Raw genomic sequence first — 144,179 nt, 5'->3', positions numbered from 1 at the left:
TTCCGTTTTGTCGCCCGTCTATGGCGTCATATAAACTTTGACCCCTCTAGTTTATCTAACATCCTGCGGAACCCGGCGGATCCGCCAAATACAAAGGTGAACAGAAGCAAAGACATGACGAAGAAGAAAAAGTAGTAGCTAGTCTTGATCGAGACTATTATATTTTATATTTATATTGTTTATATTCGTATTTATACTTCAATCAATAACAGTTATGGATCATGATTATGCTTTGCCTGCACGTTCTGTGAAGCGCAAACGTACGGGTGAAATAAATGACCTGAGAAGGTTTTGGGACAAGAGAACAAACAAGACACGGGTAAATATTGGAGTTGCATTTCCAAGATAGAGAGAGCTTCGTGACAAGCTGAAACTACAGAGAGATGCTTGCATTCTAATAAACAGGTATGCATCCATTCAGCTAACTATATCTATCCTTATATTTTGTGAAACGATGATGTCTTGTGTACAGAGCCGATCAGCCCTATACGCTCACTACGCAAGCTGCGTAGGGCCCCGCAAATTACTCAAGGCCCCGCCTCCTCCTCGTGTCATAGCGCGTCACGTCACCGTCAATTAATGTTTACAACATCCATGACAAAATGAAGCGAAACTATCCTCTGGTCACGAAAAGAGGAAAAAAAAACCCATGAAAGTGAACTGCGGGAACAACAATCAGGTAAACTTGTCTTCTCTCCTCTCTAAGTTTGAGGTCAGCAAAGTAAAGTTTATACTTGGGTTTATGTGCATTTCTGTTGTGTTTTTTCGGTCTTCCTAACCTAGCTGGGCAGGCAGGCAGTGCATCTCTTGCATCACTTTGTGCCTGACAAAAGTGAGAGTAAAATACAATTATTTATTACGTTTGTTTTTGATAAACGACAAAGTGCAACGGTGTTTGTTTACTGCAGCTCGGAAAAGATAACCGCGTCGCGTGTTATCATGCGTTCATATGCGCATGCACGAAATGAAATGCGCATTTTTCAAGCAGAAATATATGTGGAGACCAGACAGACTGTGCAATATATGGGCGAGAATGATTTCACTCCTCATCAAAAGTGCACATTATACATACATACTTTTAAAACAAGACACTGATTATCTAGTCTCAGTCAATGTGTAGTTAAAAACTCTACACTGCACTGCACTAATTATGCAAGATGGAAAGCAATGTATTGATAATTTGACAGTGATTGACTTGATTTATAGGCTATATTGAATTTAAAATGTTGATTAGCTGGACATTTTTTTACTATTTGCAATGTGAATTCTTGATTATTTTTACTAATAGTTAGTCAATAATAGCTAATACTAATAATATTAATACTAATAGCTAATAGTAATACTTAGTTTCATTTTTATCTACCAATGTCTATTTTTGATATCAGGAATTACATGTTAACTTGTACAAAAGTTCATTCTTGATATCAATGATGTCATCACTCACAGGGATTATTGATATCTGCATAACTAGTTCACTAGTTAAATATTACAAGAGCCAAGCCATAGTATAAATAGTATTTTATATTTGAAAATGTATAAAAGAAAATTGGGAGCCAGTTTGAATGGGTCTGATGCAGCTTATAAAACGAGTTATCTATAATTTGCAGGTGCTATGCTTAAGTTTGTCAGTAGAGGAGATACTGGACCATCAGCCAGTACAAGCACAGACTCAGTTGATACACATCCAGCCTCAGCCAGTACTAGCACAGACCCAGAACAGCCAGCTTCAGCAAATACAGTACAGCCGTCTTCAGAAAGTACGAACACAGTGACAGACCCAGGTGAAGTACAGGCAGCCTCAGTCAGTACTAGCACAACCAGAGGTGTACAGCCAGCAGCAGATACAAGCAGCTCAGACCCAAATAGAACAGTTGCCGCTCCACCAAATGACCCAGCAGATTGGCCCTCCGTCTTAACAGACTTTATGAGGACTGAGTTTTATCTCTCCTGTTTCTGTAAGATTATGTAATTTATAATAAATGACTTTATATATTTTGAGTATTTTATTATTATATAGTTATTATTATCCTCAACAACCACAACAATAGTAATATTAATTATATAAATTTATATATATATAAATATATATATAGATATAGATATATATATATATATATAGATATAGATATATAGTTATATAGATATAGATATATGATTTTTCCAATTTAGTTTTCTTATTTATGTTTACGTTAATATTCACTTACTTAATAATATTCACTTGTTATCTTAATATTCTATAGGAAATACTCTATTCAATAAATATTGTTTGTTTGAACCTCATTCTGTTCTATATTGTTGTTCTATATTGTCGACTGTTTTGTTTAAAGGAGGGAGGATTGTATTGGGATCACTGAAGTGTCAGGTGTGACTGTGTGGCAATGGCAAATGGTTTACATAGCTCACGGCGTCACGGGTCACACAGGCAGTCTGCAAGCTCTAACCTATTAACATGGGAGCCGAATTAAAAACTGACACGCCACGCAGCTGAGACGCTTGCGCCACGCATCCAGTGTGTCGCCGGCCTCAGTTAAAATTAGTGAGGAATGTGGGGAGCGACAGAGCGCGTGTTCCAATGAACAACAACTCCCATGAGCCTACGCTCTTTCCCGACATCATCAAAGTACGTCTTATGTTATTATTTTGATTGATGACCCCTGGTGGCCAAAAATTCCATACTGTGCGTTTAACTATATAATGTTAGGAATAACTAAACATTTACAATTTTTACCTCTGTGTTTCTTCTGAATATCTTTTTATGTGTGTTACGCTAATTTGTTTTTATGTCCCTCACAGAGAGACAAACAGTGAGCCTCAACAGCGTGACCTTGATACCAGAAATACATCCATTATCAGTCACCATTTACACTGAATGTGGGCTAATAAAATTAGAAGAATCATTCTCGTGGTTCCATACTTCGCTTCGTTATTATTTAATTATTTATTTTTGTCACTTATGTTTTTATCATGCTATTTGTCTGAAGTAAAAACAAAAACATGTCAAACTAGCTAGAAGACTGATCAGCTGTTGTTCGATCTATGATATTATTATTATTATTGATAACATTAAGAAGGACGTTCGGCCTGTATTCTGCTTCTGCGATTCTCTCTGGTGATGCAGTAACTACCACAGGGGAGAAAAAAAACTTTGGTCTGTCCAATGATTGTAAAAATGAAAATAAGATGGAATTAACAACGAAACCATTTGTTTGTCATATAATTATCCTTTAGTTAATCTTATCGTCATCATTTACCGGTAGCATGTTACCTCTTTTCCTCCTCTTCTTGCTTTTTTCCACTTCTGGCTGCCAGAATGATAAGTCCTCTTCGTGTTTAAATTAGCAAATGCATGAGTAGTGCTGTGCCAGTTTGAAAACGGCTGCCGACGCATCATGAGTTAAAAGCAAGCACATCCACCATGATGCGAGAGGGGTCCCCCTAAGGAGAATTCAGATATATTGCTCCATGTTATAATAATAATGACATTTCTGATTGTTCAAATTGTCAGCTGTCGGGGGCCCCCTTAAAAGTGGGGCCCCAGACAATTGCCTACCTTGCCTGCCCTATTGCTACGCCTCTGCATCCAATGAGGAGATGGCGAGTCAGGTTCGCCAAATACATTTTTGCAACATTAACTCAGAAAACATTAGTTTATTAACAAATTCATTAAAATATATCCCTTCACTATTTTTTACTTTTTTGTTTGTTTGTTTGCTTTTTTGGCTGCTGTGCAAAAATTGTGTTTGCATTCAGTAGCCTATACAGTACAGACCAAAAGTTTGGACACACCTTCTCATTCAAAGAGTTTTCTTTATTTTCATGACTATGAAAATTGTAGAGTCACACTGAAGGCATCAAGGGCTATTTGACCAAGAAGGAGAGTGATGGGGTGCTGCGCCAGATGACCTGGCCTCCACAGTCACCGGACCTGAACCTAATAGAGATGGTTTAGGGGTGAGCTGGACCGCAGAGTGAAGGCAAAAGGGCCAACAAGTGCTAAGCATCTCTCGGGGAACTCCTTCAAGACTGTTGGAAGACCATTTCAGGTGACTACCTCTTGAAGCTCATCAAGAGAATGCCAAGAGTGTGCAAAGCAGTAATCAAAGCAAAAGGTGGCTACTTTGAAGAACCTAGAATATGACATATTTTCAGTTGTTTCACACTTTTTTGTTATGTATATAATTCCATATATAATTCCACATGTGTTAATTCATAGTTTTGATGCCTTCAGTGTGAATCTACAATTTTCGTAGTCATGAAAATAAAGAAAATTCTTTGAATGAGAAGGTGTGTCCAAACTTTTGGTCTGTACTGTACATCAGCATTTTTGTTCCATGTTGAAAAAAATAAAAAATAAATAAAATGAGCTAAACATCATAAAATTTTAAGAATAAAGTAAAAATTACGATAGTAAAATCATGTTATGTTGCGTACAGTTAATGTGAAAATTCCACCTTTAGGCCCACTCCTCTGTGGAATCTGTCATGCTTTTGAATTTTTTTTTAAACTCTGATTGATCGATTTATGAGACATTAATTTGTATTAAATTTTTCGCATTTTTTTCAACATGCATTCAAATATTCATGTTTATTTCATACTGCAAATATTAAAGAGGAAAATATCACTTATTCATATGCAGCTTGAACTGAGGCAAATTATCTCATACATTAAAAGGCGTAAAAATAAGTTTATTGTTTGATGTTTAAAGACTTTTAGTTTTGTAGTAACAAAGCATAAAGCTGCGATAATTGAGTGGCTTGCGTGCTACAAATAATGAATGCACTTGAAAACTTTGAACATAATTTCCACGCATTGGCCTAAATAAAACAGCTTGTGAATAGTCATGATTCACGTTATTTACTTCAGAAAAATCAACAATAGTGCCAAAATTAAGTTATCTGAGTTGGAGCCCATAACATTTGGGGGGGCACAAATATTTTGCAAATGGGTCTGGGGCTGAATCATTATGCCACTGTGATCAAGCTATTGAGGAGGCTCACGGAGAGCCTAACAACTTGACAGTGCTATTTAGGCAGAGCTCTTGAGAGCAGAGGCCTCTAGAGCAAGGGTCTCAAACTCGCGGGGATGATATTTTGTGGCCCCCCCACTTGACATCGAAGTTTAGTGTTAGTGCGGCCCACAAGTTATTTTGAAACGCTCATTTTTGCTGAGTCGTTGTGTATGCCGCGCTCGCCACACTTTTGTTTTGTTTTATTTTATCACTTATGGGCTACCATAGATCTCATGACAGCTTTCGGTGGCGTTTGTTGTCAACGGTTGTCAAGCCATCCACAAAGTACTTGGACATTCTGGCTCTTTTTCATGAGCCGGTTCGTTTGACTCAGCTCGCTGAAAAGACCCGGCTCTTTTAGCTCACAAGTGGCTCTTTAAAAAATAAATGTTTTAACTATGACTTTGACTATGACAGGTGTGAAAACAATGTCTCACAATATTTTTTAAAAATGCATTGATTTTTTTATGAAAAAAGAATACTATTAAACATTTGCATTTAAATTACAACTTTTTAATGTATAGAAACAACATTCAAAACAAATACAATCTGAATCTGAACAACATAATAGAACCTATATTAAATAAAAATAAATTAAACTGATCCCTCTTTTTCTCTCTTTTGTTATAACCAGCATGCATGTTATGAATGTCACTAGTTATGTATAATAACTAGCACACACACACACACAAAATGCTGACCTTTTTTGAGATTTTATGAGATATTTGCATTCAGAAATTACACTTTGTGTGAGTTGGCTCGCTCATGCAGTATAACTGGTTGATGCAGTGGGATTGACAGGAACAGAATGTGAGGCTGATCAGACAGTCAAAACTAATGTGTGCGCCTTTAGGCCTATATAATTCTTTTACTATTTGTCTTTAAATTAGTATATTATTTTAAATAAAATTAAAATTATTATTTCATTATTACATGACTTTTTTTTTCTTAAAGAGTCGACTCACATATGCGAGCCAGCTCGCAACGTTCACCTACCAGCCAGTTCATTCGCAAACGACCCTTCACTTGTTGAAACGTGTGTGACACCAAGTGAATGGAAAATATATGCTATCAACCAGTTCCAGTAATGTCGCTCTCCAAACGTGCTGTGAAGAGAATGGTTGGTGAAGAGCACAGGCAATTTTTTAGAAAAAGTGGGAGATGGAATATTTTTTTGTTGAGCACAGGGGCACCCCTATGTGTTGCATATGTAGCCTACAGAGAAAGCACTGGCAGTGTATAAGGAATATAACATCAGACGTAATCAATGACATCAATGAGCTCATTGACCTGCAGTGCAATTCTGAACTCAAAGTCAAGTTCAGGGAGGTGAGTGGAAACACAGACAAGCTTGGACAGTTTTTGAGAGAATTGCCACCCACCTTCCCTGAGCTCTTAAGGATGTTCAAGCAGACCATGTGCATTTTTGGTAGCACCTATCTATGTGAAAAGTTCTTCTCTGCCATGAACTTCAATAAGTCAAAGTACAAGTCCAGACTTACTGATAAGCATCTTCAAGCCATACTGAGGGTTTCAACTGTTTCCTCCCTCAAGCCAAATGTGTCTCAGCTGTGTGAGAGGAAGCGCTGCCAGGTCTCTGGCAGCAAGGAGTAGCCAAGAGAAGCCTATGTTCCGAAGAACCGTTCATGTTCATGAAAAAAACGTTCAGAAAGGAATGTTCAAATTCAGAGGAACAGTTCATATTTGGAAGAAACGTTAAAGGGCTAGTTAATCGAAAAATCTAAATTATGTCATTAATAACTCACCCTCATGTCATTCCAAACCCGTGAGACCGTTTATCTTCAGAACACAGTTTAAGATATTTTAGATTTAGTCCAAGAGCTCTCAGTCCCACCATTGAAACTGTGTGCACGGTATACTGTCCGTTCGTTCATTATCTGGCTCAGCTCAGTGTACATCATCAGTTCTGTCTTCACAGCAGTTCAGTCAGTGTACTGTTTGAATAAATGAATTACTCCAGGATATAGGTTTGTTTTAACTCAGAGGGAGTGTCAGCCACATTAAAAAAGTTAACAGCTTAAGTCATTTGTGGATTATTGCGTATTGGAGATGCTAACCATTTAAAACGATTCAGTTCGGTGAACTGATTCAAAAAGATCCGGTTACATCGAATGATTCGTTCGCGAACCGGATATTAACATAAAATGTCATAATGTAAGTTCATAAATTTTATATGTATAAATAATATAATAATTTCGTAATTCAAAATAAAATATGAATGAATCCATCTCTGATAATCCCGGGTTGCTATGGTCACGCAGGTTTGTTTACGCATTACTCGTGGCTACGAGAAAAATATGTCATTACCACAACATAAGAAGTCGTGGCCACGAGAAATTGATGTTTTTCCCTCAACATAGCATCTCGAGGCCAAGACATAAGGATGTCGTTACCTCGACAAAATGATCTCGTGGCTACGACATAATATGATGTTCCCACAAGTTAATATGACGTTCCCACAAGTTATGTCGTGGCCACGACAAAACTTAGTAAACCGAACAAGTCACCTTACGGGCATCGTACTAATCTAATTTAATTTATACAAATACATTGTCAGGAACCTGTCAAGCTAATCACCCACACCTGTTCCTTATCAATGACCTCATCAACAAGGCACTATAAAACACTCACCTCAGCCCCAGTTCACGGTCAAGGCTCCAACAGGAACAGACCATATGCTGTTGTCTTCCAACCCTCCGATGCACTGTGAATATCAAGATGTTAAGTATACTCACCTTTGAAACACTAACCTGTGTCATTTTTCTACTGCGCCCAGGACTCCTGAGCATTCTCCTGAGATCCAACGATCCCTCTAGTCTCCTGTGTTTCCCTTGAGTCGGCTCGATAGCTTCCGCGTCTGAAAGGGAAGGAAAAGAGTATTAGCAATCTGTGACTGTGTGACATTGACATTTCTGCAATGGAAGTACTCACCTGCCTTTAACCCCGCACCCAGTGATCTGCACTTAGCCCGCACCTGAAACCAAACTATTCACCTTGCACTTGACTCTGTAAATAAACACTGTGCTTTGATTTCACTTACATCTGCCTCTTGTGAATATCCTGACAGAAGGCTTGACACAAACTGCTTTAAATTCAGCACAACCCAAAGACAGCGCTTCCGCAAACATCGCTTCCATGCTGGTGTACATCGCATCTCTTGACCAGCGTCCTTCTTCGGCCGGGAGCAGGACTGCAATAGATTCCTATCGCAATGCTTGCTCATCCTGGAACAACATGCACATCAATACCCTACAGTAAGATCAAAAATCTCATTTATTATCATGCAATTATCCGGGGCTGCGTTGAGATGGGCCGAAGCGTTGTGGTTTCAGGAGACTACATTCACCTCGTCCTTACAGAATTTCATTCGCCATTTTAGAGAAGTGTTTGGGGAACCTATAGATAATGACTCCAACAGCAACCAACAAATGTGTCAAGAGCCTCCGGTCCCGTCCACAGATCTTCGCCTGATAGATCCCCAGTCAGGCCCAGGATGGGCTCCCGATCCCCAGCCAGGCCCCGGATGGGCTCCCGATCCCCAGCCAGGCCCCGGATGGGCTCCGGATCCCCAGTCAGGCCCAGGAGGGGCTCCGGATCCCCAGTCAGGCCCAGGAGAGGCTCCCGATCTCCCGTCAGGCCCAGAAGAGGCTCCCGATCTCGCGTCAGGCCCCAAATAGGCTTCCCTTCCACCAGCTCAGGATTGTGCAGAGACCTTGCTGCACTTCGGCCCTCCAGACCCATGTCTCTACTTTGTAGGGCTGGGTACCGAACTTCGATGCCTTTATGGTATCGAACGAAAAACTTCGATACTATGAGTATCGAAAAATTATTTATCTTTCGGTGCCAAATTTCGGTTCCAAAAGCCAAGCGGCCGTTTGTTTTTTTTTTGTTTGTTTTTTTGCCAAGCGGTTGTGTCTATGTGAGCTTGAAGCATACGTGCATGTAAGGACCTAAATTTGCCGTGATTGGCTGTCCACCACCACGTGACGGGGAGGATTTCTGAAGATACTCGCAGTCACACAACACAAGTGTAGTTGTTTTTTCTCAAAACGTTTCCGTTTTACAATGCCAAAGAGGTCTAAAGTGTGGCTACACTTTATAAAAGTGGATGCCGAGTCAGCAAAGTGCAACACCTATGGGCACCCCTATGTGTTGCATATGTAGCCTACAGAGAAAGCACTGGCAGTGTATAAGGAATATAACATCAGACGTAATCAATGACATCAATGAGCTCATTGACCTGCAGTGCAATTCTGAACTCAAAGTCAAGTTCAGGGAGGTGAGTGGAAACACAGACAAGCTTGGACAGTTTTTGAGAGAATTGCCACCCACCTTCCCTGAGCTCTTAAGGATGTTCAAGCAGACCATGTGCATTTTTGGTAGCACCTATCTATGTGAAAAGTTCTTCTCCGCCATGAACTTCAATAAGTCAAAGTACAAGTCCAGACTTACTGATAAGCATCTTCAAGCCATACTGAGGGTTTCAACTGTTTCCTCCCTCAAACCAAATGTGTCTCAGCTGTGTGAGAGGAAGCGCTGCCAGGTCTCTGGCAGCAAGGAGTAGCCAAGAGAAGCCTATGTTCCGAGGAACCGTTCATGTTCATGAAAAAAATGTTCAGAAAGGAATGTTCAAATTCAGAGGAACAGTTCATATTTGGAAGAAACGTTAAAGGGCTAGTTAATCGAAAAATCTAAATTATGTCATTAATAACTCACCCTCATGTCATTCCAAACCTGTGAGACCGTTTATCTTCGGATCACAGTTTAAGATATTTTAGATTTAGTCCAAGAGCTCTCAGTCCCACCATTGAAACTGTGTGCACGGTATACTGTCCGTTCGTTCATTATCTGGCTCAGCTCAGTGTACATCATCAGTTCTGTCTTCACAGCAGTTCAGTCAGTGTACTGTTTGTATAAATGAATTACTCCAGGATATAGGTTTGTTTTAACTCAGAGGGAGTGTCAGCCACATTAAAAAAGTTAACAGCTTAAGTCATTTGTGGATTATTGCGTATTGGAGATGCTAACCATTTAAAACGATTCAGTTCGGTGAACTGATTCAAAAAGATCCGGTTACATCGAATGATTCGTTCACGAACCGGATATCACAAACTGCTGTGTTTTGAACTCTCTCACAACAGACACGGAAGAGAAGACAATGATGAATAAAGTCATAGTTTTTGCTATTTTTGGACCAAAATTTATTTTCAATGCTTCAAAAAATTCTAACTGACCCTCTGATGTCACATGGACTACTTTGATTATGTTTTTCTTACCTTTCTGGACATGGACAGTATGTAAATAATAGCGTACTGTAAATACTCGACATTAACATAAAATGTCATAATGTAAGTTCATAAATTTTATATGTATAAATAATATAATAATTTCGTAATTCAAAATAAAATATGAATGAATCCATCTCTGATAATCCCGGGTTGCTATGGTCACGCAGGTTTGTTTACGCATTACTCGTGGCTACGAGAAAAATATGTCATTCCCACAACATAAGAAGCCGTGGCCACGAGAAATTGATGTTGTTCCCTCAATGTCAATGTCAATGTCAATGTCAATGTCACCTTTATTTATATAGCGCTTTAAACAAAATACATTGCGTCAAAGCAACTGAACAACATTCATTAGGAAAACAGTGTCAATAATGCAAAAATGATAGTTAAAGGCAGTTCATCATTGGATTCAGTTATGTCATCTCTGTTCAGTTAAATAGTGTCTGTGCATTTATTTGCAATCAAGTCAACGATATCGCTGTAGATGAAGTTTCCCCAACTAAGCAAGCCAGAGGTGACAGCGGCAAGGAACCGAAACTCCATCGGTGACAGAATGGAGAAAAAAACCTTGGGAGAAACCAGGCTCAGTTGGGGGGCCAGTTCTCCTCTGACCAGACGAAACCAGTAGTTCAATTCCAGGCTGCAGCAAAGTCAGATTGTGCAGAAGAATCATCTGTTTCCTGTGGTCTTGTCCTGGTGCTCCTCTGAGACAAGGTCTTTACAGGGGATCTGTATCTGGGGCTCTAGTTGTCCTGGTCTCCGCTGTCTTTCAGGGATGTAGAGGTCCTTTCTAGGTGCTGATCCACCATCTGGTCTGGATACGTACTGGATCCGGGTGACTGCAGTGACCCTCTGATCTGGACACAGACTGGATCTGGTGGCCACGGTGACCTCGGAACAAGAGAGAAACAGACAAATATTAGCGTAGATGCCATTCTTCTAATGATGTAGCAAGTACATAGGTTGTTATGGGAAGTGTTTCCGGTTCCGGTTTACCTAATTAATTCAGCCTAAAAATCCTTTAACGGATTTGGATAATAAAAGCATATTAGTATGTTATGTGTATGCCAGGTTAAAGAGATGGGTCTTTAATCTAGATTTAAACTGCAAGAGTGTGTCTGCCTCCCGAACAATGTTAGGTAGGTTATTCCAGAGTTTGGGCGCCAAATAGGAAAAGGATCTGCCGCCTGCAGTTGATTCAACTCAACATAGCATCTCGAGGCCAAGACATAAGGATGTCGTTACCTCGACAAAATGATCTCGTGGCTACGACATAATATGATGTTCCCACAAGTTAATATGACGTTCCCACAAGTTATTTCGTGGCCACGACAAAACTTAGTAAACCGAACAAGTCACCTTACAGGCATCGTACTAATCTAATTTAATTTATACAAATACATTGTCAGGAACCTGTCAAGCTAATCACCCACACCTGTTCCTTATCAATGACCTCATCAACAAGGCACTATAAAACACTCACCTCAGCCCCAGTTCACGGTCAAGGCTCCAACAGGAACAGACCATATGCTGTTGTCTTCCAACCCTCCGATGCACCGTGAATATCAAGATGTTAAGTATACTCACCTTTGAAACACTAACCTGTGTCATTTTTCTACTGCGCCCAGGACTCCTGAGCATTCTCCTGAGATCCAACGATCCCTCTAGTCTCCTGTGTTTCCCTTGAGTCGGCTCGATAGCTTCCGCGTCTGAAAGGGAAGGAAAAGAGTATTAGCAATCTGTGACTGTGTGACATTGACATTTCTGCAATGGAAGTACTCACCTGCCTTTAACCCCGCACCCAGTGATCTGCACTTAGCCCGCACCTGAAACCAAACTATTCACCTTGCACTTGACTCTGTAAATAAACACTGTGCTTTGATTTCACTTACATCTGCCTCTTGTGAATATCCTGACAGAAGGCTTGACACAAACTGCTTTAAATTCAGCACAACCCAAAGACAGCGCTTCCGCAAACATCGCTTCCATGCTGGTGTACATCGCATCTCTTGACCAGCGTCCTTCTTCGGCCGGGAGGAGGACTGCAATAGATTCCTATCGCAATGCTTGCTCATCCTGGAACAACATGCACATCAATACCCTACAGTAAGATCAAAAATCTCATTTATTATCATGCAATTATCCGGGGCTGCGTTGAGATGGGCCGAAGCGTTGTGGTTTCAGGAGACTACATTCACCTCGTCCTTACAGAATTTCATTCGCCATTTTAGAGAAGTGTTTGGGGAACCTATAGATAATGACTCCAACAGCAACCAACAAATGTGTCAAGAGCCTCCGGTCCCGTCCACAGATCTTCGCCTGATAGATCCCCAGTCAGGCCCAGGATGGGCTCCCGATCCCCAGCCAGGCCCCGGATGGGCTCCGGATCCCCAGTCAGGCCCAGGAGGGGCTCCGGATCCCCAGTCAGGCCCAGGAGAGGCTCCCGATCTCCCGTCAGGCCCAGAAGAGGCTCCCGATCTCGCGTCAGGCCCCAAATAGGCTTCCCTTCCACCAGCTCAGGATTGTGCAGAGACCTTGCTGCACTTCGGCCCTCCAGACCCATGTCTCTACTTTGTAGGGCTGGGTACCGAACTTCGATGCCTTTATGGTATCGAACGAAAAACTTCGATACTATGAGTATCGAAAAATTATTTATCTTTCGGTGCCAAATTTCGGTTCCAAAAGCCAAGCGGCCGTTTGTTTTTTGAAGATACTCGCAGTCACACAACACAAGTGTAGTTGTTTTTTCTCAAAACGTTTCCGTTTTACAATGCCAAAGAGGTCTAAAGTGTGGCTACACTTTATAAAAGTGGATGCCGAGTCAGCAAAGTGCAACATATGCGATAAGAGTATTGCAACCAAAGCCGGCAATACCACCAATTTAATGAAGCATTTGTTTGGATGAGTGTTTTGCCCTCCCTCCCTATTTAGTTTGGTCTACTCCATTGCGTATCTTGAAACACGCCCCCTTTCACGTCGTCTAAAAAACCGAGAGAGAGAGACAGATTTATCCGGTACAGCGAATTTCTCTAAGTAGCAGGCCACTGTATACGTTCACTTAAAACATAACCGACTGTGTTTACGAGAATACTTGCAGAGACAATTATTTTGATATAATTGTGTGTGTATGTGTTCATTCAGAAGTTACGATACGCGAAAGATGAATTCATTCTCTGTACGTGTATTGTTTGAAATGCTACTCATAGCGCGTGCTTTGAATGATTGAGCGCAAGCTCCGAACGCGCGCTAATTGTTTAAAACGCTTGAATCAGCAATATTTAGAAACAATTGCAAACTATCAGCTACGATCCGTTTCACCCCTTCAAGCGAGTGAACAATGCGAATTAAGTTAGGAGTTTTAGATCACTATTCACGATAGCCCATCGGACTGGAAAACACAATAGCCCCGGGACGTGGGGCTTACAATTTTGTGAGCCCTGCACCTCAGATCTATCCTGTCTAACCAAAACACTGGTTTTCACACTGGTTTCGTTAAACAAAATAAATTATTATTTTAAAAGATTGACTCAAAAGTGTTACGTAAGACAGAAACAGGATGTAAATGCAAAGCGTAGTTTATTATAATACAGCACAAAGATCAGAAATGACGAAGTAGCACAGCAGCACAGGCGGGCGGACACAAGGCAGAGTGGAATGGTGACGCAGGGACTACGGTGGACAACGGATGGTGGTGCTCAGTCCAGTGATGATCCCTCAAATGAATCCCGGTGCGTGAATAATCCTTGTGACGGTGCTCGGTGATCCAGTGCTGAGTGAAGATCCAGGGAAGAACGACGACAACACGGGGACTCCAGCAGAAGACTACAGACACGGGAACAGGTACAGGAACACACCAGGGAGAACAACGATCTGACAACATGAAACACAGGTTACTGAACTTATAAAGGGAACAAACAATTGAAACCAGCTGGCGCTGCTGATCATCGCTGATCAGTGACCACGCCAACAGACACACACACACACAACAGCACGCTAGACGAGAGAGAGAGAGTGAATGAATGAACCGTGACAAAAAGAATCATCGGTTCACTAATCGGATCATGAACTTGTATTACCGAGCCAAAGATTATCTATTATTGAACATCTCGAATGAATAAAGATTCAAGTTCATCTGTAAAGCACATAAAGCTATCGTTTGAGTTTATAAACTTCTATTTCATGCATGATTCGTATGGATCTGCTAACTGAATGCAAAGTGTAAGTTCTAGAAGAATGTTTGTGTCTTGATGAGCATGTATCGCTCACTAGGAGTCGCTAAATGAACAGCTGCTGTTCTTTTTTTTTTTACGGAGGATCAGTTGCCCTATTGGTTAAAATCGCCAAACTGTTTACTTAAGGTGAGACACTGCAGGCAAAAACACTGTTTTTTCAAGCACCTGTCAATTTTGAGATTTTGGGCTTTTTGGTTTTTCATAAAGTGCTTTTTCAAACTAGTGGAAGGAAAACATCCAAAAGACACTGTTAAGTGTTTCTTTTATAGCACTTTATCTGTTTGTGTCAATAGATTTCAATTACAATACATATTTTTAAAGGCCGTTTTCTCAAAATGAGTTTTTTCTTCAACACTGAGCCATAAATCTCCACTTCAGTAGCACTTACACACACCAAACTTGACATTTTTATTCCTGTCTATATTCTGAAGGTTTTTACAGAGGGATTTGTTCATATATATTTTCCTTGATTATATACAACATTTTATTCCCCCCAAAATTGTGAAAATATATTGTTTTCTGGCTGTTCAAAGTATTTTCTGAATTATGGAATGACAAAAAAAGATAACCAGAATTCCCTCTGTAAAAACATTTGACTCTAATATGTCAAAAAAATTAAACAAAAAATTTGAAACTGACTTCATCTAGTGTTCAGATTTTTGTACTAGACATTTATGCAAATTAGCACATATTTCATTAAATAATGCCTCATTTGCATATTTAAACATAACATTTTTGAAAACTTGTAATACAAAAAATGTTTGCAATAATCAATGTAATCAATCAACTGGGTAAGTAAGGTGATAACTATTAGTTATTTTTTTGCCCTATTCACCTGCAGTGTCTCGCCTTAAATATTAAATTAAGAAATGATTTTCAAAACAGGGGCGTTTGCGTTATGATGTGGTGGGCTGCTGTGGGCAAGAAAGTCCAGGGCAACTTTTTGGTCCCAGTCCGCTCCTGAATGGCGCACCCCTATCCAAAAAGCACAACCAGTTGTATTAATAATGTTATCCTGAGTGTGAAGTGTTACCAGAATTTGTTTTAATTAAGGTGAAATATAAAGGTTTTGTGTTTAATGTATTTGTGTTGATGTTGAAATGGATTTTAAAACATATGGTATCGAAAAAAAGTATCGTTAGGAACCAGTTTCGAAATTGAGGTATCGAAATTGGCACCGGATCGAAAGATTTTGAACACGCCGGCTCTGGATCCATTTGGCTCCACCGAGGCCCGTCTGTCCAAGGACTCCTCCGGGCTCCCTCATCCATCCAGACAAACCTTGCCCGTCGTCGCTCAGCTTCCGCCATGGACTTCCGGGTCTCCGGCTTCGCCTCGACCCTCCACCCCTTTGGCTTCACCTGGCTCCTTCCTTCCTCCGGTTTCCCTGTCATCCTCGCTCGCCCCATTGTCGTCCTAGTCAGCCGAATCCACGGCTCCACCTCAGGCACACGAGCCAGCCACTCCGCCTTAGGCTTCCAGGCCGGCGACGTCGACCTGGTCCGTCGAGCACTCCACTCCGCTGGTTCCGCCATGCACCCTGGTTCCGCCTCCGTGGATCGGCCTCGGGGTGTCGCCAAATCCTCCTGTCAAAGCTCCCCCCTGGTTCCTCCCACTGTCGGCTCCACCATGGTGCTGGCCTCAAGATTCTCCAGGCTCCACGTCCTCGCGACAGACCCCCACGAGGTTGGAGGGAGAGATCAGCTGGCGTGGACCCTGGAGGGAGGGGGGAGTGTCAGGAACCTGTCAAGCTAATCACCTACACCTGTTCCTTATCAACGACCTCATCGTCAAGGCACTATAAAACACTTACCTCAGCCCCAGTTCACGGTCAAGCCTCCAACAGGAACAGGTCTGTTGTCTTTTGACCCTCCAATGCACCGCAAATATCAAGACGTAAAGTATACTCACCTTTGAAACACTAACCTGTGTCATTGTTCTACTGCCCCTAGGACTCCTGAGCATTCTACTGCTACCTGAGATCCAACGATCCCTCTAGTCTCCTGTGTTTCCCCCCAAAATGGCTCGATAGCTTCCGCGTCTGAAAGAAAAAGAGTATTAGCAATCTGTGACTGTGTGGCATTGACATTTCTGCAACAGAAGTACTCCCCTGCCTTCAACCCCACACCCAGTTATCTGCACTTAGCCCACACCTGAAACCCCAACTATTCAGCTTGCACTTGACTAAATAAATAAACACTGTGCTTTGAATTCACTTACCTCTGCCTCTTGTGAATATCCTGACATATGTTTGCTTGAAAGAATAAACATAGTTGATGTATTTTAGTTGTTATAATATTTTTTTTTTATTATTGAAAGAAGACCATGTTCTTGTTTCTTTATAAGCTAATAAATACGGACATTATGTCACAACAGTTAAATATGTGTCTGCATTGGATGTTCAAACCTTAATATCATTCATATTAATGGTTTAACTAGATATTAATATGAATGCTTCATTAATGAACTACAGTTTAACTAAACTGGTTAAATTTTAGTTGACTAAATCAACTGTATATTTAGTCAAATAAAATCTTCTGGTGTTCATCTGAATAAAACTGAAATGAAAACTAGTCAATACAGATGACTATTATATGACTGAAACTAAATGTCACGATGTAGAGCATACATTGTAAAATAAATGCATTGCAAAAATTTTATTTTGTTTCTTAATATATTAGTCAGTTTAAAATAAAAAGTCATCTGGCAGGCTGGTAATATTGGCTACTTAACAAACATATATAGTAGATACAAGTTAATAAGGACAATTTCAAAATGCAGAAGTGCATATAGTACAACCTAGGCTTAAGTATTAAGGTAATTTGCATTATCAAGATTAAATAAAAAATGAATTGTTGGATGTTTAAAACTTCAAATAGGAGTGTGTCATTGATTAAGTCCATGTCATCTAAAACACTGTTAAAACGTACATAAAATAAATAACAGTTTATTCTTATTTGTATTTATTATTATTATTATTATTATTTTATTTATTTTTTGATGGGGCTAGGGGTGGGGGGGGTGTCTCTAGTGATAACTGCCAGCAATAACATTGTTCCAGGTAGGTGAAACCTTTGGGATTATTATAGCATCACAGCAGCACCTTTGAACCATGTATTTAAGGAGAGGGCAAGTAAATTATTCTTCAGAAAAGTATGTTATACTTTTTGATTAGTTAAGGTTTATATTACCTTGAACATACCTATTTTGTCCACGACAACCTGACATCCACTTATCAATAAATCTATTACACTCGTAATAGTGGAACACTTCTAGAGTAAGTGTATAAATTTATTTATTAATTTTTTTTTTTTTTTTTTTTGACAGCCACCATTTTATAGGATCTTTGTTTTATTTAGTTTACTATTTTGTTTATTTATGTTCTATTCATGAAATGCTAGATCTGGTTGTTTCTCTCCTTAGGTTTTATGAAGAGCTGACAATGGACAACCTGACCCTTAGACACAGCATTCTCCTCTTAGAGGGACTGAAAGTTACACCTCAATCTTCATATCCAGTTTTTGTCCTGCTTCTCTTGGCTTATATCTTTACAATAATATCCAACATTGGACTTATAGTTCTGATCTCAACAGAGAAGAATCTACATCATCCTATGCACTTTCTGTTCTGTAACTTGCCGTTGAATGATATATTAGGGACTACTGTCATTTTGCCACGTTTAATGCAAGACATTTTAAAGGAAACCTCAGAGCGCTATATCACATACGTGGAGTGTGTTATTCAAGCATATTTTGTACATGTATTCATAGCTGCATGTCACTATGTGCTGATAATCATGGCCTTTGACAGATATGTGGCTATATGTAACCCACTGCGATACACAGCTATAATGACCAATAAAATGGTTATTAAACTATCAGCATCAGCCTGGGGGCTGGCAATACTTTTGGTGACAATTATGTTAGGACTCACTGTGAGGTTATCTCACTGCAGATCTAAAATTGAAAACCCTTTCTGTGACAATGCCTCACTGTTTAAACTGTCCTGTGAAAGTGTTGTCATAAATAATGTGTATGGAATTATTTACACTGTGGCTGTACTCTGCTTTTCATCGGTATCTATATTTTTAACATATGTCAAGATTGCTGCTGTATGCAAAAGTAGCAAAAGCCAAGCACTGAACAGCAAAGCTATAAAAACCTGCAGTACACATTTAGCTGTTTATTTAGTCATGTTTTTTTCTGGTGCTATCATGACGTTTCTCCATCGTTTCCCTGAATACTCTGACAGCAGGAAACTAGCCAGTATAATGTTTCACATTGTACCACCAGGATTAAATCCCTTAGTATATGGTTTACAAACCAAAGAGATAAGACAAAAAATGGCTACCTTTTGGTGGAGAAAAAAAGTAATTTCTTTGTAATTTCTTTGCAATTATTTTATAAGAATAATGTTTTATTGGTTTATTTTTACTTTTTAAACGTTTTTCCATGTGTGATACTGAATATTCTAAAATTATTTTTCTTTTTTTTTTCTTTTTATACAGTTTGTTTATACAATACAATGACTGATATATAGTTCATTTTCAATTGATATAGTTCAGTTGACTGGTATACATTTCATTTTTAAATGACTTAATTTCAATTTTCAAATGTATACATTTATGTATACAGAAACATGTAAGCAAAACTATATATAAAAAAAGCTATATTGATTCAGACCATCTTCGTTTGCCCTCACATTCCCCTAGCATATATGTATATTTTCCTTCATATTTATCGGTCTAAAATGGTCTCACTATACTAGTCTAACATCTAGTATTCAAGTAACAAGTAGTATTCATTATGAAGCCTTTCTTCAGCCTTTTACAGCAATGCATTGCAACATCTTTAATGATCTGTTTCAAGGACTTTGTATCTTCTGAATTTCTCCATTGTCGTAACAAGTCGAAAAGGTTAATGGGAGAACAATGTCAGTAACTTAGTAATTACATACAGTACAGACCAAAAGTTTGGACACACCTTCTCATTCAAAGAGTTTTCTTTATTTTCATGACTATGAAAATTGTAGAGTCACACTGAAGGCATCAAAACTATGAATTAACACATGTGGAATTATATACATAACAAAAAAGTGTGAAACAACTGAAAATATGTTATATTCAAGGTTCTTCAAAGTAGCCACCTTTTGCTTTGATTACTGCTTTGCACACTCTTGGCATTCTCTTGATGAGATTCAAGAGGTAGTCACCTGAAATGTTTTTCCAACAGTCTTGAAGGAGTTCCCCGAGAGATGATTAGCACTTGTTGGCCCTTTTGCCTTCAGTCTGCGGTCCAGCTCACCCCTAAACCATCTCGATTGGTTTCAGGTCCGGTGACTGTGGAGGCCAGGTCATCTGACGCAGCACCCCATCACTCTCCTTCTTGGTCAAATAGCCCTTGATGCCTTCAGTGTGACTCTACAATTTTCATAGTCATGAAAATAAAGAAAACTCTTTGAATGAGAAGGTGTGTCCAAACTTTTGGTCTGTACTGTAAATGTTTCAAATGTAAAATGCTGAGATGATCATTGCAAACAAAAACATATTCTTATTGGCTAAAATTACACTATGTAACTTTTGGCCTTCTTACGCTTCAAAAATAAAACTGCATGCATCTTGTGGATGAATGTTGTTTTGGTTGTGTGTCCTTTACAGTGCTGTGGGGGGAATTGTTAAACAAGCAAAGTCATGACCCTAATCTTGTATCTTTACAAAGCAATTTGTGCAATTTATGCATTATCAATAATTTACCTTGCATAGCAAAAAGTAAAATCTTCAATCTGGGGTATCCCCTTCAGAAGGTCCACAAAGATAAAAGGAATCGTACACCTATTCTATGAAAATCACTGCATATTTTTGTGATTTATTCTGTGCAGTGATCTGTGTCAGATGTACATTATAGGTCAATATTTGAACCCCTTAATTGTTTATTTTTACCTTATTAAATGTATACATCTTTTTTTTTTTCAAACTCATGCATTTAATAATCAATACATTCAGTTACAATAAGACATAGGTTGTTACCATTCAAATTCAGTATCGACAAAAAAACATCTTTGCCCTGTACTGGGAAATCAAATATTCCTGTATTGGTACTTATTTAATAAGTAATTTTTTGTGACGCTTAAAAAAAGCATGTTTTTTTTATAATATGAATGTGGGTATCAATGTAAAGTGGACATACTACATTCACCATGTTGATTCACTGCCTTTCACAAAGACAGAGATATACATAGATGCCTTCATTAGCTGCCGTTTCTGTAGACAATTGTACAAAAGCCGTCTGCCATATTTGAACCATCAAAACCAGAAAACTTATATTATGGCCAAATCAGTACTCTTTGTGGTCGGCAATGCTTGTTAAAGGGTTAATTCACCCAAAGATGACAGCAAGACATTGATCTATTTTCATTCATCAAAACTAAATTAAGATATTTTTTAAGAAATACAAAAGCTTTGTGCCACATAACTACCATGTTCAAGGCCCAAAATGGTATTAAGAATATCGGTAAAATAGTCCATGTGACATCAATGGTTCAACCTTAAATTTATGAAGCTATGAGAATACTTTTTGAGCAGCACCACACATATGCGTTGTGGTATTTGTGGTATTCTTGTGAATGCATGTCAAAGACTGACACTGAAGACAAGCTATTTTTTAATAAAGTCATTATTTTGTGTTCTTTGTGCACACAAAGTATCCCCATACTTAAAGTATGTGCAAATCAGTGATGTCATCTGAGATTGTCTCAAACAGAATTCTGCGAAATTTCCAATGCTGTTTCCTATTATCACCACATAATATGTTTGTGACTAGCTCAGGGAGTCCTGTGCATTGTTCAGTTCCAGTTCTAGAGCCCGTACAGCAGGGCGACTGCATGGTCAAAATACCACTCTTCCATTCTGATCAAAACATTCAAAAGGTTCTCCATACTCACACTGCGTGTAAAGAGGAATATCCGGGATAAACCCGACATGGGAAATTTCAGTGAAACTGAAGGTTGAGATGCACAGAGAATTCCAGATACAGGATATTTCTGATTGCACACACTAGACATGTTCAGAGATTTACAGTACACCAGCCCTCATGAAAATTAATCATGGTTTTATTATAGTAAAAGTGTATATGTTTTTTGGCAGATTGAATGCCATTTGTATAACAGCAGTTTTACTACAAATAGGCTAACACATTAAGCTATGGTTAGTGTATAATGTTACTTTATGGTTACCATCATGTTTTTTTATTTTTTATTTTTTTATTTGTAGACTACCATTGTGAATATATAAAACCATTTTGAAAACATGTTTACCAGAACATAACATTAAAAGTTGTTTGATGTTATAATATTTTTAATCTGTATTTCTAGCATGACGTGGTTTCGAGCCATTTATTCCTGCTTCAGATGCTTCACTGTTACGCGCACTGATTTACATCAGAGGAAGGTTAGTATGAATACATAAAACCATTGGAAGCTTTGATTGTGTTTACAGTGTGCAATATAACATGTGTTCATGTTTCGCATGTGTTCACGTTTCACTATTCACCTATCTGTATACCGCTGCTTTCACTGTCATAAAAACGGGCTGATGACTTCCTTGTTCTATAAAGTCCCTCCTTCAGAAATACGTAACAAGTTCTGATTGTGCCAGGGGTTCCTGTGTTGTGATTCGACAGCAGCTTAGCGCACGCGGCCCTCCTGGAAACGCGATTGGTCTAGTTTTGGACTAGTTTTGAGAAGCAAGTGGGCAGGAGCATGTGCTGGAGATATAATCACAGGAGCGTTTTTACTGACGAGATGCGCATGAAAATCGCATTCGATTTTTTTGCACAGCCCTAACATCTAGTTACAAAGCTAAACAGCGTTGCCCTTTGTGTAATAAGTTACAGAAACTGTTAAACGCACCAACTTAAATAATAAAATACATTTACCGGTTGTGGTCCATAAACAACGCCTTCTCCAGACAAAGAGGGAACTGCTCCATCTTTCAGGAATAATCTTTGTGCGAATCCGGCATTAAACTGATTGAGATTGAGGAAGTAGTCCTCAGCAAGCTGTCCTCAGCAAAATGTGCTGCACATAGTTTTACATGTGGATTATAATTTTCGGGAACCAAGTTAAACATAAATTGTAACCATTTATCTCCAAGTACAGCGGGAAGGCCAAACAAAGGTGATTGGACTGCGAGATGAAAATAACAGCTTTCGACGACATGGCGACAAACACAAACGCAGCTCTTCCTCTTCTCCATCGGAGCGCAACAAGACCACTCCCCTGTTTGTGTATTCATGTGGGCCGAGGTTAGTCAAAAAACTGTTTAAAGTGTAACTAAACCCCTGCTCAGAGCCTGACTCCACCCACTGACAATATTTGAAAAATGCTGAAAAGTGGGCAGATCACAGCGGAGATAGAGGGGACGAACCTAGGGCGGGGCTGAGCGAGTGCGGCGTGATCCTGAGACCCGCAGTGACGGATTGATTGACAGCTGCTGTCAGAGTCACTAAAATGGAGAGTGACTGTAATGACGCAAGTAGCTTTGCAACAGAGCGATCATTTGAAGTAGAGGACTTTTCTCCCCCACTTTCACCTGAAGTGGAGGGTGTTGAGGTGTCTGTTCATATCAATTTGAGCCGCTGGCTCAAACTGCGGTCTTAACTCCCGCACCGCGTCGCTTTTCAGCGCGAGCTGTGTGGAGAAGCCCATTTCCACCTCCATTGCGTTGGAGAAGCAATCCCGTGTAAAATGCAGTTTGCACACTCGAGCTCTAGGCGGGAACTTGCGGTCTTCCAGGCCAAGTGCATGCAACCACTGGCGCTTAATTTTAAAGTCTGCTGGTAAACTATGCAGTCCAGCAGTGCTGTCGCAACTGGCAACACACCTCCGTACCATCCTGGCCACTGTACTAAATACAGATAAATCTACGCTAACTTGAAGATCTAAATAACTATATAATTGCTATGCTAAATAGATGCTATAATAGTCTATCCTGGTCGTTACCAATACTCGCAATTCCAGCTCCTGACTCACTACAGTGATTTTGATGGTTTTATACTGCGAAGGGCGTGGTAGCTCGTACCAAGGGGCGTGGTGAGCTGGAAACTGCTTACGTCACCTGCCACCGCTTACGTCACTTGCCACCGCAACATCCAATAGGAAAAATCAACTGCAGTAGCCACCGTTCAACCTGAAGAGGGCAGCACTCAGACGTTTTTACACCATATATTCTAGAATTAAACAGTGTTGGGAACGTTACTTTAAAAAAGTAATTAGTTATAGTTACTCACTACTTGTTCCAAAAAGTAACTGAGTTAGTAACTGAATTACTCTATAATAAAAGTAACTCGTTACCAGGGAAAGTAACTATTTGCGTTACTGTAAAAAAAAAAAAAGTTGCTATATGTCAAAGTATTTTTTTTTTTTGCAGTTTTCACAAGTCAGTTGAAATAAGTAGAACAGACAGGTGTTCGTACATAACTTTCGAGATTTATTGCACGTCAACAGAAAGCAAGAGTTTTATCCTGCACCCTTTGTAAGAAAAGTGTTTTTGACCACTAGCTTTGTAGATGTGTGTGTCACACATTACATGCACGTTCTTGCCTTTGACTACAATGAATTTGAAGTAGTGCTTATATCTTCACCTTGAAAATGCCAACTTTTCATCGGATTGCTCCTGACTCGCCATTTCTCCTGCTGCTGCGAATCTCTGTGTAGCTGTTGCGTCTTGCGTGTGTGTGACTGTGTGTGTTTTTGGCGCCGCTGGCGCGTGTGTGTAAAAACACTGGCTCTGATTGGCTACCATGAAACACATGACTCTGCCTTAGCCAATCATAATCGCTTATCTCGTTATTAACCCACCTGCTCACTCGCTGTGTGAGCCAGGGGTGCGTTCGGATTGCATATTAAATCAATGCATAGTAACGCACCGCATTTAACGTTCAGTAACGTTAACGGCGTTGTAACGACGGTAAAAGTAATTAGTTAGATTACCCCGTTACTGAAAAAATAACGTCGTTACCTAACGCCGTTCTTTTAAACGCCGTTATTCCAAACACTGGAATTAAAACACTTTATACTCAAATGTCAAAAAAGTTACTCGAATCAATGAACAGCACTAATAAAGCCCCATTCTTATAGATCATTAACTAAAAAAAGTTGGTTTAGGGATTAGTTACTCTTTAAGTGACGTCATTACTGCAGGAACTAGTGGGATGTCCAAACGGGTCGTTTTTTGTAGGCGAATTCTGTTAAAATATCTCGCTTGGCACTGAACTTTGAGCTTTAGAATTTTACAGATATTATTTATACTCTAACAACAACATTACACACTAACTAAAGTTTAAAACATGGGATCCCGAAGAACGGGACCTTTAAATAACATGTTTATCCGAATAAAACATAAAAAAAAAATTCCATGTTGTATGATTTCTTTCAAACTGTATTTCTAGCCCAGTGTTGTTTTGAGCAATTTGTTCCTGTTCCAGCGGCCTTCAGTCAGCGAGTAGTCACAGCATCCAGAGAGATTTACATTATATTACTAGAAAGTAGGGAGGTTTACAGAAACATTTGAAATCTATTTACCAAAGCTTAATGTTAAGTATTGTAATGGATATATTTGAGTGGGTTTATGTTGTAAAATTTGTCTAGATATCTTGGTAAACTGCAAACTGGTAACTTACTTATCAATTGCTACATACATTTTAAAAAGATATCTTTTAGTAAAATATATGTTTATTAATTAATGTTAGTTTAGCTAGCATGTTAAAATTAACATTTTCCCCATTGACAAATCTGCAGACACATTCTGCTCATCTGAATTCAGAAGCTGCAAACACTAAAGCTGACTTATGATTCATATGAGACTTGGATGAGAAAGATGTGTTAATTTGTTAATATATCATAATTTTCAAATTGCAGCATAAATTTCACTCCTTTTGTTCGTGTCAGTGTCTTAGTTTTAATGTTTAGAAATCTACAATGTATTTTGTTTTATTATAAACTGCTGGTCTTTAAAGAACAGTCATCAATCAGGTAACTTGAACACAGTTTTGAATACCATTCAATTATTAAAGTTATCTTATATTTTATTCAGTTACTAAATCACTTTGACTAGCTTTGATTTTTTTCCAATTGTTAATGAAGTTTATTTAAACAAAGTTTAGGAGAAACATTTTCAGATAATCCAACCAATAAGCATCAGAGGAAATCTATATATCGCCACTTTTCTCACCTCCATTTCCAAACGACAGCAGGCCAAATATGCTTATTCTCTCTATTATATGTACATATGTGAACTCATGAATTGCTGTATAGTTCAGCTAACAAAATAGCCACCTGTTTTCATTACATTTATATTATCGTGTTATGTTTCATCATACTAACTTGTGTTTAAACAATGAAAACTGTAAAATGTATTTAGAAAAAGTGTGTTTTATTATATCTTTACAGGATCCTCTGTTCCCAGACCCAACCATTCATCTAAAGGACTGTGAAAATATGAACCCTTTGAACCCCCAGTGACAGTTTCCACATGATAAATAAAAAAACATGGCAGAGGTTGATAGGGGTATTGATATTTCACTGAAATTAAATATAATTTAATTACATTTAGTCTGCTAGTCAGAATTATAGCTGATTAAATAAAAATAAATAGTGGTTCATGTTTGTATGTGATAGTGTTTCATGAGTCCTTTTTCCTGAGGTTTAAATGGCCACTTTTCTTCAGAAAAATCCTCCAGATCCTTCACTTTCTCAGGTTTTCCAGCATCTTTTGCATATTTGAACCCTCCCCAGCAATTAATTTATATAATTTCAGATCCATCTTTTTCACTGAGGACAACTGAGAGACTCATACACAACTATTTCTAAAGGTAAACACATTTATTGATTTTCAAGAAAGCAACACAATGCATTAAGAGACAGGGAGTGAACTACTGTACTTGAATTGGATGATCAGGGAAAACGACTATTTTTTCTGAAAATAAACATAAAAAATATTTTATGTAGCTTCCGAAGGGCAGTACTAGATGAACAGATATGGTCTTTAAACAAAACATGAAATATTTACTCATCATCCTGTTCATAATGCATTGTGTTTCCTTCTGGAGCATCAGTGAACAATATTTTCACCTTTTATAATAGTTGTGTATGAGTCCTTCATTTTTCCTCAGAGTGAAGAGATGGATCTCAATATTATTAATCATTGTCGGCAGAAGATCCTGGAAAACCAAAGATTCTGCAGTTGAACTGTTCTGGACTCATGAAAAACTATCCCAATAAATGTAAAACTATTTAACTTTTGAACATTGTTATAAATTATACATGTAAATTCTTATAAAATCAGTAAATCAAAATATCTATTATGTAAAATTGCTTATTCATGACGGTACTAAATAAAAATTGCATACATTATGATTCCTCTTATTTTGTAATAATAATTGCATATTCTGCTAGGGCAGAGATGGGCAAACTCAGTCCTGGAAGGCTACTGTCCCAACAGACGGCATAATGATGCAGCCCAGCGGATCCAGTGGACTGCCCTCCGAGGCGGAGTCTGGGACTCAGTGGCTGGAGGCGGAGACATGGGATCCTCCAGCAGAGGGGCTGCCAGATGACAGCGGGGGAGGAGGAAGGAGCAGGGCTTAGCTTGGTAACAGAGTATCTCTCAGGGCCTGACTTGGAAACAGAAGCCTTCCTAGGGTTGGACTTGGAAACAGGATTGACAGAGGGCTCGGTAGCACTTTATTTTACAGTACTTGTACTTCCCTGGTACATACATGGTAAATATCCTGTACCTACAGGCAAATGCGTGGTAACACAAGGCACTTACCTGAACTGTATGTACATGGTAACTAATGAGAAACACGGCTGTACTTAACAGTTGTACGTGCATGGTAATTAGTTTGTATGTACATACAAGTGTGGGTACTTACAGGTACTGTCTGTACATTGTAACTAATTAGATACTTCACTGTAACTACTAATGTAAATACATGGTAAATATGTAGTACTGACGGACAAGTGTGAATGTACAAACATGCACTTATATATATATATATATATATATATATATATATGTATATTTATATGGCAACTGATAAGAAACATTACTGTACATCCTAATGGTATCTACATGGTAAATATGTAGCACTTAAGTATGGTTAATAACAGCCACAAACAAACAGGGTACATTCATGATAACTAATGTGAAACTATATGTGCTTACCAAAACTTTGACAAATTATATCTGTAAGTTCAAGTCATCATGGTACATGCTTTGGAAGTTGGTTAGGAACACTGTGCAGCTCTGGATAATGTTAATACTCAGCAGGCACAGTCCTTTTAAATAGGGATTTCAACATATGATAAGTTGTAAGTGTTAATATGAGTCTAGTAGCTACTGTATAAGTCCAAAGTAAAATCGGTCTACACGTATAATTATTATTGTTAAGAGAATCAGTGACAAGGAGGTAAGTTAACTGCAATGGCATTTACCATCGATTACTCAACAAGTACCTTGGTCCATGTTTTTACCCCCCAACTTGAGTACTGCATAACTTATACATGAACTAATAGGTACATTCACCAGTACGTTCATAGTAAGTAATTGGAAATAGGACTGTAAAATAAAGTGCACCATTTTACATAAACATTACAGAGTACTTACCAGTTCTTCCAACTTTGTTATAAGCTTAGTAAATATATACCACTATATGGCATATCAACTAATAAGGACTGTAAAAGATGACATGAAAGCAATGTAGAATTAACAGTTCATAATACACTATAGTACATACAAACAATGACTTTATTTATCCATTTTGTTTTTTCAATGGCATCAATAAGGACAATAACATGTTAGACGTCCATGTTAGTAATGCACTGTAAAATAAATTGCACTATTGTGCATAACAGAGAAGAAACTTAAAAGAGCCATTTAGTACCAAGTTATACATTGTCCATAAAACATTGTACTTTATCTAGAAACATAACACTACACAGGGTGAACTTAAAGACAACAAAGTGAGGGGAACATTCACACTTTATTTTTTAATCAATAAAACGGGCTTAAAATAAATCTGAAAAAGATTACTTTTCTACATGGTGAAGGCTGTATAAATGCTACTGCTGCACTGAACAAGACATCTTATTCTTTTCGGAATTTGTACCCAATTGGTAGGAGCTCACAATTCCGTTTCATTTCAGTGATTTTACTCATGACTTCTGGTTTTGCATCCAGATATTCCTTGCACTTTTTTTGCAGAGTTCCACCCTGAAATTCTGGAATGTGCAGTTCAGGAGTAGCAATTATCTGCAGCTCTGCAATGATAGCTGTAAGAGCTATGGTATTGTGATCAACATTGTGTTGTTTGCAGCTTCTGGAGACACTCCTAGTCCGTAGGAAGCTCTTCAGAATGGCTTTGTAGTGGTGCAAAACATCATCAGGAGTTTTAACTGAAAAAAAGTATTACACAGTTTAGAAATTATGAAAGCACTGACAGAATTCAACAACAAAAAAGGACTTCTCCCGCTAATTTATTATGGTGGAAATTCGTATTAATACATGTACATTATATAGGTGTGAAGTAGTTAAAGTTAAGTATGTAATTTAAATTTAATAAATCAATAAGCCATAATTGTCTCAGCACATTAAATTGGGAATGGAGAAAACACACACACACACACACACACATATACATATATATATATATATATATATATATGTGTGTGTGTGTGTGTGTGTGTGTGTGTGTGTGTGTGTGTGTGTGTGTGTGTGTGTGTGTGTATACCATACTACAGGTCCTATAATATACTAACTTGCCTCTTCGAATATAGGTATCTTTGTCTTCTCTGACTTTGTGCTTTCTCTTGTGTTTTCTCTTTGGAGGCTTGTCTGAGGAAATGATGTGTCTGAGAATGTTGAGCTATCTGCAGATTCTGACTCAGAAGATGAATTATTTTGCATTCTTCTGTTTGTCCCTAAAACAGTATGCAAGTAAAAAAAGACAAATTTGTAATTAATCACATCCAAAATAAAAGTTTGTATGCATTGTTTACATTTTCATATTTATATTTAAATACCATATAAGTTTCAATTATATGTCAGTAAATATTTTAATAAATTTGAACAATATTTTAAATAAATATATCAATAAATATATTCTAGGGCATATAATATATGAAGAACTTTATTCTAGAACAGAATGAGATGCTGTTCCAGCAAAGCTTTAATACTTTAAATTCCCATTTCCATTCGGATCAGGTTTCTGAACATCAGATCGCACGTTATTTTGTTGTTGTTGTGGTTGTTTGACTTAAAAAATTAATTAAAAAAACTGAGCCAGATATGGAAAGAAAAAAAAGTGTAAACAAAGACTTACCTAGTTGTCTTTTATTGAGGGAACCTCTCAATTGCTCCCGCAGAAAATCCCGTTCCTCTTTCAGGAGTGTATTTTCTTCTTTGAGTTTTTCAATTGTTGCAACTGATGTCGGTGCAACTTGTGGTGAACCAGAGACAGGAGCTGGCACTGAGAATGTATCACCTACTGTAGATTTACAGTAATTACAAAACATTTATCTGGTCATTCTAGAGATCTCAAAAAAGTTGAGTAAATCTGGATTATTCTTACTTTAAAATGCAAGCATGGAAGGCACATTAATAAACAACTAGTGTATACACCACTGTACTGTATATAGTCAAGTACAAATAAACTGTTATGAGGGTGAATGTTATGATTAACTGCTATTAGAGGAGTTAATATGTTCATAAATTCATCACACTTCTTCAGCTGAATAATGGAAAGGATTTATTTATGGCTTGTAAAAAAAAAAAGAAAAGAAAAAAGTTACCTTCATCAACAATGCCAATGTGCTTTGTGCGCTTTGTGTTCTGCATACTATTAAAAATGTCAACATTAAAACACATAGCAACAGCACTGACAACATACAACCATGTTACTTGAGTAACATTAACGCACAATGCACAAGTGGGTCAAATATGCCAAATATTAGGGGTTAGTCCTGTCATCTGACACTCCAGAAATTCCTAAAGTAGGAATAAATTATGTGAAATAACACTTTGATATAACTGGGTGTAACAGTTCACAAAAAAATGACAGCGTGGACCTCGGTTTTAAAGTCATGATTCCGTACATGCGTGATTTTCGGAAAGTAAGCAGATTTTTTTTTTTTAAGTGTGGCATTGTGTTTAAATTGTAATTTGTTATATTTTCAATAATAATATGTAAAAAAAAAAAATATATATATATATATATATATATTAAAAGGATAAAAATTTACTTCAGCTAATACTGTAAAAAAGGGAACCCATAATATTATGTTACAGTTAACAGCTAAGCTATTCACTTCATTTGTTATTTATTTTTATATTAACCAAAAAATTACAAAATATGTAAATTGCACATACTGTAAGGCAGTTTTTTTATTTAAAATCTGAATCTAATTATAACATTTGGTTTCTATTCCAATTCGTTGTAAATATAAAACGTTCCGTGGCATTCCGCGCTGCCGAGGCACCTATACAGCGATCTGCCACGCCACATTAAAGAGTGTGTACACACAGTACAGACACGTCCAGTACCAAAAGAACCGAAAAGATTCGCTACAAATACGTATACACCCCTAGTATATCTATTTTTTTTACCTTAACGCGACCAACAGGACATTACTGATTGATGAGATAGCTTATAGCTGACAATTTCAAATACAGGAAGGGCGGGCTTCCTATTTAAAAGCTGATTGGCTACATGTGCAAAAATAACTAACCTATGGACGTGTTCATAAAACGGCCAATCAGTAGTCAGATTTTTAGTTTTGGCTGACTTTTTATTTTTAGAGGCTGATAGTAATATTATATTACACAAAGATTTACTCATTTAGCTAATGGAATTAATAAAATGAGTTTAGTCAGACATTTATTACGGAGCATTTATGGAAAACAGTCACTCATTAAATGGCTTCAGAAACACAAACTTCTGCTTAGAAAAAGTATGGAGAAAAAAACCTTGGGAAAAACCAGGCTCAGTTGGGGGGCCATTTCTCCTCTGACCAGACGAAACCAGTAGTTCAATTCCAGGCTGCAGCAAAGTCAGATTGTGCAGAAGAATCATCTGTTTCCTGTGGTCTTGTCCTGGTGCTCCTCTGAGACAAGGTCTTTACAGGGGATCTGTATCTAGGGCTATAGTTGTCCTGGTCTCCGCTGTCTTTCAGGGATGTAGAGGTCATTTCTAGGTGCTGATCCAGCATCTGGTCTAGATACGTACTGGATCCGGGTGACTGCAGTGACCCTCTGATCTGGACACAGACTGGATCTGGTGGCCACGGTGACCTCGGAACAAGAGAGAAACAGACAAATATTAGCGTAGATGCCATTCTTCTAATGATGTAGCAAGGTGTTATGGGAAGTGTTTCCGGTTCCGGTTTACCTAATTAATGCAGCCTAAAAATCCTTTAACGGATTTGGAAAATAAAAGCATATTAGTATGTTATGTGTATGCCAGGTTAAAGAGATGGGTCTTTAATCTAGATTTAAACTGCAAGAGTGTGTCTGCCTCCCGAACAATGTTAGGTAGGTTATTCCAGAGTTTAGGCGCCAAATAGGAAAAGGATCTGCCGCCCGCAGTTGATTTTGATATTCTAGGTATTATCAAATTGCCTGAGTTTTGAGAACGTAGCGGACGTAGAGGATTATAATGTAAAAGGAGCTCATTCAAATACTGAGGTGATAAACCATTCAGGGCTTTATAAGTAATAAGCAATATTTTAAAATCTATACGATGCTTGATGGGGAGCCAGTGCAGTGTTGACAGGACCAGGCTAATATGGTCATACTTCCTGGTTCTAGTAAGAACTCTTGCTGCTGCATTTTGGACTAGCTGTAGTTTGTTTACTAAGCATGCAGAACAACCACCCAATAAAGCATTACAATAATCTAACCTTGAGGTCATAAATGCATGGATTAACATTTCTGCATTTGACATTGAGAGCATAGGCCATAATTTAGATATATTTTTGAGATGGAAAAATGCAGTTTTACAAATGCTAGAAACGTGGCTTTCTAAGGAAAGATTGCGATCAAATAGCACACCTAGGTTCCTAACTGATGACGAAGAATTGACAGAGCAACCATCAAGTCTTAGACAGTGTTCTAGGTTATTACAAGCTGAGTTTTTAGGTCCTATAATTAACACCTCTGTTTTTTCAGAATTTTTTTCTATACAAAGAATGGTGTCTGATTTGTGCACTATAAAGTCCAAAATTAATAAAAATATAGCTGTTTCTCAATTGTTTGTGTATGACTTTTAATGCTAAATTGCTCTTCACAACAGTACTTATAACAAAGTTGGAAGAACTGGTAAGTACTCTGTAATGTTTATGTAAAATGGTGCACTTTATTTTACAGTCCTATTTCCAATTACTTACTATGAACGTACTGGTGAATGTACCTATTAGTTCATGTATAAGTTATGCAGTACTCAAGTTGCGGGGTAAAAACATGGACCAAGGTACTTGTTGAGTAATCGATGGTAAATGCCATTGCAGTTAACTTACCTCCTTCTTTAATGTCACTGATTCTCTTAACAATAATAATTATACGTGTAGACACATTTTACTTTGGACTTATACAGTAGCTACTAGACTCATATTAACACTTACAACTTATCATATGTCGAAATCCCTATTTAAAAGGACTGTGCCTGCTGAGTATTAACATTATCCAGAGCTGCACAGTGTTCCTAACCAACTTCCAAAGCATGTACCATGATGACTTGAAAGTTTTGGTAAGCACAAATAGTTTCACATTAGTTATCATGAATGTACCCTGTTTGTTTGTGGCTGTTATTAACCATACTTAAGTGCTACATATTTACCATTGTGATGTTCCCAGGGGCTGGTGTACTTTATTATTTTGTCCAGTAGGTGTCTCTGGGTAACACTTTTTGAGTCTCCAGGTTAATTGCTGTGTCACAGGTGTGGAGAATTGGTGAGACAGGGGTAGCTGCAGCCTGGAGCAATGGGCGCGCCGAAAGGTAGGGGTGTGCCAAAAGGTAGGGGCGTGCCAAAAGGTTTCTCATTGGTGAAAGGAGTTTTACTGTGCTGGCCAATCAGCAGTAAATATATATTTACGTAATTTCCTTAGACAAGGTGGCGGTGATAAGACGTGAGGTAATTATTCATCGTTTATACGTTTATCTATACTTTATATAAGATAAGTTTGTTACAATACGATCATAATTTTTCCTTTGCGTTATATCTTGCAGCTTTAGTAATTAGTTTATTGTTGTTGACAGACATATGTACAGTGAGACAAAACGATGACCGCATCGTCGGCGAATCCTTCAGAGATGATTGTTTATATCTGCATCCTTTTTGTACAATAGAGTACAGAATACATCCTGTAAGTATAATAATTATTACCACCTCTATTGCAACTGTACTATGATCAATTCACAATCTGAAGACGATTAGACAAAATAAAAATGAAAAAAACTCTAATTTAGAGTTTGTTTCTACCTTTCTGCCAGGTCTCCAACTAATGCAGATTATATTCAAGCTGTCAATACACTGGTTTTGAAGAAACCTTTCCAGAGAAATATAGAAAGAAATGACTGTGTAAGTTAAATTGTTTTTAAACCATTTATTTATCTCTATCAACATAATCACACACAATATTGTAGTAACAAGATGTTGTAATCTTTATTTGCTGGAAAATGACAATCAGTCAAGTTTGTGTTTTGAGCACATCTGACACATCCCTAAACCTGAAATGTAAAGCAGAACATGCTCCACTGGCAGGTTACTGTAGAATATGTAAGCACACTGCCATATGCATAATTTATTTTTGCACTGTTAATCAATTTTACATTTTCACTTAGTGCAGGTTAATGTAAGGAAGATAATGTACTACAGATATTTAAATCCTTTTTGTATGTACTCCACTTCTTCACTGCCTGACAATCATCTTAATGTTTATGCAGTTCAATGTTTTTATTATTTTTTTATATCTAAAACACCTTGTTCAGTAAGTATTTAGATGTTTTTCATATCTGTCATGGTCTAAGCATGACATGTTTCTGTTGTTCTGATGAAGGAAGCTTGTGTTGGGGAGGATTCAGTGTCTGTTGAGGCACATGTGAAGTCAGAAAACACATCCAGACCCCTCGACGGTCAAAGACCACACGACAGGAACATGCTCCTGGAGACGCTGAGAAAGCACGGAAGGAATGTCTGTGGAGGATGTACTCAAAAAATACACATACTTAAGGACACCTGCTGGAGTGAGAATATTAAAGAAAAAAACTAATCAACTGTAAAATATCTTGTTTCAAATCTTTTCAGGTAATATTTTATTCTTCTGTACCTTTTTAGCCCATCTGTTAAAAATTTAAAGCAATAGTTTTAGAAAACAATGTAAGATTTGCAATCGTATATTGTGAACCTTATACATTAGCTTCTGATTGTTTCTGCAGTTCTGCAGTGTATGTAGCTACACTGTCTGAGCCAAAGAGAATGGAACAGAATCTGATGAATCTGAAAAGTGTTTTCTTTTTTTTCTCGTTATTATTATTATTATTATTGTTGTTGTTGTTATTCTTTTTATTTATTTATTTTATGAAAGGGGGACCCGGCTACACCTTTCCTACCATACACCTGATGGATACTGACTGTAAAATGGCAATCATAGGAGGAGGGTGTGGTGACAGAAGATGGAATAGATGTGTGCCAGTGCACCAGCCTTGATGAAGCCTTCATAACAGCCTTCTGTGTGTATTTTGCTTTCAACATTGCATATCCACCACACCTGAGAAAGACACTGACTTTCCTTCAGAGGCACATTGTCAACATTAGAAGATGGAGACAAGCACTGTCAGTAACTTTACTCTGAATGATTTGCCTCTTGTATTAGATCCTCATGCCTTGACTGTACCATCGCCCAAAGTGCACTCGGAAGACATTCACTCTTTTGAAGTTAATCCAACATGCTAGAGTGGTACATGCACATGAACGAAATAGCTTGCTCTATTCTTTTTCTATTCTATCTGTTTTCTTTTTATTTATTATATTATTTAAAAGACCTTGCTATGTGTACTGTGTTAACCTAACTGAGACTTGTTATAGCTCTTATATCATTGCTATTTTTGTTGTTTTTGATTGCTTCCACTTTGTCCTCATTTCTAAGTCGATTTAAATAAAAGCGTCTGCTAAATGAATAAATGTAAATGTAAATATTAGTATAACCTGTGGTATAGATGAGTGCCAGTCAACTTTTTTCTGATTCCATTCTTTTAGAAACCATGCACAGGAAGCATATGTACTTTTGGTACTCAGTGAAGACTTGCACTCTCATACACTTGCGCTGCTTGTTATATTGGATATTTTATTCTACTTATTGGTTACTTCTTTTTTGAATCTCTCAACATTTGTTTTTCTCTTGTGTAGGTATGGTTGACTGAAAGTCTGTCAGTCCAGATGTAAGGAGGGCACACAGAGTGGAGTTGGAGCTCAGCAGATGTGTGATGGCTGTAGATACTGTGGTCTTAGAAAGAAGGGCATCTTCACAGCTTTCTGAATGAATTAATTAATGAATGAGTGGTTTATCTATCTATCTATCTATCTATCTATCTATCTATCTATCTATCCTTTTACTTGAATTGGTGACTGAAACTGAAAGCTAAATAAATGTTTTAGTGGATAAAGCTGTGTCTGTTTGCTTAATTGGTTTATGGCACTTAAAACAAGGTTACTTAACTCTTCTGACTAATTTTTTAATTTGATAATTTAATGGTTTTGTCATATTTATTTTTCTCTATCAGGCAAAACCTAGTTTTCTAGTGTAACACTTTACAATAAAGTTTCATTTGTTGACTGATGTATTAACTAACATTAACTATGAGCAATACATTTGATACAGTATTTATTAAACTTGGTTAGTTAATGTACGTTGTTTGTTCTTGTTAGTTCACTAATGTTAACAAATACAGCTGACTTTAAATGACTTTAACTTAAGAACAGCAAGTGCGACTAACCGTGTTAAGAGACGTTTGTATTCTCAAAAATAATTGTAATCTGTTTTTGATTATTGATAAACTAAGACCTAAACGTGCGGTGGTGATTACGTCAGTAAGCCATTTTGAAGATACTTACTTTCTTATTTTAAATTACTCGAAAGTAATTTAAAATAATATTCTTTACATCATTAACGCTGTTTTTACATTGTATGAATTTCAATTGGTTTTATAGGATTATGTGTTTAATTTATCGCTTTCTATTAATCTATAGGCCAATAGCGATTAAGAGTATGGCTCGCCTTTAGGCGGAACAGCCAGTTTTCGCTAAACCTTTTGCCACGCCCCCTATCTTTCTTTCCACCAATGAGAAACCTTTCGACACGCCCATTTTTTGCCACACCCATTGCTCCAGGCTGCAATTACCCCTACTTGGAATTGGTTGATTAACCATGCTGCTGATAAGATGCTGGTTTTCTCCCAATCGAGAGGAAGAATTGGGCTTGGTCTCTGCTGGTCTCGCTGCTGGGAGGACATGCTGACTTTTTACTCTCTCCAGTCCAGGGCTTAATGTCGTTGTTTTTGTGTTTGTATAATTCTTTTTTCTTTACCTTAAATATAGTTATGTCTGTTTTTCTTGATTAAATATTAAAAGTTTCAAATTTGATTATGTGTTTGGCACTCCCCATTCATGTTGCTGCTCCTTGAGCCAAGGGGTTGTAACATATGGGGTCTCGTCCGGGATTAACTAAATTGGCTTAGGGTTTGGATAATTCTTTAATTAGAATTATGATTTGGACAATTCTTTAGAGTTGTGATTTGGATGATTCTTTAATTAGAATTGTGATTTGGGTAATTCTTTAGAATTACAGTTGGTTTATTCTTTAGGTAAAATTATTGGTTGGGTAAAATAAGTTTTGGGGAGTGCCATATTAATGTATTTTTGTTTTGATTAGTGGTTTTGAACTGGAGAGAGAAAGTTAAAATTGTCCAATAGTTACACTAAATTGCTCAGATGTTGCGGTTTAGACTGCATAAGCCAAAAATAACCCCGTGTTAGGCTGAAGAGCACTTAACGCTTTTTGTTATTTTAGTTTGTTATTTTAGTTTGTTGTTTTTGGTGCGTCGGACGCGGGTAGACTGGTTAGCAGTTGAGCTGCATGTGGGCGTGCCGAAGACTAGGGTTGAGTAGAATTAGTTATGTATGTATATTATTTAGATACGGAGTGGCTTTAACAAATTTTTCTGGCAGTTGAAGTGTGACCTGTTGGCTTTGGTGAGTATTACATACTGTGTTGTTCAAACGTTCTTTTAGTAACAAAGTAAAATTAGAATGGATTTGTTACAGGATTTTATTGTTGCTCCTACGATGGGTAAATTAGAGTGTCTTTCAAAAGAGCAATTGTTTAAAGTAGGATGGAACGATGCTGAACTCTTACTACAAAGTGTTTTGGAAGGAAAAGCTCAGGAAGCATTCATTTCACTTTCTTCTGAAAATCTAAAGAAATATAAGGTAGTAAAAGAGCCAGTTTTAAAAGCATATGAACTTGTCCCTGAAGCGAATCGACGACGTTTTAGAGGTTGGAAAAAAGATGAGCGTAAAACGCATGTTCAAGTGGCAGGAGAATTGACAAATCTCTTTAATCGTTGGCGTACATCGTTGTGAGCTTTTTAATCTAATAGTTTTGGAGCAGTTTAAGAATATTATTCCAGAGAGTGTCGGGATGTATGTGAATGAACATAAGGTGACAACGGTTGCTGAGGCTGCCATTCTTGCAGACGAATATGTACTAATTCACAAAAACACCAGTGATTATTTTTATGGAAAGCCAAGTAACAGCAGAAATGCACTGAGAATGAGTCCAAACCGATCAGAGCATGTTAGGAAACTGGATCCAGATTCGAGTTGCAGGTATTGTTTGGAAAAGGGTCATTGGAAAAAGGAGTGCCCTATATTAAGAAATAAGTATAAGTCCGTGGTTCCAAAAGCTGTGGGTCTCGTGTCTACTACTGGTTTGATTTTGAAATCAGAGGTAGGAGACGCAAAGACTTACGGGGGAAATAAGGGTCTTTTGCAAGCAGGATATGAACTGTTTATAACTATGGGGACTGTGTCGTTGAAAGATTTTACGAGAGTGCCTGTTATGATATTACATGACACAGGATCATCTGAATCTTTCTTATTGGATTCGAAACTACCGTTTTCTTCAAAATTAGATACGGGGAAAAGCGTTCTAATTCAAGGTATTGGATTAGACGTGTTTTCGGCTCCTCTGCACCGAGTTCAGTTGGAATCTGATGTCGGGAAAGGTGAGGTGGAAATTGCATTAAGATCAGTTTTGCCTATTGAGGGGGTGGATTTGATTTTTGGAAATAATTTGGCGGGGAGTAAAATATGGGTACAGAAGTGTTTCCTGTTGTTAAAACTACTCCGGTTTGCTTGGTCGAGTCAGACAAATGTGTGCAAGAACTGCCTGAAGTTTTCTGTTCCTGTGCCGTAACACGAGCGATGAGTAAGAACAAAGGTATGGATGAGTATGAAGACCAGGAGGGATTTCCTTATGATCTTTCTAGGAATTTGTCTTGGTTTGTTCCATCGGTTTCTCTGCAGGATTTGATTGTAGAGCAAAAAAATGATGGGCAGCTGAACGCATTGTTTGAATCTGTTAAAACAGAATATGAGATGAAAAGTTTGGCTAGCGGGTATTTTACACAGAACGGATTGTTACTTCGTAAATGGACGCCGTGTTATGATAAAATTCTGGGTGACCCGGTGGTTCAGATAGTGGTACCAAAGGGATTGCGGGAGTTCATTTTAAAAACCGCTCACGGAGACATTGCTGGTCACTTTGGAGTAAAGAAAACCTATCACAGTGTGATGCGTTATTTCTTTTGGCCTCGATTAAAGCAAGACGTGGCTGCTTTTATAAAGACTTGCCATGTCTGTCAATTGGTCGGAAAACCGAATGAAGTGTTATCTCCTGCTCCATTGTATCCTATACCTGTGGTGAAGAATCCCGTTGAGTATTGATTGATTGTGTGGGGCCATTACCTCCTTCTAAATCTGGCTCCATCTATATGTTGACGGTGATGTGCCAAACCACGTGATATCCTGCTGTGTATCCGTTGCGAAATTTTACTACAAGGTCTGTAGTGAAAGCTTTGACTCAATTTATTTCCATATTTGGAATTCCTCATGTAATTCAGTAGGACAGGGGAACAAATTTTACATCACATATGTTTGCCCAAATTCTAAAACCGTTGCGAGTAGATCATCACAAGAGCAGTGCTTTTCATCCTGAGAGTCAGGGATTCCTTGAACGCTTTACCAAACATTGAAACAGTTGTTGAGAACGTACTGTACTGAATTGATGAAAGACTGGGAGGAGGGACTTCCTTGGTTGATGCTTGCTGCTCGTGAGGTCATTCAAGAAAGTTTGGGTTTCAGCCCTAATGATCTAGTATTTGGACATACGGTAAGGGAACCGCTTGCGCTTTTGCGGGATAATTTATTGGAAACTGAACCACCAACAAATCTTTTGGATTATGTAAATGGATTCCGATTTAGGTTGTATTTGGCCGGTACATTAGCCCGTGAAAATCTGGGTAAGGGGCACAATCTAAAATGAAAACCTGGTTTAATCGTAAGGCAGAAAGTAGGGAGTTCAGTTCAGGAGATCAGGTTTTGGTGATGCTTCCGAAGACTGGTTCCTCTCTTGCTGCCAGATTTTCTGGACCTTTTACTGTGCTCAAAAAACTTTCAGAACAAAACTATATGATTTCCACTCCAAATAGAAAGAAGGCGGCTCAGTTGTGTCATGTGATTCTATTGAAGCCTTATTTGTTTCCAAAAATGGGACTACACGACGTTGTTGGAGGTGCTGAAATTAAATCTGTTGCGATTGCTGTGGGGGGTGAAAGTGGGGTTGAGAAGGATATTTTTGACGAATGTTTAATTCAACCCAGACTTTGAAATTCTGAGCAGTTGAGTAAATTGGAGGTTATGCTTGGGCATTTATCTCAGGACAGTTGTGAGGAATTAATACATCTGATAAAGGAGTTTCAAGTGCTTTTTGCTGATATTCCTTCGTGTACTTACATGATCCAGCATGATATTGATGTTGGTGATTCCCCACCTATTCGGCAACGATTTTATAGAGTGTCTCCGGAAAAACAAAAACTTTTAGAATCCGAGGTACAATATCTTTTGGAGAATGGACTTGTGGAACGGTCTGGTTCCAGTTGGGCTTCTCCTTGTCTTTTAGTTGCGAAGCCCGATGGAACATTTAGGTTTTGTACCAATTATAGGAGATTGAACGCTGTTACTAGATCTGCCTCTTTTCCACTTCCAAGAATCGAAGACTGCATTGATTTGGTGGGGTCTGCTAAGTTTGTTACGAAGATTGATCTACTTCAAGGTTATTATCAGGTACCCCTGACTTCTCGTTCTCAGGAAGTCTGTGCTTTTACGACATCTTCTGGATTATATTCTTATAAGCGTATGAGTTTTGGTCTTCGGAATGCTCCAGCTACATTCCAGCTCCTGATGAATTTGGTAATCTCTGGGCTTGAAGGATGTGCAGTATATCTGGACGATGTAGTAGTGTATAGTCAAACATGGGAGGAACATCTTTGTCAATTGCGCACTTTATTTACTCATCTTGAGACAGCAAAGTTGACTGTAAATTTAGCGAAATGTGAATTTGCACGTGCCACTGTGGTTTATTTGGGAAATGTGGTAGGACAGGGTAAAGTCTGTCCTGTCCGGGCAAAAGTCCATGCCATTGATAAGTTCCCAGTTCCTTCTACATAGAAAGAGTTGATGAGATTTTTAGGAATGATTGGGTACTATCGAAAATTCTGTGAAAATTTCTCAACAGTGGTTGCTCCTTTAACAGATTTGTTAAAAGGCAAACGGAAATATGAATGGTCCTCAATTTGTCAACATGCTTTTGATAATGCCAAACTGTTGCTGAGTTCTGCTCCTGTATTAACAGCACCTTGTTGGGATTGTCCTTTCCATTTAAAGGTAGACGCGAGTGGACTGGGTGCTTGAGCTGCATTATTGCAGAAAGATGACAACGGCATTGATCAGCCAATTAGCTTCTTTTCTAAGAAGTTTAATTTGTGCCAGAGAAATTATTCAACTATTGAAAAAGAGTTGTTTGCATTAATTTGGGCTTTACAGTATTTCGACGTGTATGTGGGGGGAGGTTCTGTATCTCTGGTAGTATTTACAGACCACAACCCTCTTACCTTTTTACAGTCCTTGCATAGTCCAAATCAACGACTTATTCGTTGGGCTTTATTCTTGCAGTCTTACAGTCTCGATATTCGTCATATTAAAGGGGTGGATAATATTATGGCGGATACTTTATCACGAGCTCCATTGAACGAGTAACCTAGTACAATACTGTTGGTTCTTGTCCTTCTTTAGTTCACCTCATTTATATTCTCAAGGCGCCTGAGAGTATTGAGAGGTGGAGTTGAGAAGGGGTAGGTGATGAAGGAGAGATGTTGAGCGGAACCAATAATTTTGTTTGAAATTTAAGTCTAGTAAAAATCTTATCCCATGATGGATTATGTTCTGTGTATGTGATGTTTTTCTGTATTATGTTTACAGAGTACCTTTTTATAAGGGCCTCTGTTTTTGGGAGGGAGGTGTGATGTTCCCAGGGGCTGGTGTACTTTATTATTTTTTCCAGTAGGTGTCTCTGGGTAACACTTTTTGGGTCTCCAGGTTAATTGCTGTGTCACAGGTGTGGAGAATTGGTTGATTAACCATGCTGCTGATAAGATGCTGGTTTTCTCCCCATCGAGAGGAAGAATTGGGCTTGGTCTCTGCTGGTCTCGCTGCTGGGAGGACATGCTGACTTTTTACTCTCTCCAGTCCAGGGCTTAATGTCGTTGTTGTTTTTGTGTTTGTATAATTCTTTTTTCTTTACCTTAAATATAGATATGTCTGTTTTTCTTGAGTAAATATTAAAAGTTTCAAATTTGATTATGTGTTTGGCACTCCCCATTCATGTTGCTGCTCCTTGAGCCAAGGGGTTGTAACAACCATGTACATACCATTAGGATGTACAGTAATGTTTCTTATCAGTTGCCATATACAGATAATGTAAGTGCATGTTTGTACATTCACACTTGTCCGTCAGTACTACATATTTACCATGTATTTACATTAGTAGTTACAGTAAAGTATCTAATTAGTTATGATGTATAGACACTACCTGTAAGTGCCAACACTTGTATGTACATACAAACTAATTACCATGCACGTACGACTGTTAAGTACAGCCGGGTTTCTTATTAGTTACCATGTACATACAGTTCAGGTAAGTGCCTTGTGTTACCACGCATTTGCCTGTAGGTACAGGATATTTACCATGTATGTACCAGGGAAGTACACGTACTGTAAAATAAAGTGTTACTGAGGGCTCTGACAAAGGAGGGAGGAGAGGGGACCAGTCCACAAGGTCTCCCTCCGCTTTCCATTCACCCAGATCCATAAATAGTTCACCCTCAGCCATGGTGGAATGGGCAGACCACCTCACTGCAATCACTCTGGCCATGGCTTTCTCCCTTGTGGCAGGAATGGTAGCCTGCTCTCACACTTGGTCTGAAGTTATAAACAGCTCTGGCTCCGCGGCAATCCTCTGTTCTGATTACTTTTTGTCTCTTTTAGAAAAACAAACAAACATAGCACCAAGTATTTATTCAATACAGTTAATAAAGGCAAAAATAATGAAAAATAAAGCATCAACAGGTGTTGACATTACCCAAAAGCACAGCAATAATGACTTGATGAACTAATTTAATTCCAAGATCGATACTATTAGAGATACAACCATGCAGCCGTCAGCTAAAGTAAAGAAGTTTATAAACTTGTTAATTAATCTAAGTTTGTATGTTAGACCATATTTCATCTAAGCTCCTAAAAGAGGTGATTCCTAGGGCTGGGAATCGATTCCAAAAAGAATCGATTTCCTCGATTCCGAGGCTTTGGGAATCGAGAGTGGAATCGCTTCCATCAAGGGGAATCGACTCCACATTCAGAGTCTTTTTGAGTTCAACAAAACTTGTCTATGGGAGTCTCTCAAACGGAAGGCTACATCCGACAAAGGCTGCACACATTTAAATTCACGAAAATAAACAGAAAGAAAACGAGCCGGTATTGATCATTTGAATTTTAGGATGTAGCCTTTCGTTTCAGAAGCACAATTCTCCTAAGCCATAATTACAATAGTTGTGAGATAAAATATTATATTTTCAATAAAAAAAATAAAAAAAAAACGATTCAGAGATTATTTTCAAAATTTTCCAATCGAAAACAACAGTGAGGAATCGATTCCAAAAATTGTGGAATCGAACAGCCCTAGTGATTCCAGAAGTTGTAGATCCTCTTCTGACTATTAATTCATCATTGTCATTAGGATATGTCCCCAAAACCTTCAAATTGGCTGTTATTAAGTCTCTCATTAAAAAAAAACACAACTTGACCCAAAAGATCTAGTTAATTACAGACTGATTTCGAATCTCCCTTTCTTCTTCTTCTTCTTCTTTATTTCTTCTTAGAGAAAAATGGTATCTGTAAGAATTTCTAGAAAGGATTTAGACCGCATCATAGTGTGAAGACTGCTCTCATTAGAATCACAAATGACCAGCTCTTATTATCTGATCATGGTTGTATCTCTCTTTTAGTGCTACTGGATCATAGCACTGCATTCAAAACCAACGACCATGAGAAAACTTTGTTTACATTAATGGAAGTGCATTACCATGGTTCAAATCATACTATAAAGTCTAACTCCACTCCGAGAAAAGAGATCGTCTCCACTGGGGAGAGTTTTCTCTGTTCCCAGTTGACCCGAAGCCCCAACTTTAAACACACAACAAATTATCTTTACTTACCTATAAGGCCCTTAATGGGTTAGCTCCTGCATACCTAACTGGTCTTCTACCAATGTTACAATCCATCACGCTCCATAAGGTCAAAAAAACACTGGACTTTTGGCAGTTCTAAGGAGGTAGAGCTTTTTCGCATTTGGTTCCCAAATTCTGTAATAGCCTTTCTGATAATGTTCGGGGTTCAGACACACTGTTTAAATCTAGATTAAAAACACATTTCTTTCGCCAAGCATTCGAATAATGCATCTAATAATTTGTGACAGCAGCTATGCTAATGATGTCTCTATTTGTTTCTCGGTTTTGTCATGGGATTTACATCCCGTGGTAACTAGGATTTAAACAAACTCCAGTCTGGATCCAGAACACCTGAGAAGAAATGATGCTGACCCCTCAGAGGACCTCAGATGATGCTAACCCTGAAACAACATACAGAACTAACAAATATTGCTATCATATAAAAATTGCTGTTAATAATGTTCATCATCTGGTTGACTACGTCTTGTATTAATTTTTCTGAAAAATGCTGTCATATGCACATAAACTGACAGTGACCACTTGTAAGCTACTACTAAATATTTTTTGAAACTAAATTTTCTGTAAAGTTGCTTTTTAATGATTCATGATTCAATGAATTGTGTCGTAAAAAGCGCTATACAAATAAACTTGAATTGGATTGAATTGAACACTACTGCCCTCATGACCGGGACTTGACCTAGTCGTTTAGATAGCTGAGCATCCTGATGCCCACTTCCCCGTAATGGGGGAAGGGTGCCCTGTGTAACTTCTGTAAAGACACGTGGGGACAGGGAAAGCCCGAAGGGGCCGAACCTGTACTGCCATGACCGACCCTTGAAAACAAACTGTAGAAATGGTCTGTGTCGAGGAAGAATCGAGACATGAAAGTAAGCATCCTTCAGGTTGGCTACTGGAAACCAATCCTGGGGTTGGATGCATCTGATGATGTGCTTCTGCATCAACATCTTGAACATAAGCCTGTGAAGGGCCCGATTCAAGACTCAGGATCCAGTATTGGCTGAAGGCCACTACCTTTCTTGGGTATGATGAAGTAGGGGCTATAAAACCCCTGCCTCATCTCAGCTGTACGGACTGGCTTGATTGCATTCTTTGCCAGGAGAACAGCAATCTCCTTGCCCAAAACAGGAGCATCTCAGACTGCCACTGCTGAACTTAGGAGGTCGCCTGGCAAACTGAATCACATAGCCGAGTTAAATTGTGCAAATGAGTCAGCGGGATGGGTTGGGCAGTGCAAGTCACGCCCCAGATACTGTACAAGTGGCACCAAAAGGAGAGAGCGACCATCAACTTACAGGCTATTGATGGGAGACGAGTATGATTCCTCCAAGTGGCTGCTCTCTCCTGGGGAATGTCGATGTACCCCTTGCCCGCCCTGCCATCAACGTTAGTGAGGATGGAGAAGAGAGACAAGCAATTTCTGGCCATGAAAGGGGCCATCCATGACTTTGTCAACTCCTCATGCACCTTTGGGAAGAAAGGCACAGGAACAGTTCGCGGTTGTGAGTGGCATCCCACCCAGACAAACCATTCATCCAGCCGCAAGGGCTCGGGACTTGGCCGTCTATTGACCTCCAGCCCGATGCTCACGGCTGCCTGTGCAAGTATGACTGTCAACTCCAAGTCTAATTCTGCGGCAGCCACAACCCCCAAAGGGGGCAGCCCTGCCGAATCTTCATCTTCGAAGGATGAAAGCCCATACCTCGATGCTGTGATCGAAATTTGATCCTCTCCTTTTTTAGTTGAAGTGCCCAGGGGAATCACTGCACACAGGGACACCGCTGTTTGCACCATCACGTCAACCAGAACAGCTTCCAGACAGATGATGAATGGCTTTGAGGAGATCAACATGTTCATTCACTAGCCTAATTTTATTGACTTTTTTTTTGCACTCCCTCATTAATATAATTTATTAAAATAGAAACATCATATGTAGCATTTACATAAATTAATTTATTTGAACAAACTGTTGAAATATATTATATATTCACAAGAATATAATATGAAAAAAAACTGCTTTACATACAATAGAAAATATTAAAAATAATAATTATAACAGTCTATTAGAATTTACTTTAAGATCAAAAGGGCATTGTATATTGCCATGACAATCCAGGCACATCATCCAGTGTATACATTTGTTGTTCCAACTACAGTGTTGTTTGTTGTTCAACTATCAACCAACTAATATAGTTCCTGGTCAGAAATAGGCTGAACAAGTGCTTAGAACACCTTGAGTCTGTTTTTTTTTTGTACTGGTGATTCAATGTGGCTGGTGTGAGTTTGGGGATTTGTCGGCATAGAAGAGAGTGATGCAACTCTTTATATTCTGGGACATTCATGTTTTATCTTTTATCATATTCTTCAGTATTTTGTTTCTCATTTCACTGTCTACAGTAAAAACAATCTTGGTACTATTCAAATATCCATTCAAATACAAGTGTGATTTTAAATTAAGTATATGGTTTTAACAACAATCTAAAAACATATATTAAAAATAAATCTGAACTCTAGGGTGCCCGTAAGGTGACTTGTTCGGTTTACTTAGTTTTGTCGTGGCCACGACATAATAACTCGTGGGAACGTGATAATATGTTGTGGCCACGATATCATTTTGTCGAGGTAACGACATCGTTATGTCGTGGCCTCGAGATGCTATGTTGAGGGAACAACATCCATTTCTCGTGGCCACGACTTCTTATGTTGAGGGAAGGACATGTTTTTCTTGTGGTCACAAGTTTAATGCGTAAACAAACGCATGGATTCATATTAATGAATCCATCTCTGATAATCCCGAGTTGCTATGGTCACGCAGGTTTGTTTAAGCATTAAACTCATGGCCACGAGATAAACATGTCGTTCCCTCAACAACGAATTAAGAATGTCCTTACCTCGACAAAATGATCTTGTGGCCACAACATAATATGACACAAATAAATATCTCGTGGCCACGAGATATTATCACGTTCCTACGAGTTATTATGTCGTGGCCATGACAAAACTAAGTAAACCGAACAAGTCACCTTACGGGCACTGTAGAAATCACTGTTTTTCTGGAATATACAGTAAATAGATAAAAATATACTACATGAAAATAAAAACTATAAAACTATTAAGTCAAATAATAGGTATGTTGATTACTTGCACTACTGAAAATACAATGTGTGGGAGAAATATTTTGTGACATGTTTGGCATGCTTTATTTTCAGAAGCAAAAAAAAAAAAACATATTGTTCTGTATATGCCCAATTAGAATCAATTTCAAAATTATTTGTAATTTTACCTTTTAATTTTAACAACAAAATATTTAGCCCTACATTTAAGATGTATGTATTTTAATTATTATTATTCCACAGCTAGACATATTTTGACTATGTTCATACTTTTTAATGCAATAAATTGAATGCTTTTTACCTTTAATAGATTTCTGATGATTCTAAGCAACAGAAGGAACTGTTTTACTGTTGGTTTTCAAAGCAATAGTGCATCTACAAAATGCTCTCTTTATTGCATCTTGCAGTTCTTTATTCCTCAAACTGTAAATGATGGGATTCAGCAGAGGTGTCAGCACAGAGTACAGTACAGCAATGACTATACGAACACCTGGGTCAAATCTAGCTACCCGATATGAGATATACACAAAGGAAGCTGAAATATACGAGATACACACCACTATCAGGTGGGACACACAAGTGGCCGCAACTTTGAGCTGCTGTGCCTTGCTCATTTTTCTCATAGCTTTGCCAATACAGATATATGAAATTAATATGAGAAGGAACGTACTGAGAATTGCAATGAGGGCAAACGTTAGGGACAAAATGCTATTCCTGTTGGTGTCAATACAGGCAAGGCTCAATACAGAGGAGTGATCGCAGAACATGTGCCTAACAATATTAGGACCGCAAAACGGCAGCTGAGCAGCCCAAATAGTTACAGGCAGCACTAAAGAGGCCCCAAAACCCCAAGAAGCAAATGTCAACAGAATACAGTGCTGTCTGGTCATGATAGTGGTGTAACGCAGGGGATTACAGATTGCAACATACCGGTCAAAAGCCATTACGGTCAACAAAGCACGCCCTGTCGTTCCAGTTGAGAGAAAAAAGTACATCTGTAAAAAGCATCCTGTCTTAGAAATGGTTTTGTCATCAGCCAGGAAAACTGACAGCATTTTGGGAATTGTCACTGAAGTGAACACAATATCAGAAAAGGACAAATTATGAAGGAAAAAATACATAGGAGTGTTGAGCTTGTGGTCAGTTCTAACAAGGTATATGATCATGCTGTTTCCACTCAGAACAAAAACATATACCATGAAGAAGATGGGAAGCACGTATCTGTCCTTCAGTCCGTCAAGGATGAAATATTCCACAGGCCTGCTGGTGTTCATTGTGCTGATATGAAAGCTTGCAGATCCTAACCTGGTCAAGAAAATGTATGTGAGATACAACAGTAAGACAAAAACAAACACAGAGCAGTTTATTCCTCAAGATTTCTCCCACAATGTGCAATAATGCTGCACATTGGTGGTGATTTATCATGGTCTGTGTGAGTCTTAGTGTGAAGAGAATTTCACACTTACTTCTTCCAATAAAAAAAAATTAAATAAAAGTCATGTATTTGAAAGATTATTGGGATGTTACAGATTCTTCTTAGAAGTAACAATGCCAATAAAGAGCCTTTATATTGAAGAGTGTACATTCCATATTATTATGTGATAAATAGCTAATAATACTATTATATATAATAACGTGTTATATGGCAGAAGTTCAGATTCTGCCAGTTCAGATATTACTGCGTTAAAAAATGTGTTGAAATATTAAAAATGTCTGACAGTTTCTGGGTATGTAGAGAAATTCAACTAACCTTACAATAGAATATGAAATGAAATGAAGTCAGTTATATATATAATTATCATTCATAACACAATTAAATTCTGCAGTTCAGTTCTGTCAGAGGCAGCTGAGAGTCAGTAAGTCAGTGTTGTCACTGTGGTGTCTTCTTATGTGGCAAACATTAAAAACAGAAGGGACTTTAAATGCAGTAACTTTCAAGAAGAAAAAAGGAGGGGTTCTTGTTGTTGTTGTTTTAATTAGCCACTTTCAGTGCTGATGTTGTGCATCCTATATCTACGGCAACATCTCATGGTGCATCATTAAGAGTAGCAACTAAAAGATATATAGAACTAGCATGTATATATATATATACACCTAACATATATAGATTTATACAACTATATATATATATATATATATATATATATATATATATATATATAAGATACATAAAGATTACAAATATAAATATAATCATTATTATTATTATATATGTTTCTAAGCTTTTAAAAGTGGTAGATACAAAAAATAATGCATTACAATTATTAAAGCATTTAATGCACTTGCCCCGCCCCAGACCTATGTGGATCAATATATTGATGAATAATATGAGGCAGGGCAACAATTTACTGCATGATGGAGCCTAGAGAATATCACTAAAATTCAAGATATGGGGCAAAATGCCCGTTTGAAATTTTGTCTCATATTTACATCACATAGTTAAAAATATCACACGAGTGCAAATGTGATACTCATATTACACAACAGTTCATTAAGAAATTCATATTGTGTTATTTCAGACATAATGTTGTCTGTTTTGCTCAATTTTGCCAACCAAAATATAAAGATAAATCACAATCATCATCTCCGAGCAACCCACAGCAGAATTTCATTTCTTAATCCACGTTTTAAATGAATTTTGTGAACCATTTTGGCCTTTGAACCATCGGGCATAGTTGCACTGGCTTTGAAGTGGCACTGCACAAACAGATTGGTGAATGGCATCAAAGTACTGTGTTACGGTCCCTACAAAGGTCTAGGAGTTTAAAGGGACGCATAACATAATAGATGGACACGGCTGGAGTATCCCAAAATAATCCTTTATTTTAACACAAAATACTCACAAAAGTAACCAAAATTATGAGATAGGGAGCCCAGCAACATAATAAAGAAATAACTAAACTAACAGAAACAGGCTGGGGCTCCCCACTCCAAAATAACAACAAGATAGGAGCAGGAGACAATGTGATAATGGAGAAGTCTGTGGCTGGCAGAGAGATAATGAAAGGGTCCGCCTCCTTCCATTTTATAGCCTCGTTTCCCCAGCTCGACCAATCAGAATCTGAAGACAAAAAAGAATTAAGAAATGAGCACTACTAATTATTTGAGGACTCTGGGCCGGGGCGTACGCGAGACGCGCGTAAGAACTGCGAGAGCTATTCAAAAGCACAAGGAGTCGAAAGATCTCTAAGCTCTTGCGATTCTTTGATGTCATGCGGTCTGATGATGATGATCGAAGATCGCTTCAAGTTGAACAGCCCTAATGATTCAATGAACCTTTAATAAAGAACCCTTTACTTCACTCCCAAATAAATCAGCTATTTTAATGAATCCAACGAATGAATAAATGACTCGTTGACTTAATCATTAAGCCATTTACCACCACCTATTGGCAGTTTTAGTTTATTATTTAGTGTATAATTTCATTAAAGAAATTATTTCATATTTTCATAGTAATAATAATAAGGTTAGTTCATCCAAAAATTTAAATTATGTCATTAATGACTCACCCTCATGTCGTTCCAAACCAGTAAGACCTCCGTTCATCTTCGGAACACAGTTTAAGATATTTTAAATTTAGTCCAAGAGCTTTCTGTCCCTCCATTGAAAATATATGTACGGTATATTCTCAGAAAGGTATATTTCCAGAAAGGTAATAAAAACATCATCAAAGTAGTCCATGTGACATCAGAGGGTCAGTTAGAATTTGTAGAAGCATCGAAAATACATTTTGGTCCAAAAATAACAAAAATTACAACTTTATGCAGCATTGTCTTCTCTTCCGTGTCTGTTGCGAGCGCGTTCACAACACTGCAGTGACGCTGCTGACATATGATGCTGCTGATGTGTTATCTTTGTTATTGGGCGCACCAGAAAACACGTCAGCAGCATCATACATCAGCAGCGTCGTGAACGCACTCCATCATACTGCAAGCAGGTTGCTTAATTTCCGCTTCTTGTTAAGGATAATGTGGGCTGTTTAGTTAATTTAACATTGGATTGTTTGTTAAAATTGACAAAGGAAATCTTGTCATGTTCAGGGAATTAATTATCCACACCCGTGATGAATAACTAGATGGCGCCTCGTTGTGCACTGAAATTCACCAGCTGGAACGTCAAAGGACTGAATTCTTCGGTGAAACGAAATGAAGTTCTTAATTATTTGAAACAATTGAATACTACCATAGCTTTTATTCAGGAAACACACCTCAGGCCTGCAGACCATCTAAGTATTAGAAAGGGCTGGGTAGGCCAGCTCTACCACAGCAGCTTCCAGGATAGGTCCCGTGGGGTAGCTATTCTCATCCATAAATCGATTCCTTTCTCTGTTTCTGAGGTCATCTCATTTTATTATTCTTAGAGGACAGATCAATGGAGTTTGTTTGATTTTGGCCAATATGTATGGCCCTAACTGGGATGATGAGGCTTTTTTTTTTTAAGTTCTGTTTTCCCTCCCTGATATGAACTCCAACTAATTCTGGGTGGGGATTTTAATTGCTGCTTAGACCCTCTTCTAGACCATTCCTCATATAGTCTATGTGCACAGTCTAATTCCAGCAGGACGATTCAGTTATTCATGGAGCAATATGCTATTTCTGATGTTTGTCGTTTTTTTCTTCAATTCTAGCACAAAACCCCTGTACATCATACTTCCTCCCGCATTGATTACTTTTTTGTTGATGACAAATTGCTTCCACTGATTAGCTCATGTATCTATAATACTATTGTTATTTCAGACCATGCTGCTGTTACATTTACCTTACATTACTTCGCTTTACCAAGTCTTTCAATGTCCCGGTCTCCTTGGCGTTTTAACTCTGCTTCTCGATGATTCTAATTTTATTTCTGCCATTAACGATCGTATAGACCTTTTTATCTCCACAAATATTTCCCCTGAAATTTCAGCTAAGACAATTTGGCAGGCATGTAAGGCTTATTTAAGGGGAGAAATCATTTCATATTCAGTTTATAAGAGAAAAATTATGAATGTAAGGAGAGCTAATCTTTTGAATACTTTGGCAGACCTCCAGTCTAATTGTGTTAAGATGATTTTGTTAAATTACTCACAACAAAGACAGAGTTTGATTTACTTACTGCAAATGAGGCAACTGAAGCTCTACATAAGGCTCGTTGCAATTATTATGAATTCGGTGTTAAATCAAGTAAATTGCTTGCCCATCAGTTGCGTCAGTCTGCTGCTTCACATCTCATTACTCAAATTTCCAATTCTGTTGGGTCTTCAGTTAATCCACTAACTATTAATGATGAGTTCAGGATTTTTTATGCCTCCTTATATACTTCGGAAAGCATAGCCGAAGTAGTCTAATTCCTGATATCTGATCCTGATATCTCCTCCAATTTAATAGGCCCTGATGGCTTCCCTGCTGAATTTTTCAAGACATTTTCTGACAAATGATCACCTCTTTTGCTTAACATGTTCAATGAGTCTAACAGCTCAGGTATTCTCTCTCATTCCTTATGGCAGGCTATCATTTCTCTTATTCTCAAAAAAAGATAAAGATCCTTTTCAGTCCAGCAACTATCGCCCCATCTCCCCAGCAAGACATCTGGAGGTTGTCCTTCCAACTTTAATTTCTACTGACCAAAAAGGCTTTATTAAAAATAGACATTCTTTTCATAATATAAGACGCCTTTTGAATATTCTCTATTCTTCTTCTTTAAATGAAACACCAGAATTAGTTATTTAGACAAGGTTTCCCCGCCGTTGTTTGCAGTAGCCATTGAGCCTTTGGCAATTGCTCTAAGATCTATCGCACCTGAGTATAAGTTGCATCAGTCCAAAAATAGAACCAAGAGAAAACATTACCGTCCACAGCCGCGAGAGGGTGCTCTATGCTGCTCAGTGGTAGGCTACAGGAGCACTGAGCAGCATAGAGCGCCCTCTCGTGGCTGGAGACGGTAATGTTTTCTCTTGGTTCATTTCTCTTGGTTCATGTCAAATTAATTTTGATAAATAAGTCGCACCTGACTATAAGTCGCAGGACCAGCCAAACTATGAAAAAAAGTGCGACTTATAGTCCGGAACATACGGTAGACACTATTCTGGGTGTTGATCCTTGTACTGAAGGGTAAATTTGTGAATATAATTGTTCATTTGCATTCTTCCTCTGATAATTTACACTTTGTCTGGTCCCAAGACATCGGTACTGAGATTAACGAGGAGACATGGAGTGCAGTCCTGAACAGGGTTTATTCCTCATCCCTCTGCGCATGTCACATGCTCATACAGTGTAAGGTGGTTCATAGAGCCCACTGGTCGAAGACCAGGTTAGCATGCATTGACTGAGTGACGCCTATTGACTGAGTGTGACAGCTGTCATTCTGGTTCAGCCACTTTAATTCACATGTTCTGGTCCTGCGGTGCCCTGTCTTCCTTTTGAAGGCAAGGCAAGTTTATTTATATAGCACATTTCGTACACAATGGTAATTCAAAGTGCTTTACATAAAAGAAAGTAAAATAATAATGAACAAGAATAAAACAAGCAATTTTAAAACTTTAAAACTTTTAAAATTATTAAAACTGTACTTATTTAAAATTAATTTAAAACAGTTAGAAAATGATTTTACATAAAATAAAATAAAATAAAAAAAAACAGTGAAAATATATTGCAATCAGTTCGGACATTGCACAGTGCTCATTCAATAAATGCACAGCTAAACAGATGAGTTTTAAGTCTAGATTTAAATGTGACTAGTGTTTTAGCACATCTGATCTCTTCTGGAAGCTGATTCCAACTGCGGGCGGCATAGTAACTAAAGGAGGACTCCCCTTGTTTTGTGTGAACCCTTGGTATTTCTAACTGACTCGATCCTAATGATCTGAGTGGTCTGTTAGGCTTATATTCAGTGAGCATATCTGAAATATATTTCGGTCCTAGGTCATTTAGTGACTTATATACGAGTAAAAGTACTTTAAAATCAATCCTAAATGTAACTGGAAGCCAGTGTAAGGACCTGAGGACTGGTGTGATATGCTCAGATTTTCTGGTTCTAGTCAGAATCCTGGCAGCAGCGTTCTGGATGAGCTGCAGCTGTCTAATGGTCTTTTTGGGAAGGCCGGTGAGGAGCCCATTACAATAGTCCACCCTGCTGGTGATGAAGGCATGAACAAGTTTCTCCAAGTCTTGGCTGGAAACAAAAGATCTAATTCTTGCAATGTTTTTTTAAATTATAGTATGCTGATTTAGTTACTGCTTTGACATGACTATTGAAACTAAGGTCTGTCTCCAGAATCACACCAAGATTCCTGACTTGATTTTTAGTTGTTTGACCCCTAGAGTTAAGGTATGCATTCACCTTGAACACTTCATCTTTGTTTCCAAATGCAATGACTTCAGTTTTTTCCTTGTTTAACTGAAGAAAGTTCTGGCAAATCCAACTATTAATTTCATCAATGCATTGGCAGAGGGAGTCAATTGGGCTGTAGTCATTTGGAGATAAGGCTAGGTAAATCTGGGTATCATCAGCATAGCTGTGATAGGCAATTTGGTTCTTTCTCATTATTTGACTTAGTGGAAGCATATACAGGCTAAACAAGAGCGGTGCAAGAATTGACCCTTGTGGGACTCCGCATGTCATGGACGTCCACTTAGACTTATGCTCTCCTATACTCACATAATAGCCTCTCCCTTCTAAGTATGACCTGAACCATTTGAGTACCATCCCAGAAAGCCAGACCCAGTTTTCCAGTCTCTCTAGTAGTATGTTATGATCGACAGTGTCAAATGCAGCACTGAGATCTAGCAATACCAGCACCGATATTTTGCCAGAGTCACAATTTAAGTGAATATCATTTATTATCTTAATGAGTGCTGTCTCTGTGCTGTGATGCGGTCAAAAACCAGATTGAAAATTGTCCAGGTATCCATTTGAGTTTAAGTATTTGTTCAGCTGATTAAAAACGACCTTTTCTATAATTTTACCTATAAAAGGAAGATTAGATATTGGTCTAAAATTGCTCAAAATGGTGTTATCAGGAGGGGCTTAACAACTGCATTTTTTAAGGAGTTTGGAAATGTCCCAGAAAGAAGTGAGGCGTTCACCACTTCTAAAAGATCTGCTTCTAAGCAGTTAAGCACATTTTTGAAAAAAGATGTGGGAAGTGTGTCAAGATAGCAGGTTGACGATTTTAGGTGCTGCACTATGTCTTCCAGAATTTTGCTATCAATTGCTTCAAAAATCGACATAGTATCTTTTTGATATTGTGGCCTAATCTGTCTGACGTCTGCATTACTTGAGGATGTGCTAATCGCCTTCCTGATATTGATGATCTTCTCAGAAAAGAAGGATGCAAACTCATTGCATTTGCTGTCTGATAGCATTTCACTGGGAATCTGACTTGGGGGGTTTGTCAGTCTCTCAACAGTGGCAAAAAGAGTACGAGTGTTATTTAAGTTACTGTTTATAAGGTTTGAGAAGAAATTCTGTCTAGCTGTGGCTAGTTTCACATTAAAAGCATGGAGGCTGTCTTTGTAGATGCTATAGTGAATTTCAAGTTTTGTCTTCCGCCACATCCGCTCTGCTTTTCTGTATTGTCTTTTCATAGTCTGAACTGCTGTTGATCTTCTCCAAACTGATTTCTGTCTTTTGAAGAATTTTTTTTTATCTCATTGTCAGCCATTACCTCGGCGGATATCCCTCTCTGTCACAGCTTTATTTGGGGTTCTCCTGCCTGGCCATTCTTTGCCTTCTCACTTTTCAGATTTTGTAGCCTTTTTGACTCTTTTAGCTAGGCGTTTAATTCTATTGAATTGGAAAAGCCCTCACCCTCCATCTTACACTCGCTGGATAAGAGATGTTCTTTATTTTATGAAACTTAGAAAATTACCGACCTAGCACCATTTTCATCAAGCTTTGGCAACCCCTTCGTGAACATATCAAAATTCTCCAGCTTGACCCTGCTCTTTGTGTGTGATCCCCTTATCTCCCGACACATCTATCACAAGTCTAAATGTTGATACTAATTTTGTATTGCCTGGCCAATACACTGCTATGTTTACTGTCACTGTATGTGATTGTACTGTACTCTATTTTATTTATTTTTATTTTTATTTTTATTTTTTCTTTAGGGGAAAAGAATCCTCAGTGCATCTTCTTACTGTGATGTTTTGTGTATTTTCATCCTCCCCTGTTTCTGTAAATTTTTAATTTTTTTATGTATTTTTAGTTTTTTTTTTTTCTATTTATTTTTGTAATGGTTTAAAGTGTATAAATAAATCATTAAAAAAAGAAATATATATATATATATACACACACACACACACAAATATATTACAGTCTGTAATATACTAACATACAAAATGCGATTTCAGTATCATAGTTGCAAATATTGCACATTATGGACTTCAGCAAAGAACACATAATAAATAAAGGTTTTCAAAACAGGGTTTCCACCATATAATTAATATATACAAATATATGGAGGAAACACATGGTTTGTAAACCTTTCCATTCTTGCTTCAACATGCTTTAATATTATTTATTGTGGTAGTAAGGTTACATGTAAATCCTGAAAAAAGATAAAATAAAAAAAAAAAAAAAAAAAGCTAATCAATTTCACAGTATATGTAAGCAAGAAAATATTCTGCATAAGATATTAAATTGAGATTTTCAATTTCAGGCCCAGTTTGTAACTTGATCTAATCCTTTTATTTCTAGTGTGGCCGATGTAAATGATAATGACAAGTGGAATATTTACCATGACTCTATCTCTATCTAGTGTTAAAGAAGGAAAGTAACTTAACTGGAAACACTACATTAACAAGGTGGAGAAAATCAATACATTCAATGCACTAAATGAGTGTGTGCAGGGTTTGAAAAAATCTGAGGCACAAATAGGTTGTTATAAAGTACTTCACATGCCATTTCAAACCATTCTAATTAAAAGCCATTTTAATTGATTATGAGATAATCAGCTTTAAGTAATTTCTTGCAGTTGAATAATAAAATGCCCACCGCAATGTAAGGTTAATTTGATGGCACTGCTACCACAGCATTCGGTGAAAAACTGCTGAACCAAAAAGAAAGAGCTTTTGAACACTAGATGTGAGCAGTGATTTATACTTCACCACAGATTTGACCTTTTGATTGGATTATTGTAAATACACCTGTCAGATTGACTGCCTGTTTGAGAAGGACCTTCCTCCAAGCTGTCCTGCCATGACACGCATGAGTGCTCTTGATTACTGGAAACAAGCTTCTCCTGCATCAGCAAAAAATGTGGCACAGCAATCAAGTCAAAACTGCAAGGCCAGAAACCAGCTTACCCTGCAAAGTGCAGTCTTGGTGATAAGGAAACTCTCCAGTTGAACTTTTCGTATTAGCATTTAAAGGAACACGCCACTATTTTTGAAAATAGACTCATTTTCCAACTCCCCTAAAGTTAAACAGTTGAGTTCTACTGTTTTTGAATCCATTCAGCCGAGCTCCAGGTCTAGCAGTAGTACTTTTAGCTTAGCTTAGCGTAGATCACTGAATCTGATTAGACCGTTAGCATCTCGCTCAAAAATGACCAAAGAGTTTCTAATTTTTTTTTTTTTTTTTTTTTATTTAAAACTTGACTCTTCTGTAGTTACATTGTGTACTAAGACGGGCAAAAAATTAAAAGTTGCAATTTTCTAGGCTGAAACTATACTCCCATTCCGGCGTAATAATCAAGGAACTTTGTTGCCATACCATGGGTGCAGTAGGCGCAATGATATTACGCAGCACGTGAAAATAGTCCCCAGCTAGTTTGTGTAGTTGCAGAAATAGCAGAGTTGCTGGTGTTAGGATTGAGGTGTTTTGGTTTCTTTCTCTTTGGAAGGTTCTGTGATTGGAGTGTGACTGGAGCGCACCTAATTGTCATTATGGCTGTTATTTTAACCTGGTGCGAGAGTTCGTCAGGACGGCTGCTCTTCTGTGGGTTGAGCAGTTTGCCAGAGCCCTATGGCGTTATTTCCCTGTCAAATGTCGAGAGCGCATTATTGTAGCGCGAAAGTACATTAATATAATGCGCGGAGCGCAAATCTCTCTGGGCGCGCGCTCTCAGATACACGTTGCTCTTGTAAGAATTTTCTCTGGGCTCGCTCAGAGAGTATGCCTGCACTTAAAACATGTTCAGTGCAATCGCGAATCTCTCCTCTTCACTTAAAGTAAGCGTGTATGTGCTTAGACTGTGTCTCGTGCATTCGCGCATGGCCAAGTACTCTTCTCTTTAATTTCTTTCTCTTTGCTCTTGGCATAAACGCTGTCAAAACGGCAACAACCAATCGGAAATAGGCTTCAACGACTGACCAATGAAAACGCGACATCGTACATGGAATCTTATTAGTTGATATTGACCCGCACATGGAACACATGGAATAGGTTCACTGAAGTTCAATCAAGACGATACATTTGCCATATTTAAAATCAAAACAAATAAAACTGGTTACCTGAGATCGACGATTCGGCGGATCCATCTCGGTTCGTCTTGATTGAACTTCAGTGAACTTATTCCATGTGTTCCATGTGCGGTTCAAATGGAGTGTATCCATCGAGATAATTTTTAAGATGACGATTCGGTTTTGATGTTAACTGTTGCTCATTTTGTGATGATCAGATTGAAACAACAGAACATCTGTTTTATGAATGTAAATTTGCAGATTTGACTGTATTAACAAAGGAAAAAATAATATTTGGTATGTTTATGAAAGATTAAACGCACGACTGGGCAGTTAACACGTTCATTATTCTTGGGAAATTCTTTTTACACAAGAATAGATTCCAGAAAACACTTCCAAACTTTAAAGCTTTTCATAAAGAACTGTGTCATTATTTTTCATCACTTAAGTTAATGAAGAAAAAGAATGCTTTAATCTTATCTACTTTGATTGTTTTATTTGTATTTTCTACCCTATGTAAGATGCTTGTCTGTTGTCTGTGAAGACAACTTTTGTTGTACCAGGCCAATTTTGAATATTTAATTTCATGATTTATGGTAGACTTGGCCCCTGTGTCAAATCCTTCATTTCTGACTGCAGAGTTATTAATATTCATTAACTAAATCAAGGGATTTTAAAAGAGCTAAAATGGTTAATTGCATAAATCTCACTATTAACAAATTACTGAGGGTCAACATTCAGTTCAGTTCTTTATGTGCAAGTATGAGATTTCCATGGATCACAGGCGTTTTCATCTGTTGTCACTTTAATGAGAACTTAAAAGGATTTACAATCTAATCCAATTTTGGTTGTTAATGATGTTCAATAAGAAATTAAATAAAATAAAATAAATCCATGTGCGGTTCAATATCAACCAATAAGATTCCATGTACGATGTCGCATTTTCATTGGTCAGTCATTGAAGCCTATTTCTGATTGGTTGTTGCCATTTTGACAGCGTTTATGCCAAGAGCAAAGAGAAAGAAATCGAAGAGAAGAATACCTGGCCATGTGCGAACGCACGAGACACAGTCTAAGCACATACACGCTTACTTAAAGTGAAGAGGAGAGATTCGCGATTGCACTGAACACCTTTTAAGTGCAGGCATACTCTCTGTATCGAAGGCCAAAAGGGTCAAATACACGTGAATTTTAACGCGTTAACAACAAGTTAAATACGTGTATTTCATGCGTAAACAACACGTATTTAACGCTTTAAATACGTGTTGTTTACGCGTGAAAAATCAGAGCGTATTTAACGTGTATTTCACGTGTTAAATACGCGTTAAATACACGTGAAATACACGTGAAGTACGCGTTAAAAATCAGTTTGAACGGGTCAGTGTCATTGGCTGCTGAGGACTTGGGTCAAACTACTTCTGTGAGCTTAGGGGGGTGTACCATTCATAGACAGGCAACCACCATTTAACATGCTATAGATCAGCTTATTCAGCCTTATTATTTTGTCTTTTTTTCCTTTTCTTTTTTTGTATAGCCTGTAGAAATAATATATTTAAGTTTCAGTTTTATGAAAAACTTATTTTTTACCACTCATGCCTTTTTGTAAATAAACACATTAGTGGACATTCTAACTTTATTAGTGGTCACTCTTAAAGGGTAAAAGTAAAGCAACAAATCTGTTTTATGGATGGTAACTGTAAAATTATTACTGAAATATAATTAGTAATTATTTACACTACTAGTTACTGCAAAAGTAATATTATTAAAATAACTAAATTACTAGTAACTACTTACTGCTCAACTCGACTTTCAGTAAATATATATATATATATATATATATATATATATATATATATTATCTGCTGAGAAATAACTGATAAAAATGTAAGAAAAAATGTAGTGCTCAAGAGAAATTATTTATATCCGTTTTATTTGATATTCAATATCTCAGGACATAAATAAGGTAAGTTAAAGTGTATCTGTTTCAAATGTTTTGGTGATTGTATAAGACTAAAGTTAGCATCAAGCATTAACATTTGTGTGGGGGAAATAGTTACAATGGAGGTAAGCAATCAATTCAGGTTTAAGATACAAACCATTGAAATCAATATCTGTCTTTAGAAAACAATCATCTTAGTAATCAACAGCTTTTATTGTGCTTACAATAAACATTTACAACTATCGCCACCAGGTGGCACTTATTGAAACCTCTTTTTGTTCAGCAATTCTGCACTTTTTGTTCATCGATTATGCACTCATCAGACAATCAGGATTAGAATGAGAGCTTGTACTAGGGTCAGGACAACAGAAGTATTCTACTGCTACCACCATACCACCGTGAACCCCCCCCCCCCCAACCCCCCATTGCATCGATTTTACTAATCATATTTTTGAAACTGCTGAATTAAAATCAAGAAAAAATAGATATCATTTGAAAGCTTAGAGTCTGAGCATTACAATGCATTTAGCATGTTGATCAACTCCATAGTAGTGCCAAGTTATTTGCTGAAAAAAAAAATAATAATAATAATAATTTTGCCATGTACTCTAATATTTATAAAAATATCACACAGCTCGGATACTCATGTGCCATATGTCATCTGAAAGGTCTCATGAAGTAGAATAAAACAACAGGGCTCTAGGCTCATATTTTGCACTTGTTACACTAGTGCGCCTAACTTTTTTTCTTACAAGTCCACTTTTTTTAAATCGCTGTCCATATAAACAATATTGACTTGTAGCCTAAATGATTAACTAAGAATTTGGTCAACATAATGTTCTTTATTTGAAGCACAATTCTACAAGAAAGGTAACTTACTGAAAAAGTGTTGGTGCTTAAAGTGTTTCACTGAGGTGAAATTTAAACTTAAAACATTTCAAGATATATGAAATAAAAAGAAAATCTAAATTAAGGGTTTTAAGGGCTTCAAACTGAACATCTCATGGCTCAATGTCTTATGGACTATCCTCCACTGCAGTCACATGCATGACCTTTGGCCTTGGCTTAAAATGCTGCGTTCGACACCATAGATCATGACATACTCATAGATCGATTACAAAACTATACAGGTATTCAAGGGCAGGCTCTAAGATGGTTTAGATCCTACCTGTCCGATCGCTACCATTTTGTTTACTTAAATGGGGAGTCATCACATTTATCATCAGTAAAATATGGAGTGCCACAAGGATCCGTCCTAGGTCCCCTTCTATTTTCAATATACATGTTGCCTAGGTATACAGGTATATTTCAATATACATGTTCCTAGGTCCCCTTCTATTTTCAATATACATGTTGCCCCTTAATATTATTAGAAAATACGGAATTAGCTTCCACTGTTACGCTGATGATACTCAGCTATATATCTCAACGAGACCAGATGAAACCTCTAAATTATCTAAGCTAACAGAGTGTGTAAAAATGTAAAAGATTGGATGACCAATAATTTTCTCCAATTAAATTCGGATAAGACAGAGATATTAATTATTGGACCAAAAAACACACATACATACATAGAATCTTGTAGATTACAATCTGCAACTAGACGGATGTACTGTTACTTCTTCTACAGTCAAAAATCTAGACAGCAACTTGACTTTTGAAAATCATATTTCCCATGTTACAAAAACTGCATTCTTCCATCTTAGAAACATTGCCAAGCTACGAAACATGTTGTCTGTTCCTGATGCAGAAAAGCTAGTTCATGCATTCATGACCTCTAGACTGGACTATTGTAATGCACTTCTAGGTGGTTGTCCTGCTTCTTCAATAAACAAGCTACAGGTAGTCCAAAATGCAGCGGCTAGAGTCCTTACCAGGTCAAGAAAATATGATCATATTACCCCAATTTTACAGTCTCTGCACTGGCTACCTATTAAGTTCCGTATCAGTTACAAATTATCATTACTTACCTATAAGGCCCTAAATGGTTTATCTCCTGCGTACCTAACTAGCCTTCTACCACGCTACAATCCATCACGCTCCCTAAGGTCACAAAACGCTGGACTTTTGGTAGTTCCTAGGATAGCAAAGTCCACTAAAGGAGGTAGAGCTTTTTCACATTTGGCTCCCAAACTCTGGAATAGCCTTCCTGATAAAGTTCGGGGTTCAGACACACTCTCTCTGTTTAAATCTAGATTAAAAACTCATCTCTTTCGCCAAGCATTTGAATAATGTATCTTAAATTGTGAGTATAGTTGTTATCTGATCAAATGTGCATTCTTATTCTTTAGCTTGGGTTAAACTAATTCATTTTACTTTGTTGGAACAGCAGCTATGCTAATGATGTCTCTATTTGTTTCTTTGTTTTGCTAAGATAACTAGGATTTACGCAAGCTCCAAAAAGATGTACTTATCTCTAAAGGCACGTCTAATGAGGAGATGACGAGTCGGGATTGCAACTTCATCCTTGCGACACAGACTCAGAAAACACTAGTTTATTCGTAAATAGTTTAAATATCTTCTTCCTATTTCCCCCTTATCACATTTATTGTAATTACTTTTGCCGGTGCTTTGCGGCAAGCTTAAGCCTATTATTTGAACGCAGAACTGTTCAGCTGCGCTGCTGCGGGACACAAAACACCGTCGAGCTGCTCTTGACAGTCGTGGCATCATGGTCTCGTGTTGTTTTCACCAGCGCAGCAAGTTTTTTTTTCCATCGCTAATTGATGAATGTCTAAAATGTAAAAGTAAGGAGAAGTCTAAACAGGCTGGAGGCCCGGCCCACATCTGAACAATCGAAGCCCGGCTCGAGGCGGTAAAAAAGGTCGGGGCCTGTCGGGCTCAGGCTAAAATGCAGGACTCTAGTGTCTGTTGGTGAACCACAGGGAGACTTTCAGAGTTGCAGAGACTTTTTTTCCCCTTGAATGGCTCGTTGCACCGGTGCGACCTCAGAATTTTTTTAGTAGCACCATTGAGAAATTAGGTCAGACTCTAGAGCCCGGAAATTGTTTGAGGCTTTGAACAAAACTGCAGCGAGTTTTGTACAAGAAGTCAACCTCAGACCCATATAATAATTATAATAATAGGCCTATAGCCTATTGATGTCACCGTTTTACTTGTAACTTCATAAAACAAGATTTCATATGCACCATCATTTAGAGTAAATTCTCCTGATTAAAAAGAGCCCAAAACTATGTCAAATCTGTCATTTATATCTAAAGATTTTCCTCATAAATTTATAACACACATAAAACTGCACAGAGAGCATGTAGTTTAGCCAAAAATCTATGGTAGCTGTCATGTAGGCTTTTCACTCATAACTTCATGAAACACGCATAGGCTATATCATAAATGAGACACGTCACTATTGTCGAAACTCACCATAAAACATCATTTAGATCTAAAGATATATTTCATAAAGCTATAACAAATAGAAAAAAATTAGGTAATGTATCTTAGCAAAAATAAAAATCAGAGATTTCAGTCCCGTGCCACTTTAGCTCTTAACTTCACCAAACACGCATAGATCCTTTGATCAGATCGAAAGATTTCGTTCATAGAGCTGTGACACATGAAAGCAGACTGGTGCACTGAGGCTGCAAAGAAAAACAGCTCGATACTTCACGTTTCGTTTTCATTCATAGCTTCAGGAATCATACATAGATCATTATTTTCAGAAAAGTCTCCCAATTAAAATGAGCCCAGAGATACCATAATTCGTGGATGAGATCCAAATATATTGCTCATATTGCTATAACACATAAAACCCAACAGGCACAGCACGACAAATAACTTCAGTTTCACTTTGCGCTTTTATTAATAACTTCATTAAACATTCATAGATCATGCAAAATCATACGTCATTTTTTACAGAAAATTCTCCAGATTAAAGGGAGAACAAATTCATCGTAATTTGTTCACTTGATCTAAACATATTACTTACGATATTATCACACACATGAAACCATTCAATTGAGAAAAAAACATACAGTAGGTTACGTTTCCATTCATAACTTCATGAAACATGCATAGCTCATGGAAAATTAAAAATTCTCCCGATTAATATGAGCCCAATTATACAATAATCTGTCATTTAGATTTGAAGATATTCGTCATAGAATTATAACAAAAAAAAACTCCAAATGCGCACATCCTGCAATATTCTCATGGTTTTACCTTTATAACTTCATGAAACATGCTCTGATTGTGAAAAATGGCATATCATTATTTACAGCAGATTCTCAAGATTGAAACAATCCATTACGATCTTTCATGTGTAAATAATACCTAAACCCATGAATCAGTTGGAGAGCTCTATTCACTACATTTGACAGAACGTAGAATCAGACTATACCTTTTGACTCTCCTTGCTATATTCATGGAGTTATGAGTTGGTATTTTTGTGTATGGCACTCAGAAAGCAACAATATTTAAACAGTATACTTCGGCGAGTCAAGAGCTTAACAAAAAGTCCTGTTTCATTACAAAATACTGTAACTTTTAGAAACTTTATACTATCACCACCAAATTTTAAACATATACATCTTAACTTACCTTATTTATGTCCTGGGATATTGAATGTCAAATAAGATGGATATGAAAAATGTCTCTTGAGCACTCAAAATGTTCTTACATTTTAATCAGCTATTTCTCAGCAGGAGAATGTTCAAACTATTTTTTTTTTCACTGAAAGTCAGAGTTGAGCAGTAACTAGTAATTTAGTTATTGTAATAATATTTATTTTGCAGTAACTAACTAATTACTAATAATATTTCAGTAATAATTTTACAGTTACCATCCATAAAAAAGATTTGTTGCTTAATTACTAACCCTTTAAGTTCAACCACTATTAAAGCTAGTATGTCTGCTAATATGTTCATTTACAAAAAGGCATGAGTGGTAAAAAAAAAATATTTCATAAAACTGCAATTTAAATATATTTTTTCTATAGTCTATACAAAAAAAGACAAAATAATAAGGCTGAATAAGCTGATCTATAGCATGTTAAATGGTGGTTGCCTGTCTATGAATGGTACACCCCCCTAATCTCACAGAAGTGGTTTGACCCAAGTCCTCAGCAGCCAATGACATTGACCCATTCAAACTGATTTTTAATGCGTACTTCATGTGTATTTCACGTGTATTTAACGCGTATTTAACACGTGAAATACACGTTAAATACGCGCTGACTTTTAACGTGTAAACAACATGTATTTAACGCGTTAAATACGTGTTGTTTACCCGTGAAATACACGTATTTAACGTGTTGTTGACGCTTTAAAATTCAAGTGTATTTGACCCTTTTGGCCTTCCATATATGGCGAGTGGAATGTGACAGGATTACCTGCCGAAGTCGACAGTCGTGTACTTTTATGTGTGAGAAGGGTACGTCGCCTCAACTGACGTCGCCTCAACTGACGCGTGATAAGTATGTCGCCTCAACTGACGTCGCCTCAAATGACGCGTGATAAGTACGTCGCCTCAACCAGCGTCTGACAAAAAAAAATAAAAAATATTCGCTAAGGACATCTCTGCATTACACTAACCCTCTAAATAATACATCATCATCGGAGGTGTAATTTTACCAAGTAATAAAATGAAAGAGAACATGTTTTTCTATAATCCAGTGATATAAGTTAAAATAAGTAATATCTGAAGTATACTTTCATGCATATAGTAATGTATTTGATTTTACTTAAGGGATGTATTTGTATTTTACTTAAAGGATAGTTCACCAAAATCAAGAACTTCATAATCAAGTAATCACTGAGAAATCATTTACTCATTTTCATGTCTTTCCAAACCTGCAGGATTGTATTTCTTCTGTGGGACATAAAAGTTATTCTAAGACTTTCCTATAATCCAATACTTTTTCCATGTCCCTCAAACATATGATTTTTGGCTTCAGATAAGTATACAATGGCTCATTTCACTGAATATTACAAAAAACTATCATGACTAATATTTGTAAAACATATCATATATGTATTCATTTAAAAAAATAAAAAAATAAATAAAAAGAGATAACATGATAAACAGCCAAGTATGACCCATACTCAGAATTCGTGCTCTGCATTTAACCCATCCAAAGTGCACAGTGAACACACACCCGGAGAAGTGCCACTTTGTCACTTTAGTAGTTTATACATTTATTTTCTGGTATTTTTCCCCCATTTAAATATGTTGACTTCTGCTGTTTTCAGATGTCATTACTTAAATATTGTTCGTACTCTGCTTGCTCATGGAATAAAGCAAAGTATAAAAAATTGACACTGCTTTATTTAATATTGTGGGAAGAGGTCTTAAAGCCATCACAATTCACTGAATCATAATTTTGGATTGTGAGAAATCTATAAATGAAAAAAAAATAATACTAAGAATAAAAATCTAAGTATAGTTTCATATTATGACCCAACTGTTTTGATGACTTAAAAACAAAATAGACAATTATTAAATATTTAAACTTGCGTAAAAGTCACAACAAGAAAACCATGTGATGTTTCAGATGAAAGTTTAATCATTTAATAACAAATATATTATCGGTTGTGAGTTACGAGTTTTTGTAAATGTTTTACAATACAATCTTTAATCTTTAACTGTTATTTAATTAACAAAAGTACAAATAAAATAATTTAAAAGATTAAATATATTTTGTAAATATAAACACATTTTAATTTTGATGGCTGCAAAAAAAATATAATAATAATTATTTTTAAAAAATAAAATAAAAATGAAAGTGAAAGAACACCTCCTGCATGAAAAATAATCAAATTAGTAAGTAACCCCTGAATGAAATAACCAAAAAATTATTTAAAAGCTTCGAATATCTCAGCTCTAATGAATGTAAGTAATATTATTTTTGGGCTTTATTTATTTTGCTCATAACTTTATAAAACATAAAACAAAAATAAATACCATTATTTAGATTCTCCTGATTAAAAAGAGCCCCAAATCACTATACTCCGTCATTATCTAAAAAATATTCCTATGAAGTTATAACACGCATTAAACTACACAGGAGCTTGGCAAAAAAAAAAAAAAAAAAACATCAAAGATATCTGTAATGGCGATTTCGTTCATAACCTCATCAAATATCATATATCATAGAAAAAGGCACGTCATTATTTGCAGAAAATCCATCATTTAGATCCTAAGATATCTCTCATAAAGCTATAATACATAAAAATTAATTATGACATGGAGCTGAGCAAAATATTAATTAATTAATTAATTAATATATATATATAAAAAAAAAACAGAGGTTGCACTCCTGCCAAACATGCATAGATCTTGAAAAATGACACATTCTTTTAAGAAAATTCTTCTGATTAATAATCCAAAATTTACCATAATCAGTCGATCAGATCGATATATAGATATTCCTCATAAAGCACAACACATTAAACCAGACAGGGTCACAGGGACACATATGATGCAGCAAAGAAAAAAAGGCCCAATGCTACAAGTTTTTATTCGTAACTTCTCGAAACATGCACATAATTGGATGTCATTATTTTCAGGAAATTAAAAAGAGTTTACCATAATCTGTCATAGATCTAAAGATAATCATCATCGAATTATAAACTCCAAGTGTGCACATTGTGTAACTTTCTCATGGATTTTTATGCTGGTCATTTCATAACACATGCTCTGATTGTGGAAAATGTCATCATTATTTACAGCAGATTCTCACAATTGAAATGAGTCTAAAATCAAAACAACCTCTTTCGTCTTTCGTGTGAATAATAATACCTAAACCCATGAATTACAGAAATCAGTTGGAAATATCCTTTGAACACTTGGCAAGCAGAATATAAAACCTAGAATGTTTCTGTATTTTATCTTTTATATAACTTATATAACTATATATAATTAAAGAAATTAAATCTTTTTTTTTTGTGCCATGTACCCTAATATGTCAGAAACATCATACAGCTCAGTTAGTTCTTGTCATATGTAATTTGAAAGGTCTCATAGTAAAATAAAACAAGTGTAATTATTTAGGACTTTGACTAAACTTGAAATTCAAAACAAAAATTTCTAAACTGTCAAGGACTAAGAGAAAGGCTACCTTGTTTCCAAATGCTGTAACTTTTGATTACTTCATGATATCACCATAAAATGTAATTCACATACATGGATGAATCATGTAGAACATCACCAAAAATGAAATTTTCTCCTACCTTATTTCAGACAGGAACCACTTTGGCAAGTTTACTTGAGTATATTGAACACAATTTATCTTTGGCGGTATGGTTCCTTATGGGGGTTCTTGCTCCCAGAATAATTGAACATACAAGAGATTTAACATTAACCCCCTGGAACCATGAATTTAGAAATACATAACAATTAAGACTTTTAATAAAGTCTTTAAAGCAAACAGTGATAATCATGTAGATGTGGCAGAGGGACGTCTATCCTGTAGCCTGGTTGTGAAGATGAGTGTCTCTCCACTGTGAGGTCCATACCAGCTAAGATTTTGGAAGCCTTAGTGATCTGAAACAAATAAGATGACAGCCAGAAGGTGCGCAGTAATGTGCTCATGCTTATAATGGGGAGGGAGGGAGGGATGCGATCCATTGAGCATACTTACCGAGCAGTAGTGCCACGTATATATATGTCCCGTGTCTAATAGGTGAGAGGTGGTGATTGGAGCGATTTGACAGATAACTGCATCAGCTGTTCACAGCCTTGCCTCCATGGCCTGACTGAACTAACGCTGGGCTCGATTTACCTTGAGATAAATATAAGAGAGATATAAAAAAATATCCCTTGACCACGCAAATTTCTCTTACATTTTATCATCTATTTCTCCACATGAGAATATTCAGAGGGCAAAGATTTTTCCCTCTAAAAATATAGAAAGATTTGTATCAAATGATACCATCCTTTTGACTCTCCTTGCTACAGTTTTTGAGTTATGAGTCATTATTTTTGTGTATGTCAAAGCAAAAACAATACCTTCACTGAGGTGAAGCCTCAGGGCTAAAAGGGTTCAAACTGTCTATAATCAGAGTAAATTGGGAATAGGTAAGGGGTATCAGGTTTGACTCATCAGAAAGCTATACATCAATTCTATGCAGTGATGCCACGGATTCTCTCAGATAGTCAGAGACAATGGAAATGTGTGATGTGCTCAGATGAGTCCACTGGGAAAAACAGATGAGTTCTCAGTCCCAAAGACCAATGGGCCATCCAGACTTTTACCAGTGATAGATGCAAAAGCAAACATTTGTTATTGGATGGGGGTTTATCAGAGCAAGGGGAATGGGTGACTGGCATGTGTGAGGGTATACTGACATGGAGGCATTACATGTCATTGGTATTGTACAGAGACATATACTGCCATCAAGATGACATCTTTCAAGAGAAGTCCATGGTTATTAGACAAAGACAACGCCAGCTCTCATTCTGTCCTTCTCTCATTCATGTGCTACAACAGTATGGTTTCGTAGAGACAAGGTGAATGTGCTAGATCAGTCCAGATCTGTCTCCTATATTGAACATCATGAACCCTAACCCATCATGAAAAGGACATCCAGGCAATGATGACCACAGACTGATGAGCAGCTGATTAGTATCTTCGATTTACAAACAATTAAACATTGTAATTTGAAAGAGAGTTGCTGGGACACAGTGTTAAACATGTCTCTGTCCCAGTTATCTTATATTTACAGATTACCAATTATTTGGTCAGTCAAAACATTGAAAATCTTTTCTTTGCACTTTTGCCAATCAAATAAACAATAGAATTACGATTTTATTATAAGATCTTTATTTTATTGCATTTTAAAAATCTTTTTTTCTGATTTGGGGTTGTATTTAATCCTATCTTGATGTTTTATGTCTTATTGATGTCTATAAAAGTTAATGTAATGATAAATATAAAATTCAAAGATTTCTATGTACTGTAATTATATAAAACTATACTGTCAGTGCACCATAGTTATGCAAATGAAGTAGATCATCGCGTTTGATTCAATTCATAAGGATTAAAACTTCTCGAAGCACATTTGGGTTAAAATCAATCCCATGGCACCATCTAGTGGACAACATTAATATCACAGCCTTAGCGTCCCAAATATTATAAATTAATAAACCTAAGCATGTTTGCTTAGAAAGACTTTGTTCTCGACGCAATTTAATGTTAAAGATCGAATGTCTAATGAATATCTATTATAAATACAACTTTATCTATATATAAATACAACTTTATTAAATATCTAAATAACAACCTGTTACAAATGCATCTACTGTAATGCAAACTTTACATTTCGTGTAATATATCAGGCGTCTTGTGAGGCGACGTATATTGAGACTACATATATATCAGGCGTCTTGTGAGGCGACGTAGCTAGTTCAGACGTACTTAGTACACGTACTATTTTTGATAAATTTCTTACGTACGCCGTCGTCACGTCGCCGCCTATGATTGGTTCCAACAGTGATGTCGCCGTGACGTCGCCGCGGGTCTGTCGTCTGCCCCATAGACATATTAATACTTTAATAAATTATTTATATGTCTATGGTCTGCCCTCCCATTCAATCCCATTCAAAAATGGACACGGACTGACGGCGACGGAAGGGTCGACTGCGTCGACTGCTCCTTCTCCTTCTCCTGCTAAGCCTTAGATTTGGCAGAATCCACACTTCATATGGCGGGTAGATAATGACTTTTCTAAGTCTACCCTGAAGAAGGCGAAGGAGCAGTCTACCCTTCCGTCGCCGTCAGCCCGTGTGAATTTTTGAATGGGATTGACATCAGACGACAGACCTGCGGCGACGTCACGGCGACGTCACTGTTGGAACCAATCATAGGCGGCGACGTGACGACGGCGTACGTAAGAAATTTATCAAAAATAGTACGTGTACTAAGTACGTCTGAACTAGCTACGTCGCCTCACAAGACGCCTGATATATACGCCGTCTCAATATACGTCGCCTCACAAGACGCCTGATATATACATCATCTCAATATACGTCGCCTCACAAGACGCCTGATATATACGTAGTCTCAATATACGTCGCTTTACACGAAATGTAAAGTTTGCATTACAGTAGATGCATTTGTAACAGGTTGTTATTTAGATATTTCCCAAAACGTGGTAATAGTGCATAATAATTACTGCATGAAGTCTATTTTATGTTTGATAAATTCTGTTTATCTGTTAAGTTGGTGTTGAAGTACAGCACATTAATGTTCAGTTTGCTTGGATGCTACAAAAAGTAGGGAAAAACTGACAGGAAATGCATGATTTCTGCTTGAATTACATTTCTTTCTTGTTTCCTTGTGATCTTGACATAGAAGAGTGTAATTTTAACAGAAATAAAGTTGTATTTATAATAGATATTCATTAGACATTCGATCTTTAACATTAAATTGTGTCGAGAACAAAGTCTTTCTAAGCAAACATGCTTAGGTTTATTAATTTATAATATTTGGGACGCTAAGGCTGTGATATTAATGTTGTCCACTAGATGGCGCCATGGGATTGATTTTAACCCAAATGTGCTTCGAGAAGTTTTAATCCTTATGAATTGAATCAAACGCGATGATCTACTTCATTTGCATAACTATAGTGCGCTGACAGTATAGTTTTATATAATTACAGTACATAGAAATCTTTGAATTTTATATTTATCATTACATTAACTTTTATAGACATCAATAAGACATAAAACATCAAGATAGGATTAAATACAACCCCAAATCAGAAAACAGATTTTTAAAATGCAATAAAATCAAGATCTTATAATAAAATCGTAATTCTATTACGTTTATTTGATTGGCAAAAGTGCAAAGAAAATATTTTCAATGTTTTGACTGACCAAATAATTGGTAATCTGTAAATATAAGATAACTGGGACAGAGACATGTTTAACACTGTGTCCCAGCAACTCTCTTTCAAATTACAATGTTTAATTGTTTGTAAATCGAAGATACTAATCAGCTGCTCATCAGTCTGTGGTCATCATTGCCTGGATGTCCTTTTCATGATGGGTTAGGGTTCATGATGTTCAATATAGGAGACAGATCTGGACTGATCTAGCACATTCACCTTGTCTCTACGAAACCATACTGTTGTAAATCATGAATGAGAGAAGGACAGAATGAGAGCTGGCGTTGTCTTTGTCTAATAACCATGGACTTCTCTTGAAAGATGTCATCTTGATGGCAGTATATGTCTCTGTACAATACCAATGACATGTAATGCCTCCATGTCAGTGTACCCTCACACATGCCAGTCACCCATTCCCCTTGCTCTGATAAACCCCCATCCAATAACAAATGTTTGCTTTTGCATCTATCACTGGTAAAAGTCTGGATGGCCCATTGGTCTTTGGGACTGAGAACTCATCTGTTTTTCCCAGTGGACTCATCTGAGCACATCACACATTTCCATTGTCTCTGACTATCTGAGAGAATCCGTGGCATCACTGCATAGAATTGATGTATAGCTTTCTGATGAGTCAAACCTGATACCCTGACCTATTCCCAATTTACTCTGATTATAGACAGTTTGAACCCTTTTAGCCCTGAGGCTTCACCTCAGTGAAGGTATTGTTTTTGCTTTGACATACACAAAAATAATGACTCATAACTCAAAAACTGTAGCAAGGAGAGTCAAAAGGATGGTATCATTTGATACAAATCTTTCTATATTTTTAGAGGGAAAAATCTTTGCCCTCTGAATATTCTCATGTGGAGAAATAGATGATAAAATGTAAGAGAAATTTGCGTGGTCAAGGGATATTTTTTTATATCTCTCTTATATTTATCTCAAGGTAAATCGAGCCCAGCGTTAGTTCAGTCAGGCCATGGAGGCAAGGCTGTGAACAGCTGATGCAGTTATCTGTCAAATCGCTCCAATCACCACCTCTCACCTATTAGACACGGGACATATATATACGTGGCACTACTGCTCGGTAAGTATGCTCAATGGATCGCATCCCTCCCTCCCTCCCCATTATAAGCATGAGCACATTACTGCGCACCTTCTGGCTGTCATCTTCTTTGTTTCAGATCACTAAGGCTTCCAAAATCTTAGCTGGTATGGACCTCACAGTGGAGAGACACTCATCTTCACAACCAGGCTACAGGATAGACGTCCCTCTGCCACATCTACATGATTATCACTGTTTGCTTTAAAGACTTTATTAAAAGTCTTAATTGTTATGTATTTCTAAATTCATGGTTCCAGGAGGTTAATGTTAAATCTCTTGTATGTTCAATTATTCTGGGAGCAAGAACCCCCATAAGGAACCACACCGCCAAAGATAAATTGTGTTCAATATACTCAAGTAAACTTGCCAAAGTGGTTCCTGTCTGAAATAAGGTAGGAGAAAATTTCATTTTTGGTGATGTTCTACATGATTCATCCATGTATGTGAATTACATTTTATGGTGATATCATGAAGTAATCAAAAGTTACAGCATTTGGAAACAAGGTAGCCTTTCTCTTAGTCCTTGACAGTTTAGAAATTTTTGTTTTGAATTTCAAGTTTAGTCAAAGTCCTAAATAATTACACTTGTTTTATTTTACTATGAGACCTTTCAAATTACATATGACAAGAACTAACTGAGCTGTATGATGTTTCTGACATATTAGGGTACATGGCACAAAAAAAAAGATTTAATTTCTTTAATTATATATAGTTATATAAGTTATATAAAAGATAAAATACAGAAACATTCTAGGTTTTATATTCGTTAAATACGCGTTAACGCGTTAAATACGTGTTGTTTACGTGTTAAAAATCAGCGCGTATTTAACGTGTATTTCACGTGTTAAATACACGTTAAAAACACGTGAAATACACGTGAAGTACGCGTTAAAAATCAGTTTGAACGGGTCAATGTCATTGGCTGCTGAGGACTTGGGTCAAACCACTTCTGTGAGCTTAGAGGGGTGTACCATTCGTAGACAGGCAACCACCATTGAACATGCTATAGATCAGCTTATTCAGCCTTATTATTTAGTCTTTTTTTGTATAGCCTATAGAAATAATATATTTAAATAGCAGTTTTATGAAATATTTATTTTTTAATAAATATTAATTACAATTTTGTGGTGATAGTATAAAGTTTATAAAAGTTACAGTATTTTGTAATGAAACAGGACTTTTTGTTTAGCTCTTGACTCGCTGAAGTATACTATTTAAATACTGTTGCTTTCTGAGTGCCATTCACAAAAATACCAACTCATAACTCCACGAATATAGCAAGGAGAGTCAAAAGTTATAGTCTGGTTCTACTGTGACGATCCAAGGGGCTGTAGTACTTTATTTTGTCCAGCAGGTGTCATGGGGTAACACTTTTTGTGTCTTTAGGTTAAGTGCTGTGATGCAGGTGTGGAAGATTGATTGTGATTAACCATGCTGCTTATAAGATGCTGGCTTTCTTACCCTCGGGAGGGAAGGAGATTGGGGCTTGGTCTCTGCTGGTCTTGCTGTTTGGTGGTCAGGCCGACTTTCTCACGCTCTCCAGTCCAAGGCTTCATGTTGTGTTTTTGTATCTTTATATTTTTTATGTTTTACCTTAATGTAGTTATGTCTGTTTTCTGATTAAAATACATATTTGTGCAAATTTGATTATGTTGTATGGACTCTCCATTCATTTTGCTCCTCCTTGAGCCAAGGGGTTGTAACACTATGTTCTGTCAAAAGTTTAATAGAGTTCTCCAACTGATTCATGACATACATATGAAAGATCATAATGGATTGGTTTTTTTTTTGGACTGGAATCTGCTGTAAATAATGATATGTCATTTTTCACAATCAGAGCATGTTTCATGATCATGAAGTTATAAAGGTAAAACCATGAAAATATTGTAGCATGTGCGCATTTGGAGTTTTTTTTTTTTTTTGTTATAATTCAATGACGAATACCTTCAAATCTAAATGACAGATTATTGTATAATTGGGCTCATTTTAATCTAAAGAAATTTAAATTTTCCATGAGCTATGCATGTTTCATGAAGTTATGAATGGAAACATAACCTGTTTTTTTTTCTCAATTGAATGGTTTCATGTGTGTGATAATATTGTAAGTAATATATTTAGATCAAGTGAACAAATTGCGATGAATTTGAGCTCCTTTTAATCTGGAGAATTTTCTGAAAAAAATGACGTATGATTTTGCATGATATATGAATGTTTCTTGAAGTTATTAATAAAAGCACAAAGTGAAACTAAAGTTATTTGTCGTGCTGTGTCTGTTGGGTTTTATGTGTTATAGCAATATGAGTAATATATTTGGATCTCATCCATGGATTACAGTATCCCTGGGCTCATTTTAATTGGGATAATTTTCTGAAAATAATGATCTATGCATGATTCCTGAAGCTATGAATGAAAACGAAACGTGAAGTATCAAGCTGTTTTTCTTTGCACCCTTAGTGCGCCAGTCTGCTTTCATGTGTCACAGCTCTATGAACGAAATCTTTCGATCTGATCAAAGGATCTATGCATGTTTGGTGAAGTTAAGAGCTAAAGCGGCACGGGACTGAAACCTCTGATTTTTTTTTTTTTTTTTTTTTTTTTGCTAAGATACATTACCTAATTTTTTTCTATGTTTTATAGCTTTATGAAACATATATTTAGATCTAAATGATGTTTTATGGTGAGTTTCAACAGTTTTTAATCTGCAAATAGTGACGTATCTTTTTTATGATAATATATGATATAATATGATAATATAAAGCCTATGCTTTTTCCATGAAGTTATGAGTGAAAAGCCTACATGACAGCTACCATAGATTTTTGGCTAAACTACATGCTCTCTGTGCAGTTTTATGTGTGTTATAAATCTTTAGATATAAATGACAGATTTGACAGATAGTTTTGGGCTCTTTTAATCAGGAGAATCTAGGCTACTATAAAATTCTGGTGCATAATTGTACACTGAAATCTTGTTTTATGAAGTTACAAGTAAAACGGTGACATCAATAGGCCTATTATTATTATTATATCGGTCTGGGGTTGACTTCTTGTACAAAACTTGCTCCAGTTTATTCAAAGCCTCAAAAAATTTCTCAATGGTGCGACTAAAAAGACTCTGAGGTCGCACCGGTGCAACGAGCCATTCAAGCGGAAAAAAGGTCTCTGCGACTCTGAAGGTCTCCCTGTGGTTCAACAACAGACAATAGAATCCTGCATTTAAGCCTGAGCCCGACAGGCTTTTTACCCCCTCGAGCTGGGCTTCGATTGTTCAGATGTGGGCCGGGCCTCCAGTCTGTTTAGACTTCTTATTACTTTAATATTTTAGACATTCATCAATTAGCTATGAAAAAAAACTTGCTGCGCTGGTGGAAACAACACGAGACCATGATGCCACGACTGTAAAGAGTGGCTCGACGGTGTTTTGTGTCCCGCAGCAGCGCAGCTGAACAGTTCTGCGTTCAAACAATAGGCTTAAGAAGAAGGTATTTTAATTATTTACTAATAAACTAGTGTTTTCTGAATCTGTGTCACAAGGATGAAGTTGCAATCCCGACTTGTCATCCCCTCATTAGAAGCGCTTTTAGAGATAAGTACATCTTTATGGGTTATGATTATAATGAAAGAGTTTTTGTTTTTGATTTGTTTTATTTCGTATAGTAGTTATTTAAAGCTTGTATATATATATATATATATATATAAGCTTGTAATATCTACTTAACGAAATAAAACAAATCAAAAACAAAAACTGAAAAAATGTTTTCACTGAGTTTCGGTTAATTTTTGTACTCCTATTAAAGACAACACGGCAGAACGAGCAACTGTTTTGTTGATATTGTGTGTGCAGTTACGAATAATGTATTACTCTTACCTTTATGAGCAAAAATGAGGCATATCCACGGAAAAAAATGCAAGTGATCATGCTGCCGTCTCCCTGTCCTGAACCCAACTATTGGATATAGCTTACATTTATCTGGGTCTAACGTTTAAACATTGTCATATGCTTCTACTGTTTTATATCTATAGATTTTATTTTAGGTAAGTCGTGATGATTTGATAAGGCTAAATTGATCAAACATAGGCTCACTGTCTGCCGCTGGCAGCTTGGTCGTTACTTAAAAAAACCTAAAACTTATATTTAACAAACATAAAATGCTCCAAATGCTTTTCTAACTTAACTTAATAAAATATATTATATTAACAAAATATAATCAGTTTGCTATTACATACAAAACTGAACTATTTTAATAGCTGATCCAATAAGTACAAGCTGTTTAGGGACTGTTCACCAGTTCAAATCAGACAGGTTTGTCTGATTTGTCCCATTTTTTCAGACACAGTGAAGATCTGATCAGAATCAGTGTAGAGGGCCAAGTCTGGAAGATTTTGATGCTAGAGTGTGGCCAGCTGGATAAGCCAAGGCCAAAGATCAAGAAGACCACACTACAGGAGTTGGTCATCCGGGGGGCATGTGACTGCAGTGGAGGATAGTCCATAAGACATTGAGCCATGAGATGTTCAGTTTGAAGCCCTTAATACCCTTAATTTAGATTTTCTTTTTATTTCATATATCTTGAGATGTTTTAAGTTTAAATTTCACCTCAGTGAAACACTTTAAGCACCAAAACTTTTTCAGTAAGTTACAACCCGAATTCCGGAAAAGTTGGGACGTTTTTTAAATTTTAATAAAATGAAAACTAAAAGACTTTCAAATCACATGAGCCAATATTTTATTCACAATAGAACATAGATAACGTAGCAAATGTTTAAACTGAGAAAGTTTACAATTTTATGCACGAAATGAGCTCATTTCAATTTTGATTTCTGCTACAGGTCTCAAAATAGTTGGGACGGGGCATGTTTACCATGGTGTAGCATCTCCTTTTCTTTTCAAAACAGTTTGAAGACGTCTGGGCATTGAGGCTATGAGTTGCTGGGGTTTTGCTGTTGGAATTTGGTCCGATTCTTGCCTTATATAGATTTCCAGCTGCTGAAGAGTTCGTGGTCGTCTTTGACGTATTTTTCGTTTAATGATGCCCCAAATGTTCTCTATAGGTGAAAAATCTGGACTGGGGTTAGACCAGGTTAGCACCCGGACTCTTCTACGACGAAGCCATGCTGTTGTTATAGCTGCAGTATGTGGTTTTGCATTGTCCTGCTGAAATAAACAAGGCCTTCCCTGAAATAGACGTTGTTTGGAGGGAAGCATATGTTGCTCTAAAACCTTTATATACCTTTCAGCATTCACAGAGCCTTCCAAAACATGCAAGCTGCCCATACCGTATGCACTTATGCACCCCCATACCATCAGAGATGCTGGCTTTTGAACTGAACGCTGATAACATGCTGGAAGGTCTCCCTCCTCTTTAGCCTGGAGGACACGGCGTCCGTGATTTCCAACAAGAATGTCAAATTTGGACTCGTCTGACCATAAAACACTATTCCACTTTGAAATAGTCCATTTTAAATGAGCCTTGGCCCACAGGACACGACGGCGCTTCTGGACCATGTTCACATATGGCTTCCTTTTTGCATGATAGAGCTTTAGTTGGCATCTGCTGATGGCACGGCGGATTGTGTTTACCGACAGTGGTTTCTGAAAGTATTCCTGGGCCCATTTAGTAATGTCATTGACACAATCATGCCGATGAGTGATGCAGTGTCGTCTGAGAGCCCGAAGACCACGGGCATCCAATAAAGGTCTCCGGCCTTGTCCCTTACGCACAGAGATTTCTCCAGTTTCTCTGAATCTTTTGATGATGTTATGCACTGTAGATGATGAGATTTGCAAATCCTTTGCAATTTGACGTTGAGGAACATTGTTTTTAAAGTTTTCCACAATTTTTTTACGCAGTCTTTCACAGATTGGAGAGCCTCTGCCCATCTTTACTTCTGAGAGACTCTGCTTCTCTAAGACAAAGCTTTTATAGCTAATCATGTTACAGACCTGATATCAATTAACTTAATTGATCACTAGATGTTCTCCCAGCTGAATCTTTTCAAAACTGCTTGCTTTTTTAGCCATTTGTTGCCCCCGTGCCAACTTTTTTGAGACCTGTTGCAGGCATTGAATTTTAAATGAGCTTATTAAGTGGATAAAAGTGTAACATTTCTCAGTTTAAACACTTGCTACGTTATCTATGTTCTATTGTGAATAAAATATTGGCTCATGTGATTTGAAATTCCTTTAGTTTTCATTTTATTAAAATTTAAAAAACGTCCCAACTTTTCCGGAATTCGGGTTGTACCTTTCTTGTAGAATTGTGCTTCAAATAAAGAACATTATGTTGACCAGATTGTTAGTTAATCTTTTAGGCTACAAGTCAGTATTGTTTATATGGACAGCGATTTAAAAAAAGTGGACTTGTAAGAAAAAAGTTAGGCACACTAGTGTAACAAAAAATTAGCCTAGAACCCTGTTGTTTTATTCTACTTCATGAGACCTTTCAGATGACATATGGCACATGAGTATCCAAGTTGTGTGATATTTTTATAAATATTAGAGTACACAGCAAAATGATTATTATTTTTTTTCTCAGCAAATAACTTGGCAATATTTTGGAGTTGATCAACATGCTATATGCATTGTAATGCTCAGACTCTAAGCTTTCAAATGATATCTATTTTTTCTTGATTTTAATTCAGCAGTTTGAAAAATATGATTAGTAATATTGATGCGATGGGGGGTTGGGGGGGTTCACGGTGGTATGGTGGTAGCAGTAGAATACTTCTGTTGTCCTGACCCTAGTACAAGCTCTCATTCTAATCCTGAAAGTCTTAAATGCTCATGTCTTATAACATCACCTGTGTACCTAATTACTGATTGTCTGATTAGTGCATAATCACAAAACAAAAAGTGCAGAATTGCTGAACAAAAAGAGGTTTCAATAAGTGCCACCTGCTGGCGATAGCTGTAAATGTAAGCACAATAAAAGCTGTTGATTACTAAGATGATTGTTTTCTAAAGACAGATATTGATTTCAATGGTTTGTATCTTAAACCTGAATTGATTGCTTACCTCCATTGTAACTATTTCCCCCACACAAATGTTAATGCTTGATGCTAACTTAAGTCGTATACTATCACCAAAACATTTGAAACAGATGCACTTTAACTAACCTTATTTATGTCCTGAGATATTGAATATCAAATAAGACGGATATAAATAATTTCTCTTGAATACTAAATTTTTTCTTACATTTTTATCAGTTATTTCTCAGCAGGAGAATGTCCAAATATATATAGTTTTTTTTACTGAAAGTCAGAGTTGAGCAGTAAGTAGTTACTAGTAATTTAGTTATTTTAATTATATTACTGCATATTGCATTAACTAGTAGTGTAACTAATTACTAATTATATTTAAGTAATAATTTTACAGTTACCATCCATAAAACAGATTTGTTGCTTTACTTCTAACCCTTTAAGAGTGACCACTATTAAAGCTAAAATATCCACTAATGTGTTTATTTACAAAAAGGCATGAGTGGTAAAAAATAAATTTTTCATATAACTGAAACTTAAATATATTATTTCTATAGGCTATATAAAAAAAAGAAAAGAAAAAAAGACTAAATAATAAGGCTGAATAAGCTGATCTATAGCATGTTAAATGGTGGTTGCCTGTCTATGAATGGTACACCCCTCTAAGCTCACAGAAGTGGTTTGACCCAAGTCCTCAGCAGCCAATGACATTGACCCGTTCAAACTGATTTTTAACGCGTACTTCACGTGTATTTCACGTGTATTTAACGTGTATTTAACACGTGAAATACACATTAAATACGCTTTTAACACGTAAACAACACGTATTTAACGCGTTAAATATGTGTTGTTTACGTGTGAAATACACGTATTTAACGTGTTGTTGACGCGTTAAAATTCACGTGAATTTGACCCTCTTGGCCTTCCATATCAGTTGAGGCGACATACTTATCACGCGTCAGTTGAGGCGACGTACCCTTCTCACGTAAAAGTAAACGACTGTCGACTTCGGCTGGTAATCCTGTCACATTCCACTCGCCATACACTTCATATTATGGAAAGCCAAAGTAGTCACTAACGCCTGCTCGGGCGTCTGATTGCATCTTGGCACGTCAAAAGCGCGCGATTTAACAGCAAAGCGCGTGTCCTTGACGCGCGATTTGCCGTAACAACGCGCGTTCTTAGCGTGCGCTTAGGGATTGTGGACAACGCGCGTCAGAAATCACAGTCCTTGACGTGTGATTTACTGTAAAAACGCACGTTCTTAGCGTGCGCTTTGGAGTCACCAAAGACGCGCGTTTTTGACGTGCGTTTATCATAATAGAAACGGGCGTCCAAGACGTGCGTTTTGAGTCGGACAAAACGCGCGTTTTGAACGTGTAAACAGGTCTACCAAACTGGCGGTGCAAACGTCTTTTGAAGTATCCAAACAGGCGAAAGAAACGTGCGCTCTTGTAGTGTTTTCAAAATGGCACGTCGGAAGCGTGTGCTCACTTCATAGGGCAGGAGTCTGTAATGCTTTGTCCGCTATATATGGGCTATTACGGTAGCCTGAGGCATGGCTGCCGCATATATATATATATATATATATATATATATATATATATATATATATATATATATACATATATATATATATATATATATATATATATATATATATATATATATATATATATTCCACTCAGTCATAATGAGGGATGTTATGTTGTTTAAATGACACATTTTAATTGTATGTTGTTAAGCTTCATTAAAGAAATGTGTCTGATACACTCTCTATTATAGATCAGTGGTGTGGTACAGTTTAGCCTACATGATGTCAGTTGTTGATAATTTTAGCTGCTATCTAACTTTACCTGTGTAGCACCATGTAATGATATTATGTCATGGCCACGAGTTTCATGCATAAACAAACCTGCAAGAGCATAACAACAAGGTATTGTCAGAGTTGGATTCATTAATGTTTTATTTTGAATTAAGACATTATTATATTATTATATAATTTTTTTAAATTATTAAATTATTATAATGACCATAGGCCTTGTCTACCGGCTGTATGCGATCGTCAGCATTCAAATTAAGTTTATCATTAATAAATGTTATATAAAGTGCATAATATAAAATAGACTTAAAGTAAAATATTTGATCATTGTCTTGTGAGTCCATTAACTAACTGATCGTCTTTCCCCCGTATTATTTTTATATTATTATTATTACACTATTATTATTGGTTATATTTTTTATATATATTTTTTCACCTTCATTTCGATCTCCTTAACGTTCTGAATACTTTTGTAAATAATAGCCTACTGTAAATGCTCGACACACCAGTCATGCTTTGATTATGCTGACTGGATTTTTTGCTGGAATGCAGTCAAAGTCATACGGGTATTCTATAGTCTTTTGTTTAAATGTAACATATATTTCATCTAAATAACGAGACTGTCCTCCTAAAAACGACCACATATGTTTTTGTGCAAGCAACAAGCGCCCTCTAGTGGCCTTATGACAGTCTCGTTTGTCTGTCATTTGACTGTTGTTACCATCGTTACCACTCACAAAAAGGAGCAGTGACCCAGAGCCATATAGAGGGAATTACAGACCAATAGCGCTTACATCAAATTTATGTAAGTTGATGGAAAAATTTAATTGTAAACAGGCTTAATTATGTACTTGAGAGCAAGGGAGCCTTGACATCTCAATATGGTTTTAGGAAAGTAAGATCAACATTATATGCATTAGTAAAACTGGAAACAGATGTAAAGAAAGCTATAGCGGTTAAAGAGGGATTAGTGGCAGTTTACTTTGATATTGAAAAAGCATATGATATGTTGTGGAAGGAGCGATTACTTATTAAAATGAAGAGCATAGGAATAGAAGGAATAATGTATAATTGGGTTTTAAGTTTTTTATTTGACAGAAAAATTCAAGTTAAAGTGGGTGGTGAAGTATCTCAAATTCTAAGTGTGGAAAACGGAACTCCTTAGGGAAGTGTGATTATTCCTATATTATTTAATATAATGATATATTTGGAAAATTGGCTCCGGGAATCAGCACTGGGTTATACGCAGATGATGGTATAATGTGGAAAAGAGGAAGGAATATGTCTTTTAATATGAATAAAATTCAAGAAGCTATAGAAGTAGTTGAAAAATGGTCGTTAGAATGGGGATTTAAATTCTCAATATCTAAAACATGTTACCAAATATTTACAAGGATGAAAATGAAAGAGAATCAACTACTTAAATTATGTGGGTCTTCTTTAGAGAAAGTTTCAAAATTTAAGTAGGAGTATGGTTTGATGACAAATTATCATGGAAGGACCATGTAGATTTTATATTAAAGAAATGTGGAAAAATTTTAAATGTAATGAGAGCAGTAGCAGGTCAAGATTGGGGTGTTGATAAACAGTCATTAAAGAGAATTTATGTTGGGCTTATGCTATCAACCCTAGACTATGGATGTATTGTTTATGAGTCGGCATCATCCACGTTGTTAAATAAATTAGATGTCATGCAAGCTATAGCATTAAGACTAATTTTAGGAGCAGTTAAAGCCACACCCATTGCAGCATTACAAGTAGAGACATCAGAAATGTCATAAGAAGACAGAAACTAGCAATGGCATACTGGGTAAACCTGCTAGGACAAAAAGATAGTCATCCTGTAAGGGAAGTTATGAATGATTGCTGGGAAATTTTAAATGCAACTGGTAAAGGATTTGCATGGAAAATAAAGAAGTGGGTTAATGAAGCTGGGCTAGAGTCAATATCATTTGCTCCAATAGTGGTAGTATCCCCAATTCCACCCTGGATAATAGATCAACCGGAAATAGACATAAAATTACATGAAAACAGAAGGGAAATGAATGACTCAGTTAGGTTAAATACATATGTATATGAGTATATTAAAAAAAATCATACTACACACGTTTCTTCAAATTTATACAGATGGGTCAAAGAGTAAAGAGACTGGAAGGACAGGGGCTGCATACTATGTTCCAGAGTTTGAGGTGAGGAAGGCTGGAAGGATAACAGATGGTGCATCAGTATATACAGCAGAGAGGATAGCTATTTTAATGGCACTAGAGTGGGTGTATGAAGTTAGAGCGGATAAAGTAATAATATGTTCTGATTCAATGGCAGTCCTTTTGAGCTTACAATCATTGGAAACAAATAGGACATGTTAACTGAAATCATGATAAGGTTATACGGTTTACGACAGATAAGAATAATAATTAAATTTATGTGGGTACCAGCACACGTGGGAATTCAAGGTAACGAGGAAGCAGAAAAGATTGCCAAAGAATCAATTAAAAATAAAGATTGCACTCAGTAGATCAGAAGGAAAACATTTAATTTCAGAAGCGTGCGTTAGAAAAATGGTAGACAGTTTGGGACTCATGTCATACAGGTCGACACTATTACAAGGTTCCAAAAACCATAAAGAAAAGCAAAATACTTCACAACTTAAGTAGAAAAGAGCAAGTTATTTTCAAACATTTACAAACAGGACATTCAAATCTAAATCACACTTCACACGTTATAGGGAAACATGACACAGATCTATGTGATGTCTGTTCAGTAGAGGAAACAGAGCATGTTATGGAGATATGCAAGACTTACAAAATACAAAGGAGGATTCTTAAGGAAGAATTACAAGCAGTAGGATGCCAAGAATTTAATATAACTAGCTTATTAAATGATGCGCTAAATTCAAGGAAACCAATGCATGCAGTCATGAGATTTATTAAGAATAGTGGCTATATAATAGGATAAATTCATTCTTTTTACACTCCATCACAGTAGGCGGCGGTATGCACCTTGGAAGTTGGTTCGCAACCCGGCATTAAAATCAAAGAAGAAGAAGAACCGTATAGAGATGTGGCTCTGGCGTGACCCAACATTTTACCGAGCGTCGTTGTCCAGGTGTGTAAACTATTTTATTTTATGTTTTGTTCTTTAATGTACTGTTCTGATTCTCTGCAATTAATGTCAAAGTAAGTGCAGTTTGACGTTTTCTTTTCAAATCTGTTGCGAATGGCAGTGAACGAATGTGTGTCAATCGCAACGAATGTGACCACAACACTTACCATGTTATTTACCATGATAACTGTTTTACTGTGGTATTTATAGTTAGAACACATTAACCACAATGCCATGGCTTTAATACCTTTTTGTAATGTAATTGTAATTCAGTGTTTTTCTTTTCTGTTTTGCAGTTTCTTCATATCACACACATCTCCAGCTCCTATAACAATATTCAGTGTCCAGCAGCTCTTTGTGAATCTCTCTCTCTCTTTCTCTGGTAAATGGTAAATTCACCATTTAATTTTGTGAACAACACATATAATCACAATGGTTGTTTTAAGTAAGACATTAATATTTAGTCATATTAATGAAATTCAGTTAGATGAAGAGCTGGCAGAAAGCTGCATTAGAAGAGACTGCATGGACTTCATGCACAACTGAAGGAGATGAATCAAGGAAAGATCAACATGAGTCCTGTTCTGTATTATAATGAAGATGATCATGCACATTACTGATGTCTAGCACCTGAGCAGGACAAAGATGAGACATTCTTTACAGAGATTTATGAATCAGGTCTTTTATATTATGATTCTTTGCATTGCATGAATTTTATGACTTTTGCACCATAAACTGCACACTGTCACACATTGTCTTACTGAATGACACATTGGCCTTGTATGATAGTACAATAAGTGTCACAATATGTATTTGTTGTCTTTGTTTACTGTCAGCACTGTATAATTGCCCTTAATCTAATGAAATAAATTGAGCCTTTTCCAAATGGGCACTTATGTAGATTTTCTGATGTCTTAATACTAAGATAAGTATGACGTCCAACTTACATAATGGTATGTTTTTGCTAAGACAATCTAAAAATGTGTCTCAACAGTTTGTTGCCAATGATGAGAATAGAGAATAGTTTTCCACAATATAGCAATACATCATTGTTAACTGAAGGTATTACTGACATAATAACAGCAAAAATTACTTTGCAACATTAAACGATTTTTTTTTTATTTGGGTTAAAAGAAAGTCCAATCACAGAGAGTCCTGTAAGTGCTAAGTGTACTTCAAAGCCAATGGCAACCCAGTTGAGCAGAAGCGTCACACTTACATGTCCATATATGGTCATCCATGACAGTCTCTTCCAGGTTCTTGTGGTGAATGGAAAGGTTCAGGGGTGCGTTCTCCGAAACTACCTTAACGCTACGTCGTTCTTAAGTTGTACCTTAAGAAGTACCTTATCGTTAATACGTGGTTTCCGAAACCTTCTTAGTTAAGTATACCTTCTGTAAGTCATGCGTTCGTAAGGTTGGTCTGGAGCGCTCTTAGCTATACCTTATCGCTGCTGACGGTTCAAACCGCTAGTGGCCACCACTACGCAAAAACATTTGTTACATCGCAGTTTAATTACACATAGAAAATTTTATATGAACATTTAATATAAAATCTGATTTAGTATTAAAATTACATTTTTACTTTAAAATTATACACATAAAATACTTAAGTTGTTATAGCCAACACCCAGTTTATGGAAGTGTTTTTATTAATAAAGTTTCCATACACTAATGGTTGTTAGCTTTTTTAATTACTATCCTAAGGCACATCAGCTGGCGAACCATTTGACAGAAAAGGCTTAGGAGTCTATATAAAGAAAGATGAGTTTACACAAACTTTATAGCTATGGCAGCGAGACAGCGAGTACTTGTTTTAAATCAAAGACGGCGGCGTCCGCGGAGCCAGTTAGTGTATGTCAACTACTTTATAAGAGAACATTTTAGTCCACTGACTACCATGTCAGAAGAGACCATTGTAAAAAAAATTCGCCTGCCACGGGAGCAAATTCTGTAGCTCTTGCATCTTGTTGGCCCAGATTTGTCAAGACAAACTCTACGGAGCTACCCCCTCAGCCCCGAAATTCAGCTGCTGGCGGCTCTTCGTTTTTATGCCGTGGTGGAGTTTTCTGGAGGTTGTTGGGGATGGATATGGGCTGAGTAAGACCTCAGTGTGGCTGGGCGATCTCTTTTTGCGGACTTTTTCCCCCGACATAGTGAATGTCGGTATGTCTCTCATGTTTGCGCTTTTATTGAGGAAATCATCCAATTACACAAATGAGCGATTTACGCCAATAATGTGATACGGCTGGTGGATAATCAGCATACGTTGTGGAGAACATTAACACACTTATGGCCGTGAGGGTTTGGGATTGTACACTTGCTAAATTATAAACACATACTCATATTTATTTCTGCATGTACTTATTTCAATAAGCCCCGATAAATGCAGTTTGTACTATTTCTAAAACGCTTCTTTATAACGAACATTGTTTTCTCAATACTTTACCTATACCACTGTGAAGGAAAGAGCGCACAATCGATCATCGAGGCGTCGATATCAACCTATTCAGCACCTCCACCATGGACAGCAACTGCTAAGGTCGAACTTAAGAAGGTTTACCTTAAGCAACATCCTAAGGCAGGGCTATTCAATTGGCGGCCCGCGGGCCACATGCGGCCCGGAAGCAACCTCCAAATGGCCCAGCCCGTGGTCCCGCCAAAAACGCACATCCCTATGTAAACTCATTCAGTAGTACAGACCACGTAGCCTAGCAACAAAGCAAACAATGCAGAGCGCGTGCAGGTAATATTAGTAGCCTAGATTACTATCAATATGTCTTTCTCAACACTGAAACGTAAAATTGCCAATGAAAACCGCCAGTTTAACCCTGCCTGGACTGACAAATACTTGTTTATTTTACCGCCACATCCAAACCGATGTGTTTAATTTGTAACGAGTGCGTCGCAGTATTTAAAGATTACAATGTGCGGAGGCACCACGTTGAGAAACACCAGACTTTCCGCACCAATTTTCCCGAGGGATCTCAAGAGAGGGCAGCAAAAGTGCAAAGTTTGATTGCATCTTACAACCGGAGCAGTTTTACCATGGTGCGGTTATTTACTGCCCAAGAGAGAGCTACCGCAGCATCCCTTCGTGTTTCCTGGATTTTGGCAAAAAAGAAAAGGCCATTCACAGACTCTGAAACCGTGAAGGACTGTATGCTGGCTGTCGTGGATGAGGTGATAAATGACGATAAAATCAAAACGAGCGTGGTATCTGCTATAAAAAACGTACCCCTGTCAGATACTTCCAACATTCGTAGGGTTGAAATTCTTGCTGCAGATGTGTATGAAACACTGTTAGGAGACCTGGTGAAAGCTGATACTATGTCTATAGCAGTAGATGAGTCCATAGACAAAACTGATACTGCTCAGTTGTGGATATATTTTTTGACAGCAAATGCTTCAGAGAGGAGCTGCTCTGCCTACTGCCTTTAGAAGGACACACAACGGGCGATATAGTCTTTGGGAAAATTTCTGCTTTTTTTAAAGACAATGGTCTGGATATGCAGCAAGCAAAAAAAGGCAGAAACGCACTTGAGTCGCATACTGGACGACAACTTCATGGCAGATGCCTGCTTTCTGAGCGACATATTCAAACACCTGAATGATCTCAATTTGGCACTACAAGGCAGAGACAAAACTGTAATCGACCTTGTGGAACAGATGCGCGCATTCCCAGTTAAACTGGACCTTTTCGCAACAGATTTGAGCACAGGCCGAATGCTGCATTTTCCGACACTCCGCAAATGCATCTCATCCCCCGCACAAGTCACGGATGTGATGACAGAATTCATTGCGAGGTTGAAAATGAACTTTGCTGCTCGATTGGATGGACTTGTTGACATGCGGTCATCTGTAACCATGGCACAGGAGCTTTGCACTAACGGGCCTACAGTGTTTTGGACTAATGTCAACGTACATCAGTTCCCTAACGTTAAGAAAGTAGCGATCGTCATGCTCAGTATGTTTGGATCAACTTACACATGTGAGTCAAGTTTTTCACACATGAACTCCATAAAAAGCAACTCTCGTTGCTCCCTGACTGATCGTACTCTCCACCAATGCCTTCGGATTGCATTGACAACTTACGAGCCTAAAGTCACTGCTCTCGTTCAAAACAAAAAATGTCACTTCTCCCACTAAATTAGCTGGGTAATTGTAGCCTACATTAATATAATGTTGGATGTGTAACAAATGCATGCCTAATCACAAATGTGGTGATTTAAAATATGTTCCCTCAGTATGTGCAATATGTGCAGTAGTCCACCTTGTATTCATGTGTTAGTTATAGCCTAGTTGTGAATACTGTGCACTTTTTATGCACTTTTTATGCACTTTTATGCACTTTGAGATGTTCCTGGGTCAAATGTGAGCAAGATGAGTATTTTGTTTCAAAAGGAAACTTAATGTTATTGCTTATCTACTACTGTGCAGTATTTTTTATTTTATTTTTTTGCACTTTGTGATCAGATAGGTCAGATATGTAGCCTAGGTAGGCCAAGGCAAGAGATGCTTAGGTCAGTTTTTTTTTTTTTTTTTGTAAGTGGAAAAATTAGGGGCTACCTCAGATTCTGTTCAGTTAGCTCTTTTATTGTATTTGTATGCACCTTTTGATATGCAAACTGACCAAAGTTAAAAGAGAAACAATGAATAAACCTTACATGTATTCAATACATTTGTTTGTGTTGGTTTTGAAATGTGTCATTACGAGTTTATTTCGCCGCTGAAATAACTGGCCCAGCTAACCTTCTTGGTTTGAAAATCTGGCCCAATTGAATTTGTAATTGAATAGCCCTGTCCTAAGGTATAGTTCGGAGAACACACGTAGCAAAGGTATACCTGTAGTTAAGGTGTACCTTTTGAGTATTCGTAGCGCTCTAAGAGACAACGTTATCGGAGAACGCACCCCAGTTTATTTCCCCCCACTAAATATAAAACTAAAACGACAGATTTGCATTGTGGGGTAAACCTGATTCAGCAATAGATTTTTTGATAACAGTTATTTATTTTCAAACAAGGGCCTAATATTTCCCATTGTACACATTCTTTACACTATTAATAATTAATGTACAATATTTAAGCTCAACATTTTTGCATAATATGTATTAAAAAATATTTTTAGTGTATTGAATGTATACATTTAATCACTTCTGTGTTTATTGGAGATGTATGTCCGATCTTGCCATTCTTAGCCCTACCAGTTGAACTATAGGAATAAATAGTAAAATAATAATAAAAAAAAGAAAAATAAATCAAATTTAAAAAACACAGGCATAAAAATTACACACATTTGTAGTAATTTCCATATTAGTGTTTATTTATATGCCAAACTTTTCAGACAAACATAATGCCCATAACACCATTCTCTCTCTCTAGTTTTTGTGTCACTATGAAGAAATAAAAACAAAAAAAGTAGTTATTATAAAAATTATATTATAGTGGATAAACAACTTTTAAAAAGTACTGATTGATAAAGTAACTGATAGGTACAGACAGGAATATGTAACAGAAAAACCTCTTTAAAACAAAATGGGTTAATATTGAAAATAAATAAATAAATACAAATTTTCAATTTGTTTGCAGAGAATGTAAGATCATAAGATGCCAAATAATGTTTTTACAAACCCGATTCAAAGGTTATTTGGTGACGACATACCCGACAAACGAGACTGTCATAAGGCCGCTAGAGGGCGCTTGATGCTTGCACAAAAACATATGAGGTCGTTTTTAGGAGGACAGTCTTGTTATTTAGATGAAATGAGATGAAATATATGTTACATTTAAACCAAAGACTATAGAATACCCGTATGACTTTGACTGCATTCCAGCAAAAAATCCAGTCAGCATAATCAATTCCAGCAAAAAAACCAGTCAGCATAATCAAAGCATGATTGGTGTGTCGTGCATTTACAGTAGGCTATTTACAAAAGTATTCAGAACGTTAAGGAGATCGAAATGAAGGTGAAAAAAAATATATATAAAAATATAACCAATAATAATAGTGTAATAATAATAATATAGAAATAATACGGGGGAAAGACGATCAGTTAGTTAATGGACTCACAAGACAATGATCAAATATTTTACTTTAAGTCTATTTTATATTATGCACTTTATATAACATTTATTCATGATAAACTTAATTTGAATGCTGACGATCGCATACAGCCGGTAGACAAGGCCTATGGTCATTATAATAATTTAATAATTTAAAAAAATTATATAATAATATAATAATGTCTTAATTCAAAATAAAACGATTAATGAATCCAACTCTGACAATACCTTGTTGTTATGCTCTCGCAGGTTTGTTTACGCATGAAACTCGTGGCCATGACATAATATCATTACATGGTGCTACACAGGTAAAGTTAGATAGCAGCTAAAATTATCAACAACTGACATCATGTAGGCTAAACTGTACCACACCACTGATCTATAATAGAGAGTGTATCAGACACATTTCTTTAATGAAGCTTAACAACATACAATTAAAATGTGTCGTTTAAACAACATAACATCCCTCATTATGACTGAGTGGAAAATATATATATATATATATATATATGTATGCGGCAGCCATGCCTCAGGCTACCGTAATAGCCCATATATAGCGGACAAAGCATTACAGACTCCTGCCCTATGAAGTGAGCACACGCTTCCGACGTGCCATTTTGAAAACACTACGAGAGCGCACGTTTCTTTCGCCTGTTTGGATATGGCAAGCCAAAAGGGTCAGAATTACACTATAGATGAATCGCGTTTTAAACCGTTTTTGCGCCGCGAAATACGCCGTAAAAAACGTGCGAAAATGTGTCAATGACGCCGTATTTGACGTCGTTTTGGTGTCCATGAAAAACGCCGTTTTTTACGCTGTTAATGTTGCCATAGGACGGCGTAAAAAACGCCGTTTTGGTTGCACAGAGCGCGCCTCATTCACGGCGTTTTGCTAATAGTATAATGAGCCACGCCCACTGATTCCCGCAGCCAGTATGGGTGCTTCTCAATATCCCTCCTCGTCTCCTCGCTCCTCCGTCCTCCATCCTATGACCCGGAAACCGATCGAGCACAGCCATCTTGAAGGACATCTCAATTCTCTAATTGCACCACAAGGACGCAAGGATCGAGGAGGGAGGAGGCTTCATGAGGAGCGATGAGCGAGGATACACAGGTGTATCCTATGCGGAAGTCTTTTATCGACTTAACGTGACGTACGTACCCAGATAGCAAACAGTCATTGAAACTATGCTGAATCAACATTCCGTTGTCAACATTAAGTAATTGAATCAACATCTAACTCTGATGTTGATTCAACATCATTTTGCACCCTGATTTAATATTGAAACAATGTTGAAATTCTGTCCATAGATCAACGGAATTTCAATGGTATTTCAATTATCAGGAATATTGAAACAATGTTGAAATTTCAACTGAACTAAGGATCAACGTGATTTCAATGGAATTTCAATCGTTTTTAAATGTTAATTTTAAATGTAATGCCATAAATTAAATAGCCTGCTTTATCTACAGCCAGGATGTTAAAAAGTAATGGAACATTTGAAATCTTGTATAAAACACAGAACACACCACACTATTTAAAATCAAATTCATGTTTATTAGCCTCTCTGCTCTTTATTTACACTTCATTGTCATCTGATGCCTGCATAAGTTGTCGTCCAGTCCCTCCTGCCCGGTCTGGCGCATAGCGGAGCCACTTTTGCACAGCTTGTGCAAAAGAAAATTGGGTGATGGTAGCTGTCCCCATCTGCTGAGTAAGAGCATCTAAAACAGAAGATAAAATCACAATGCAAAATAGCATTTAAGTTAAACAGAACATATATTTGAACACTTGGAACAAATTTAGTAGCCTAGGCCTATGATTTTTCAATGATCGGATAAGGCAATAAGTCCTCGTGTTTTAGGCTAGATCATATCTCCCCTATATTCAAAGCACTTTTCAAAACTGCCTGTTCATGGATGTATTCGATTTAAAGGAGGCAAAAAGGATTAGCTTGCAGTGACCTCTTTCATAAGGAAAATGTATGAGGCCAAGTGACTCTAAAAATTTTATGTTTATTATTTTATTAGTTCAGAAGTAGTTGTTAACTCCACAAATGTAATAAAAATAACTGGATACTAATTAAATAGTTAATGTAGATTAGAGTTACCATAGACAAAAGATGTTTTGACAAAATAAGCATGGACAAAAACCGTTGCATTCAGTTTTTGACGAGGTTTTGGGCTGGAAAACCTTGCTGGCATCTGGCAACCCTGCGATGTCGACAGCTGACATTAGGGCTGCTTCACGATTGACACACCTCTCTGGCTACCAACCAAAGGTAAGTTAACGTTACTGTTAGCCTATATATAACGTTACACATTAGACATTATATTGCTAACGTCACTTGGACTGTAAGATTTTGCTGTGGTCTAGTTCCCAAATTTTCTAAATAATAATAATAAAAACCAATATGGTAAGGTAGGCAACACATGCTCCAATTCCTGTCAGAAAATGCACGTTGGCTACCTAACCATAATGCTGACCTATCGCAGGGTGGTAGTTTGTATGGTATTATTTATACCTTTGGGATGAAAATATTAACATGATTAACACGTGCAGGCGTGGTGTTTCAGCTGCGTCGCGTGCCTGACGCGTATCACTTTCTTTTCCTGTCAAATGTCAAGAGCGCATTATTGTAGCGCGAAAGTACATTGCACTGAACACGTTTTAAGTGCAGGCATATACTCTGAGCGAGCCCAGAGACAATTCTTACAAGAGCAGCGTGTATCTGAGAGCGCGCGCCCAGTTCCAGTGCGCAAGCAGAGATGTTCGCGCTTGGCACTTTAAATTCCACGCGTGAGCAGAGAGATTCGCACTCGCGCATTACAATAATGCGCTCTCTACATTTGAAAGGAAAATAACGCCATAGACGCTGTGCTACTGCTGTTAGGTCAGAGCCAGAGGGAGGGCCACCAATAGACAAGTCTACATTTGGATTAGCGGTGTGTTGCTCTTATCTTTACGGCAACATTTCAACTGTTTCTCATTTTGAGGTGAACTAATCCTTTAACAATTATAGATCACTGTTACAAGTCACTGAATGCTGAGGTTTATTTTTGGATTATTGGCAAATATGTATTGCCATTACAGTCAACAGCTCATAATATCTCAGATGTAGGCTAATGCACAATCTGCTTATGACTCCCTTTCTTATAGTCATGTAGCACAGCCATAGGAAATGAATGGTGTTGGCATTCAACAGTGCAAAGCTAGCTACAGTGACCTTATGTATCTCCCGAGTAAAAACAGCTCAAGGTCTTGGATTTCTTGATTCCGCTTTGGTGAAACACCCCTCTATACAGTGCTTCAAGATCGAACATAATTTTCAGCCAATTTGGTCTGTGCAGAATTATTATTTTTTTCAGTCTGAATGTAACTTGGATTGATAAAGGCATACTGAAAAAACAGCAGTTTTAAGGAGATATTGAAATGTGAAATGTGAAATTAACCCATGAGTCTACTGTCATAAAGGTCAGGCAGTTTAAGGAAGTTGTGCATATCAGTGAAGTTCTCTGACAGAATAATGATGTAACTAAAACTACCATTGCCTGTCGGTTTGTGCCATTTAACAGTGTCTCTTCTGCATGGTCCAGGGCCTCCATGGTGTGGAAGGGCAGCTCCAAGGGCTCCGACAGTGGCTGTACCACAGACTCCAATTGTCCACACCTGCAGGACTGGCGGAATTGCCTAAACTCCTCCCGCAGGTCCTTCACCTCCTTGGACAGCTATTGCAAGTGGTGCAAGTTGTTTGCAGAAATAAAATAAAATGAAATAAAAAATGTTGTTTTGCTTACTTTGTGTGCAATAGTGTTCTGTAAAAGAACAGAAAAGTCAAAAATCTCTGTTAAAAACAGCAATTAAAATTCACAATCATACAGTGAAACTGTACTTTATACATATGTACTCAGGTAACCAATCTGTTATTAAAAATATAAAAACAAAGAAAGTTTCATATAAACAACATAATATACAAATTAAATATACAGTGGTTTATTTTTTTCAGCTACAGTTAATGTAATAGTAGCATTCAAGAAATAAATGTAAAATATAAAAAACGAAATAAACTTTAATGTAGGCCAATAAAATATACAATTCTCATTAAAGCTAATGAATTACGCCTCATTAACTGGACTCCCCCGCCCCCTCAGATCACCATAAATGTTAAAGGGATTTTAATGCTAAAATATGCTATTTTTTTATGCTGCACTTTCTTCCTATAGTGAATATCAAGCTACAATATATCTGTTTGTCAGCTCAAATGTTTCAGTGGTAACTTTTGCCTAGCGTGTCAGAGGTCCGGGTTTGGGTTTTAACCCACACTCGTATGTTTTTTTTTTATGTTTTTTTAATCAAAACTTATGTTTATCAGTTGTTGTATATCAGACAGGGATACGTTTGTGTATATTTATGTTTAGTAATTTCACCGGAACGAATAGACCGTCTCCACAACGGATTGAAGCGCGTGTCCGAGTGCAGACCTGATACAGTGCAGACTGTACACAGCATCCGGGCCACTGATCGCAGCGACAACAAACACGTTGATCACTTGATAAAAATAATAAAAAATAAAACATTTCAACTCTAGATCGCCTCTTATTAAATTAAACTTATTGTATTAACGTACAATTGACGCTCAGCTAAATAACTGGAGATTTTATATTTATTTGTATTGGTACATTCGTGCCGCAAGATGTTTCTATTATGAAGTACCGGTATGTGGACTATGCCAAAAATCTATTTCAGTGACTGCAGCACTGCGTCGGTTACTACACTAACCATCAAGTTAAAAATCAGCCTAGTATTTGATTTGGTACAATTTATTAATATCGAACATTAAGCAAGCTTACCTGTACGCTTGTGCCAAGGGTCCAGAAATGAGCTGTGTCCGGTGCAGTACGTTGGGTATAGGCTACTACCCGTTGATCTCCCGGTCAACCAAAAATCGATGGATTTTCAATCATATTTCCCGGTCAACTATATTTCGATGCATTTTCTATCATATTTCCCGGTCAACTATATTTCGATGCATTTTCAATCATATTTCCCGGTCAACTATATTTCGATGCATTTTCAATCATATTTCCCGGTCAACTATATTTCGATGACTTTTCAACAACCGCGTCGTTTCTCTGTCCACTATAAATCAATGACTTTTCAAAACATTCAGGGATCACCCGGTAACCAAATATCAATGCTTAATCAATCATAAAGATAACTATAGATCAATGTTGTTCCAATATTGTTGCCCTCAACATTAATAACATCAGGTTTTCATCGATATTGTAATGGTGATTCAACATTTATTTTGCATTGAAATTTCAATATCAACCATAATGATGATTCAGATGGAAAAACAATGTTTATTCAATGTTGGCTTGCTGTCTGGGTATAAATTCTCCTCCCCTTCACATCTTTTGTAATTATTTTTATTTATATTTTACCTTTTCACTTCAAATAAACCATGCATGTCATATATTTCAAACAGGGCATCTTGCTTTATTAATATTTATTATGAATGTCTTAATTAACAAACTTTAACAACATAAGGGCAGATCCCTTTAATCACAGCTGATGACACTCTGAAGTAACGCTGAAGGGAGTGAGGATAAATCATTTCTCTTGATTCAAGTCCTCCATCCTCACGTCTTTTCCTTGCATCCTTCCCTCACATCCTGAAGAGGTGGAGCTAAGACATGAGGAAAGGAAGCGAGGAAAGGAAACGAGGATGCACAAATAAGAATTGAGAAGCACCCTATGTTTGAATGGTTTTCACCCAATCAATGGTAACTTAAAACAGACCAGACTAATTGATCACAGATCATTCTAGCCAAATGAATTAATAGGATATTTAAGTACAATACCCCTTTCCTTTTTGGATATTTAATCTCTACTAACATTAAACATAAAAAATTGCACCTCTTCATCATAGTGTAATGTAGGCTTATTGCTAAGATTATGTTCAACAACTATCCTACCTTCCCCATTTTATGTATTCAACTTACCACAGAGATACCTTTTACTACTGCGTTAGAAAATAAATGGACACAGCTTTGAGTAATGTTTCCAAATGAGAAAAAGCCCCTATTAAAGTGAGATAGTGTTTAATAGTTGCACATCATATTATGGAGCCTGTTGATCACCTGCTTGTTAAAGTGCCAGACTCCCACGTCACCGAGCGCTGGTTCATGTTCGGCTCTTAGCAGGTCTAGCCAGCATTTTAGCTTTGATTAAACAGTGAATAGACGTCGGGTTCCATCATGTCCATAAGCCAGTCAACATTGAATTATGTTTAGATTTTGCAAATTGGATCAAGGTTAATATTTTGAAATAGTTTCACCATCGTATACCTTTTCAAAATGGGTGAATACACAACTGTACTTTCAATTAGACCTAGTTCGCATTAAGATCAACCCTGTACATTCATAAAGGTTTAAAAAAAAAAAAGTTCTAAATATATATAGCCTATATATATATATAAAATGAAATAACTGGCAGCAATGGCTTTAAAATCAACCTCAAACTACCACATGCTAATTTTTTTTTAAAGTTTTATTTTGGTAATATTCTGTATAAAACTGATGAATATGATCCCAAACTTTAGCTTGCAGTGTTTGTGCATGGATGGCTTGTTAAAAACCTGTAGAACAACCATCCAAATACAAAAAAAAATTAAAATCCTGCACATTTTGCACTTGTAAGACAATCCCACGTACTTAGAAACCCCTGTACTTTTTTTGACTGAAACAAGTTGCTTTTATTTTGGTGAAAAAATATGGTTTATGTGAAAACATGTTATACTAATGGGTCTCATTACAAGAGATGCGTACATTTGTGCACTGAAAATACTGAACTGTTTGAGAATGGAACCTGCAACAGAATCCGTGGTCCAAGACCAGTCTTGATTTTTGTCGACAGCCAGAGGTGGCCCTAAATTTGACAGTCACCTTAATTCTGTACGGAAGAACCCTACCTTGAATGAAATGCATTTAATATTTTAATTAGAACGGTTTCTTCAAATTGTGATAAAGTGTTACAACCAACAGCCTCGTTTTTTGTGGTTATGCTTTGGGTGATCCTTGAAAGAGTCCCAGCTCTAGGTCCTTTCTGATGCAGTCCTCTCCTCTCTCCCATGTGTGCGCTTTCTGTATGGTCCTTTACTAAATACTCAATATCAGCTCGTTAAATATCTTTAACTGAAAGCAAAACAAATCACATACAATATTTTCACTTTACAGTTCAGTAACAGTGGGGTTGGAAAAAGTGCACAAGGCTATTCATTAAACACTTAATGTATTCAGATGAAAGTTTGCAATATTAAATTATTCACAAGCAGTGTTTTAGAGCCCCCAGTTACACGGTTTTAATTAGAATCCTAACTATATAGTGTATTTTGTAAATCAAGTAAAATCAAATTTTTATTAAACCAAGTGAAATCAAAACCTATAACAATTGGTCGATGCATCCCTCCCAACTGAAGTGACAGTGAAATGTAGCAGATGAACAACTCCTTACCAATTTGCCAAGAATAAGCTAGATCTTTGATGACTCTACAAGGGGAAAGAAATGTTTACTGAAAAAGTTCTTAAAAAGTAGGATTTCATTTTATACCATTTCTTTAAACCAGTGGTTCTCAAACCTTTTATACCAACTTTAGAAAATATTTGGCTCTCCAAGTACTACCATAACGACCAACATTAAAATTTCAGCAGCATAGTTGGCCTAACTATTCAGCTACAGCTCTGCACAGTTTTTTACGAGCCAGTTTTATTCCTCATAAGAATATTTATTGTTGTCAGCCACTTCAACATTGTACATACTCAGTTTTAACATTAACACTGTACGGTTTACATACTGTTAAATAACTCCATTATAAATTCAAATGTGTTGTACCAAAAGTGAAACAAAAACTGTACTATTTAAAATGGAAACACCAAAAAACAACTTTACTCAAAAGACCAAATTAAAATGTATTAACATTAATTTGTTTAGTGATTCCTCTGCGTACCACTAGAAGGAGCTAACTAACTAACGTTAGTGCTACTCGTACCACACTTTGAGAACCACTGCTTTAAACAATCTTGGTGGTATGGGGAATTTTGTCAAGGCTTATTTTCTAATGTAACCTATCGCTGGGCTAACTAGGATTAGCAATGTGTATTATTTTAAGGTGAGACACTGCAGGCAAAAACACGTTTTTTTCAAGCACCTGTCAATTTTGAGATTTTGGGCTTTTTGGTTTTTCATAAAATGCTTTTTCAAACTAGTGGAAGGAAAACATCCAAAAGACACTGTTAAGTATTTCCTTTATAGCACTTTATCTGTTTGTGTCAATAGATTTCAATTACAATACATATTTTTAAATGCCGTTTTCTCAAAATAAGTTTTTTCTTCAACACTGAGCCATAAATCTCCACTTCAGTAGCACTTACACACACCAAACTTGACATTTTTATTCCTGTCTATATTCTGAAGATTTTTACAGAGGGATTTGTTCATATATATTTTCCTTGATTATATACAACATTTTATTCCCCCCAAAATTGTGAAAATATATTGTTTTCTGGCTGTTCAAAGTATTTTCTGAATTATGGAGTGACAAAAAAAGATAACCAGAATTCCCTCTCTAAAAACATTTGACTCTAATATGTCAAAAAAATTAAACAAAAAATTTGAAACTGACTTCATTTAGTGTTCAGATTTTTGTACTAGACATTTATGCAAATTAGCACATATTTCATTAAATAATGCCTCATTTGCATATTTAAACATAACATTTTTGAAAACTTGTAATACAAAAAATGTTTGCAATAATCAATGTATTCAATCAACTCTGTACATAAGGTGATAACTATTAGTTATTTTTTTTGCCCTATTCACCTGCAGTGTCTCGCCTTAAGAGACCATTCAAAGGATGGCGCACACATCTATCGCTGTATGTTTGTTTAACATTTAAACTTGCTGACGTTAGTGTACTGAAGGTTGGCGACTTTCACCTATAAAACAGAAACTTGCTGATTTACTAGATAAAACCAACACACCATTTCATATGCATAGATTATTTTACCTGATATGAAGTGTGCACTGCAAACACGAGCATTATTTATGATCATCTCCGTCAAGTCTGTACGTCGTATTGCATTCAACCACAACTGTCTTCTTGATTTCTGTTACGAATTAACAAAAGTCTCTACTCAAAGAGAACAGAAGAAACATTCATAACAAATAACAGGGATCCAAATAAGATCCCTGGAGTCCCCGCTCTCACTCCCAAGGCTTCAAAACACCAAAGATACTTTAAAGTATAAAGAGTAAGTTTATTAAACAAGGTAGTAAAGAGCATATACATTTCAGGAGGGGGAAAAGCTAAAACAAATAACAAAACAAAGCTAACTATATTAAGGATTCTAACCTAGAATTCAGATAATAAACAAAATATACAAAAGCTTACCTCCCTACTTATCACAAACAAGAGAAAACTAGTAATAAATCAAAGAGGCACCCACCTCCCTACTATGCTCCAAATGATTAGGGTTTAAGATAAATATTAAAGTTCCACATAACAGATCAACTTAGAAAAGTAAAGTAATAATTTACAACAGTTGTCTCATTCCACAGTCAGCATGTACACCGTATGTTACAGCATAGACACAAAACAACAAGTCTCTCAATCAAGGAAGCCATGAGAGCGGGGAGCTCCAGATCCATGCTTCAGGTGGCTTTAAGTAGCAGCAATCACTCCCGTCCCCAATCAGGTCACTCATTATCAGCTCCACCTGCGAGTCATGATAGTTAGAGGGTAACAAGAAAGAGAAACACACCAAAAGGAACACTAGACCAACACAACACAATGCATTCCCACGTAACAATTTCTGTGAAGGAATGTCTGCCGGGATCCGGTAAAATGTTAGTTTTGAAACAAAAGTTCTGTTCCTTCTATTCTGGCAGCCAAAAACCCAACAAGAAGACCTTTTAAAGTCAAAACCTCAAACTTTTATGAGCTCTGCCTTATGTTTTGCCTCCAGCTAGAGCGGTGACGTCACAGTGACGTAGAAGATTAAGGGGTTTATACATTTAAGTGACATTTGCGATTACTAAGAAAAACACAAACAGAGTAGTCTATGTTATCTTTGAGACTATTGAACGATAAACAATATAATGGGCCTAATGCATGGCATTCACATCAGAAAAATATGCAAAGTCTCTAAAGGACAGACATTAACAAATTAGCAGCATTACACATCAGATGAGCTTCTAACTTTAGCTTCTGTGATACAATATAAATATACACACGGACATATTTATCTTCTGCAGGTTACATGTCCTTTAGCCATTTACAAATTAACTATTTTTGAAAGGTATAGCGATTTTCTTACCTGATTTTGCCCATTTGTTTGCAGGACCTCGCAGATCACATCTGACCCATGTGCTTACATTCCATTCTAAAAATAAAACATTAACAGCTAAATATAAAATAATTCGGCACCAGCCCAGCAGTTTTAATGAGCAGCATTGCAATTGCCCGATTGGGTGAAAACCGTAGCTGTGGGAATCAGTGGGCGTGGCTCATTATATTATTAGCAAAATGCCGTGAATGACACGCGCTCTGTTCAACCAAAACGGCGTTTTTTACGCCGTCATATGGCAACATGAACGGCGTAAAAAACGGCGTTTTTCATGGACACCAAAACGCCGTCAAATACGGTGTCATTGACGCATTTTCGCACGTTTTTTACTGAGTTTGTAATCACAACAGCGTATTTTGCGTCGCAAATACTGCAAATGCTCTCTTTTTTCTTTCTTTTTTTTGTTTAGAACTTATTTAATTTAGTTATTTAAATAATGTATATTACATTTTATTTTATTTTAGCCTTTAAAAAGTTTTAGCTAACAATACCAGCACTGCAATGCAATTGTATTGTCACCCACATGCACTTCTCTCTGCTGTTTAAAAAAAATCTTTTTTTAATATTTTATTTATTTAAGTGACTACAAAAAAGTAGTAAAGAGAAATGATAAACGGTTTGATTTTATAATTATTTGTCTGTTGTTGTTATTTCGTTTTGTTTGAGAAACGGAAAAATGAAATTAAGCTAGGTTTTTTTCGTGGGTAAAAACAAATAAACTTAGACTATGCATTAATAATTATTTTACATGCGTGGGCAGCTTCAGGTCCATTTTAGTCTGATTATGATATATTGTTGACTATAGATTGGTATCTTTACCTGAATCGTGTCCCACTTTACCATAATGTGAGCAAGCTAATGCTGCTGTCGCCGCGGTCCTGACATAAAAGAGCATCTGCACTCTGCTGAAATTATAAGAATACACTATTTTAAATGTATTGTAATATTTTTCACAATACCGACTCTGGGCTAGAAATGTTTCTTTATTTGAGTGACTCAAGTTTGATTTAACGACAAATCTAAATACAAACAAAAAGAAATAAAGATAAATGATAATTTGATTGTAGTATTATCATTATTATTATTATTATTATTATTTCGTTCTGTCTGAAGAATGGAAAAACGAAAATTAAGCTATATATCAGACTAAAATGGGACTAATGCTGCACACGCATGTGAAAGAAATAAAGCATAGGCCTAGTCTAAATACTATTCACAAATGTGAAGTGGGCTAATTATTTAGTATTTGTGACATTCCATTCAAGTCCGAAGTTAAATAGGCCTATTTTAGACAAGATCAGGAAATACGATTAAAACTTAACTTTGAACCTCTTATGCTGTCCAACGTAAATTGAGCTCTTGGTTACATCGTAATTTGGTAGCAGATGGGTTGGGTTATATCGGGTTATTTGTCCCGCAGTGGATCTGGGCTGGATTTCCCGAATACTGAATACCCATTGGGCTTGCCCACAAAAAGAAAAAAAAGCCTTGTATGTATGTATGTATATGTGTATTTATATTTATATATTTACACACCCAGCCCACACTGTATACACGCTGTCCCCACCGTCCCCACACTTGTATGCACAATCTCACCACTGTGCCCACACCCAGCCCACACTTGTATGCACAATCTCCCCACTGTGCCCACACCCAGCCCACACTGAACCTACGCCCTCCCCACCGTCCCCACACCCAGCCCACACTTGTATGCACAAACTCTCTGCCGTCCCCACACCCAGCCCACACCGAATGCTTCCCAACTGCATTCCTCAAGTCCAACGCTGCTGCTGGGAAGTTGGTTATCACAGCATCTGCCAAATAATAATAATAAGCTTTTTTTTATATTTTTTACTTTAATTACACTAAGGAATTTTCATTTTAGTACAAACTATATATAAAAGTAAAATATTACGGTTCATATTTTTGTGTTTAACAGATGAAATGGAAGTGTTTAAATACACCTACCCAGCCCCTGCACCAAGGAACACAAGAACTACAGATGTTGAGGAATGTTGGCTTTATTCGCTTATGTATACCTTTAGTATTTTATATAAAATGGATGTTCTTATGGAACATTAAAAAAAAAAGGGACAGTTCCAGTAAAGATTTTCTGGTGATGCACAACATCACAATGTGGGAACTTTAAACTTATTTTCAAGTTCGAAATGTGACCTTGCTATTTGTGATGTTACTTTAAAATGCCACACCATCTTAAAGGGTTAGTTCACCCAAAAATCTAATTTGTCATTACTCACCCTCATGATTTCCAAAACCTTTAAGATCTTAGTTAGACCTCAAAACAAAAATTAAAATATATTAGATTCAATTCGGGAGTAATTCGAAACAAATATCATAAGAATCGAAGCTTCTTGAATCACGGTTCTGAGATGGTCCTTAACTAGATTGAAAAAGTCTGTTTTTGTGCACAAAAAGTATTTGTTGCTTTATGAAAGTCATTACATTTGCAAAGTATGGTAACCCATACTCCGAATTGGTGGTCTGCATTTGTCCTATCCAAGTGCACAGACACTTACATTGTATTCATTAATTTAGCAGATGCTTTTATTTTACACACAGCAGTGAGAAGTGAAAACACCATGAACACACACACACACACACACACACACACACACAGAGCAGCTATATATATCCAGCGCCTGAGAAGCAACTGGGGGTTCAGTGCCTAGCTTGCAGTCACTTCAGCCATGGATCTTGAAGGTGACTCCTGCGAGCTTGATTCTGCTGCCGGTACCTGAAGAATGGTTTCATTTGCTGGCCCAGCTGTTCTGCCAAAGATCTCTTCTATTGCAGTGATCCACTGTCCTTTTTGTTCCAGGCAGCCCCGATCAAAATCTGCATGGGTGTCTGGTGTTGTTCCGTTCTCAGCCCATGGTTATTCCACTGTCGAGTAAAGGCTGAGAAACGCCTGTTGATCCTCAGCACATAGACAAGGTGAAGAGCCCAGAGATGCATTTCATTATCTAGGTCCAAGATACCTTTAGCCTCCAGGAAGTGGAAGAGATTATAATAAACATTAGTCAATCCCCGCCACGTCACCCCAGAGCCTCTCAATTTTTGGTTGTGAACGCTCCTGCCTCTTATTACGCTGCCTCTCTGTGAGCCCCTGAAAAGGTTCATTAATCACACAGACATCACGGTTTACTCCTCCATGATCTGTTCGGACCCTAGAAGGCACTCAAAGTCAAGTCACCTTTATTTATATAGTGCTTTAAAAAAAAAAAAAAAAAAAAAAGATTGTGTCAAAGCAACTGAACAACATTCATTAGGAAAACAGTGTCAATAATGCAAAATGATAGTTAAAGGCAGTTCATCATTGAATTCAGTGATGTCATCTCTGTTCAGTTAAATAGTGTCTGTGCATTTATTTGCAATCAAGTCAACGATATCGCTGTAGATGAAGTGACCCCAACTAAGCAAGCCAGAGGCGACAGCGGCAAGGAACCGAAACTCCATCGGTGACAGAATGGAGAAAAAAACCTTGGGAGAAACCAGGCTCAGTTGGGGGGCCAGTTCTCCTCTGACCAGATGAAACCAGTAGTTCAATTCCAGACAGCAGCAAAGTCAGATTGTGCAGAAGAATCATCTGTTTCCTGTGGTCTTGTCCTGGTGGTCGTCTGAGACAAGGTCTTTACAGGGGATCTGTATCTGGGGCTCTAGTTGTCCTGGTCTCCACTGACTCCATACCTGGCCACAGCATTCAAAAAGCTATTCATTACTGTGCTGCTGCGGTTGTTGTTCGAGGCACAAAGAAAAACTGTAAGACGACTGTAGCCATCTATACCACCGTGAATGACAATTCTCCATCTAAAACATGAGAAAAATAAATAAATGACATTAAAAGACAAGCGGCAAGTTATTGAATTGCCTTACTTTCAAAAAGTTCACAGTATTTTTTTTTTTTTGGATACCATGAAAGCTACCTGCATTTTTTAATTCATTCTTGTGTTCAAAGAAAAACTCATACAGATGTTAAATAAGTTAAGAATGAGTACATGTGACTAATTTCATTTCAGTCAACCATCCCTTTAACATCTGATTGTCTTTTGCTGCAAAACCAGCCAAAATCTAAGCATGAGTTTTTCCAGAAACTCTTTAGTTTACACCATACTCACAAAACACTGCCACTACAATACTTTTCTTTAGCCTTAGAAAGGTCAGAATTATGAAGTTGATATTTCTTTTTGCCAGGGACAAACTATGACAGGTTCATCATACACAAATCTTGTTTAGTTAATCTCTTTGAATGGATAAAAACTATGGGTGTGCAATATTACATCAATATTTTCTGGGGTTTTATCTTTAATGATAATTAGATGAAATCTTACGGAGAGTGTTATTGTGCTGGTACCTTGACTTTTTTTCCATATTTGTCTTTAATCAAATTCAATTAGACACAATAGTGTTGTTACCAAGTGAAATAAAGTAAAGAAGAAAAAAAAAAGTTTGCAATGCAGAGGAAACGGATATCTACCTTATCAATTTGTGGTTGCCATCTAGGTGCCACAGGGAGTTTGGACCAGTAACACTGTACAGCCTTCTGTGTGGTCTTTGTGACATGGCCCGTTGTGGCGCTACCCTTGGGTTAATTCGAACCAAGCTCCTCCGTACTCTTGTCTTTGTACACGAATTCAATCTGCCCGTAACTGCACCCTGACAGCCTCCGATCCCAGCTTGTCATTTCCATCCACAACGTCGGTAATCACATCGAGGTCAACATCAGTTATTTCAGAATACATCAGAGAGGGATTTAAATTGAACCTCCTGGAACAAACACGCATACAAAAGTATTATTGCTTCTCAAAAATAATTTTAAACCATTAACTAAGTGCACTTTTCATGCATTACAAGTAATAAAAAGCTAATTTTAAAACCAAATCTTACTTCGCATCGTTTGAAGTTTAAAGTGATGAGACTATCTCATCAGAATGGCTAATGTAATAAATTGCACTCACTATCTTTTTTTAATCTTCTCTAAAAGTTAAGATACATTAATATGGGCTCATTAATACTTAGAACTTGCTAGACAGACAGTTTGAAAGCTATAGCTAGAGGGTTTAGACAGAAAAGACATTTCAGAAGAGTTTAGAAATGATAGATGGATAGTTTAGAAAATAGTTTTCTACAATAACTATTTGGATAGTTTAATAATAGATAGAAGTGATAGATGGATATTTTAGAAAAGTGGCCAATTAAGAAATAAAGATGATGGTTTAGAAAAGATAGACGATAATTTAGAAGTGATAAAAGGAATAATTTAGAAACAACAGATAAACAGACAGTTTAGCAAATAGATAAATTGACATTAGAAATTATAGATGGATAGTTAGAATGTAGTATAGAAGACAGAGAGAGATTTTAGAAAAGACAAAAAAGGTAGACACTAGAAAGCCAGAATTTTAAAGTTCAAGATATTACAGATACAGTTTAGAAATGACTTGCCTTGTTGTCCATGCTGCCTATGGTCTTGTACCTCTGCTATAGATTCATTGAGATCATCAAGTAACTTGTCTGCTTCTGGTGAAGTGATCAGCCTCCTTCTCACCCATGCAATGCTTCTTTGCATTGTTTCTAGCCTTTAAAAAAAGAAGAAGTCACTTTTATGTACTGAATTTTCAGGATGCAAAAAGGTTCATCAATATAATAATTTAGAATAGAATAAGAACATTCAACTTAATGGGCTAAAGAAAGCACACAAATCTAAGGTTCAGAAACAAGGGTGTGTAAACTCAGTCCTAGAAAGTCACTATCCAGCAGAGTTTAGCTCAACTTGCAATAAACCTTCCTGGAAGTTTCCCGGATGCTGTTGAGGGCTTGATTATCTGAATCAGGTGTGTTTAATTGGGGTTAGAGCAAAAAGGTCGCAGGACAGCGCCCATGTTTTACATAACCTGAAACAAAGCAATCTTACATCACTAAAGTTGACTGTAATACACCAGAATCTTCTGTCAGCTGTCGAGTACAATTGTTCAGCTTCTGTTAACTAAGGATGGCTGAAGCGAAACAGTCGTTCCGAAGCTTTGCGAGATCCCGAAGCGCAGATGTGTCGAAACATAGATCCGAAGCGTGATTCGAAACACCCATGTCACGTGACTATGACCAAACGAAGCCTCGAAGTGTTTCACTAATTGTTTCATCAGGTGTGGTCCGCCGAATCAGCGTTTGATTGGAACGGTCGGGAACAGACCACACAATCGCACATCTGTATAAAAGTGAAATAAACGCATTTTGACCTCGTGGGTTTTTGTGGGAGGAGTTTGACTTTGAGATAGCGGATTTTTGGTGATATAGTGACATAGTGCGATTTGATTAGTTATAGGCAATTTAGACTTACATTTAAATTTACACAACACATTGACTGAGAGGCTAGAGACAGACAGAGTATACATATAGTGACACATTAATAGATACATAGATATAAATATATATAGACAGCTAGATTAATAGATAGATACATATATAGATAGATTACAGATACATATATAAATACATATATTATAGATAGATACATATATAGATAGATTATAGATACATATATAAATACATATATTATAGATAGATACATATATAGATACATAGATTATAGATACATATCTAGATACATAGATCGATTCATATATAGATAGATTTGGATAGATAGATAAAATGGAAGCTCCCCAGAAGAGATGCCGTACATCTGTGGTGTGGGAGCATTTCCATTTAGAAACCCCAAATAAAGTGAGATGTGTGTATTGTGATCGGCAGCTAGCCTACTGCAACAATACATCATCCATGATGCGCCATTTGAGGAGCACTCATCCTGCCATTTTGCAGGGTGCAGAGGATGGCATTCCCCCTGTACCTAGGCCTGCTACTGACACTGCTGGGCCATCTAAGCAAGGTATGCATTGTTTGGGATATAATTATAATTGAAATATAATTACAACCTTTTGGGACACTGTTTATAAAGTTTATAAGTTATATAAAGCACTGATTATAAACACTGGAAGGTTTCCAAATAATGAACCAGTAGGCTATACTTTTAATAGATGTGCACTAATTGAAGCTGTATTTTTCCAATGTATTTGTCTGAAAGTATGTTTTGTCTTCTCTTTTAAAAGTCAGACAGAGGGAATTGGATGAGGCTCTTATAAACATGGTGGTGAAGGATCTGCAGCCCTTCACCATCGTGGACGATAAGGGATTCAGGGCATTTGTGAACAAGCTTGATCCAAGCTATGTCCTCCCATCCCGGAAGGTGCTTAAAATAATGGTCAGCGAAAAGTACAACAAAGCCAAGGAGAAGACAATGGAGGACCTACAAAAGGCCGAATTTGTTAGCCTTACAGCTGACATGTGGTCCTCCATTAATATGGATGGATATCTTGGTGTGACTTGCCATTACATAACACCAGAGGCAAAAATGGCAACTGTTGTAAGGAGGTTTTACCAAACCCACACAGCCCAGCATCTCATGGAGGCTAAAGCCTTGCTAATGGCTGAGTGGGGAATAACCTCCAAAGTTCAGTGCATGGTGACTGACAATGCATCTAACATGATCCTAAGTGCCCAGCTACTCCACCTTCGCCATGTCCCGTGTTTTGCTCATACTTTAAATTTGATTGTGAAAAAGGCACTAGATCAAACCCCAGTCATCAATGAAATACGCCAGAAGGCCAGAAAGATAGTGGGGTTGTTCAGATCCAGCTGCAAAGCAAAGGACAAGCTTGTGGAGATGCAGAGCTTGATGGGAAGACCAACTCTGAAACTGATACAGGAGGTTGACACGAGATGGAACAGCACATTTGACATGCTACAGCGCTTGTATGACCAACGTGAACCAGTGGCTGCTGCACTTTCCAACTTAAACAATGATACTGCTCCCCTGACAAGTATTGATTATGACATTATTGAACAATCATTGTCAATACTGCAACCATTCAAACTCGCAACAACAGAGATGTCAGAGGAAAAGAGAGTGTCTGCTTCAAAGCTTATACCACTGTACAGGATGTTGCAGCACAAGCTTGCACAGAAAAAAGGAAATGCAACGCAGGAATCAACTGTTCAATTAGGTAGGCCACAATGACCATACTACCCACAGTGTTGGGAAGGTTACTTTGGAAATGTAATAGGTTACAGATTACAAGTTACCCTGTTTAAAATGTAATAGTAGTGTAACTTTTTCAATTACTTTATTAAAGTAATGTAACTAATTACTTTTGAGTACTTTTTGATTACTTTTCTAAATTTGTGAAAATTAAAGAATAATGAATAAAAGCATATACATCAACTTAAATACAGTTATCTAATAAGCATGTGTCGTATTCTGTGTAATAAACTCCTGAAACATTGGTGTTTTTTTTTAACTGCTGTCTCTTTGCATATGATATGATGATAGTTTTCTCAAAATAAGTAAAATGCACATGAAGTGACACAGAGCAGTTCTAGAAATTATGTTTATGTGCTAGTGTACTCCTATATTGAGGCAGCAGAGGTTGAAAACGCTGTGTAGTAAATGAAGCCATGTCTTTGCCATTAATTTACAGCAGGGGCAGACTGGGAAAAAAATTCAGACTGGAAAATTCAAACTCATACAAACAAATTCACGGACAAAACTATTTTTTGTATGGACCTGACATAAAAAAGGTTTAAATCTTTAATTTGGGGACATGCTAAATAATTAAAAGTTCTCTCCTGAACTGCACCTTCACTTCCATTTTTCTCTTCAGTCTCTTTATTTTGCCCTGTTATCCATCTTTCTCAGGACTTTAATACTCAAGATTGAACAAAACTATACTTTACAATACAATACTCTACAATACTACAATATCTTTATAGAAAAATCCTAATACTGTACACGAGTCATGTTTTCCTTATGCTTTTTTTAGCCTATATACAATAACCTTTTTTTTTGTTTTGTTTTTTTGCAAATGGATTTGTATTTATTTTTAAATAACTCAATTTGTAAAATCATTTTAAATTTTTGGTTACCACAGTTAAACAATAGTAACTATTTTCTCTGGATTTATAGAAATATATTAAAACGTTAATTTTCGTAAGGGTTGTGTTGTTGTCTGTCCGTAGCTCCCCCTAAACCTATAAAAAAAATCTGATTGTTTTTCAGCTAAATTACTACTGTAACATTACAACTGATAATAATGATGTCCTTAATATAGTGTTTTGAGTGATGACTGATGAGCAACGTGCTGCTGCTTGATTAATTAAATAAAAAAAACAAAGAAAAAAAAGCATCTTTACAGATGAAACTGACCTGAAACCCTGAACAGTATAGTTCTGCTTCTCTGCTCCAGCTGTGCGCTTCCAAAGTCCACTCTCTCTCTCTCTCTCTCGATTGAGTCTGATCCAAACCGTTTGGCGGAGGCGCGGAGAGCGCGCGAGTCATGACTAACACTTCCTGATTTATTAGAGATTTAATTATCAAACGGCGGATTCGCAAATGATCGCTTTAGTACATTCGGCAGGCAATTATACAATAATGATATTAAAATAGCGGGCAAAATCGGCTGCCAGGCCACCGGGAATTGTCCCGGTTCTCCCGGTGTCCAGTCCGCGCCTGATTTCCACAGACACGCAGAATGTGCAGGAGTCATATATTGCATTTTTGGGGCTTAATATTCACAGACACTAGTCCATGTCATGTTTTGATTCAAGTGTACTGACCTACTTTTGATTTAGTCATCCAAAATGTGGCATATTCCATCCGCGTTAGGCATTTCGTTTTTAAGACTGGATTCTAAGAACCAGACTGTGTTTCCGCATCCCGGAAATTATTAGGGCGTATATCTCAGAATAGTCAGTGCAATTTGGGAAAGAAATCAGTTAAATCTGTATGTGGATGTGTGTAAATATTCAAATGTAATCCCCTTTGTAATCGTTAAAAATTTCATAAGTAACTGTAATTTAATTACTCATTTTTTCTTAGTAACTGTAACTAATTACAGTTACATTAATTTTGTAATTAAATTACGTAACGCCGTTACATGTAACTAGTTACTCCCCAACACTGACTACCCATGTGATTGGCCATAACTGTCATATTATTGTCATTATTATAAATATGTGTTTCTCCTGTTTTGGCTCATAGGCTCACATCTGCAAGAAGGTCTGCACTCCAGATGTGGAGGTTATGAGAGTTTTAGAGCCTTGGCACTGGCTACACTGCTGGACCCAAGGTTCAAAAATGTGGCATTTGGAAATGCTGCCAAAGCCCAGGAAGCTGAAAAGCATATCACACTGGAGTGTGCTTCACTGATGCGTTCAAACACAAATCCTGGTGAGCAGTTTCAGTCTGTGTTATGTTATGTAATCTGAATCATGTAATATAATATATCCTTCATATATGCCGTCAGTTTAGGATTTGTTACTAATTGCTGTTTTCATTTTTATTCAGACCCAGAAATGTCAACATCACACCCATCATCATCACCATCACCATCAACATCAACACCAGTAGAAACACAGGACAGTTTATGGGAACTTTTTGATACTCGCATCCATCAAACCAAGATGATACACAAAGCTACAGCTGATGCCACAGTGGAAGTGAAAAAATACATCAACGATGCGTATTTGCCCAGAACTCATGATCCACTAACTTACTGGAAAGAGAGAGCAGTAATCTTTCCTCATTTGTATGTCCTTGCAAAAAAATATCTTTGTATGCCAGCAACAAGTGCCCCTTGTGAGAGGATTTTTTCAAAGGCTGGAGAAATTATCTGTAAAAAAAGAAGTAGGCTAAGTCCTTCCACAGCAGATAAATTAATATTTTTGAATAAAAATCTCTAAAAAAGTGAGACATTGTGGCTTGATTTCTTTTATTAATATTCATTTTTCATGACCAAAATAACATTATGCACAGTGAGGAGCCTATAGGTTACAAGCTTCACATATTAGAACATTATAATAATAAAAAAACAACACATTTTTTTAATGGCTCGTCAAGGTTGTTTCAGATCAACACCTGCAAGTGACCACTAGGTGTCACCGTTGAGACGGGTGTCGGATTGATTCGAAGCCTCGAAACAATATGGCACATTTGGTTCAACTGTTTCATTGGTTCACGAGGCCTCGATTTTGCCATCACTACTGTTAACAACGCAAAATAAAATATCTCCTGGTCACCTTGATGTCAATCAACCGAATGCTTCGAACTCGGAGATAAACTAGTCTGGTCTTAGTCATGTCATCATTGATTGGACGAGAACAGTTCAAACTTATTGGTTACAGAAATCAGTGGGCGCGGCTCATTATACTATTAGCAAAACGCCGTAAATAACGCGCGCTTTTGTGCAATAAGAACGGCGTTTTTTACGGCGTCCTGTGGCAGGCCAAACGGCGCAAAAAGCAGCGCTTTTTACAAACACTAAAACGCCGTTAAATACGGCATTTTTTACGGTTAACGCGCGTTTTTAACAGCGTTTGCCATCAGGACGGCGTATTTGACGGCGCTGATACCGTTTTAAACGGCGTAAAAAACGGCGTTTTGAATGTAAACGCGATTCATCTATAGCGTAATTCTGGCCCTTTTGGCTTGCCATACGTTTCTATTATGATAAACGCACGTCAAAAACGCGCATCTTTGGTGACTCCAAAGCGCACGCTAAGAACGTGCGTTTTTACAGTAAATCACACGTCAAGGACGCGCGTTTGGATACACCAAAACCGTTGTCCACAATCCCAAAGCGCACGCTAAGAACGCGCGTTGTTATGGCAAATCGCGCGTCAAGGACGCGCGTTTGCTGTTAAATCGCGCGCTTTTGACGTGCCAAGATGCAATCAGACGCCCGAGCAGGCGTTAGTGACTACTTTGGCTTTCCATACTCCAGTAGTCACCAAAGACGCGCGTTTTTGACGTGCGTTTATCATAATAGAAACGGGCGTCCAAGACGTGCGTTTTGAGTCGGACAAAACACGCGTTTTGAACGTGTAAACAGGTCTACCAAACTGGCGGTGCAAACGTCTTTTGAAGTATCCAAACAGGCGAAAGAAACGTGCGCTCTCATAGTGTTTTCAAAATGGCACGTCGGAAGCGTGTGCTCACTTCATAGGGCAGGAGTCTGTAATGCTTTGTCCGCTATATATGGGCTATTACGGTAGCCTGAGGCATGGCTGCCGCATACATATATATATATATATTTTCCACTCAGTCATAATGAGGGATGTTATGTTGTTTAAACGACAAGTTTTAATTGTATGTTGTTAAGCTTCATTAAAGAAATGTGTCTGATACACTCTCTATTATAGATCAGTGGTGTGGTACAGTTTAGCCTACATGATGTCAGTTGTTGTTAATTTTAGCTGCTATCTAACGTTACCTCTGTAGCACCATGTAATGATATTATGTCATGGCCACGAGTTTCATGCGTAAACAAACCTGCGAGACCATAACAACAAGGTATTGTCAGAGTTGGATTCATTAATGTTTTATTTTGAATTAAGACTATTATATTAATATATAATTTTTTTTAATTATTAAATTATTATAATGACCATAGGCCTTGTCTACCGGCTGTATGCGATCGTCAGCATTCAAATTAAGTTTATCATGAATAAATGTTATATAAAGTGCATAATATAAAATAGACTTAAAGTAAAATATTTGATCATTGTCTTGTGAGTCCATTAACTAACTGATCGTCTTTCCCCCGTATTATTTCTATATTATTATTATTACACTATTATTATTGGTTATATTTTTTTCACCTTCATTTCGATCTCCTTAACGTTCTGGGGTGCGTTCTCCGAAACTACCTTAACGCTACGTCGTTCTTAAGTTGTACCTTAAGAAGTACCTTATCGTTAATACGTGGTTTCCGAAACCTTCTTAGTTAAGTATACCTTCTGTAAGTCATGCGTTCGTAAGGTTGGTCTGGAGCGCTCTTAGCTATACCTTATCGCTGCTGACGGTTCATACCGCTAGTGGCCACCACTACGCAAAAAGATTTTTTACATCGCAGTTTAATTACACATAGAAATTTTATATGAACATTTAATATAAAATCTGATTTAGTATTAAAATTACATTTTTACTTTACTTTAAAATTATACACATAAAATACTTAAGTTGTTATAGCCTACACCCAGTGTATGGAAGTGTTTTCATTAATAAAGTTTCCATACACTAATGGTTTTATAGCTTTTTTATTTACTATCCTAAGGCACATCAGCTGGCGAACCATTTGACAGAAAAGGCTTAGGAGTCTATATAAAGAAAGATGAGTTTACACAAACTTAATAGCTATGGCAGCGAGACAGCGAGTACTTGTTTTAAATCAAAGACGGCGGCGTCCGCGGAGCCAGTTAGTGTATGTCAACTACTTTATAAGAGAACATTTTAGTCCACTGACTACCATGCCAGAAGAGACCATTGTAAAAAAAAATTGCCTGCCACGGGAGCAAATACTGCAGCTCTTGCATCTTGTTGGCCCAGATTTGTCAAGACAAACTCGACGGAGCTACCCCCTCAGCCCCGAAATTCAGCTGCTGGCGGCTCTTCGTTTTTATGCCTTGGGGAGTTTTCTGGAGGTTGTTGGGGATGGATATGGGCTGAGTAAGACCTCAGTGTGGCTGGGCGATCTCTTTTTGCGGACTTTTTTCCCCGACATAGTGAATGTCGGTATGTCTCTCATGTTTGCGCTTTTATTGAGGAAATCATCCAATTACACAAATGAGCGATTTACGCCAATAATGTGATACGGCTGGTGGATAATCAGCATACGTTGTGGAGAACATTAACACACTTATGGCCGTGAGGGTTTGTGATTGTACACTTGCTAAATTATAAACACATACTCATATTTATTTCTGCATGTACTTATTTCAATAAGCCCCGAAAAATGCAGTTTGTACTATTTCTAAAACGCTTCTTTATAAAGAACATTGTTTTCTCAATACTTTACCTATACCACTGTGAAGGAAAGAGCGCACAATCGATCATCGAGGCGTCGATATCAACCTATTCAGCACCTCCACCATGGACAGCAACTGCTAAGGTCGAACTTAAGAAGGTTTACCTTAAGCTACATCCTAAGGTATAGTTCGGAGAACACACGTAGCAAAGGTATACCTGTAGTTAAGGTGTACCTTTTGAGTATTCGTAGCGCGCTAAGAGACAACGTTATCGGAGAACGCACCCCTGAATACTTTTGTAAATAATAGCCTACTGTAAATGCTCGACACACCAGTCATGCTTTGATTATGCTGACTGGATTTTTTGCTGGAATTGATTATGCTGACTGGATTTTTTGCTGGAATGCAGTCAAAGTCATACGGGTATTCTATTGTCTTTGGTTTAAATGTAACATATATTTCATCTCATTTCATCTAAATAACGAGACTGTCCTCCTAAAAACGACCACATATGTTTTTGTGCAAGCAACAAGCGCCCTCTAGCGGCCTTATGACAGTCTCGTTTGTCGGGTATGTCGTCACCAAATAACCTTTGAATCGGGTTTGTAAAAATATTATTTGGCATCTTATGATCTTACATTCTCTGCAAACAAATTGAAAATTTGTATTTATTTATTTATTTTCAATATTAACCCATTTTGTTTTAAAGAGGTTTTTCTGTTACATATTCCTGTCTGTACCTATCAGTTACTTTATCAATCAGTACTTTTTAAAAGTTGTTTATCCACTATAATATAATTTTTATAATAACTACTTTTTGTTTTTATTTCTTCATAGTGACACAAAAACTAGAGAGAGAGAATGGTGTTATGGGCATTATGTTTGTCTGAAAAGTTTGGCATATAAATAAACACTAATATGGAAATTACTACAAATGTGTGTAATTTTTATGCCTGTGTTTTTTTATTTGATTTATTTTTCTTTTTTTTATTATTATTTTACTATTTATTCCTATAGTTCAACTGGTAGGGCTAAGAATGGCAAGATCGGACATACATCTCCAATAAACACAGAAGTGATTAAATGTATACATTCAATACACTAAAAATATTTTTTAATACATATTATGCAAAAATGTTGAGCTTAAATATTGTACATTAATTATTAATAGTGTAAAGAATGTGTACAATGGGAAATATTAGGCCCTTGTTTGAAAATAAATAACAAAAAATCAATCAATCAAAATCAAAAAATCTATTGCTGAATCAGGTTTACCCCACAATGCAAATCTGTCGTTTTAGTTTTATATTTAGTGGGGGGAAATAAACTGGGGTGCGTTCTCCGATAACGTTGTCTCTTAGCCGCTACGAATACTCAAAAGGTACACCTTAACTACAGGTATACCTTTGCTACGTGTGTTCTCCAAACTATACCTTAGATGTTGCTTAAGGTAAACCTTCTTAAGTTCGACCTTAGCAGTTGCTGTCCATGGTGGAGGTGCTGAATAGGTTGATATCGACGCCTCGATGATCGATTGTGCGCTCTTTCCTTCACAGTGGTATAGGTAAAGTATTGAGAAAACAATGTTCGTTATAAAGAAGCGTTTTAGAAATAGTACAAACTGCATTTATCGGGGCATATTGAAATAAGTACATGCAGAAATAAATATGAGTATGTGTTTATAATTTAGCAAGTGTACAATCCCAAACCCTCACGGCCATAAGTGTGTTAATGTTCTCCACAACGTATGCTGATTATCCACCAGCCGTATCACATTATTGGCGTACATCATTTGTGTAATTGGATGATTTCCTCAATAAAAGCGCAAACATGAGAGACATACCGACATTCACTATGTCGGGAGAAAAAGTCCGCAAAAAGAGATCGCCCAGCCACACTGAGGTCTTACTCAGCCCATATCCATCCCCAACAACCTCCAGAAAACTCCACCACGGCATAAAAACGAAGAGCCGCCAGCAGCTGAATTTCGGGGCTGAGGGGGTAGCTCCGTAGAGTTTGTCTTGACAAATCTGGGCCAACAAGATGCAAGAGCTACAGAATTTGCTCCCGTGGCAGGCGAATTTTTTTTACAATGGTCTCTTCTGACATGGTAGTCAGTGGACTAAAATGTTCTCTTATAAAGTAGTTGACATACACTAACTGGCTCCGCGGACGCCGCCGTCTTTGATTTAAAACAAGTACTCGCTGTCTCGCTGCCATAGCTATAAAGTTTGTGTAAACTCATCTTTCTTTATATAGACTCCTAAGCCTTTTCGGTCAAATGGTTCGCCAGCTGATGTGCCTTAGGATAGTAATTAAAAAAGCTAACAACCATTAGTGTATGGAAACTTTATTAATAAAAACACTTCCATACACTGGGTGTTGGCTATAACAACTTAAGTATTTTATGTGTATAATTTTAAAGTAAAAATGTAATTTTAATACTAAATCAGATTTTATATTAAATGTTCATATAAAATTTTCTATGTGTAATTAAACTGCGATGTAACAAATCTTTTTGCGTAGTGGTGGCCACTAGCGGTATGAACCGTCAGCAGCGATAAGGTATAGCTAAGAGCGCTCCAGACCAACCTTACGAACGCATGACTTACAGAAGGTATACTTAACTAAGAAGGTTTCGGAAACCACGTATTAACGATAAGGTACTTCTTAAGGTACAACTTAAGAACGACGTAGCGTTAAGGTAGTTTCGGAGAACGCACCCCTGAACCTTTCCATTCACCACAAGAACCTGGAAGAGACTGTCATGGATGACCATATATGGACATGTAAGTGTGACGCTTCTGCTCAACTGGGTTGCCATTGGCTTTGAAGTACACTTAGCACTTACAGGACTCTCTGTGATTGGACTTTCTTTTAACCCAAATAAAAAAAAAATTCGTTAATGTTGCAAAGTAATTTTTGCTGTTATTACGTCAGTAATACCTTCAGTTAACAATGATGTATTGCTATATTGTGAAAAATTATTCTCTATTCTCATCATTGGCAACAAACTGTTGAGACACATTTTTAGATTGTCTTAGCAAAAACATACCATTATGTAAGTTGGACGTCATACTTATCTTAGTATTAAGACATCAGAAAATCTACATAAGTGCCCATTTGGAAAAGGCTCAATTTATTTCATTAGATTAAGGGCAATTATACAGTGCTGACAGTAAACAAAGACAACAAATACATATTGTGACACTTATTGTACTATCATACAAGGCCAATGTGTCATTCAGTAAGACAATGTGTGACAGTGTGCAGTTTATGGTGCAAAAGTCATAAAATTCATGCAATGCAAAGAATCATAATATAAAAGACCTAATTCATAAATCTCTGTAAAGAATGTCTCATCTTTGTCCTGCTCAGGTGCTAGACATCAGTAATGTGCATGATCATCTTCATTATAATACAGAACAGGACTCATGTTGGTCTTTCCTTGATTCATCTCCTTCAGTTGTGCATGAAGTCCATGCAGTCTCTTCTAATGCAGCTTTCTGCCAGCTCTTCATCTAACTGAATTTCATTAATATGACTAAATATTAATGTCTTAATTAAAACAACCATTGTGATTATATGTGTTGTTCACAAAATCAAATGGTGAATTTACCATTTACCAGAGAAAGAGAGATTCACAAAGAGCTGCTGGACACTGAATATTGTTATAGGAGCTGGAGATGTGTGTGATATGAAGAAACTGCAAAACAGAAAATAAAAGAAAAACACTGAATTACAATTACATTACAAAAAGGTATTAAAGCCATGGCATTGTGGTTAATGTGTTCTAACTATAAATACCACAGTAAAACAGTTATCATGGTAAATAACATGGTAAGTGTTGTGGTCACATTCGTTGCGATTGACACACATTCGTTCACTGCCATTCGCAACAGATTTGAAAAGAAAACGTCAAACTGCACTTACTTTGACATTAATTGCAGAGAATCAGAACAGTACATTAAAGAACAAAACATAAAATAAAATAGTTTACACACCTGGACAACGACGCTCGGTAAAATGTTGGGTCACGCCAGAGCCACATCTCTATACGGCTCTTCTTCTTCTTTGATTTTAATGCCGGGTTGCGAACCAACTTCCAAGGTGCATACCGCCGCCTACTGTGATGGAGTGTAAAAAGAATGAATTTATCCTATTATATAGCCACTATTCTTAATAAATCTCATGACTGCATGCATTGGTTTCCTTGAATTTAGCGCATCATTTAATAAGCTAGTTATATTAAATTCTTGGCATCCTACTGCTTGTAATTCTTCCTTAAGAATCCTCCTTTGTATTTTGTAAGTCTTGCATATATCCATAACATGCTCTGTTTCCTCTACTGAACAGACATCACATAGATCTGTGTCATGTTTCCCTATAACGTGTGAAGTGTGATTTAGATTTGAATGTCCTGTTTGTAAATGTTTGAAAATAACTTGCTCTTTTCTACTTAAGTTGTGAAGTATTTTGCTTTTCTTTATGGTTTTTGGAACCTTGTAATAGTGTCGACCTGTATGACATGAGTCCCAAACTGTCTACCATTTTTCTAACGCATGCTTCTGAAATTAAATGTTTTCCTTCTGATCTACTGAGTGCAATCTTTATTTTTAATTGATTCTTTGGCAATCTTGTCTGCTTCCTCGTTACTTTGAATTCCCACGTGTGCTGGTACCCACATAAATTTAATTATTATTCTTATCTGTCGTAAACCGTATAACCTTATCATGATTTCATTTAACATGTCCTATTTGTTTCCAATGATTGTAAGTTCAAAAGGACTGCCATTGAATCAGAACATATTATTACTTTATCCGCTCTAACTTCATACACCCACTCTAGTGCCATTAAAATAGCTATCCTCTCTGCTGTATATACTGATGCACCATCTGTTATCCTTCCAGCCTTCCTCACCTCAAACTCTGGAACATAGTATGCAGCCCCTGTCCTTCCAGTCTCTTTACTCTTTGACCCATCTGTATAAATTTGAAGAAACGTGTGTAGTATGATTTTTTTAAATATACTCATATACATATGTATTTAACCTAACTGAGTCATTCATTTCCCTTCTGTTTTCATGTAATTTTATGTCTATTTCCGGTTGATCTATTATCCAGGGTGGAATTGGGGATACTACCACTATTGGAGCAAATGATATTGACTCTAGCCCAGCTTCATTAACCCACTTCTTTATTTTCCATGCAAATCCTTTACCAGTTGCATTTAAAATTTCCCAGCAATCATTCATAACTTCCCTTACAGGATGACTATCTTTTTGTCCTAGCAGGTTTACCCAGTATGCCATTGCTAGTATCTGTCTTCTTATGACATTTCTGATGTCTCTACTTGTAATGCTGCAATGGGTGTGGCTTTAACTGCTCTTAAAATTAGTCTTAATGCTATAGCTTGCATGACATCTAATTTATTTAACAACGTGGATGATGCAGACTCATAAACAATACATCCATAGTCTAGGGTTGATCGCATAAGCCCAACATAAATTCTCTTTAATGACTGTTTATCAGCACCCCAATCTTGACCTGCTACTGCTCTCATTACATTTAAAAATTTTCCACATTTCTTTAATATAAAATCAACATGGTCCTTCCATGATAATTTGTCATCAAACCTGTTAGACTTTGCCGTAATTTTACAGTAACTTACCGCAAAAAAGCCCAGTAAAATACCATTTATATTATTTACGGTAAACTACTGTAATATGCACTGCATTGTGGGTATTTTGTATGAATTTTACAGTAACTTACTGTATATGGTCATTTACAGTACTTTACTGTTTACGCAAAAGCAGTAGTGCTACTGTAAATGAAGAAGACAGATTTCTATACATACAATTAAGTTGTAATCATTGCCTTTGTCATTGTGTCCACAACTTGTATTACTCATAGGGCTATATGCATATTGTATTAAATTTTTTAGGCCTAATAAAATGTCATATGATAATGTTTTATAGTTTTTTCCGTCTTGTTCTGCAGATGAAAATCATAAAATCATTCTCATTTCACACACTGGATGTTAATTTTAATAGTAGCATTTTCTCCAATAAAAAACAACAACAATAATAATAATAATAATAAACGGAGCAGAAACAATAGGGTCCTCTCACCATCTGTGCTCGGGCCCAAATAATAATAGTAATCGACAGCTGGTTCCCATACAGGCAAATTAGGCATTTTTTGTTTTATTTTCATGCCAGGTATAAGAGCACAGGTGTGGTGATATTTAAATAACAATAATAATAATAATAATAATAATAATAATAATAATAATAATAACTTTGCTTAGACCTCACAAATTTTCAATTGTTGTTCACGTGCAAAGCCCGCGCAACAACCTGGCAGAATGTAAACTGATTTTTGTGTGACGTGTCGAGTGCGCGCAAAACTGACGTCTGTAAGAGTGGATCGCTACTAGAAGCCAGCTGCGAGTTTTTCTGAGGTAAGTACTTTTTACTTAACAAATTTATTTTATAAGTTACTTTTACAACGTAAACCATTACCAATATCAATTAAATATAGCTAAATTTATGAAGAAAGTAAATAATACAATCTAATAGGCTATTATTAACAGGACAGTCTGAAGGAACTTTTAGTTTTCCTCAAAAACTGCCGCTTTCATATCCCATTATGTCATACAGTTGACTGACTGCCTTTTCTAGATGGACACAATGTAGTATTTTCACAAACAATGGTTTTCCGTATTTTTTACGACCAGTTATGGTATATTTTACTCGTCATTTAAATGAAAGCCGTTAAATGTGTGTGACATTAGGCTATTTAAAGTAACGTTGGCGCGAATTCTCAAACGCACTCTCTCGCAGTCTCTCTCCCCCAGTCCACCGCAAGCAAGAGCACACTCAATTGATACTGAAATAATGTATTGGCGCAACAGATTTGGCAAACGCTCCAGTGTATATTAGTGCTTATTTGTGTTCACTCTCTGGAGAATGGCAAATTAATCTTACAACGCGTTTTGCAGCGGTGAGCATCAATGTAGCCATTCACAGACATAACGTTAGTTGTCTGGTCTCTTGAACGCAATGACCTATCAAAGGTGTTCAAGTTAGTCAGAATCTACTCACTGCTCATAACGCCATTTTAATTCAGTGCCGAATCCTCTCATCAACAAAGTCTAGACACGATGTAAGAGGTTTATTGGACTGACAGCCAATTGAATGCTGCAAACTGTCTGGTTCACCGTGCGATTCACTCTGAACGTGACAGAAATATGACATGTTAAAATAGTAACGCTTTTAAAGCAATGTAAAGGCAGACCAATAGATTAATTGAAAAATATTAATTGCAAAATATTTTAGATATTCTATGCTAATTATTGGTAAAACTGATTTTCTTCTCCCTTTTTTCAGTGTTGATTGTCATCTGATTGTGTAAGTGATCCCAGATCTGTGATTTAACATGTTCATATGGTCATTAGCCAATAATCATTGACGAAAAATAATGTTTCTTCTTTTTCTCTTTTCCCTGTGTCAACAGGAGCTAACTACAGCCCAAAGGCTCTTTTAAGAGCCACAAGCACTGAGGATCTTTGGCTTTGTAAGTATGTTTTGACTATCAGATGCATTAACATATTGTAATGCATAACTTAGGGCTTTACACTTACATTTCTTTTTAGGAGCACTTAGGTAAATAAGGTTTTTATTTATTTAACCTTAATAAAAATAATTAAAAAAATAAAGTAAAACCCTGCCCTCTAATTCCGTTTCACATGGAAATACTTCACAACACTGGAGAAAAGTTGTTTGCAACTTTCTGTTCACTGGGACTTTAATGAGGCTCAGAAGGGGCATGAATGCATTTAAATTTATGATAACAATATGTTATGAGATTAATGTTTTAAATAGAAGGTTTTGAATATAGAAATATTAAATGATTTAAATAACTGAAAAAATACTTTAAAAATTAAACTAAAACTGCCAGTAGGGGACAGCAAGTCACTGTCTTCGTCACTGAATGATTCATTCAGTCAGTTCGTTCAAATGGCAGATTTATTCAGGAACAAAGCAAGCGACTGTCTTTTTGAATGGGTCATTGACTCACTAGATTTGTTTGAAAACACAGATTCATTCATGAACGAAACACCGCTGTGTAGTAGTGGGAAGTTTTGATCATTTTACTGACTCGGACATTTGAGTCTCGTTCAGCAAAATTAAAGAATCTTTTTCGAGTCATTTCGTTCATTTCATAATAATATAAATAAAATAGCATGCAATGCAGCCAAAGCCAAATTATAAGAAACCAAAATGTTTTATGTATTGATTAGTTGTTGGGTCTTAAGTTCAGGCTATTGCAGTCTGACTCTGTTAGTTCACCTCACCTCCTGATCCAAGACGTTCTTTCCTTTGCAACTTCATATTTACCACGTTTGTTCTAGTTTGTTTAGTTGTCTGCTCATCAGTGTCTGACTCTGATCTGTCTGCTGGGCTGTGCCGTGTGTGATACAGCAGGGCCAGAAACAGAAACGATTAGTTAATCTATCGAGTTCGGGTCCGAGTCTTTCGTTCTTCCTCAGTCCCATAGAGGATATGCTGTCAGTACCGGAAAGAGAAATGATTCGTTCATCTCTCGAGTCTTCGGGGTCCGAGTCGTTCGCTCTTCAAGCCAGAAACCCATAGCACTATGCAGAAAACAGAAATGATTAGTTAATTTTTTTCGAGTCTTCGGGTTTGAGTCCTTCGTTCTTTTGTCACGTGACCACTGGTATCTCGCATCACAACATTAGATTCGTATTATTGACTGTGTCTGAATGTATATTGTTTTATATTTAGGAATTAAAATACAAAATATGTGCAATAAACATTATCTGAAAAATAAAAGTTCCATCTATATATATCATAGAAAATAATCTTCATGACAGAAATTCACAAATATAGTGTATATACATTTGAGAACAGAAACGCATCACGTAACTACACACTTGTTTGTAAAAAGGTTGTGAATTAGTTTTCAATACAAGTGACAAGTCAAGTGACAAAAGAACGAAGGACTCAAACCGGAAGACTCGAGAGATGAACTAATCATTTCTCTTTCCTATACAGACAGCATAGCCTCTATGGGACTGACAGGAAGAACGAAAAACTCGGACCCAAATCCGAACTCGAGACTCGAAAGATGAACTAATCATTTCTGTTTCCGCTACTGACAGCATAGTTTCTATGGGACTGACAGGAAGAACGAGAGCTCGGACCCGAACCCGAAGACTCGAGAGATGAACTAATCATTTCTGTTGTATCCAGTACAGATTCAGAACCCATATGTTGCGTAATGCGCATGCGCGGTCAACACAAAATGTATCTGTACTTTGTTATAATGAGAGGATTTGCGAACTTGCATAACTCAGCACTGAACAAACCCCAGCGTTTTTAGCGGTGAGTGGATTTGAACTCAAACGTCTCTGATTGGCCATTTTGCTCAAGAAATCAACAGATTAGACTGATTTGCTACATTGCTCACCGCTGCAAAAACACGTTCCCTCTCCACAAAAATAAGCAATTTGGTGTGTTTGCAAAATCTGTTTGGCCAATATGCTGTTATTAGTTATACTAACTAGAACCAGGCCTGATCAGGTCAGCCGACTGGTGCTCCTAAATACTTTTTCACAGTCGCACACAGTAATTATCAGTCGCAGATGTTTTAAAAGTGAAACAATTAGTGCTGTCAACGTTAACGCGTTAACGCATGCGATTAATTTTTGTCTGGTTTAACGTGTCAAAATATTTAACGCAATTAACGCAGCATCCGTATTTTCGGCCATCCGTTGGCTAGCTTTACATTATATGATCACACTCTTATTCATTTAAATGCTTTTAAACATTTCAAGCATGGCAAGACAAAAGAGAATGCGCTGTCTGTGAATGCCCTTATGTGACACATACACACACACACACACACAATGCATAGACAGGGCGCAAGAATCCAGTTCTCTTAAGCGCTTGAACTAACAATAAAAATCCCAAAGTGCCAGTTTTGTCGATTATCCTCATAAGAGTAATCTTAAATAATGTATATAAAGTCTAAAATGAACAAAAAGAGTTGTGAGAGAATGAGGCGAGATCCATAGACCATATATAAACGGTGAGATCCGCGTGTCTGTCTGCTCCTAAAGGGACAGCAGCCAATAAAGTTTCCTGTCAGTAAAGTTAAAGAACAAAGGGAACAGAGAAAATGACTCGCTGCTCTTGACTAAATAACTTTTGTAGCTTTAATAAGGATTAACTATTTAATTTATAGTTTATGCAGTGCAGACTGCATATAACTTTGATAACTTTATTAAATTTCTGTATATTTCCTAACTGTTAAGACAGGAAGGGCAGGAGTAAACATGACATGCATTATGGGTTTATGTTAGCATTGTTTTAAGTTTACTTAAATTAAAAACTGTTATATTTTTGAAGCCTAATAATAAATGTAAAAAAAAAAAAAAAAAAAAAATCAGTAGCTGTATTAATATCAGTAATACTGGCCTTCATTCATAAAAAGATGCCATTTAAACAAGTATTTAAAATATACTGTCTTTATGTTGTTTCTACATTAATTTGATTAACTGTGAAATTATTACATTAAAAAATATATTAAAAACCTACAAAAACATTTCTTTTTTTATTGCGATTAATCACAGAAAAAATGTGTGATTAATCTAGTTAAAGTTTTTAATCGATTGACAGCACTAGAAACAATATAAGGCTGAAATGGTTGCACTGTAGAGCCCTGACTTGGCATCTAATTATTATCTTGTTGTGATTGTTTTATAGTCTCATGTGCCACTGCATAACATGACAAAGTAATTATAAATGATTAATTGCATGCACTTAAAAATATGTATTCATTATTTTTTATAGAGATCATATGCAGCCAGAAAGAGAGAGAGAGAGATACCTGAACAAGTATGTACAAGTGCAAGGTTTGCAGTTTGTGTTTTTCACATTTAAGAACATTCTGCAGTCATGTAAAAATACACCAACACACATCAAACCATGGGTTTGCTTGTGGAGATGAGCAATGTCCTGCTTCCTTTAAAAAATTTGTGACATTTAGATCCCACATGCACAGGAAGCACAGGCGTTGTAAGCCATATAATAAAAAAACTCAGTTCAGAGGTACTCTTGATTGCAAAGTTGATGGATGTCCATTTGTGGCAGAAAACTTCTCATCTTTGTGTACTCATTTGAAAATGCACATCAAAGATGGAAAGAAAGTGTACTGCCCCTACGATAACTGCTGCAAATATTTCAGAGTCAGATCATCCTTTTCTGCACATATTTCAAGGAAACATACACAGGTTGCCACTGCTCAAATGTCAAGTCCCTCAGAAGTGATCAGTGGTACTCCTGAGTTCAATCTTTTTCTTTCATCAATAGCTGATTATGAAGAGGAGGAATGTGTTGTGCATGAATCATTTTTACATGATTTGGCACAGTTCTATCTAAAAACGCATGCAAAAATGCAGTTGCCAGCTAGCACTACACAGTGCATTATTGAAGGGTTTCAGCATATTCATACCTCTAGTTTTGCAAACTTCTTTGACAAGTTGAAAGAAAAACTTTTCGAACTGAAAATTCCACAAACTAAGATAGATCAAATACTTCATAGTCTCAGTAAAGAGGATCTCTTCACTCTGTACAATGAAGGACCACTGAGATCAGACAAAACAAGAAAAACATTCTACAAGCAGCATTTTGATTACACTGAGCCAATACCAATTTATCTGGGAACTGATACTGCTGGCAAGGAGCGCTTTTGCCAGTATGTGCCTATCAAGGAGACATTGCAAACCCTCTTCAGACAATCCAGTGTTAAAGTACAGTGCAGCCAAGCAAGATGTCACAACAGAGATGACATGGTTTTGGAGGATGTATTGGATGGAAAACATGTAAAAGAAAATTCTCTCTTAAAAAGCACTTCTTCATTGTCTCTCATTCTTTACCAGGATGCATTTGAAGTTGCAAATCCACTTGGCTCAGGAAAAAAAAAACACAAGATCTTAGCAGTGTACATGAGTCTTGGTGAGTTAGAGCCACAAAACCGCTCCCTAGTAGATCCGATGCAGTTGGTCCTGCTCTGCAGAGAGAATGACTTGAAGACTTTTGGAATTGAAAAGGTGTTTTCAAGTATTATCGCAGACCTTAACGATTTGGAAGATGCAGGAATTGATACAGAAGATGGCAATAGAAAAGCATCTGTAATTTCCATTTGTGGCGATAATCTTGGCTCCCACTGTATTGGAGGCTTCTGTGAAAACTTTAGTAGCAGTATACATTTTTGCAGATACTGCTTGATTAACAGAAGTGATTTTCAGAAGACCCCTCTGAAGTTAGGCCCAAAAGAACAGTTGAAGGTCACAAAGAGAATGTGAAACAGCTTTCCACCACTGGTCAAGATGTAGTACAGGGAGTCAAGTTTAACTCGCCTTTCAATTCATTGAAACATTTTCATGTACTGGGCTACCTCCATGTTTGGGCCATGATCTTTTTGAAGGAGTCGTTTCCTATGACTTGGTATTGTATATTGATCATCTGGTGAAACAAGAAAAACAGTTCACATATGCTCAACTAAATAGATGCATCACACAATTTAAATACTTAGGAAGTGATGGTCTCAACAAACCTTGTGAGGTGAAGGCTGATGGCAAAAGGCTTTGTGGCTCTGCAGCACAGAACTGGTGTCTGTTACGAATGTTGCCATTGTTAGTTGGCAATAGGATGCATAATCCAATGGATAGTCAAGTCTGGCAGTTGTGTCTTCAACTAAAGGAGATGGTCGAACTCATTTGTGCTCCCAAAATTCACCATAATCAGATTGCTTACCTGAAGACAATCACAGAAGATTATGTCCAATTGAGATGCAGCCTCTTTCCTAACCATCCACTGAAGCCAAAACATCACTATTTACTCCATTACAGTGACCTTATTCTGCACTTTGGACCTTATTCGTTTGTGGACCCTCAGATTTGAGAGTAAACATTCATATTTTAAGGAATGTGCTAGAAAACTCCACAACTTTGTTCATCTATGCAAAACTCTGGCAGAAAGGCATCAGTTGCTTCAAGCCTACCTTTGCAGTGGCTCAGTGTTTCCTCCTACAGTTCAAGCTGTTGGTGAAATCAATGAATATGATGAGCAGCTTTATTGTGGTTGTATTCAAGAGGCTGTAAGGGCAGCTGGCTTTTCAAAAGAAACCATGTCTGAAGTGTCAGCAGTGGTGTACAAAGGCACAAAGTACAGAAAAGGGTTTGTTGTTGCACTGAACGCCAAAGATCAGGACTTCATTTTTGGAAAAATATCAATGATTTTTATCAGTCATACACAAGTGCACTTTGTGGTTGACATGCTTCAGTCAGTGCTTTTGATTGATCTTGGACTTCATTGCCTAGGAAATTCAGAAGAAAAATTCATGTGTGTCCATGCTGACAGTTTGTGCGATTACTACCCTCTTCCAGTATATCAAGCTTCAGGACTAAATGTTGTCTCCCTGCATCATGCAATATGCTTTGTCTAAATCACTACAGATATGGATACTGAAAGCCTTCGATGTGAAATTAAAAAGACATTACCTGAACTGGAGGATGAGACGTTGAGGACGCTTGTTGCACACCTGATAGATGTTATTGGTGTCAGAAAAAGAGAAGACCTTATATTTGTTGGATCCGATGACTTTACTCTTTTTCTGACTCCGATACAGAGCCGAAAACTCATCCAAGCTTTCAAAAATGGTAAGTGCATATTATCAATCCTATTCACAGCAGAATGTCTTTAAATAGATAGTATTTAGGATAGGATAGATAGATAGGATCGCCAAACCCCTGAGTCCTCCATCGCCAAACCCCTGAGTCCTCCATCGCCAAACCCGAGTCCTCCATCGCCAAACCCTGTGACCTCCATCGCCAAACTCCTGTGACCTCCATCGCCAAACTCCTGTGACCTCCATCGCCAAACTCCTGTGACCTCCATCGCCAAACTCCTGTGACCTCCATCGCCAAACTCCTAAGTCCTCCATCGCCAAACTCCTGCGACCTCCATCGTCAAACTCCTGCGACCTCCATCTAGGGATGGGACGGTATGAAAATTTAATATCACGATTATAGTGACTAAAATTATCACGATTATCAATATTATCACGGTTTTGTTGAAACGAGATGAAAGTGTTCAAAAATAGTTGATGCTCACACTGAAAACATTTCAGCAAGTTTTATATTTAATAATCAACAAACAACTAATAAAACAAGCAACTCTATGCACTTAATTTAAAGAAAGATTAAATTCTGTGGCATTTCCTTCCTTACAATGAAAAGTGTAGAAGCATAGAAAAGCATAGAAAAGTCACTGACTTTCGCCATTCCTTCTCGAAAAAAAACAAAAAAAACATTGTGCGCTGCGCTTGCGTCAGACTGTTGCTGGCTGGACATGATTTAATAGTGAGTTATTAAAACCGCGATAATCAAACACGGTTTTAATGATAATTCATTTTTAAACGATATTACTAACCTTCAGCACATTTTATCACGGTTATCAATAAAACCGGTTATCGTCCCATCCCTACCTCCATCTCCAGACTCCTGCGACCACCATCTCCAAACTCCTGAGTCCTCCATCTCCAAGCTCCTGAGTCCTCCATCGCCAAACTCCTGAGTCCTCCATCTCCAAACTCCTGAGTCCTCCATCTCCAAGCTCCTGAGTCCTCCATCTCCAAGCTCCTGAGTCCTCCATCTCCAAGCTCCTGAGTCCTCCATCTCCAAGCTCCTGAGTCCTCCATCTCCAAGCTCCTGAGTCCTCCATCTCCAAACTCCTGAGTCCTCCATCGCCAAACTCCTGCGACCTCCATCGTCAAACTCCTGAGTCCTCCATCGTCAAACTCCTGAGTCCTCCATCGCCAAACTCCTGCGATCTCCTTTGTCGAACTCCCTCTCATGGTAACAAAACCCTATATACTTACCTGAATATTACTTGTGTCCTCCAACATATATTCAGTGTGGAATCCTCCCATTCATCTGCAACAAAGAAAACCAGCCACATCATCTCATCACTTGAAGTATCAGTAATCTCTCAATACTCAATCTCTCAATACTACTTGCCTAGAGTTTACATTTTGGGGTGAACTAATCCTTTAATTAAAGCCTATTTGAATTGACTTCATTTAAAGGGGTATGATTACCACAAGCATTGTGTACTTTATAAAGTAATCAAATAAGGACTGCATGATGCCAGTGGGAAAGACACTAGGTCCAGTTGATGGAACTGGCAGTGTTAAAAGTTGAGCCCTGCTGCAATTTATTAATGTCTGAATATTGTATCTGTGTATATGGAATTCATGTGGAACTCTTTCATACTCTTTGTAGAAGCAAATGGGCAAGTGGCCTCAACTTCTTCAGAGGGTCAGGAACCTCGTGTTTCACTCCCCGTACTTATACTGCCAGATGGATTTTCACCCAGTGCCACACAAATTTCTCCACTCCCTTCTGAACGACAAACTTCCTCAAACCAAAACAAGTCCTGGATCAGCAGCTTCCAAGTTCCATGGGACAAAATGCCAGTACGACTGTTACAGGCAATGGAAAAAGGTTGCTTGGCTCACCCAGAGGACAGAAGGGTACTGATTAGAGTTGTTGTTGAAGCAATGCAAGCACACTGCAAAAACCCCAGTAAAGCAATTTGTACTGAAGTGGCCAGATTAATTGTATGCAAGTACCCTGGGACTTTTGCTGATAAGACTGGAGAAGGTGAGCAGCTGGGGTGTGGTTATTATTCACTGTTCAGACAGCTTAAAACCAGAGTTGAGCACATAAATAGAGACAATGTCAGTAATCGAATCCGACAGCCTAGGAAAAGGTCCAGTGATGACAGCAGTGGTAATGATGCTGCCATAAAAAGAAGCAGAACAGATGTGGATAGTTATGGGTGTACAAAATGGCAACCCACTAATCTTCCACAAGGAGAAACAGCAGAATCATTGGAAGACAAGAGAAAGATCTTGGTAACCATCTTCAAGTCAGAAGGACCTACAGCTGTTGAGGCAATGGACGTAGAGAGGAATATGGAATTGACCTATATATATATCAGAGGCACATGATAAATACATGGCCCCCTCCCAGTTGAGGAGCAATGGCCATTTCTCTTCACTAAAAGAGGTCTCTGCAGTCATTTTCATATGCTCACTGATATTGATATTGACACACGCCTCCATGAAGCTTTCCTCACCAAGGGCAGGAGGATTATTAACTTTTTCCTAAATCAAAGACTAAAATGGAGCCAGGACATCCAGGCTTTGCTACGAGAGATGGAGCATGAAAGCATGAACAACCATCAAAAATGAGATTAAAATGCATCTTTTGCAGTGATTTTTCTGTGAGCATATCAGTGAACACCCCTGACCACTCAGTGTGTTTCACATCTTTGTAAATGAAATTTTAATGCGTTTTAGGAACGATTGTTCCAGTGCACCTATGCAACCATTGTGGAGGTGGGGGGGTGCTACCACAGAAACCGAAAGTTCTTGGGCCAGCAGCATGTGTCCAAATTTCAATCTTAACCCTTCTATTTCATCAGAAACAATCTGAAAACATGGCTTTAAGTTTTAAATACCGAACTTGTCCTTTAATGACTGTTAACTTGTTTTTAATTTATATTAGTTAGTAGTTTTAGTTGTGGTATCGAAATTGTAATTGAGAATTTCACTGGTATCTAAAATGTTGGTGTCATAACCTTGTTAATTACAATACAAACTTTTTTGTTATCAAAAACAATAACTATTCCATTAATTTATTACCTAAATAAAATGTTACGCACTACTTTATCTCTGTGTATGATTTAAAGTGGGCAGAATGCTGGATCTAACGTAACTGTCGAAAGTAACCGTCAATTTGTCCCTTCCGGTCAAATATTGCAAACTTTCTGCAAACAGCAACAACAGTTTAAGTTGTCAGTGCTGGCAAATGACCATGGTATAAGCGGGACTATCCATGGCTAGCTGTGCATTAAATGATTTAGGATCATTTCGTTTTGGGTGGTTCTTTGCCTCCATGTCATTAAAATCGATAAATGCACAGGGCCGCTTTTAAAGATGACTACTGTATGTGTTAATATGAACATTTAAGACCTGTGTTTGTTTTTAGATTCTTTGTCAGGATCAATCCTGAAGAGGGCACAAAATGCACTGCAAAATTCAGTACAAGCCGAAAGACAGGTGGAACTGTGCAGAGAAAAGTTGCAGCCATCAACTCCCGGGTAGCAACATTCCTGCAGAGGCTTATGGAATTTGAATGGAAGACTGCAAATTAGGTAAGTTTCTAATGCAGGGCTGGACTGGGACAAAAATTTGGCCCAGACAGGCCACCACAATCAGTCAAACACCAGTACACAATCTTTGCAGTTCCATTAAATATTTGTCCCTACTGTACTCAGGGTGCCTGTGGATCCTTTAAAAGTCTTAATGTCTTAAATTTGTTAATGAAAAGATAAGGCCTTAATCAGCATCAAAATGTCTTAAATCCAGGTTTCAAAGGTCTTAAAATGCAACCACAAAGAAGATTAACATTTTATTTGCACTTGTTGCTTTCTGAAATGTTAAATCCATGTCAATGCATTGCGTGTTATGACTGCTTAAAGTTACTGATGCATTTGAGCGATAAAGAAATGTGGGTAAATGAGAAAAAGGCAAAATGCAAAAATGTCAGTTATTAAAATTGCAATAAACCATGCAAGATATCTGAATTTAGCACTTGCATACTGACAGGCAGCACTTTGTGCACACTCATTCGAAGAGTGAGCACACAGTCTGTCAGCACTCGAGCACCCATTTCAGTTCTGTGCTTTTACCGATCAAATACACATACGTATGTGTCAAAATGCATGACCTGACTAGTATTCACGTAAGCCCAGAAAATGAATAGTGCACAATCATGTCTTAAGTGAACGTAAATAATAGGGAAAAAATTGGATGCATGTAAGTAATTATTTTGGATCTGTGCATTCGGTCTTAAAGTAACAGTAGCCTATATACAGTATACTGATGCTGTTTGCCATTGCAATCAAACAACAAAAGACAAAGAGAATCACTCACTGCTCTTGACCCGATAGCTTTACTATCCCCCCAAACCTCTACACAGTAGTAAGTGCTCTGGACAAGTGGACTTGTTGATTCGACTGGCACTCTTGGGATAATAGGTGGCAGTGGACTACAAAATCTCCATAAGTAGAAGTACAAGTTATATTTAAAGAAAAAGCTCTGTTAAGAAATTAAATCAAGGTAAAAAGATAACTGTGAACTACACACCAATAGAAAAGCAAATAATATAACCTTTCAAAGTAACAGGTGGAGACAGATTGAAAAAGGTGAGAATGATAATTAGGTGAAAGGATCACAGTTCTGCTATTTTTAATATAGGAAAATGTAAAGCGATAGTTGCATAGTGTACACTTACTTATTGTCTATTATGTGCATTTGAAAAAGTCGACAATCTTTCCAAATTTTTACGAGAATCGTGTAATTCCTTTGACAAAAGAAGAGAAAGCTTTAAAGAAATAAAAATTATGCAATTTACTCACTCTTATGTTGTTCCAAACCTGAATGAATTTATTTATTCTGTTGAACATAAAAGATTATATTTTGAACAATGTTGGTAACCAAATAGTACTTTGAATTCTATGGTATGAAAAAATTAAATACTATGGAAGTCAATGGGGACCTGTGCATTTCTTAGAGACAAAACATGTAAAATTCATATCACATGTGCGGTGCTACCAAATCTGGTGCTGGTGCTACAATCTGTAGAACTTACTGTGTGAGTGTGTTACTCCAAGGATGTAATTGTTTTGTTTTGTTTTCTTTATTTATTTATTTTCCCCTTTCTCCCTGTTTCTCTCTCTACTTCCCATATGCAGAAAGGAATTGATGCCACCTGACACCAGTGATCTGCTGTGATTGGAGGAGTGGAAGTTTGGAACTGTTTTGAAGTTTATTTTTGATTGTGAATTTTTTTTATTTTATTTGTTTTGTTTTGTAACTTAGTTTTGTTTTAATTAGATGATTTGTTTATAATAAAATATTTTGTTTGACAAAAAAGCACAATAAACAATATGTTGATGTACATGGACTCAAGACACTTTTTTTGGAATTTGTTAAATTCAATAGCATTAATGTAAAATATAAATATTAAAATATTGTAAAATAAATTACAATAAAATGACTAATATACTGTAAAATGAAATTGCAGTAAGGGAATCATACTGTAAAATTAAATCACGGTAAGGGCATCTTACTGTAAAATGAAATCGCGGTAAGGGCATCTTACTGTAAAATGAAATTGCAGTAAGGGCATCTTACTGTAAAATTAAATTGCGGTAAGGGCATCTTACTGTAAAATGAAATCGCGGTAAGAGCATCTTACTGTAAAATTAAATTGCGGTAAGGGCATCTTACCGTAAAACACATTTACAGGTAAGCTACTGTAAAGGGGAACTTACAGTAACTTACTGGCAATAGTGCTGCCAGTAAGTTACCGCAAAATACTCCTACTTAAATTTTGAAACTTTCTCTAAAGAAGACCCATATAATTTAAGTAGTTGATTCTCTTTCATTTTCATCCTTGTAAATATTTGGTAACATGTTTTAGATATTGAGAATTTAAATCCCCATTCTAACGACCATTTTTCAACTACTTCTATAGCTTCTTTTTTCATTTTATTCATATTAAAAGACATATTCCTTCCTCTTTTCCACATTATACCATCATCTGCGTATAACCCAGTGCTGATTCCCGGAGCCAATTTTCCAAATATATCATTATATTAAATAATATAGGAATAATCACACTTCCCTGAGGAGTTCCGTTTTCCACACTTAGAATTTGAGATACTTCACCACCCACTTTAACTTGAATTTTTCTGTCAAATAAAAAACTTAAAACCCAATTATACATTATTCCTTCTATTCCTATGCTCTTCATTTTAATAAGTAATCGCTCCTTCCACAACATATCATATGCTTTTTCAATATCAAAGTAAACTGCCACTAATCCCTCTTTAACCGCTATAGCTTTCTTTACATCTGTTTCCAGTTTTACTAATGCATCTAATGTTGATCGTACTTTCCTAAAACCATATTGAGATGTCAAGGCTCCCTTGCTCTCAAGTACATAATTAAGCCTGTTTACAATTATTTTTTCCATCACCTTACATAAATTTGATGTAAGCGCTATTCAGTCCCTCCAGGATTTCGCGGGATTTTTTTGTGATTGTTGCGGCCTAAAATGCCAGATTTTGCGGCAGCTTTTTCAAAAAGTTGCGGGAAAAGTTGCGATTTTTTTAGACAGATTTTTCTCAACAGCATTGCATTACCTTGTGATTTCACAAACATGTTATGATTTTTTTAAGTGTTCTTTGCAAGCTTACTCCCCCAAAGCACAGGAATTCAAAAATTCTGGGAAAATATGTTTTATTTGCTCATCAGAATAAAGTGCAAAGGCTATTTTTCAACCTTGACAATTCATGGGCAAAAAATATAAGTCCATTTCTTTTCAATTGAAACTTCCTCATTGCTGGGTGGTCACTTTTGGAGAGTGGGATATTCAAGGCAGTGCATGTGGCAACCCAGTCTTCACATATCTTAGGAGACAAAGAGTAAACAGAACATGCATATTTGTTAATGACATTAAACAATTGTCTCCAGTACAGCCCAATGCACAATGTAAACCATTTTTTTTCTAAAAGACTGACCAGTACAAAACTTTAAAAATGACCCTGCTTAGAACACCAGGTAAGCTCAAAGGACTGAATGAGGTTGCCAACAGGCCAATTGTAAAAATAGCACAACTCAACAGTGAGATGTGTAAAAAAAAAAAAAAAAAAAAAATTAATGATAGTGTCTTCACTCACTATCACTATTATCTCCTCCTTTATTCTTGCATTACTTGTCCACACATGGTCACTTGCTTGGTAACATTAATATTAGTTCATGCTTCACCCATACAACTCTTATATTTATGTTATGTAACTAATTTTGCTTTTACTGTCATGTTTTATTCTTTATTCAGGAGCAGCAGCAGGAATACTGATATCGGTTTGTCAATTTTCCTTCGCAAAGACCCGCCCCCCTTAGTTATTGTTGCTATGTCCGACAAGCTATGCTGCTCTCATGCCACACCATGTTCTCACGCAGTGAAAAATACATTGCGGAGCAGAGAAAAGACTGACAACACACTGACGAACAGGACAGAGCAGGTTACTTTTCGGTTACTTTTAATATTAAACATATTAAAGTCTCACCTTTCAAATTTGGTCATTTTTTAAAAGAAATTTAAACACCAAATACCAATTATAATTCATTCATTCATATTTATAAACATATAAATAACATTTTGTGGCTCTTAAATGTGTCTGACAGATCACTGTAGAGCATCAGTTAAAGCTGCTCGTGAACCGATCATCTCTTCCTTCTAGTTCATTTATTATTATAGCATCAAATAAACATGAATGAACATAAGGAATGTTGTTTTAAACCGTGGAAAGGCATTAGTACATTCCGTTTTTCAAGTTCAAATCCTCCAATGTAATCTGCTATATCTCCTGACTGCTTTGTCGGACAAAATGGCGGATGGCGGTTTATGGTTGGTTAGATCGCCTGTCAATCAAGCTCCCTGCAAAGGGTGAATTAAGAAAAAAATCATGTTGTCCCCGTAAAATATTTAGACTTTTAGCATTTTGTTGCCGCAGCAAAGTCTATGTAGGGGAAACACTGGATAAATGATTGATGAAACTACCGTGTGAAAGCATGAAAAATAGTTTTAACTGCCCCTCTCAAACTCGCTAGCAGTATCACCTGTGCCCACGCAAGGCCTGCCTGACAACTGACAACTGACAAAAGCAAACCACCACAGACCTAGTTTTACAAACGTTATGAAGTTTTGTTGTTTACCTTGTTCCTTTCGCTGCTTGCGATGGATTTGCGAGCAACAGCTTCGGTGATAGTCACTTGCCGTGTAGGCTCTTGCACGGACATCCTTCTGGCATGTTTTGCTGTAGAGAAGTGTCGGTCAAGCAAGGATTTTCTTTTGTGTTCCACGACAATGTTGCACACAGTGCAAAATAGTTTGCCTCCACTTTCATGGAGAACATTAGGGAATTGCTTTGCACGGTCTTTCGCAGTGATATTTGTAGGTAAGTGTGATGTATTCACGCTCATGCCTGCTTTCTCTGATAAGGAAGTCCTTCTGTGTGAAAATAATGCCGCGTGCAGTGACGGACCAAACTGATTGGTTGAATTTGCGGTAAAGTCGGGGTGATTGGATGAAATTGCAAGGCCGCAAATAAATCGCGTGGATTGGCTGAATTTGCGTGAATTGGCGCGATCGCAACATCGCGAGTTTCTGGAGGGACTGATTGGACCACCACTGCAGGGGACAGTCCTCTATGCCAATAGAGGGCTCTGCCTTGTAGTGCTCCACACATTTCTCAATACAGTCCTCTTCATCATCATCAGATGAAGATTCTGGCACAGACATGAGACATGTTATCTTCTTAGGTGGTTCAGTTGTCACTGGTTTATCTGGCTGTGCAAGCCCCTCCCTCTTGAGCAAGGCACAGACTGAACTCCACACCTCAGCTCTGTCAGCCCTGCTCAGACATTTGAGGTCCTTAAACCTAGGGTCCAGTGCTGATGCAACCCTCAGCCATGTGGTATTGGTTTTTTCCTTCCGTTTGTCCATGTCAGTTGTGAAAGTTTCCTTAAACTTAATCATGTAGGCTGGGTCATCTTCTGAGACCTCCATCACACGTGATAGATGACACAACGCGGGCAGCACAACTGAGCAAGAAACAAATTTCTCTCCTCCTAAAAGTTCACTCACATACCTGGAATAATAGAGAAAAGCACTTTAGTTAGACATAATGAATCTCTCACACACTTTCAATCTCTCACTCTTAACACACGCACGCACGCGCACGCGCACACACACACACACACACACACAAACCTAACCATCACAGAAAATTTTCTGCATTTTTACATTTTCAATACAACTCATTCTGTATGATTTATAAGCTGTTTAACTGGACCAACAAATGTCCCCACAAAAACAAGGATTTCAGACATTTCTATTATATTTTGTCCCCATACTGTACACACACACACACACACACACATCAGAACATAAATCCACTCTATTATAAATGACACACACACACACACACACACACACACATCAGAACTTAAATCCACTCTATTATAAATGTCACACACAGTCAAGACACATCAGAACAACATAAATCCACTCTATTATAAAAATGTCACACACACACACACACACACAGACAGACGTCCCCACTTTTGACACAACCTTACTTTGACTGAGAGACAAATATAATAATAATAAGAGTATCAATAAATTACCTGCAGTGTTCCAGCACAGTCTCCAACCTCTTCAGTTTATCAAATTCAGCTGCAGTTGGCATGTTGATGTTGCTTGCATGTAGGGCCAGTGCATCTCTCAATGGTTCTTGATTTCTCTGAACACGCTTTATCATTTCTAGGGTGCTGTTCCACCTAGTAGACACCTCCTGTACGAGTGACTCTTTCTTTTGAAGATGTTTGACTTGCTGCTGTTCAAGCTCGGCTGCGTTAGCAGGGCTATGCTTGAAATGACCCACTAACTTCCTGCATTTTGCCAAGGCGCCGTCAAACGGGCTGTTTTGGAGAGAAACTGTGATGGCTCGGTGGAGGCTGTGTGCAATGCAAGGCATATGCTCGAACGGGAGCTGCCTGGCCGCTGCAATCATATTGCGTGCACTATCAGTGGTCACTATTTTAATTTTGAGTTCAATGTTCCACTGTCTGGCTACTTGAAGAAAGTGCTCAGCGCAAACGTCAGCATAGTGTCTCTCTTCCGTCTTCATAACGGTTCAAAGCGTGAAGCCGCTTGTCCACCAGCGTCTCGATTTCTGACGCGACGTCAAAGCCCATTAATTTCCTATGGAACTACGTCAGGCAGCAAAAACGCCCCGCAAAGCATGATGGGTCGCGTCGCGTAGATTTGGTCAACAGCAGCGCGTCAAAAAGTATCTCGGTGGATACTTTATGCAAATTAGAGCGTCAAAACGCGGGGCAGCAGCCAATGGAAACTCGGCGGCGAGAATTTGCAAGCAGGATGGGATGGACCCAGAACTGCCGTCTCCCCTCTTCCAACGCAGGTACAACACCGCAATGCTGACCACCCGGTTCCTGATAGCGAGTCTTCGTCGTCGATCCATTGCAAAATGATAAATAAATTATAAAAAAAGTATTTTTCCCTCCAAAACTTCACAAATGACGTCGGTACAATGTCCAGCCCACAAATTCCGACCCCAAGCAGCGAAAACGTCACAGGCGTCGCGTCGGAACAAAAATTGATCCGACGCTGGTGGACAAGCGGCTTCAGACTGAAGTTTCCAGTGCGCCAGGGACGTGCGGTCAGGGTAGGCAGGGTAGGCAGTGCCTCACCAAAGGAAATGTTGACATTACATTTATTAATTCCAAGAGCTTTATTAATTCACCACATTATTAATTGCATTAATTTTATTCCAAATACTATTTTTTGTAACAAAAATTTTCAGGAATACAAATAATATACTCATTTTGCCATTGTTTGCTCCTAAAAACCGTTGTTTCATGCAGGAAATTCAAAAGCCATGGCCATTGAGGCAGAGGTGAGCGGTGCCTCTTTGGTCCATAGAACGTAGTTTATGTAGATTTGCGCATGCGCAGTCAGTTCTCATGCTGTCTTGAATTATCAACATTGAGGCAGAGACCGAGCTTGCTTCATGTCACGTGATCTACTCGCTCTGACTCAATCCGCGCGCTTCCCGAATACTAGCATCTAGTATACTTGCGTGTCGGTGTGTGCACCTAGCGGTTTGTAGGAGCGAATAAGCTGTTTTTGTACTTTAAAGCTGTACTGCTGACGCAATGTTTTCTGACTGTAGCGCCGTCACCAGACCAAAAGTGTGTGTGTGTGTGTGTGTGTGTCGTGGCTGTTTGTGCGCGTTTGCGCATTTTGATGGAGGGACTAGGCTGCCGCGCCGCCTCCTTCTCTGTGTCCCGCACAAAACATTTGTTTGTTGTATAAGTCATAAGATAGATGTGTCCATTAATTTGATTATTATATTTGATTGTGCATTAGCCTCACATGACTGACTTTGCTGAATGCAGGCAGCGATCTGATGATGCCTGATATGAACTTGGGTTGCTAAATTAACTGAATGAATATATGAACATATATTCCACACATTGATAGGTCACAGCCTACCCATGACAAGATTTCACCGCACGTTACTGCAGTGCGCGTCAAAATAATGTGCTGTGAAGCCTAGGTAGCTATGGTTACTGAGGGAAGTCCAATAATCTCCGGTGAGCGCAACCGTGTTTGTCTGTCTAAATGCCTCCTGAACTTTAGCTTTCTCCTCTTCATATAAGTTGTGAATCTTGGTTGTAATGGTGGCTCTTGAAGGTAGTTCGTATGTAGAATCGTTAGATGCGATGCGAATAATTTCAAATTAATAACCCTCGTCCTCGACCACATTAACTGGTCTACATGCTGTAGCCACCCATTTAGCTATAGTTGAGGTGAGTCTATTAGTTGTGGACTTATCCATCGATCTCCGCTGCAAACTTTGATCCATTGTGGTCTGCCTTTGACGAGGGGGAGGGGGGCTTTCTGTGTCAGTTGTATGCTTCGCCATCAAGTGATATTTTAAACTCGACGTGCTGCGGTGATAACTTAATTCACATCGACAATAAATGCAGATAACTTTTGTCTTGTCGACAGAACCATCAGACCTCGTTTTGTATATAAATTTTCCGTTCAGAAGACCCCTTTCTTTTTCCATTTCTGTTTGCTGCTGCATCTCTATCTCTCCAACTACGGGCTAGGCCACGGGTCAAACAGGTGATGCGCGCTGTGTTAATCGTGCGTTAAAAAAATTAGCGCCGTTAAAATGAATTTGAGTTAATGCGTTATTAACGCGCTAATTTTGACAGCACTAATATATATATGTGGTTGAATAAAAATATTTGGACATTATTTATAAAAATTACCTCAAGTTAGCACCAGCAAGCTTGTAAGCTAGACAGTTAGCATCAGCTAACAATATTTACTTATTTTCGGTACAGTTATGAATAAACATTCATGTCTGTCTACTCGTCTAGGTAATCCAAACAATATACATTACTGTTGATAAACAATATAAAAACAGACGTCACATAGGACATGGTAGCATTTTAATAAAACTTAATATTACGGCAGCGGGGAATGTGAACATGCATAAGTTATTTGCAATCCGATTTAAAAGTTTATTTTGAAAAGACTCAGTTCGTTCATGATGAATCAGACACCACTTCTGCGTGTCGGAGCACGTGATATATTATAGGGAGTAACGATATGTTGTATGGAATGTTAAAAGTACGATCTTATGCTTTGGAATGTAGTGAAGTAAAAGTAAAAGTTACTCAAAATAAAACTACTCCAGTAAAGTACAGATACTTGAAAAATGGTCTTAAGTACAGTAACGAAGTAAAGTTACTCCGTTACTGTCCACCACTGCACACATGACATATGACATCAAAGAGAGTATGCTTATGCTTTTGAATGGCTCTCGCAGTACTTTAATGTCATAAACCGATCAGTCTTGCAGTGTGCAGCGCCGGTTCAAGCCAAACAAGCCTAATTTCTTTTCTCTCACAATCTTTCTAAAATATATATAGGCTATATAGCAAAAAAAAGTGTATCTTCTAATGTCAGAGGGGTTAACCGCAGTTTAAAAAACAAAACAGCATGTCCCAATATAATAATACTCTACTAAAGCATGTTAGCAATATCAGCTTATATAACTAGTAGCTAATGTTAGCATCTTACCTGCTGCACTGTCTGCTGCTTTCTCGTCGTCAGACCGATATCACTCCTTTCATTGGTGACTTTGTGTTTGAGGCCACAAATGTTACAAAGCTGTCAGTAAGTTGAAGTTATCACACAGTCCTCGCTCACACTCACTCGCTCCGTTTGGATTCATTACAGTGTGCTCCTTAGCACTGGGAGCTCCCTCTGCTGTCCATAAGGTACCTCTGCGCACCAGCCATTTCAAACCCAACCTCCAGTATTTGGGACACGCCTCCTAATTTGCATACACTCCTCAATCCTCAAATGCCCAATCCTAAATCCTCAAATGCCCAATCCTAAATCCCCAAATCCCTAATCCTCAATCCTAAATGGCTAAATGATTAAATGCCCAATCCTAAATACCAAATTCCCAATCCTAAATCCCCAAATGCCCAACCCTAAATCCTAAATGGCTAAATGACCAAATGCCCAACCCTAAATAGAAAATCCCCAATCGTAAATACAAAATGCCCTATCCTAAATACCAAATGCCCAATCCTAAATACCAAATTAATTTTCGACTTGGACTTTAAGTTTCAAATTTAGATTTTTAGTTTTGGTTTAAGACTTTTAGTTTTAGACTTTTAGTTTATAATCTGACCCAATAATTCCTCCATAGCCCTGTGCTGGCAACCAAATCAATATGAGTTTACACAATACAGAGTTTATCTAAAAAAAAAAAACATTTATTCCAAAACCAATTTACTCACCCTTAGGCCCTCCAAAATGTAGATAAGATTGTTTCATCTGAATAGATCTGGATAAATGTAGCATTACATAACTTTCTCTTATGGATCCTCTGAAGTGAAAGTGTGCAATCAGAATGAAAGTTCAAACAGCTGATAAAACAACACAATAATCCACAAGTCACTGGCGTTTTCATTAATTAACATCTTTTTAGCCATTGCTTTTGGGTTCTAGCCAAAATGTGGGTCCATAATTCATAAAAATGTTTCCTCACTGAAGAACTCCATCTCCTGTTCTACTCTCACATCAAAATCCACTGACAATTTTTTTAGAACTGTAGTACTGCTTGTAAACAGTGCTTGATCTGTGCATCTTTTCACCTGATTTAGATGCGCGCACACACACACACACATATATATACA

The 144,179-nt window shown here is 37.3% G+C and overlaps 2 protein-coding genes, 2 long non-coding RNA genes and 1 pseudogene across 4 annotated transcripts; 3 read left to right on the top strand and 2 right to left on the bottom strand.

The window, feature by feature from the left end:
- The first annotated feature begins 17,991 nt into the window (after positions 1–17,991).
- LOC132116518 (olfactory receptor 8G17-like) lies at positions 17,992–18,933 on the top strand. The gene is made up of 2 exons (XM_059525403.1): positions 17,992–18,337; positions 18,467–18,933. Exons 1-2 carry the CDS (start codon positions 17,992–17,994, stop codon positions 18,931–18,933), a joined length of 813 nt encoding a protein of 270 aa, XP_059381386.1.
- Positions 18,934–34,715: 15,782 nt separating this feature from the next.
- LOC132116759 (uncharacterized) lies at positions 34,716–36,085 on the top strand. The gene is made up of 3 exons (XR_009425685.1): positions 34,716–34,843; positions 35,185–35,432; positions 36,006–36,085. It is a non-coding gene; the product is annotated as an uncharacterized LOC132116759 (long non-coding RNA).
- An 11,866-nt stretch (positions 36,086–47,951) lies between these two features.
- or6at1 (odorant receptor, family 6, subfamily AT, member 1) lies at positions 47,952–48,935 on the bottom strand. The gene has a single exon (XM_059525630.1). It carries the CDS (start codon positions 48,900–48,902, stop codon positions 47,952–47,954), a length of 951 nt encoding a protein of 316 aa, XP_059381613.1. The 5' UTR covers positions 48,903–48,935.
- A 5,321-nt stretch (positions 48,936–54,256) lies between these two features.
- On the bottom strand, positions 54,257–96,168 carry LOC132117395 (uncharacterized). Its single transcript, XR_009425750.1, has 3 exons — positions 95,656–96,168; positions 93,441–93,582; positions 54,257–54,738 (listed from the first exon to the last, which is right to left on the bottom strand). It is a non-coding gene; the product is annotated as an uncharacterized LOC132117395 (long non-coding RNA).
- Positions 96,169–129,162: 32,994 nt separating this feature from the next.
- LOC132116592 (uncharacterized) lies at positions 129,163–132,482 on the top strand (annotated as a pseudogene).
- Positions 132,483–144,179: the final 11,697 nt, after the last annotated feature.

This window comes from Carassius carassius, chromosome 36, assembly GCF_963082965.1.
Source record: "Carassius carassius chromosome 36, fCarCar2.1, whole genome shotgun sequence".
Classification (NCBI taxonomy): Eukaryota; Metazoa; Chordata; class Actinopteri; order Cypriniformes; family Cyprinidae; genus Carassius; species Carassius carassius.
The sequence above is the reverse complement of the archived record's forward strand: the minus strand, read 5'-3'. Positions and strand labels throughout refer to the sequence as shown.

What these genes read in the sequence shown, in the direction of transcription:
- LOC132116518 (XM_059525403.1), top strand. Translation starts at nt 17,992, where the DNA reads ATGGACAACCTGACCCTTAGACACAGCATTCTCCTCTTAGAGGGACTG. An exon ending in AGCTGCATGTCACTATGTGC is followed by an intron (nt 18,338 to 18,466) that starts TGATAATCATGG and finishes TTTTGGTGACAA; the next exon opens with TTATGTTAGGACTCACTGTG.
- or6at1 (XM_059525630.1), bottom strand. Translation starts at nt 48,902, where the DNA reads ATGAACACCAGCAGGCCTGTGGAATATTTCATCCTTGACGGACTGAAG.